The following is a 141,156-nucleotide window of genomic DNA, read 5'->3' as shown; positions in this document are numbered from 1 at the left end:
GACTGAATGTTTTTTTTCAGTCGCCATATGGAAAAATGTGGTCGCCGAAAAGTGTCAATAACATTTTTCCTTCGCAGTAAAACACAAACCAAATTTTTTGGTTGCCAATTTTTCTTTTAAGAATCAGAACGAAGAGAACACATTTGGGGACGCAATGGCGATTTCTCTGCTAACAAATAAGATTAAATTCAAACACGCTGATCGTAGCTGTGAAACGTTGTGGTAGATTTAATTAACAACAGGAAAATTGGTTTTATACTTCAAAATCAGCGGAAAGGAAAAAAGTAAGTGACCAATTGGCGGGCAGCTTTGAATTTTTTTCAATCAATTTGGCTAAAAATCACAGTTATTGCTTGTATAATGATTGTGGCATGAAATAGTTAATAGCCCGTTGGCGACCAGTTGTGCAAAATTTTTAGTCGCATTGGCGACCAGGAAAGCGCAATTTTGGCCCTGTATATTCGGAAAGAGCATGATGAAAATTGCCTACTTGCCAAAAATCAGCATCTTATTACAATTTGGGTGCAAGATACTGTTAGTATTAGCTCTGTTATGCCCCGATGACTCCATACAAATCCTTCTAATTTTGTCTCAGTTCTGAACATTTGGATCAGATCAGTTTTTGTCATTTTAGCTCAGATTCACCAGAGTTTTGCATGTGGCCTTGAATTCCTTCAGGAAATGTTACTCCAATGTTTTATGTTGCGCCTATAATTCAATTTATCCCTAAGGAGTTTGCACGGAATTATTTCAGTGTGTTACATAAACATTTACATACCGCGTCAGTATATAAGCTATTGTTTTCCAGCTAGGTTATTTTTCTTTCCGTCTCAAGTTTGTATTGCGTCGTGTTCTGCGAGCGGGCATATTTCTCAGCTGGGAAGCGTTCTTCGGATTTCGTTTTTTATTTTCAAGTTTTTTATGGCCACAGTTTTGTGAGTATTTCTCTTAGTTGTTTGCTTGTATATTTCGGTTTGTTTATTTCGAGTAGTTCTTGTTGCTTTTTTCAGTTTGTAATTTATAATTCCCGTTTTACTTTGTTTCAGTCGAATCACTCACTAGCACACTTGTTTTGGGTTATAGGTTATCTTTGTATTGCGCCTTTTTCTTCTTCATTAAACATTGGAGGTGCATTCAAGCTGTGGCATTTTATTTTTGTGTTCATGGCGGCGGCGGCTTCAGCTGGCCACATTTTATCTGCTGCCTTGCCCTTAGTTAAATGTAAAAAAAAAAAAAACCAGAAATCTTGCCCACAATTATAGGCAGTGGAGCAACATTTCCTGAAGAATTCAAGGTTACATGAAAAAAACTCCGATGAATCTGAGCTAACACAACAAAGAGCCATCTGAAATGCATTTAGGACGGTTATGCTCTAAGCCCTTCAAATGGTAGTGGAATGTCATACCAGGAATTATCTGGAACAAAGACAATGAAGAGCTACAGTGAATGCCCTATAATCTTCCACAGAGGAATGTTAGTTAGCCAAGTCAAATGATAATGCAGGCACGCAGTGCTTACCTTTTTCTGCGTCATCAGCAGGTAGGTTTTCTAAATCAATCAACAGGGACACATCATAACCTGAAATATTAAATTACATGATGAATCGTAAAACAGATTTACAGATTTGTATTAGGAAGTTCCAAGGCTTCCTTTACAGTGAAACTAAGAAAATCATGAACACCGAGAATTATCTCTGGACAAGTGAGACTCAAATTGTGGTCTTCTCAAAGTGAAATAACTTAATTAATTTGTAAGTAAAAGGTGAAAAAGGATATTGGGTCCTAGGAGTTTTACAAAATAATATAATTTTATTCCTCACGAAGCGAGGGTAATAAATTTGTTGGGCCGAAAGGCCCGAGCGGAGCTAAGCCATGTGAATTTGAGCGAAAACTTTAGTTATATGTATCATTGAAGGTGTCTGTGCTGTTGCCTGGCAACAGTGCAAACAGAGTTTGAATGGCGTCAGACAAAGGGAAGGTACCTAGGCAGCAATAGGTTGGAAGACAGACGCAGACCCAACTCACGTTTATTCATTGAGGGCTGAACATGTTTATTCATCGAGCAATGAAAAATGTTTGCTATTGGTGAAAAACGACCAAATTGTGATGCAAATGAACCACAAGAAGACGCACAAGTGACAAGACAGATTTGCCTAGGGAGATTAAACAGCCAAACTAAGCGCGAGCAGCAAAGAAGAAGGAGACATCAGGAAACCACAATGCAAAGACAAAAGACAACATCACTTCCAATCAACTGTCCACCCAGCCCCAGCTTTGCAAGGTTTTGCTGAGGAGCAAAAATCTTTTTGAAGAGTCTTCATTGATTAGCATAAACTCGAATCAACACGTTAACCCTTGATTAGCTTAATCAGGCTTTGAACAACTGGGCCTTGGTTGGGGGAGTACTTTTGGAAATTCCCTCATCTACAATAAAAATAGGCAGTCTCAGACTGCATGTGTCTACTGCAGTACTGGTATAGAAATGTGATATAAAGAATTGAAGAAAAGGGAAATAAGACTGAAATGAAAACGAAGAGGGAGGAGTGGAAATAGGAAAGAGATAAAAAAAAATGGTTGTAAAAATGTTGCACAGAATACTGGTGAGAAGAGATTAAGCTGGTATCGTTTACCACAAACATTTGGTATGAAGAGAACTGTAACTTTATTCTAACATAAACAATATATTATGTAATCTTACAACGTGAACCACAACTTTGTACTGAAAGCAATGCAGCAAAGTTCTAAAGATAAAGTACTGAAAGCAAAGTTCTAATCTGAAACGTAGGCATAAAATGCAACAGAAACTATTAATTAATCTATACTGAACTTATGAATGGCAAGTATCATTCTTTAACCCTTTGACTATAGTTTTCGCATAAATTAACTTTTTCCTAGAGCGGTTTAAACTGAATAAAATGCGCAGTAGATAAATAAATATCGTTGGCTTCCAAAATTAACTGCATATTAAGTTGGAATGATTAAACAAATGTTTTCTGACGTAAAATAATATGGTTACCTATTAATCATTTGCCGAAAAACACACTTGAACGCAAAATTCATGGCATGTTGATGAAGACCTTTGGCATATCAAATTTCATCCGCTTATGCAAATTGTCCTTGATTACGCATTTGTCGCTTCTGAAACGCATATATGAATTGACAAAGACACAAAAATCAACAAAAAGCTTTCCAAAAAAAACATTTTATTGAAATAAACGATGCATTTGCTATTAGAGGCAAAAAACTTTCAGTTTTTTTGCGTGCGTGCAAACACGCATGTAAAATTTGAAGACACTCCGTGTTTGTTCAAAGCGATCACTCGCAGTAAATTCGGGCTTGTTTGCGATGAAAACTACAGAAGTTACAGAATTCTGGTTCAAATCATCACTTAAACTATTTGTAAAAAGCAAATCAACATCGGAAAACATCATTTACCGTATTGTCGCCATTGTCCTGATCCGCAAATACAATCGCTTCGATCTCGGTCAGTCGAGGATTAGCGTCGGCTTTCGATAGTATTCCATTTGGGATTCCTGTGGCATTTACACTCTTACACTCTTTCACTCTTTCACTCTTTCACTCAACCCGATGACATAGTGTCTACGCTTCTCTAGAAGCCGTAGACACAAAAAGAACTACTACTAGCATGGGCAGATGAATGGATGTTTTTACCCTGAAAAGAAACAAGTGGGTACCTGATTCTGGAGATGTCATGTAGTCTCCATATACTCTCTTCAGCAGCTACAATGACAAAAAGAAATCAGTGTCACATTTCATTGGTAACTGTTTGTGACTGTTAATGATTAATCCAAAAGTTACACGAGCCCAAATCAATGATAGAAGATCCTCTTTGAAGCCTGATATTTCATTTAACACAACTAAAATTTAATTTAGCCTGAACATCTTCTAAAAGTAATTATGATTAAAGGCATTGTTACACAAGGCAATTTGTTGTGTACCTTGCCTCACGATTTCAGAGCACCGTTGCAACACTAGTTGTACAAAACATCATGTAGTGTAACATACTGCACCCTGAAATGAACATGTCTTGCAATGTTTTTGCTGCAGGAAATAGAACCAACTTCTACTTTTTGCAACGGTTTCGGGCCGCAACAAAAGAACCACAAGACAAGTTCATTTTAGGGCATGTTACATGATGCAACAATTTAATGATGAAACTTGCGTCACAACAAAAATTGCAAGATGAGTTGCTAGAAAAATTGCCTAGTGGAAAAGTACCTTTACACGAACATGTCATGCTTTTTACTGAAAAAATCCAAAGAAAAACCCTTGGGAACTTCTCATAAAAGCATCTTATGTACTGAGTTTAAGCATGATATTGCAGAAAAAAGGGGTAGCAAAGGAAGAAGGATTACCTCGTCAGCTCCATACTTCTGTAAATCAGCATAGAATTTCATGGAAATGCTTAGCTGTAATAGAAAATAAGATGTGATGAAATGGCTATTTTCTACTTGTTTTAAGCTATTAATCCTTTAAGCCATAACAATGATCAGCATCAAATTTCTCCTTGTGGTATCAATGCTTATTCAGCCCCTGAGGTCATGAGAATTCAGGATATGATCACCCAAGGTGAATTTTCTTCATATTTTTAATAACTTCTCTCCAGTACTTTTATAAGAAAAGTATGGGGACAAGCTACTAGGAGAATTTGTTCTTTGATATTAGGGGTTAAAGGGTTTAAAAAATGACAAAATTACTGTCTGCTTAGGCCACAACAATATAACTGCCAGTGTTCCGATAAATTTTAAATAAACTTCTTAAGCAACACCTAGTTCTGTTTTACATTGCCCATTCTATCTTATCCCAACTGTCTGATATTTAACAACTATCCTGCAAAATTACACGGAATAACGCCTGACACTTAGCCAACCAAGTCGTAGGCCAAGTTGGCTAAAATATGGGGATATTCTGCAAGATTGAGGAGGATAATGTCATTGCTTTATTTTTCAACACATTGATAACAAAGCACAGTTTTATTGCAGAAAAGCTTGAGGCGCTCTTAATTTTGACATTTTTTCTCCCCAGCACACAAAATTACGAACATTTAACATTTATCCTGCGAAATCGCGAGGCACTTTGCAAGCTCGGTTTTCTCAAGTGGTTTTCTTCATCTCTCCGAGACGAGTCGAGAGCTCTGTTTAACTGTTGTGAGAACTAATCTAAGAAAATACTGTTTGTAGTGTCCGAGCCTTTACTAGAATACAGGACAATACAAAAGTCTAGCAAAAAAAAATGCGCAAGTGTAATTTGCTAGTTCATAAACAAAGAGGTAAGCAGTAAACGTTTTTGCACTAACCATTACAAATCTTGACAGTAAACTTGGTTGCCTTCTTTGTGTTTTATGAAACAGTGTTATTAAGAATTTGGCGTACTTGCGAGGTCGTTACTTTTTGAGAGCGCTCTGCCATTTTTCTTCCCGATAGACAAAATTATGTATATCGCAGGATATCTGATCACTATGGACGACAAATATTCGGTGCACCATGACCATATTTGAGCAGTGTTATAATGTGTTGAATAATAACTTCCACGAACATACAACATCAAACACCATCTCTCAGCAAGTTGATACAAAAAGAATGATGCCATGACAAGAGCAGTTTGTCACAGCTATTAAAAAGTATTGGGTTAACATCTTACCCTCAATTTTGATTTGTCTCCATCAGGATTAGAAATATGGAACTGAACACCATCAAAATCTGCAACATAAAATAATGCCATCCAACTTTTACATTGTTGTCAAATGTGTAGTTCCCATGGCAAAGGCTATTTCAATAATAATAATAATAACAATAATAATAATAATAATAATAATAATAATCTTTATACAGGGAGCCCACATCACGAAAGTGATATTCAATGGCGCCTTGCAGATTGAGAAAAAAAATACTAATGCTTTAAAATTAATGTCATCCAATCATTTTAAGACATCATGTTATCTTCTCTTTATTAAAATGTATTTTCTATTTCTTTTATTGTTATCAAGGAAAACTTTCAAGATACCGTACATGTACATTTACATAACCTTCCACATGGTTTACTAAACATTGGTTTACAGACATATTTTACAATGATATACATTTGTTTAAACAAAAACATTCACATAATGCACACTTTCAAACTTTGATCATTTGGTGGTAAACCCTATAAGGCTTGATACAAACTGAGATTGTGTTAAAATACTGCACCATTAATCCATATCTAGACCAACAGCATTCATTAACATTAATGTTGGCTAAGATGACAGGTGACAGGTGACACTTTTGACAATTTCATACAAGCAAAAACGCAGCAAAAGAGTTTATTTTGTGTTACCACTGACAAACTTGAGGGGTCAGTGGATTCCCACTAAAATTATGGTAACCCAACAATCTGCTCATCAGTATCTCGGCAGCTTTTGGTAATAAACTGTTTTTAGTTGTTTTTATGGTTATTCTGCTATATCTTCATTTTGCTTTTGACATACTATGAAAATCTTCAAAGAATTTTCGAGAATTTTGGAAATTTTTGAAAGAATTTTGGAACCTAGTTTAATGGCCTTAGCTCCCACAAGTCTCCTGCAGTTCAGTGGTAGAGCATCCAAACTAATCGGAAGTTCTTAGGTTCGACTCCTGATAGGAGCACTCCAATTTTTCGAGTATGCCTGTGTCACTTTGATAATACATCATTCTCAATTTTAGAGCCTTTTAGAGCTTTTCCAGACAAATTTTAGCCCATTTTTTTGGAAATTTTGTATTTAAGCCTACACTGAACCCCAGCAAGTCTGTCATGTAGTTTGTAGCCAGAGGAAATGAAGTCCATTTTCCAAAGGTTAGGTGCATGTATAAATTATTTGCACAGGACTAAGTACTGTTTAATTTAGAAAAAAAATGGACAAAAATTCAGGACTGGCATACTATTTTAATGCCCAGAGAATTTTTTCGATTCAGCTATTTTCCGAATTAAACAGCACAAAACCCTATTACATGTTGATTATATTGTACCTGGAAAAACGTGACATACAGGAAACAGTAGGAAGGTGGCTTGAATGGAATTTTACACAAGCTCACAATATACAGTCATCAATACACTAATATACATTAGTCAGTTATAAACAAATTAAAACTTGGATTAAAATATTTATTTTGAGACATCTATGTCACAAGACAACTATTTAATTTAAAAGAACACTAAACTTCTTGAATGCAAAAGCAAAAGGCTTAAAATATTTTGCACAAAATGATGCATATGGTCTTAGCTTGTGCTAAAAAATCAGAAAAAATTAAACTTCAGCGCTTACAGTCCAAAGGTTTAATTAAAGCCTTCGATCAGTAATAGAAGTAGTAGTAGTACAAGAGGTACAAACCTGCTACTGTTATATCCACAGACTCTAGCTTCCCCCTGCAGAAAGAAATATACAAATCCTTGCTGAAGCAAAACTTTCGCACACCTCCCCAAATTGCAAACTAAACAAGAAGTATATGCAGTATACTTGCTGAATCAAGCAGAGATAAAAGTCGTACCCCGTAAACCTGGCTGTCAACGTTTCTTCTATAATTCTGTTCTTGATTTCTAATAAAATCATCTTGGATTATTGAATTGAGAGTGTATGTCGGCGAAGCTTCTTTTTAGCGGAATCCAAGATGGCGGCAGGGAACTCCTTCGAGTCACGTGATTTCAATTAGTTTCCGTGTCCCAGTATTTCCCGGGATGCCACAGGAAAACTAAAAAAATCACTTTCAGGGAAGTATATCATTATTAAAAACTCAATCATTGTATAATGCAATTCGAGGGATTTGATTGGCTTAGCGGCCATGGTATATGAGCCATTATACCACGGCCAAGAAATGGCGCCCATTAAACTGTCTGCTGCTTATTCTTACGCAGCGAAATCAGTAAGATCTAGGAATATTTCTTGATTGTTTTTAATAAAACAATTATTCCACTTGCGCTTGTTGGATATGAGATGATTATAGCCAACTCGGCGCTACGCGCCTCATTGGCTATCTATCATCTCATATCCAACGCACGCTCGTGGAATAATTGTTAATTATAACATAGCGCGCGTGCATCCTAATCTAATTCCTATCGGCGTTATCATGGTACATTTCTCAACATACGCACGGCCGTGCGTCCATGCGATGACGTGTGCAAGTCAGATGAGGGAAGCATGTGTGCCTGTGTTATTAAAAAACGTTCACAGAGAGACTAACACCATAAATAATGTATATTTATAAGAACTTGAAGCTTAATGAAACGTTAAGATTAAACCGATATGAGAAACCAGTTTCGCCTTTTTTTATACAGAGAATTTTGCAATTAATGAGGAAGAAAACCTGTTTTCCAGGTATCATTTACTTTATTTTCACTATGTTATAAAAGAATTGGTTCATGCTTTTAGCTGTGCGTATATCGAGTTATGGATGCACTTGGGAAGTTGGGAGAGCACTCAAGAAGCTAGAGTTGCTCTCGGCTACGCCTCGAGCAACTCTTACGTTTCTCTCGTGCTCTCCAAACTTCCCGCGTGCATCCATAACTCGATGTACGCACGCTAAGCATGAACCAATTCTTAAATATTTCGAAAGGCACGGCCTTTCTTCCTCAGGGTATGTTTGTTTTTTCTTTTTTTTTTTTTGCTGATTAGATCCTTCTACAGGATCCGGTACTTTTATTTTGTCGCGGTGGCCCTTGCAAACACAGTTTATTACTGTTTTTTACTGCACAGGAAAACTACTCTTTTTGACGAAATCCTGGGAACTTACCGATTACACAGCTGTGATTACAGACATGGTACTTGGCCAATGTTTTCATAGCATTATAAGATTTTAAAATTTAGTATTCAAAGCTAACCAAAATTAAAATCGACTTCTGTTAAGAAACATTTATTACCAAAGACACTTATCGGGTCCGGTAGTTACCGAGACTCTCGAGAAACGGGCCCCAGCCGCCCCACCCCGGTTACCGGGATCATATAAAGAGGCCCTCAGTCCGAACTTCAGCGCGATATCGTTTACAAAAGCGACCATACCACAAGGTCATATTGGTAATTTCATAATAAGTTTACGAAATTCAACTACCACTAAGCCTGACGGAAAATAAATGACAGAGACAAATTTTGAAGTGTTTTCTCCTATAACCTTAAATCCGAATTACAATAGATTTACAGCTCCCCATAATATCTTTTGGTTTTGCCGCTTTAGCAGGCAACCCTGTGGGTTCTCGGAATCCGGATCGAATTAGAATTTATCATTGTTGAGAGGAAAATCGGTGTACAAGAAGACAAACTTTCAGAACAAGGAGGAGAACCAACAGTCACTCTACCTATTCGCTATGTTAGCCCACCTCCCAAACGGCCCCTGGGGCCCGTTTCTCGAAAGACCCGGTAACTTATCGGGCCCGATAAGTGATTTTGGTGATAAAAGTTTCTTAACAGAAGTCAATATTTCTTAGCTTTGAGTACTGAATTTTAAAATCTTATAATTCTATGAAAACATTGGCCAAGTACCATGTCTGTAATCACTGTTTAATCGGTGAAAAAACATTTAAAAATATACTTATCGGGCCCGGTAAGTTACAGAGACTTTCGAGAAACGGGCCCCTCCCGACTTGTAAGTTCGGAATGTTTCGGCCAGTTTCTTTTTTTACAACAACAACGATCTTTTTACATTTGTGCACACTTGTACAATATTCGTATATTATTAGTACCCACTTTCGCCACTTTGCCATCCCTGCTCCCTTCAGTTCCATGTTTCACTTTTACAACAACAACAATTTTATTGAAAATTGTATTGCATATGTACAGGCTTTTACAATATAAGTTACCCGATTAGCGGGGCTATTCGAGGTGGGTAACGGTAACTGATAGTAATAGTAATACAATGCTCGAAAAATGAATAAATAGAACAACAAAACGTACAAAACAGTAGTCTGAAATATTAGTAATGAGTTAACAAACAAAAATTAGCAATGGAAAATTTATAGTGAAGTGTATAATAATCAAATCACATATAACATGATTTATTAACTATGGTATCGAGATAGGGTAGGAACGAGTAACAGCGCTTATATCAACAAAGTGATACACCGTATTTTTTTGTTATTATCAGCGAGTAATTAATCTAAATCAAGACGTGCTTGTAGTTTTCCACAAACGAGCAGTTTTTTTTTTTTTTTTATCAAAATAGAAGTTAATTTTATTCCCGGTTAATACTAAAAATATTATGAAAGGTAAAACGCGTGTCCTACGTTTTACGCAATGTTTACTTGGAAATAAATAACTCTCCTCTGCTGCATTTTTATTTTAATCACGTGGCAAAATTATTTCTTTTTCACAAGAAATTTTTTACCCTTAACGAACATTTCATTCGTACTTGTGGAGAATTAAGCAGGTTCTGCTACTCCAGCGAAAAATATACACATCCACTAAAATATAAGATCGCAGCTTCTATATAAAATTATCCGGCATACGATTTAGTAGTCCCAATTCGCTATATGGTAAAAAAATCTCTTTTCTTCTGCGAAGAATTTCCTATTAATTTATAAGACAAAATTAACTTATTACATAAGCATAACCTTGGCTGTTACATATTATTACTGGCGTTTCAATCGAGCTACTACAAAAACATCTAAAATTTACAAAATTGTAAATTTGAACATTATATTTTGCCTTAAAGAGGCATTGCTTCGCAGTTTTTGCTGTATGTTTGCCAAAACTGCATGCAAAAACTTTGACAAAGGACCCTTTCTTCAACGTGAAATTGCTCTTAGGGAACCAGAGGAAAATATGAAATTATTTTTCCGAGAAAGAATAAACTATAATCTGTTTTTAGCGATTTTTCTAAAATACACATAAAAAACTTGAAAAAATTGGTCTGCAATCCATTTCCATCCAAACCATCCGCAGAAAAAAATGAATGATACTAGTTTCTGTACAGTATTAGGGTTATTGTTCAAGTTAGGTGTTCACATTTCAGCGCATGTTCATGAATCTAAATGCTTTTTTCTCTTTCTTATCAACTTTATGGCCTTAAATCCCACTTACGTGTACTTCACTAATCACATTCTATAATTAGTCCAAGCAAAATGACTCTGACCAAAATTCACAGAAAATGCTTGTGGATTGTACTCATATTGTCGATATTGAGTTTAGCGTTGACCCGTAGGATTTATTCCACGGTTGACGTGTTTACATGAAAAAATTACCACCAGAGTTACCTATTCCCTTCCGAATGGTTCATAAACAACGAATTAAATTAAACAGGCTTGAGTCATAGTGAGCAAAGGCAAATTTTAAGTATTTTGATTCATGGAAATGCGCAGAACCGTGAACCCCTCCCTTTAACAAAATTGAACCATTATGATAACGTTTCCATGGATACAAAATGTTTTTTCACTATTTAAAGTGACACTAAAAATAAGTGCCACTGCCCCTTTAATGGGAAGAAATACATAGGTGATTGGAGTTTTTTTCGTCCGCGCATACAGCAGTGGTGCATTCTGGGTATGCGGAGATCACAAGTTGTTCCCAATTTTTCACCTGTTCGCACAAATTCACTTCAATTTGTACGAAAACGCGTCCATGAGAAAAATGGACCCCGTTTTAACCCGTCCATACTCAAATGCCTTTTCAAACGACGCTTTTCCGCCCCTCCAAGTTAAAAGCGATACGTTTTCAAAATAATCAATCATGTTTATAATAATCCTAATGTTTTTCTTAGCCAGGGTAACCTCATAAGTCCAACCAAGGCTGTTATCAAAGAGAAGGGCCTTAGGGGAAAAAAAAGAGATAATAGTACCAATATAAAGACTATAACGACAATATATACTTATATAGCACCAAGTCCATAATTGTTCATGGCGCTTTACAATGAGTAATGCTAAAAAGGAATATTAAATTAAAAACTAAATTATCTAAGAACAGGCTTTTTAAATACAAAAATCACTTCAGATTTAAAAGCCATTTCAAAAAAATAAGTATTCAAAAGGTTTTTGAAAGCATCTATGGAACTTCATAGTCTTAAATCCAAAGGTAGAGTGTTCCACAGTTTTGGTGCAGCGACCTCAAAGGCACGGTCCCCATACGATTTTAGACGAACACTTGGGACCGCCAAAAGTCTTTTGGGACGATGACCTGAGCGTGCAACATTATAAACTTAAGTATGGTCCCAAGGGAAACAGTCAGTTTTGTTTTCCCGTCCTGATGTTTCCCTGATGAAATATCAGGACTCGAGGGAAAAAAAAACTAACTAGTTTCTCGAGGGACCATATATTAAGTGCATTGTTATATATTTAGACTTTCCCTTCAACAATCACAGCAAAACAAACAAACAAACAACTGCAGAATTGTATCCCGGTCGGGATACATTTGTATTAGATCAGGGGCAGGTGACCAAGAATCAACCAATCACAGTGCTCGTTTTGTTGAGTGAAAGTCTTGGTATATAACAAGATGTTTTGAAATGGAGTAAATTCCTTAAAGTTGCAGCACCATTAAAAACTACTAAGACAATTTTACAAACTATGTGATGCCGAACAGGTAGGCAGTGAAGTTCCTTTAACACAAGAGTTATATACTCAAACTTCCTAGTAAACTTGATTGTTCTAGCTGCAGCATTTTGAACCGATTGTAACGGAAACAGGGGATGTTTAGGAAGCCCATACAACAGCGAATTGCAATTATCCAATTTAGAAACAACCAAGGCGTGCACAATTATTTTTCCGTGATGTATTTTCTAATTTTGGGAGGGGAGGGGGAGTTACATGTTGGAGGGAATTCTGTCTTACAAAACTGGCTGTGTTTAATTGTAGAAAAAGCTTGAGACACAAAGTTAATAGTTTAAAGCGATTAGCCCTAACGGTTCATGAGCTAATATGCGGGAGGCAATATTATTGAGACTAATATTCAGGGAATGGGGGGGGGGAGGGGGTCAGGGGTATTTTCGTTTAAGGTCAGCGAATTCATAAAGTTCTCACGGTTTTGCACATCGTGCTGCAAACACTGTTTTCCTTTTTTCTTGCAACGCTCGCCGAGAGGAACTCAATATTTGAAGTTTTCGTTCGTCGTGCTTAACACTCCTCTTATCATGGCTTCTTCTTCATCGTCATCTTCGAGGTCGTGATCATCACCAGACCTCGGAACTGGCAATCTGTCGTGGGCAGATCCGTTGCCAATGCATTGTCTCAGTTTCTGAAAATGAAACAAATGCCCGCGGACCTTGTAAGCAAAGGACGCATAAAGCAGACCACCTGTACCCACCGCGGCAACCGACATGAGAGCCAACAGGCCAAAATGTTCCGGTTTGGGCAGAGCTATGACCAAGAAAAACATCAGCAGGCTTAATACGGAGTTGAACGAGTTCTGCATGCCCGCCACTATTCCTCGCTCTTGTTCGGGCACGGTCTCCTGGAATAGCTGCGAGATGGTAAGGTCTGACAGCCAGAGACCTAAACGTGACGTGACGATTCCTGCCAACATCAAACCGATTGAAATGTAGGAAAAGCTCTTCCTTGTTGTGGGAGCTTCTGTCGCGGCGGAGCAGTTTTGGTTTGGTGGGGCGACGCTTGAATTGCGGGCTGAAACGTGGGTTTTGGTCGGAGAAATCATCGAGGAGTTGAGTGAGCCCCTTGTAAACGCTGCAAACGACGATCTTATGAGCGTCGAAGTCGGAAGCACAGTGTAGTTGACATAAGCAGTAGAAAAACTCGTTAACGCTTGCGAACTAGATGGATTTAGAACGGCCACCGATGCATTTGACAACTCCTGCGAATTAAATACCAGTTGAAGTTTAGGAGTTAACGAGGGCGTTGCAAGATTAGACAAAGTGCAAGGAAGCACTGAGCTGCGTGACGCGGACGCGGAACAGTGTTGCATGACCGAGGTCTGTCCTGAATTTTGCGGTAGCAAAAAGAACGGGGAGCCTGGCGCGAAAACGGCCGCGACACAAAACAGGAGACACGAAAACTGCATCGACATGGAGAACAAACCACAGCGCACAACACCAATCGCATGTCGCAATCGCGGGAACACAAACGTTGCTAAGACACCGAACAAGGAGCCAATACCCCGGATGATACTTAACAGAGACTCGTTCATGCACTGTGTGTATGCGTATCCTGTCGTAATGGCGCCAAACGAAATCACTGTAAAATACAACGAGGCCAGGGCCAGACCTGGCCGAGCCACCGTCTGACGAAAATAAATGTGCCAGGCGCTTCTGAAGGTTAGGATCCTTTTCTTAATGCGCGCGAAGATCCCTAGCTTCCGTGGCCTCTGCTGAACTCTGATATCAACACGAGGCACAAGGGACTCTGCTCCTGTTTGGCCCTCATTTTCCATCCAATCCAAGCGCTCTCTGGACCCTTGCGGATCCTCTTGGTTTAGGTCCACGGAGAAACCATCTTCCGCGTCATCTTTGTGCCTCTCATCGAACACCTTTTGGGACAGCGCTGACACGGACTGGAACACTTTCCATAAAAGATAATACTCCAAGAACACAGACAGTATATTCCAGCCCGCTAGAAGAATGACTCCAGCCACCTTGGAGATGTACGTCATAATCTGACCAACAAGGATTGGTGCCAAAATTTTGCAGCACAAATCAATTCTTCTTAAAATGGAGTTTGTACCTAAACAAGAGAGGAAAGAGAGTAAGGCTATTTGACCCTGCTCCATGCCACTCCAATGAGCCGTTTCTTTTAAGCAAGTTACCGGACCAGAAAAGGTTTCTCCATTGGTAATGGGTTATAATTTTAGTAACGTTAAAGGGGAAGTGTCATGGGGGTTTTGACCCATTTTATTAAAATGGTGAAATAAGACCTTCACTTGGGTACAAATAATTCTAGAACAACGAGAGGAAAGAAATCAACTTAATTCTTGAAAGGAACAACTCGTGATTGTGGAAACAGAAATGTGAGAACTTGAAAAACGTTAGTCAAAGATTTTTATTAGGTTTCAATCCATTCCGACTAGGAGTAATACTAATCCCCCCCCCCCCCCCCCAACAACCCGCACCCCTGAAATGGATGCCAGTGTATTACAGGATCCCCAGCATGAAGTGACTGGGAGTATTACTACCCCCCCCCCCTCCTGGATGGGATGTGACTAGGAGTATTACTACACCCTCCTAGATGGGATACTAGTCCATCACAGGATACTCACCATCATAAAGTGGCTAGGAGTATTACTAATCCCCCCTATAACAGATCTAGCAAGCAGCAAAGCCATGAGCAAAGACAAACTTGGTTGAGGAGGGAATCTCTCCTCGTTTCACAAATTCTTCCTCGTTCCCTTTTCTAATTTGCACAATTTTACCGTCACTTTGCGCGCGTGATCTGAGGGAAAGAGTATGACTGTTTGCAGTTTAACATGTACTTACTTGCAAGAAGTTCTTTATCTGAACCTGCAATCACAACAACCCAGTCTTTCTCCACTGCGATTTTTGTGCCAATACTGGACAAATCAGCTATGGAGCCAATGACAATGATGAAGGCTTCAAGCATGGTGATAACTGATTTATGTGTAATATGTTGTTCCAGCTCTAACAAAACTAGAAGCAAACCTCCACAGACGATCACAGCAACATTTTGAATGACCAGTGAGACTCGTGCAACTGAAACAAAACGGGAATACAAATGTGAAAATCAGCCCAGTAGACAAGAAAAAAGCATCCTTTTGCTACTGCACACACATTCTACGCATCTCAGGATGGTAAAGAAAAACCCTCAGGTTTCTTAAAGGGGACGTATCATGGGGTTTTTGGTATCTCTTGTTAAAAATGATAAAATAAGACCTTCAATCAGCTGCCAAATAATTCTAGAATGAGGAGAGGAAAGAGATCAACTCAATTCTTGAAAGGAACAACTCGTGATCTGTCCTAGCGCATTTTGGAAACAAAAATGCGAGAGCTTGAAAAACATTAGCCTAATATTTTTCAGGTTTCAATCCATACCGACCTACTCTGCCTCTGGCCAGAGGCACTAATCACTAGCTTTATTGCACTGGGGTGATAATTCATAGCAAACTTGACAATTATTCCGTTGTTTCTGCTGACAGACAAACATTTTTGGGTTTTGAAATGACAGCAAATTTGTGTGATACTTCCCTTTAAGGACAGTGCCTTCTAAAACAAAGATATTTTTGCACAGCTTATGACTATGCAGGAAAATCAGATCTTAGCAAGGCTTGTTGGAATTCAAAAAGAAAATTAGGGATAACCATGCATTTTTAGAGATACTTAAGGTTCAATTGGGAAAAAAACTGCCTATGAAGCGAAAATTGTCTTTAGGTAGTTATAAAATTTACCCTCTCAAACACGGGATTTCAAAGTTTGAGATTGCTGGGGTAAAATTGCCGATATTGTGAACGCTCAAAGTTGGGCTATTTTGCCTTCAAAAATGGTCTTTGAATCGCGCTGCCAAAATGCCAGGTGACAATAACCGCTGATGTCACATTGGTGCCAAGAATTGCAATTCATCATGGCGGAATAGAAGAAAGATAAGCGACAGCGAGGGCGATATTGCGTTGCTGGCGTCCGTAACAAAGAGAGTTGCCAGAATCGATCGTTCACAGAATCGCAAGACATGCTTTTCTCTTTCTACAATCCTTTTCGGCGGCAAGAACAAAATCAAAGTAAACAAAGCTTTTGGCACCAACGTGACGTCACAACTTGGAATTTACCATAAAACGCAACCCAGTCCTCTGACCATTTTTGAAAGCAAAATAGCCCAACTTTGAGCATTTGTAAAATCTATAAGTTTTACCCCAGTACTCTAAAACTTTGGAATCATATATGCTAAAGTGCAAATTTTATAACTACACAAAAACAATTTTCGCTTCATAGGCACTTTAAGGCTTTTTTTGTCTATGAAAAATGCATGGCTACCCCCAATTTTGGGTTTGGATTTCAATAGCTTTTTTTAAAATCTGCTTTTCCCACATAGTCATAAACTGTGCAAAAATGCTTCTGTATTAGTCAGGGGCACCCAACGGATTGTTTCTGAGGGGAATATTCACCTCGAACTTTCGTGATTTGGAAAATTTAAGGCCTAGTGTTTTCGGATTGATGAAAATGTCATTTTGGGTACCGAAAAAGGTCAACTAAGATTTTCCGAAAGGAAATAAGACCTAAGGTTTTCGGGAAATGGACAAAAATGTCCTAGTAATTTCGAAAAGACTGAAGTTCCCCTAGAATAACCGAACAGATAAAAATATTATAGCGCAGCCTAAAATGAACCTACAGTGTTTTAAAGGCATTCCAGATAGCCTAAAATAGCATTTCAAAGGATGTGAGAGAAAACTGTCGTTGGGTGCCCCTGATTAGTAGGCACCAACCTTAAGCTGCAGTAAGATGAGAAAGAATTAAACCATTTTACACAGCTGCTTGGCAAACAATGTTCCATCAGGGAGGAATCTTGAATCTGAGACTTTGTTGTTCTTAGTGCTGTTGTTGTTGGGGAGATACTGGTTAAATCTATAAAGAATTTTACAGAACAGACTAATGGTAAACATGATTCGTGATCTACGTGTACCTTTGAGTCTTGGGTTGGCGTCAACCCAGTCTCCTACCAAAGGACCAAATATGATAATAGACAGAGTGCTGACAAGCTGATAGATGGCCGTCAATCGCAGAGACCCTGGCGTAAGTTCAACTAAGTACAGTCCAATAGCAAAGTGCCACATGCGATCTCCCTTCAGAAAATTAAACAGAACATTAATTAGAAAATTGGCTGGAATTTCAAGACTTCCATTTAAATGAGATGGAGTTAATTTTGTTCACAATTGCAGGTGTTGATTACACAAACTATAATCAATGTACACCTTCTCTTACAACTTTTATTGTCCAGACACATGATGGATGAGTTCATTAAAAATCAAATGGGAAGCAGCATGAGGCTTCTACTCTAGTATGTATTTGTCATTTCACATTTTTAATAACCTCAGTGCCAATTATTTTCCTCTATATGATCTGTGAATTAAGTGGTGAATAAAATATGATTCATGAAGAGCCCTTTAATTTCTTTATTCCAACATTTTAGTGAGAAAACAGATCATCACATCAAAATACATTGTAATACAGACCAATTACCTCTTATTATGACGTGTTATATTACAACTAGGATAGATTGTTACATCATGGTACATCAGGGCTCAGAGCATTTACAACCGACCTAAAGTGTATGTTGCATTTCAAACTGCTCTTTGCTGTCTTAGCTCTAGCCTCCCACGAAGACGTTCTTAGGGGTTGGTCACGCATTCCTGCCCCACGAACGTCTGCTGAAACGAACAGCCACTTTCGTTCGTCGACTGCGGACCAATCAGGAGTCGTTTCCCAATTTTGGGTAAACTCGTGTTTGATATTAAAAATATTACCCTAGACAGGATGGCGGACATAAATGTGGTTTTTGGTCATGTGTGCCAAACGTTTGGTATAAGGGAGTTGAATGCGTATGAAAGAGGAATCATAGTGCAATTTGCGCAGAAGAAAACTGATGTGTTCGTAAACCTTCCAACTCGTTATGGAAAGTCACTTATTTATCAAGCTCTATCTTTTGTTTACAATTCAATTCTTGAAGCTGCTGGTCACTATTTGTTGTTGTGGTTTCGCCACTTGTAAATCTTATAAAAGACCAGGTAGACAAATCGGCAAATATTGGAATTCTTGCCGCTTCTCTCAGTGAAATCACTGAAGAAAATGCAGGGTGTTATGGAAGGAAAAATTTCAATCGTATAAACTATATGCACGTCCAGAAGCGAAAATATCTCCACGGGTGATGATTTCCGTTGTTTTGCAGCATGTGATTGGCTTTACTTGTCATAATTAGTCAATGCTGATTGGTCTGTTCAGACAAAGGCAATTTGCCGACAAACGGAAGTGGCTGTTCGTTTCAGTTTCAGCAGATGTTCGTGGGGCAGGAACGCGTGACAATCCCCAAAGAACGTCTGCGTGGGAGGCTATCTTAGCTCAGAATCACCGGAGGTTTTGCATGTGACCTTGAATTCCTTCAGGAGACATTACTCCAATGTTAGGCTCGATTTCGGCTGCTCCCTTGAGTCCGGCTTTCCTCTGAGCAGCGGCTGGTGATCAAGCCTACTCCAATGTTTTATCCCCTGTTTTTGCACTTCATTCGCAAATATAAAAACCATGATTATGGGCAAGATTTCCATTTTTATCTGACACAAAACAGAGTACAAAGCAGCGGATAAAACATTAGAGCAACGTTCCCTGAAGGAATTCAAGGCCACTTGAAAAAGCTCTGGTGAAACTGAGCTATCTAAAATGCAATGTTCATAGGTCGGTTATGGTCCAAGCCCTTCAATTAACAAGTACATTATTATGTAGTATCATGGAAAGGATCAGTTTACTAGACTTTAGAAACCCTGAAGTTCATAATACTCCTAGGTTTGCTGTGTTCACTTCTAAACTTAGGTTTTCTCTCTTCAATTATATAGAAACATGTTACTTCATTTAGTGTACTTGGGTGTCATTTTTTATTTTTTTATTTTTCTTTTTCCTTTCCTTTTGTGTTTCCTTTTTCCCTTTTTTGTTCTAATCTAACAATTATTTTCATGTATTAGAGATATTTATATATTAAGATGGATAGTCCTGCCGATGACAGGTCTACTTATTAAATCATTTTTTAACAATAGAATTATCCAAGGTAGTCCGTTACATAAGCGTTATTGGCTTCCTCGGGATACCATGCCTCATTTATGTTTAATTTGTTTATGTTGTATTTGTGTGTGAGGCAATCAAGAAACTGTCAAATTGTCAAACTGTTCCAATGTAGATGCATCTTTCCCAGATTACAAGTTTACCCTGCTTCATCAAAACATGATGGCAATTGTTGAATCATTGAACCCTGTCTTGCACAGCCGGGGTTCAGAAAAAGGAATGCACTTTACTTCATTATTCGGCTAAATTACAGAATAAAGGGCCACTTATTTACATGATAATAGCATCTATTGTGTCGTTCTATTGTGTTATGTGTCGTTCTTATGTGTGTGGACCAAAGTGACCCTGTATTCTGTAGTTGCTCCCATTATTCATTGACCAATCAGCGGTTTTTGCGCTCATTGGGCCAACACAGATATCGATTCTTTCTATAGAGTGTGTGCACGGCGGTCAAGTTGGAGGACTAAAACAATAGAAGATGTTTGCATGAAAATAGAATATATTTCCCAAAGGAAAATCATTGTATTGTTTTGGTCCTCCAACATGGCCGTCGTGCACACACTCTGTATTCTGCTATATTGCATCTTGCTTGGTCAACACTCGACAAAAAATTTAAAATGCAAAACAAACTAACGGATAACACGCTGTGGAAAGTATCCAGACATAACGTAGAATGACAAAAGAAAGAAATTGTAAAAAAAAAAGTTTGAAAACTACGCAATGCTTGCAGAGTCTTGAATAACTCACCCAAGCGGAGAATGCATGACTAATACAGACAAGGGTCTGCGGCGAAATTCGACAACATTTAGCTGGAGCAGAGTGATCTAAACAAGAAATACAAACAAGCATTTGTTAAATATCGCTAATAGGAAGAAGAGGAGCGAAAAAAGTGCTTTCTTGCAAACACAAAGGCTTAAAAAACACCGAAATAGGAAGCTTATCTGATACAAGCTTAAATATTCCGGAAATATTGACCCCGGGGCTGAGTGAAGATGTAGTTAAAAGCCGGTAGGACTTACCAGCCCGTCGAGTGGATCTTTGTCCTTCCTGTGATCTCTCTCTGGCTTCTATAAGCGACTCTTCGCTTTGCCCTTCTTGCATTCTTCGTTAGGCCGAAAGAAGCTTCGTTAAAACAAAGAAAGAGGTTTTACCCTGCAAAACTAGTGTCTCGTGATTTGAATTTTTTAGTTATGCAACTGGCCAGCGGAGGCAAGTAACGGGCTACGCTTCATGTAGTGGCACAAATTTTGATCCCCTCTCCTATCCCCGCCACCTTTGAAGTTTTGCCTCTCCAAAAGATGACTGAAGACACAGTTAGTTCCTTCAAAGGGATGGGGCAAGAATTTCTGGATCTTTATTAACCAAAAGAAAAAAAAGGGGAGTCGGAAATTAAAACCCCCTGAGATGGACTATGCTTAGTAGAGATGCTGATGGTGGAAAATTTTGCGTGTGCATTCAGAGGCACCTGTCAAGACTACACCCGTTTCACCAGCTGATAAGGGCCGGTTCACTGCAGGTAGGAAGGAGAGAGTCCGATTCATTTACACGTTGTATTCCTGTTCTCGTTAGTTTGTTGTTCAAAGTCTGAAAAATACTCGGGTGCCCGCGCGAAACCTGCCTTATCGAGTCTTAGGTACCCTCAGCAAAATCCGCCGTTGCATCCCCCAATTTAGTCAATTGCAATTTCGTTTTGTTATAAATACGTACGTTAAACAGTCCAATTACCTGTTCAGCTCTAAGGCCATGTTACAAAACGCGTTAACTAGAAGTCCATCAAAGTTCACAATAATTTTAAAATTTCAAATTCTTAATTGTCAGTGCTTACTTGACCTCTAATCTCACGTGCTCTTCCACTCTAGTCAAAAATTTTAAATGCTATGAATTTTGACGAGGATCCATTTGAATTCAAAGTTTCGATCTCGTTACTAGTTTGACCGCAAATTATCAAGCTAGCCCTTTCACTGACCGCGATTGGTTGAAAACTTGTCCATCCATTCTTAGCTTTCGTCGCCGTTTCATCTCGGATTAGCCCGCGAGTGCCAGTCCTATTGCTGCGGGATGAGACAAGAAGAGTTGGAAAAGGAGTGTGCTCTTCCAGGCTAGTTCCAGCTAATCGGGTCGCTAATCTAGTATCTATATTTCACTCTTGTGTCACGTTAGGAAATCACCCCTTTCCTCAAACTAGGAAATATTTAGTAATTTACTTGGAACGAACTGTACAACTACACTCATTTGAAATACAGAATAGTACACAGCTGTACGTCCCAATATATATGCGACAATAGAGCATACATGTATGAAATTTCAACAGATCATCCGGTTGCTAATACAGTCGAATCCCAATAACTCGAACCTTCAAGGGAAATTGAAAAAGGTTCGAGTTATCGGGAGTTTGAGTTATCGAGGGTAAAATTATATAGAAAATGACCTGAAGTCAAGGGAAAAGAAAATTGCTTCGAGTTAGCGCGAGGTTCGAGTTAGCGAGTGTTCTAGTTATCGGGAGTCGACTGTAGGACATTATTTACAGTAAATCACACGTACTCTCAATAGATCGTCCGATTACTAACAGAACACTGACTATTAACCGTAAATCACACGTACTTCAATAGATCGTCCGGTTACTAATGGAATACTGGCAGTTATGATAGTGACAAAATTCGTGATTTACTTTGTCTATGTACAGTAGAACATCATCTAGTTTGCACGCTTCTTATTGCTTCATCAAATACTGTGCCACCTGTGTTTGTTTAAGACGACATATAAGGAGTTCCGAAAGTGGCGTAAATCGATTACCTATGGTTACCTACGATTGCCACCATGGATTATCAACAAGCTTTAATTAGTTATGAAGTATATCTACGAGGTTTACTCTACAATAAAGAAAGTTTATGAGACCAAGAAGATCTCTCTCCTTTTGCTGTCTGTTTTCGCCATTGAACGAAGAAACTAAACCTTGTACCTCTGGCAATTTGTAACGGAGGTAAAAAATGCATCTTCAAATTATCTCGGCGGATTTATGTGGATGGGCGCTAAGAGATAGGCTTTTGTTATAATTTATCCATTTAGCAATTATCCCGCGAAATCGCGCGGAATATCGCCTGGTGCTTAGCCGACGAAGTTGGCTAAAATCAGGCGACATTCCGCAAGATTGAGCAGGTAAAATAACTGTTTTATTATTTAACACGTTGATACACAGTTGCACAGTTTTATTACAGAAAAGTTGGGGACGATCTTTATTTTGCCATTTTTCTCCTCGACACACGAAATTACGTATATCGCAGGATATCTGTTGACTACGGACGACGAATATTCTGTGCACCTTGCCCAAATTTGGGCAGTGTTACAATGTGTTGAATAATAATTAACAAATATACCATGGCCGCTAAGCCAATCAAATTCCTCGAATTGCATTATACAATGATTCAGTTTTTAATAATAGCAGTTATACGTGCATCTGTCGGGTGTTCGAATTAGGTAATTTGTTACATGTTGTATTTTTCCAACAATCAGTCGTTACCTTTGGGGTCTTTTTACTTACGGGGTCTTGTACATTAAGGACGGTGCCTACTAATACAGAAGTATTTTTGCACGGTTTATGACTATGCGGAAAAAGCAGGTCTTAGTACGGGCTACTGGAATTCAGAAAGAAAATTGGGGGATAGCGGGGTATTTTCAAGGACAATTCAGTAACAATCATTCTAAAAAGCAGTAAAATGCAAAGCAATGCATGGCGCTTTTTTCCAAATTGAATCTTTGCCTGGTTACCCCCAAGTTTCTTTTTGGATACCAAGAGCACTTGCTAAGTTCTGCTTTCTCTGCATAATTTTTAACCGCGCAAAAAATATCCCTGTATTAGTAGGCATCACTCGTAGGAAACCCGAGTATCTCGAGATGCACAGAACGTATGCGCAGTAACAAAAGTAGGCACCGTCCTTAAGATCTTCAAAACCCTCAAATCAGTTAAAGCCTTTTTTTTTACGAACGGTTGAAACGTTCAAACTTTATATTTTCTAATAGTGTGTAATCTCAGATGTTCTCTTTAAGTCATGGTGTAGTTTGTTCTTCCTTTTAAGCTCTCAAATTCCAAAATATCCTCCTTTGAATTATACACAATTAAAATTATCAATAGGTCATCAGATTTATAAAACACTTTATTTTAATTTTTCATACGGCGAAGAATGTAAATAGATGTACACAGCAGAGGAATTTCTTCAAATTTAAATCCAGTGTATCAGTTAATAGTTCTTCCACGGGAATCAAACGATTTTCAACCTAACATACTTTCAAAGCCTCATGCTAATGAACATCCATTCTGTCATATTGGACAATTGGACATGAAATCAAAATGACATCGATGTGAGACAATAAACGATTAAAAGTCTGTTGTTAAAGGGGCAGTGTCACTTTGAATGGCCCAAAAATATATTTGTTTGGTCGTAAAATGTTCGAATAACAGTTTAGTTTTGTTAGCAATAACCTTACCGTGCACAGAAACTAGTATCATTCATCTTTAGCCCCGGATGGCTAGGATGGAAATGGATTGCAACTTGAAAAAAATGGCCGATTTTTTTCAAGTTTCAACTGAGTACTATGGAAAAATCGCTAAAAACCGATTATAGTTAATTCTTCCTCGGAGAAGTCATTTGATATTTTCCTCCTGGTGCTCTAAGAGCAATTTCATGCTAGAAAAGAGGTTCTATGTCAAATGTTTTAGTAGGTTTAACCAACATACAGCAAAATCTCCGTGAAAGTGCCCCTTTAAGTTTGAATGGAAAACTAAGGGTGAATTATTTTTGGGATCGAGGTGGAGGGTGAGACTATTGCTAACTTCCTGAAAAACTTACAGTGGGTCAAAAAATATATTAATCTCAGTGAGGAATCGCTCGTCATTCTGCTAATCCGATAACTATATATCGAAGTCAACCATTCAGGTCAGATTCATTTATAAACTCGGCGGCACATTTCCAATTTTTTGTTTGAGGGAAGTGACTGTCATAATAGGTCACGTGACATATATTTTTAAGACTCGAAGTTAGAATTGAACTTAGATGATGAAGTTCTAATTCACTTTCTCAAACTCATTAATAATTCATCAAGCCAAAACAAAGGAAATCACTACCGTGAAGGAGGCTTAGAAATGCGATCTTAATTATTATAACATTTTGTTAACTTTTACTTCGAATTTCTCCTAGAATTATCAATAGTTTGAGAAGCTATATCAAACACTCGAAAGAGTGTTTCCTCCTATTTCCAAACACCTCGAAGTTGGTTAAAAAAAACTTGGCCGCGCCTCGTTTTTCCAACCTACGTCTCGGTGTTTGGAAATCGGAGGAAACACTCTTCCTCGTGTTTGATATATTACATCAAGTTTGGTGGTCTTTCAGTAAATTTCTGCAGAGTTATAATTGGTTTTTAGATATTTCCCAGATTTTGCCTAATTAAGCCATATCTTATGATGCTGGAACCCTCTTGGTCTGACACTGGGTTCAGATTTTAACCGTTTTAGATTGAAAGTCTCAAAACGGGTATAGCTTCTAGAAATCATGTCTAAAAATGGTACGGATTTTAGAGGCCAAGAGCCCGTTTCTCGAAAGTCCCGGTTACTTGCCGGGCCCGATGAGTTTATTTTTAAATGTTTTTTCACCGGTTACACAATGATTAAAGACATGGTACTTGGCCAATGTTTTCACAGAATTATAAGATTTTAAAATTAAGTATTCAAAGCTAACAAAAATTGACTTCTTTTAAGAATCATTTATCACCAAAATCACTTATCGGGCCCGGTAAGTTAATGGGAGTTTCGAGAAACGGGCCCCAGGTTTGAAAAAGGGTACCGGAAAATACTGCATTTCGGTCTGAGATAGGGTCAGGGTTTGGTATCTGAAAAAGGGGTTCTGGAAAGTTACATATTTTGGTGTGAAAAAGGGTCAGGATTTGGAGAGCTGAGTCACACACCCGCACCAAAAGTTGCGAAGAGCAACCCCTCAGGTCTCCATCATGTATGTCGCTGGTACCCATTTATACACCGGTAACCGGTCGTTTCGCCTACGAGTTGTTTCGCCAACAGCCAGTTCGCTGATGTCTTAGGTCAGTTAGCTAACTCTAAAACAAAAACCTTTCTCGTTCTTTAAACTATCATTGCGACTGGCGAATCACATAACTCATTAGCAAACTGACTTACGACGTTGGCGAATTGTCCGTTAGCAAAACATTTCGTAGGCGAAACGACCGCAATTCTATACACCTGGGCCCAGTTGTTCAACGCCCGATTAAGCTAATCCTGGGTTAACGTGAACTTTGATTCGAGTATGTTTACTAATCCATTGATTCGAATATGTTTACTAATCCATAAGGACTCGTCCAAAAGATTTTTGTCCCTAAGTTTTGCCTTAAACTGTTCTTTACATTTGCTTAAAACATAGTTAGTAGAGGGGACTAACTATGCTTAAAATGAGAGTTAAAAATCATTTTTAATGAGCGAGATGAAAACCTCGGTTAACATTTAATCGTGGATTAGCGTTAATCAGCTTTCGAACAACCGGGCCCTGGTTGAAGAGGGGCAATGTGGAGCAAAGTTTCAATGAAGAAACCAACCTAGCTTCGGACCACCGACTGTCTGATTGAAAGTCCCAACCAGTTACCACTACACCAACCTACTTTTAAATGGGTTACATACGAAAGGCTCCTTCTCCACAACAACAACTATTGCTGAGTCCTGTTTACGAGTGTTTCACTCTTAGCCTTATTCTAGAAATTGGATTTTTGAGGGCCCTTCTGCCCCTGCAGAAATTTTTAGACGACACTTTTTCACAGGGACCAATGACTTTTCAGATTCTCAGACAGAACATAATAATTAACGATAAACTGGTCATGTAAAGCTGATAGCATGGAATTTTTTTATAAGGTGTGTTAATCAAAAATTAAATCTATGGTTTAGCATTTTCAGGTGCGTTGTGCAGAGCAATTTGACCATGAGAGATCTGACTTTCTTCAGTTAACAAAAAAATGATGGCTTGACAGGCTCCACAAGCATCTCACCTGAATCTGCCACACAGTTTAACCCTTAAACCTCTGATACGGTATCCATAAACAAGTTCTCCTATCTTGTCTCCATACTTTTCTTATAAAAGTGCTGAGGAGAAGTTATTAAAATATCAAGAAAATTCAGCTTGGTTGATCATATCCTTGATTCTCATTACCTCAGGGGTTGAATAAGTATTGATATTACAAGGAGAAATTTGATGCTGATCACTGTTAGGGCTTAAAGGGTTAAGGACAGTCACTGGGCATGTAAGGACAAAAGAGCAGACTCTGCTGGTGTGTCAGTTTATCTGAGCTCCACACAAAGTCTTTTCTGTACTTGTTCTCTGACTGAATCCTGGATGCCGTTGATCTCTGTATCTGTGAAGGTCTTATCCATGGATCTGTAGGTTATTCTGTAGCAGTGACTCTCTCGCTGCGTCTTAGGGTGAGTGAATTTATCAATAAGCTCCATCTGAAAATGACACAAACAAGCCCATTCATTTTCAATTTTTAAAAGTTGATGGCCTTAATTTCACTGTATGGTGTGATTAACAAATCAACGGCATTTTTCTATGGTCTCTACCCTTATATAGAATGTAAAATGACATCAAACAATGGGCCACAGGCAAGTGGTTTCACTGCCAAGTTTTGAACATTTATATGGCATCATTTAATTGTCTATAACAGTTTAGACCACAGAAAACTGCTGTCAATTTGATTTTTACAATAACATGGAAAAAGCACAAGGCAGAATTGGCATTATTTTCCATTGAGAAAGCACACGCGTTACATCTGACGTCATTTTTGTTGTCTTTACTCTTACAGACAATAGCTATGAGCTAATTAGTACACAAGAATTTTGACAGTTGTTATATAAATATACTTGGATAGATCTTCAAAAGCTTCTCTCTTGATAGCCTATTCCAGGCATTCAGATTGCGGGGAGCAGTGTGAAAAATTATTGATGTGTGGCAGAGAAAAAAAAAAACATTTTTGAAGCTTACCCACAGAGGGTACTCCCTTATGCAAGTATGTGCAGCCCAAGGGCGTGTGGCCTTCGAACTGTTTTGGTCCGAAAATGGGAGTGGATTTTGGCGCCCTGTCTGTAAACGTCTATAATTTGAAAAGTTATACATTTTGGTCTTAAATAGGGTCAGTGTTTGGCAAACTAAGCAGCACACCCCACCAAACATTTTGAGAAGTAACCCCAGCTCATGGTTGCCTGTTTATAGATTCTTTGTACTGCAACACACAACTGTCTGAATGCTGTCTGAATGCCTAGAACAGTCTACTGTCTTGATAAACAAGTAACTTCACTCACAGTTTTTTAAAGTGAGCAAACAGATTTTGCTAAATATTTTGTATATTGTTGTTAGCGTGCCTTTCAATAACATACAGACTCTGAACTTCAACCCAACTAAGGATTTGCGTGTTTTAATGCCATCAATCATAATTACGGTGACAACCAACTAACCACAAAAATACAGAAACTGACAAAGTGGGCCAAATTCCGCCAAACACAGCACGAACATGACCTTTTGACATCGTTGAACCAAACGTTTTTGTTTTGTGAGAGGTCCGCTGCAGTGATTGTGATTGACAACAGTGAAAAGCAAAATGGGTGGTTGAATTTTGAACTTCAGAGTCCACATGTTATTGAAAGGCACAGCGATACCTTTTCCACAATGTCACCAGCAACGCCACGAACAACATCAAACAGGCTGTTGGGAGAGAAATCCTCTGGGACCCAAAATGCCAGATCCTTGTAAGTAGGTGGATACTTGCTAAATGGCTTGAATTCGGAAATCTTGTTTTCTGTAAACTGCGAGAGAAACCTTGGATCTTCACTCCAGAAAAGCCGGATGTCAGGAATGTTAAAAAGCTTCATTGCTAGACGCTCTAGTCCAATTCCAAATGCCCAGCCTATTTTGTGCTCAGCACCACCTAAAAAGAAGGGAAAAAAAACCAGTCTGAGAGTGACTAAAAAATTTTCCAACAACTTAGGGAAACAGTTCTTGACCAAAAGCAAACCAAAAAAGGTAAGACCCTAAACAAGCTACCAGTATGTGGGGGTCTTAAAATACAAGAAATTGTTCCCAGAATACAAAAACAATGTGTAAACAGGAGTATAGAACCCTTGAGGCCTAGGGAGATGGACTGATGACCCCGGGGGGTGGGGGAGGGGGAATCCGTCAGAGATATAGTGGTACTTTTTAGGGTATTGAGCCAAAAAATATGAGAGGAAGTCAATGTCAGACAACTGTCGGTTAGTGTAGTGTAGTGCCCCCCAGGGCTCAGATGACATCCAGGTCTCCAGATAACTTTTTAGTTCACTAGCCCAGTGGCTAGTAACAGGTCTGATTTCACAAGCCAAACTAACATTTTCACTAGCTGTAGTTACACTCATTTGTTTCACGAAAAGGGGCAGGAGGGAGGTCAGACACTTTTTTTATTGGATGTGGTAATTTTTGTAGGCTTCCCTAAAAAGCTTAGTCTTAAGAAGACTTTTAAACCTCTTAAACTTCTCCTCATCGCAAATGATACCGCGAATGATACTTCTTGAGAGTATCAATATTTTTCAGAAACACCCTAATATTGAATATTTGTTATTGATATCAGCCCTCCCAGTCCATGAACACTATCTGAACTCACCATTGACCAGAATATTGTGTTCCATGATGCCGCAACCTAAAAGCTCCAACCATTCACCTTCAAACTGGACTTCCAGTTCCCAGGAGGGGTGGGTGAAAGGAAAGTATGCATCAATCCATCTTACTTGCACCCCCTCCCCACACAGGTGCTCCACCATCCTAACCAACATTTGCTTGAGATTAAACTCCACAAGCTTAACTGCTTCCAATGTGTGTATAGCTTGCTTTTCTGGTGTTTTAGTTCTGCTCTTGTCAAATATTTCCATGGGTTCCTTTAAGGAAAAAAGGGAAGTGTTTACGTATGTTAAACCCATATCGATGCAGCTGCTTAGATTTTGGTTTCTGTAGCATGAATTAAGCAACTAGGCTAATCTCTATTTCCCAAAAAAAAACTATTAATAGCACAGTCCATTACATACTAAAAACATATCTCACAAAGGTATATTTTTCAATTCAATTCTGAGTGTCAGTTCCTAGTCCAGACAAAAAATGTAATGTCTTTAACCATTATTAGAGTCCTGGGTAAAAAATGCTTTATTCTAAACCAAAATTGTCTTATTTCTATACCCCATACCACACTAAACTGCTTGAAAACTACAACCTTCACAGTGGCAGGTATCCATATAGATTATACTTGGGAGTACCCTCCTCCCCCCCTCCCCCAAGAAAATGGAGCAGAAGGTGGGAGGTAACTCTGGGATGGCATAAGGAAGAAGAAATATTGTAACATATTGCATATTATGCAGTTCCAGAAAAAATCCATACCCACCCCATGGAAGGTCATCGGAAATTCCTAGAGGGAGGGGGGTCTTACAAGTCAAAATTTTAGAAGCAAAGTATGAAGCTAAACTGGAATTTCCTGGGGGGACGGGGGGTTCAAAACGAAAAACCCTCCATGGGGGGAGTATGGATATTTTCTGGAACTGCACATTATTAAAACCTGGATCATTGTACAATGCAATTCCAGGGATTTGATTGGCTTAGCGGCCATGGTATATGAGACATTATAATCCATCAAATATTTTCGCTGGTGCGCCATTGGTCTAAACGCCTCACGTGACCGAATATACCCCAGCTAAAACTGGGGAATATCCGATGATATTCCCCAAGTGATATTCCCCAGTTTCAAAAACTTCAAGACGCATCAAGTTTACAACTAAAATTAATGTCAAGATGGGGGAACAGTTTGCATTTGTGACAGAAGGAGAGATAAACAAAGCAGTGTCAGTAAACAACGCTTTTGACGGTAAACTGCTCTTAAGCGAAAATTATGTTCAAATACTCAAGCTTGTTGCTACACGGTTGCGATGAATATTTGAAGGATAATAACCACAATAGCCTCCATTTGGCTTTAAAAATATGCTTAGATATTTGTCCTTGAACATTATCTGCTCCTCAAAGCTCACAGTTTTCCTCGAGCTTCCCTCTCGGAAAACTGTTTGCTTCTCGGAACAGATAATGTCCGCGGACAAATATCTGAGCATATTTTCGCGCCATATGGAGGCTATTGTTTATTTATACCAGGCCTGAAAAATATGGGCTCAATTACCAGCCGCTGTTTGGGAAATGAGCCCACGCTCACCAGGGCTGTCAACCTCACACGTCTTCAAATATGGAGAATGTGACCGGGAGATACGGTTCAAAGTCTGGAGACTCCCAGATTATCCGGGAGAGTTGACAGCCCTGGCTCACCCCTGAAGAGGAGGAAAGCTGGGCCTGAGGGAGTGGCAGAAATCGAGCCTATGAGAAATATTAACCATTAAATTGTACTTCTGGTTGTTCTTGCAAGCAAAATCATCAAGAACCAGTGATATTTCTTGATTTATTTTTAAAAGAACAATAATTATTCCACTCTCACTTGTTGGATATGAGATGATTATAGCCAATGCAGTGCTACACACCATGCTGGCTATCTACCATCTCATATCCAGTGCATGCACATGGAATGCACACTCATGGAATAATTTTTCAACATTTTGCAGCCGCTATAAAAGTGCAGAGATGACAAGTAAAAGTAAGTTGATTGGGAAGCTCATAATTTTGCCTTCCCTCTGCCTCTACCTGCTTCACTGTAACTAATGTTCACCTCATATTGCGAAAATAACTCATGCTGTGAAAATAACCTGACACCTTCCATTTGATGGAACACCGGGTAATGACACATGTCGATTTCATCTCTCCTGTAAACATCACCAGTGACCAGAAATGCATCCAAGCCTGTCTTGATCAAGTCTCTTTGATGCGCTGAGGTGTGAGCCCGAAGCAAGTACTCAGAGTTAATGTAATAGTTATCATTCTTCGCACGACTAACGTGATCTTTAGGCACCAATAAACTGTCAAAGTTCTGTTCCACTGTGACTACAGATGACAGACGATCGACCATCGTAAACATCGGACCGCCCCAGCGCGTTCTGTAATCAGCGTAGACGTGCTCTTGAATCTTTGCTCTTAAAATGCTCAACGGATGATTTTTGCAGTGATGAAGGTTCCTGCCAACTTTAGATAAAATATTCGAGGTCACGTTGGTCATATGGTCTCTAGGATAAGCTTTCTCGAGTACATGAACGTGATCGCTTTGTGCGTGCGTGCTGTTGTGAATGCAAACAGCGAGTATCAATCTTCCATTCTGTATCTGCCTGCTGAAGATTCTGGAAAACATTGTTGTCCTTACAAGTATAGACATCGATCTTAAAGCTCCAAGCTAGCCACGTTTTGCTCTTCTCTGGAAAAATCAATCTCGTACCCAGAGTCCTCAGGCTTTTTGGTCAGCGGGGCGGCGCCAGGAGAGACTCTGGGATAATGGAATTTCTTATCCCAGAAAACGTGGGATTCCGGTCTTTGTGCGCATGCTTAAGATTAAAACGGAAGTCAAATGCCCCAAAATGGCAGTCGTGTTGATGTTTTCGGGCCTGAAGGTTTTATCGGGCCTTGAAAGTGTTCGAGAAAGCCAAAGTTGATTGTTACACGCGATCGAAGGAACTGGGTTTTTTTCCCGTAAGAGCGGATCAAAGAAACTGGACTTTTTATCCTGTAAGAGCGAGCGAACGGTGGACTTGATTCGACATTGCTACAACACATACAGACAAGTAAATAACATAATTATTTCTTTATTATTTTTTATACTTACAAATAAAAAGGAACCATCACTTCTCCTCTCACAGAACTGTGCAGCTGACTGTGTGTTGAATTTATGTTTAAATTACCTTCCCCCTTCCCTTTACGTCAGTTTATGTCCAAATGGGATTTGTTTAAGTTATGTCTTATTATAAATTATTGCTTCAATGAACACATAGTGTAAGTTATCATTTGACAATTTAAATCACCTCTTGATATTTACTGTTGTAAAGTTTTTTTTGCCCCCTTTTTAATTGCAATAGAATGAATTAAAGTGTATATAATTAGAATGTTATATCTGTTCAATTGCAAGCTAGCACAGTTTAAACATCAGCACATTTTTATACATCTGTCCTGAATGTCATGTCATGAGAAGCTTTGAAGTTTTTCTTTCTGGATAGACATTCCTTTTGCCAAGCTTCTGATAGTCTGAAATGTCAGCCGTCTCTTCTCCCTAACCCACAGGGGACGCACCCCCTTTGGGTTAGGGAGAGGAGATGGCTGACATTTCAGACTAAACTTCTGACGAATCTGATAGAGAGTGCTCACATCTTGCATGGTTTTAGTGCTGTAGAGTTGCTCCCAGGTATACTATATATCTAGAAATAAAATGAAGTAGTAATAATTTTTTAACAGTGTTTTAAATGCATTCCAATGCATGTTTGGTTTATTCAATTCAAATCCCAATACTACGTAGTACCAAAGCTTTTCCTGGCACAGGCTATGAAAATAAGGACAGTGAGTTGTGTTGAGGTTTGTTAACTTTTCTGCCTAACCACAGAGTATTTACATGAGAACTGTATAGGGAGTGGTCATCACCTCTCATCAGTAAATTAGTTATAATGTGATTGTTGAGAGACTGTCAATATCCTGACTATGATATTTCACTTAGTCAATTTCTATACCATGTATATAATCTCCTCAGTACTCCTCCTTGTACATTTAATCAGGGTAAAATTAAAACTATGTTATGTGAGTTCTCATATTTTTGGGTGTGTACTATAGGAAGCACAGGGAAGGGGTCAATAGATTGGGGAATTTGTGTTTATATTATTAATTTACATAAATTGGTGGGGCCCAACTTCATTTGGTTGTGAAGTGTACTCTTTAACTAAGAGCTGAGTCAGATAGCTCAGGTACTGACACACATTACCTAATTTATTTTGATTAAAGGGTACAACTGGTAAATTGATAATTTCTGAAGGATTTGCCATTTCTATTCAGTACTGGATGGTGATCTGATTTGGTATCACACTTTTAATTATTGACTTCAGGCAAGGGAAGTACTCAACCAACACTGCTGAATAGTATAATATAATCTCTTCTCTGATCTTGCCGCTCTCGTGTTGACAACAGATAATTATTATTGTCAAACTCCCCAATATCCTGAATGATTGGCACAGTGTTGTTGAGACCTTTGCTGGACACCCTGTCAAAAGTAATGAACTGTGTAAATTATCCAGTGCTTGTGGGAATTTGTTGTCCCTTGACAATAATGTTAGCTAAGACCTAAAAATCAAAAAACTATTGACTCTTAGTTCAAGCCCTTCCTGGACTCTAATGGTCTATCATGCCACAATCTAGGTCATCCAGCATATTGCATAATGTTTGGTGGGACTGGGCTAAGTCTAATGAGCTGCACTGACCAAAAATCTGCAGCAGAACTGTTTAGGGCATTAGAGGCGTCAACAAGAAGAACAGCGTCTGTTCCATTGGTGTCAAAAATATTGTGCATTGCATGAATAACAGCCTCACTCCCACTTTTATGGCCTGCGCACACCTGCAGTGAGCCGCTTGCTTTGACGGCATTGGGTTGTGTTACTCTCATCACCCACTTCCCAATTATCCTCCGTATTACTTCACCAACCCGAAGCGGCTGGACCGCGCCCTCTCCTTAATAATAATAATAATAATAATAATAATAATAATAATAATAATAATGATTGTTATTATTATCATCATTGTGAAAAATATTTAATATTTTTGTTGTTTAAATGAGTAATATTTAAAAGGGAAACGTTTTTTAAGGTGGGTAATTGATTTTAGTGTCCTTTGTGTTAAACTTGTTTTAATAATTACATGAAGAAATGATAGGAAGGGTTGCCAAAATAATTATGTTAGTTAATCTCCCAATTACAAGTGGAGTGTTTGATATCAAGGATATATGATGAAAATGGTCACTTTCTGTACGAGGCTGTGCAAACATCATCTGGTTATTAATGTCACACAAACGGGGGGTACTTGGCTCCCATGTTCATGTACAACAGGTACACTTGCAGTAGAATGAAATCGAGCAGAGACCTCCTGTATCTCCTCAATAATAATTGTGTCCCAATTGAACCCTTCAAGGGAAGTCTTGGTGTTCTTCCTTATGACATATAACACAGGTCACAGCACTGCTCATCTATTTTTTCCAACAACTGGTACTTTAGGCATGATTTCACACTTTGCAATAGCAGAATTGCTTTGGAAATCTCAACAGGAATATCTGTCTGCAAGGGAACCCACGGTTTCCTTGTCTCATCCTTCTTCAATGGAGTTTTTGCATGTTTTTGTCGTGATCAGATGAAGGGAAAAAAGGAACATTTTAAAAAAGTTAGATCATTTTTACTTACATATTAATATACAGCCTTTAACAGAGTACAATTAAACTATCGTTATCTTTAAATTTCTGCCATCTTAATTTAAACTCAGAGTGCATTATATGTTTGGTTATATATAAACACTCCAAGCAATATTATAACTTTTGTATTTTAAGATTGAGGAGGCTTAATATTCATAAGCCCCATGGTTTCTTAGCCTCCTCTCCACTTATACTTTTCTTTTATTTGTTTGTCTCTGTACGTTGGGAAATAAATAAATGTAAATATTTTTAAAGTATATCTGCATTTGGACGACCAGCTTTCTTCAGTATTATCTACACCTGTTCTTTAACAGATCAAGTTGGGTGGCTACTTCACTGTCACAATGTGTTGACTTTCTTGCAAAGAAGATGGTTGTAAGTAGCAGACAACAAGTCTTTATTCTCAACTGCCCCTCTACTGTAAATCTGTATGTACTGGCTATTACATTTGAGACTTAACTTTCATCTTAAGGTAACCTATAAAACAACGGCCTTTCACACTTTTAAACGTTTACACTCAAAACAAAATATCTCACCATTTGAGAAAATGTTCCACACACCATTATAATGGTGAAAATAAAATAGATTACCTCCGCCTCTAAAAGGGAATTTTTTTCTGAGTGGTTAGCTAGCTTTGGCAAGATGGGCCGTGACTGAAAAAAAGTGAAACTTTTGCTCTCGTGTGCGGCGTTTGATCATCGTGGAGATGTCTTCAGCGTTTCCCTTGTGGCAAAACCGAAGGGGAAACGGCAACCTGAGATGGACTTCGCTCCACAACAGATCTCTTCATCTCCAAATTTTCATCCGCAACAAGGTAAGTAGCTGCTTGCATTTTGCTGTGTTTTACCATCGTATGGCAGTAGTGCAACTTCCCACGCTAAAACGACTGATGTTTCGTCGGCTAGAAATTGTTGCACTGACAATGACATAATTCAAAACCCGTCTTTGAATTAGAGTGTTTCTAATTTTTGGTGTGCTTTAAGCTAGGGGTAAATGGAGGCGATAGATAAAAAAAACCGTCACACACATAAAAATTACAAAGCTCCGAGTTTGACATTTCAAATCTCCCTCCAAAACAGGGAAGTTGGTTCGGGGGGTTTCCGGTTTGGTTAACTTCCGCAAATGACCAACGGACTTCCTGTCTGTCTTCCATTGTTATGCAGACGACCAATCAAAAAAATTATATTTTTCCATTATCCCAGAGTCTCTCCTGGCGCCGCCCCGCTGACCAAAAAGCCTGAGGACTCTGGGTACGAGATTGTGGAAAAATATTGTTGTCCTCCTTCCTTTATGGGAGATACTGCTGACCATTTAAACGTGCGGAACCACTTCCTCGTTCCAGTGCCTCTGGTGGGGATGGGATGGGGGAATCTGGACTCGAAGCTTCCACGTGCACCGTTCGGTAAAAGATGGTGGTTGTACATTTTACCACAATACCTTGCGAAATAGGCACATGGTAAGCCATACTTTTTTTTTGAGAAATTTGTCCCTGTACTAACAACAATGTGTGTGCTAAGTAGTTGGAAGTTTTTAGAACTTTCCTGTGCGCTTTTATGAGCTGCAGTCTTTAAACCACACTTCAAGTTACAGATAATAAATTAAGAGCTGACAGTCTACAATCTTAATTAATCAACTATTTTGACAAGTTTAAACAGTTGGGATGGAGCAAAAATTTCTGGACATTTATTTACCAAAAAGAGATTTGCAAGCGAGCTGAAAATTATAACCCAGCAAACCCGAAAAAACAAATAATAGATGGAGTTATATGTTTATATAGACAAAAGGGGGAATAACAATAAAAAATCAATGAAATAATAACATTCGGTAAAGATTAGCGAGTGTAGTGGTTATGGCGTTCAAAATTACTTGTTTTTTAGAAGATGATCAGGGGAGATATACTACCTTTATATTATAGGAAATTATCTCTTTGTGTTGATTAAGGTATTTGAAATAAACGTGACTTAAATTAACGCCGATTGAAGGAAAAATTACTTGCCAATAAAGGAAATTAACGCGAAAGGGGGTGTCTGAAATTTCAAATTGAGGGAAATAAACGCGATTGACACAAGGTGCCAAATTTACCGGAGAGATAATTTCAGTGAAGCCGAAAAGATCCCACCAATCGAAGGAGGCATTGAAATATCAATGACCATTGTTGTCGAGAGCAGCGATTCAAGAAGTCTTGAAATTTCAGTTAAAAGAGAAAACAAAGGAGGTTTCGACGATTTTACGTGGAGAACGGTTATGTTGATGATGACTCAAAATCTATCATGGCCAAAATCCAAAAGAGAGGCGGATAAGCATTGTAAACGATTTACCTAGCTAAATTTGTAAGAGATTCACTGAAACAGTGCGCGGTAATGTCACGCCTACGTGCCATGAATGTTTAGATTGGAACCCAAATTTAGGATTAAAATGATGAAAATTAAGATTCACTGATACAGTACGCGGTAATGTCACGTCTAGGTGTCATAAATGTTTAGATTGGAACCCAAATTTAGGATTAAAATGATGAAAATTAAGGTCGCGGAAATGAACGATATGCTAACAATAAATTTACCACGCGGAAATGAACGATCATAAAAATTAACGCGACTTAATAAATTACCGCGAATTTTTGCAATTCGCGTTAATTTAATGGAGCTTTACTTTCTTATAATAGGGGTAAGTAACTCACTTTTCCAATCCCTTGGACTCAGAGGGAGCTCCGCAGATGAAGACCAAAGCAGCACCCCCTTTACGGAAACTGCGAGACAAAAAGGGCGCAGGATCTTCCGCAATAAACGGAACACAGTGCTTTAGAAACAAATTGAAATGCCTGGCAAACTGGGGCGTAAAACCAGAACTGAGTGGTGCTAAGAAAACTGGGGAGTCCAGGGTCGGATTTAGGGGGTGGCCGAGGGAGCGTGCCTCCCCCCACCCCCGCTTTTTTTTGTATATTGGAAAAGCTTTGGTAACCGTCTTTCGAATGGTATTATGCAATCAATCGTTTTTGAAAAAATACTCTTAAAGTCTGCCTTCCGAAGCCTTAACTTTTGGTCACAAATGCTCCCAGAATGCTGTAAAGCAGAATATTGAAGAATATGAATTTTCCATTGGGGTGTGTATGTGGGGGGGGGGGGGGGGGTGGAAGGGTTGCGCTCTGGCCACAATTCCTTCGGGCCCCTTTTTTCTGGATTTTCTGGATCCGTCCCTGGAGTCAGGAGTGGCAGGAACCAGAGGGGAAAAAATCGCGAACGAAGTAACCGGGAACAAAATAGAGTTGGGAATAAAGGGAAGTGGTATCTCCAGAATCCGCTGCTTAAACCATAGTTAATAAAAGTCAATGGTTATGAAGCCTGACAAATTTCTTTGTTATATTTTTTTGGTAGCATTTTTGGCCTTGATAGTGCATAGACGACAATAAATTTTGAAGTGTGTTGAAGCAACTGACCAAACAATAGAAACGTTCGTGTTAAGATATTCAACTATAGTGTGAACATTCAAACAAAGGATTGTGCACTGTCGTGGCCCTTCCAACATAAATTGCAGCACCATTGTTTTCATGGCAAAGTTTCGTATTGAACAATCCGTCAATTAACTATGCTTAAACTGACTGGTTTTTGTCTAAAAGACTCGAAGATAAGATCCAGAGGCTGTGATGGTAATATCTCTCCGTCAAAAAAAGAACTTCTGGTGTTAGAATAGGCTTCCGGCGAAGTGTAAGGAACTATAAGTTCTTGAAAAAAGAGAAAAATGAGAGCAAAAATACTGCACGCATACATATACATGAAAAATGTTGGGGGTTAAAAAAAAGAAATATGCGAAACAAAATTTTTATCGTGATAGAAAAGTATAAGCGTTGGTAACGTGCTTGAGAGTGATAAGATTATTAAGTAGTGGTTCAGTGATACGACGATAATGAGCGAGAAAGAAAAACCAGATAAGCTAGGAAAGCGAGTTTAGAAACTGGAAGAGGACAAAAATTATAATTGCAATTACATTTACCCGCAACAACGAAGATAAGTGAGTTTGCAACTGGCTGCGCATGTTACGTTTCGTTGATTTTTGGAAGGCAAATGGTAGGACTTTATGATAAGGAACGATCTGCAACGAAAAAAAGAAAAGACTTCCCCGTAAAATTCAATTTCATTGTTCCTCGTTGGATCATCCAAACCCCTGTTTGAATGTTACCCCTTAATTTTGGCGCGAAATTTCAGCGTCAATTTATAATTTCGCACGAAATTACAAAATTGCTATAGCAACGTTTCCTATCACGATTGTGATTTGTCACCCATGATATTAAAGATAATCAAGTGGTATACTCCCGAAATTAAAAAAAAAAACAATTTCACACGCGTTTTGTCAAAAGTCTAATAATGTCTAATAATTATTAGAATTGTGACAAAACGTACCTAAAAGTTTTATATTATTCCCTAATTTCACACGTCATCAGTTGATTACCCATACTAATTAAGTAGCTTTTGTAATGTTGAAACGCGCTTTAAACGAAACATTTGCCCCATCAATAATATCATGCCTAATAAGTCCGATAAATACATTAAACCTTTGCTCCCGGTATTCATCAATCTTACTTAGTGTAAGAAAATTATATTCATAATGATATGAATTGAAGAGACAAATATCAAATAAGGCAGGTGCTTTATTTATGTTGTCTCATTAGATGGAGGGATAAATCGGCATACAAGTTTTTTTTCTTTTCTTAATTTTTCGTTCTTATATTCCATGTCAGTGCAACGTCATCTGCGCTAATTAAGTTTCCTGAATAAAAAATGGTTTGGAAATCTTTCAGTACATTTTTTCGTTTGTGATTATCTTGCGTCAGATTATTTTCTGAAAATTGGAAGGAAGTTCAATAATTATTTATGCGCATATTGTCTATTTTGCGTATGTAAGCAAACACTTCAGCTACCACATATTGGAGATATCCTTTCACGCAAGAACACCAACAAGCCATTTTTAGTTGAAAACTGAGAAACTGAGTTAAGGAAGCTTTCGAACAAGTCCGTGTGAGAAAGTAACGTTAATCTGGTCCAAAGAATCATGAATTTCACAGAGCTTACCTTGTCCCTCAAGGTCAGAGAACATTGGTTGGTTGCTATCGAGTCCGCAGCCTATATCGCAATCATACTAACCGCCCTGCTGGGAAACACCTTGGTCATTTTAGCAGTCTACAAAACGAGAGCGCTCCGCCGAAATCCTCAAAATTACTACTTGATATCGCTTGCAACGACGGATATCCTTAACGCACTTGTCTGTATGCCAATAACACTTGTGGTACTCATAAAAGGAAGATGGCCGTTCGGAGATCTCGCTTGTCAGTTCCAAGGAAGTATGATTACAATTTCTGCAATGGTTTCTCTCCTAACATTGGGAATAATCGCCATTAATCGCTATGTGAAGATCGTTCGGTCTGCAGACGTTTACCAGAAAATTTTCAGCACAAGAAACGTTTTGAAATCCATCGCGATTCCTTGGATTTGTACAACGGTCCTCGTGTTTGGCGGATTTTTCATCCGAAAAACAGTGTTTCATTTTCATCCAGGAAAGTGCTTGTGCTTTAGTAAAATTAATTTTAAAGACAACCTAGGTATCTATAGTGCGATTACCTACAATATTTTGCTAACTTTTTCAGTTCCTCCAATCGTGTTCAGCTATTATCATATTTTTAAAAAAATTCGCGCGCATTTTGCCCAAGTTGCTCAAGGTGGTAACTTGTCTCATCGCGATGAAAGCTTAGTTACATTTAATGAGGAAGTAAAGATAACAGCGATGTTATTCACTACTATCCTCGCATTTTTCTTTTGCTGGACTCCCTCTTTTATTATCGATTTTTATGAAATCTTTGGTGGTTATTACACCCTTCCGCGACAGGTCTACATGTTGAACATATTTACATACGTTAGCAGCAGTGCTGTAAATCCAATGATTTATGGTCTAATGAAAAGAGAATTCAAAGAAGCTTATAAGAAAGTCCTATGTTGTAGAGATGGATAATTGTTTCTACAAATTAATAACGTTTATCAACAGACAATCGCCATTAGCACCATAACTTAATCGTATAACTGTGTACATGGATCTCAGTACAAGCAGCTGTACATGTATATTTAGATTCATGAGGAATAAAGCATATATAACAAGTAGACATTATTTTATAAAATAAAAAAATGGAGTGTAACATGCAGAAAAAAAAAACAAATGTAGCGAAATAAAGAAGGGGAAAGAGAAATGCAAATAAGAAAGGCAACGAGAGCCCTCAACATGCCATTGACGATTTAGCAAATTTACACTTAGCAAATATAGACCACTACAACATGAAAAATGATGGTCTGTCTGCTGTCAAATGGTGCAAAAATGAAAAAGTTAGCAAAAATCACAAATCTGGAGAAAAAGACTGAATACTAGTCGAACGAGTCAGTAACAAAAATAGAATTCAAAAGAGCTTTTAAGAAAGTGTTATGTTGAAGGGATGGATAAATATTTCTACAAACGTTTATCAACAGAGCAACCGCCATTAGCACCATAACATTAAATCGTATCACTGTGTAAACATGCCTGATCTGAATTCGAGCGCCTGTGTTTTTAGACTCCTAAAAGGTACATTTTAAAACAGACAGGATTCAAAAACGCATTTAGAAAAATGAAATTTTGAATCTGACTTGTTATTGACAGTAAACACGACTATCAACCACAGACTGGAAATATATAAATAAAGCCGCTTTTAATGTGTCAATTAAAAGTTAGGGTTTTTTACTTAAGTAATGTTTTTCAGGAAGAAACGACAAAAACCAAATTTAATATAAACGGCTACCGAGAGGGGAATTCCCTCAGGTCTCAAAACAGATAAGTTACCAAATTTGCAAGCATATAACAAAAACTGAAATTAGCTGATAGAAGCAAATTTATAATTTTCTAGTTTGGTCCTCTAGAGGTATCTCTCTATACGGAAAAGTAACAATAATCAAGGATTTGATTATTCCAAAGATCTTTTATGTTTTTTCGTTGCTTCCAGCCCCTATTGAAGTCATTAAAGAAATTAAATCAGTCGTTATTCAAGTTTTTATGGAAGGGAGTTGACAAAGTAAAAAGACTGTCCGTAATAAATGAGGGACACCCGACAACAGTTTTCTCTCAGATCCTTTGAAACGCTATTTTAGGCTATCTGGAGTGCCTTTAAAGCTCTGTAGGTTCATTTTAGGCCGCACTTTAATATATTTATCTATTCGGTCATTCTAGGGCAACTTGAGTCTTTTCGAAATTACTAGGGCATCTTTGTCCATTTCTCGAAAACCTTAGGTCTTAATTATTTCCTTTCCAAAAATTTTAGCTGACCTTTTTTCGGTACTCGAAAAGACATTTTTATCATCTGAAAACACTAGGCCTTAAGTTTTTCATACCAGGAAAGTTCGAAGAGAAAATTCCCTTTAGAAAATTGTAGGGGATTAAGGGCCCTCCGAACAGATAATTTACCGAAACGATCCGTTGGGTGCCCCTGATAAATGAGTAGAGAAAGGGGGTTTAAAAATGATGGATTTGGAATGTTTGCAAGTTCTATCCAGACGATTACTCATTAGGACGATCGTGTAAAATTTGAAGCGATCATATGGAAACATGCTCAGACGATTGGGACGATCGAGACGATCGAACGCCAACCCAGAAATCATCATTCTTATCCCGTGATTCATTGCGGCTTAATGTGTTCCAAAATTGACGCATCGACTACGGAATTAAACATTTGGCTCTTTATGGAAGTTCAAAAATATCAATGCTCCCCCTTGTAAATTGAACGAACAGCACAATCTTAAAATCCTATTTGAAGAAAAATTATCTGTCATGCAGTCTAAGCAATTTTACAAGCGTATGATAAGCTCCTAACTATTCTCTCTTTTGATACATCTGTCGAGCCCAAAATCTCTGTCTTCGTGGAACTCTTCTAGCTCGTCTACGGCGCAAAATTAAGAGGCTAGAAAAGCAGAAAGCAAGCCACGAGGTTCGCTCTCCGATTGATATCCGCCAATTTGTTTGCACATCTCGCGCCAAAATTCCGTTGCCGGACCCAGGAACATTGTAAACGACCGCGCGCTAAGGCGATCGAGACGATTATATGGAAACTAGCGATTGTCCCAATCGTTCCGATCGTTTCGAAATTTTTTCAAGCGACTAAGGTGATCGGGACGATCCGGACGATCATATATAAACCAGGCTTTAAGAGCAGTTAGCGACCCAGCATGCACAATATCGTATTTCTAAGTCTTAGGAAACTGAATATTAAGCGGGATATGAGTTGAGATATGTCACTCCAGGACAGGCCTTATCACGGTTTTCGACGCCATTTTGACGAGTGGGCAAACACGTCTTGAAATAACAGTGTTTGTATGGAAATGTCAAATAATTTTCATAAAACATCGCTTCTGAAAAATTCATGAATTGGAAACTTTTGGCACTAGGAAAAGAATTGGAGAATTGGAGGGATGTAGCTGTGCCAAAATGCTAAAAAATGTGTGCAACAGCCCAAAAATAACAAATATATCGAAATAAACAAGGGGAAAAAGAAATGCAAACATGAAAGACAATGAGAGCCCTCAACCTGCCATCAATTTAGCAAATTTACTTAGCAAATATAGCAGACGAATTGACGGGCTGTTAAATTGTGCAAAAAAAAAAAAAAGCAAAAAAATACAAATCTGAAGAAATAACAATGGATGCAAGTCGAACGAGTTGAAGAAATCGCGAAGTAATACAAATAAAATAATTAAATTTTCAAGACGTTGGCGTTGTCCTCGTCGCTGCATGCCGGCTTAGCATGTATATAAATGACATAAGTATGACGAATTAAAAAACCCTGATCTTTTCTTTATATCGTTATATGTTCATGTTGTTATGTCACTAGTGTCAAACAAGCCATCGTGCAATGTCATTTTTCAGTGCTAATCCTAAACAAAAATGCTTTGTCAGGCCTCCAATGCATTTTCCTTTAATTTTGTGGGTATCTTGTGGTCAGTTTGTTTCTGAGTATTACCGAGGAAATTAATACTTAGTAATTATTAATGAGCATATTGTCCATTTTGCGTGTTACGGCTGGCTCCATGCATATACTGACTGAAACACCTGTTACTATACCAGAAGACATCCTTCTCTCACGCAACTGAGAACACAAACAACCCGCGATCATACTGTGCTGCGATAATTTTGAACAAGTCCTATTGACTAGCTATAACATTAACCTGGAAGGCATCATGAATTCCACGCAAGAACGATTTACACAGCTTACCATGTCTCTCAAGGCCAGGGAAAGTTGGTTGGTTGCTATCGAGACCGCAGCCTATTTTGCAGTCATATTAATCGCCCTGCTGGGAAACACTTTGTTCGTTTTGGCAGTCTACAAAACAAGAGCACTCCGAAATCCTCAAAATTACTACTTGATATCGCTTGCAACGACGGATATCCTTAACGCACTTGTCTGTATGCCAATAACACTTGTGGTTCTCATAAAAGGAAGATGGCCGTTCGGAGATCTCGCTTGTCAGTTCCAAGGAAGTATGATTTCAATCTCTTCAATGGTTTCTCTCCAAACACTGGGAATAATCGCCATTAATCGCTATGTGAAGATCGTTCGGTCTGCAATTCTTTACCAGAAAATTTTCAGCAAAAGAAACGTCTTGAAATCCATCGCGATTTCTTGGATTTCAATAGCGTGTTTCGTGTTTGGCGCATTTTTCATCCGGAAAAAAGTGTTTCACTTTCATCCAGGAAAGTGCCTGTGCTTTGTTAAAATTGATTTTAAGGACCACGTAGGTATCTATAGTGCGATTGGTTATAACATCTTGGTTTCACTGTCATTTCCTCCGATCGTGTTTAGTTATTATCAAGTGTTTAGAAAAATTCGCGCTCATTTTGCCCAAGTTGCTCAAAGTGGTAACTTGTCTCATCAAGATGAAAGCTCAGTAACATTTACTGAAGAAGTAAAGATAACAGCGATGTTATTCACTACTATCCTCGCATTTTTCTTTTGCTGGACTCCTTCTTTTATTATCGATTTTTATGAAATCTTTGGTGGTTATTACACCCTTCCGCGACAGGTCTACATGTTGAACATATTTACATATGTTAGCAGCAGTGCTGTAAATCCAATGATTTTCGGTCTAATGAAAAGAGAATTCAAAGAAGCCTATAAGAAAGTCCTATGTTGTAGAGATGGATAATTATTTCTACAAACGTTTATCAACGGAACAATCTCATTCGCACTGTAGGAGCATCAGCTTGGACCTGATCTCAAGCGGACGTATATTTAGACTTCCATGCGGAAGTTAAGCCGACTAAATGTTTTAGAAAGACAATGAAAAAAGCTTTTAGAAAAGCCGTTAAATTTTGAATCAGACTTATAATACTATTGTTATTACACACAGGAAATTCTAGCGCCTAATACGGGCTGTAAATACAGATAAATTAAAATCTCTATTAAGATATAAATGAGACTTCTTTTTTTAATTTATTAAGAATTAGCATAAAATAACCCGATTGTTTGTTAAGGAAGAGACTAAACAAAATGAAACTAACAGGTACCTCCTGAAAGAGGAGAACTTGAGCCTGACACCCAATCCAGCAAAAAGTATATATATTCCGCCCAAAATTAACAAAATAATTAAAAGAATTACAAATTTATGAAATTTTCAAACATAATATAGCGTGCCTGATACACGGCTTTTCGGGGTCGTTCGATGCCCGACGGGCACGCCATTCTGGTGTGGCCTTACAAGGCCGAAACATCTGTCCATTGCATTCTCGCCGTCAGTCATGCGCAATAGGTAAGAGCTCTGGGGTCGAGAATGCTATCCATGGCTGTCAATGCCCGGGTCATATGGTTGTGCGCATGCGTAAGGTATTGGTCATACCGCGGCGCTGTGTAATGTGACCATTACTTCCAAATGGTTTTTTGTGTTTAAAATGTTTGCATGGTGCTTTTCGAACAACAACAACAACAATAATCTTTATTCGTGCCCAGAAATTATGCAGTGTTACATAAATTCAAGAAAGAAAAATTACTAAGGAAGAGGGCACAGCCACTTAGAAATAGCAAGCTAATCGAGCGTTATTATTCTGTATTTTGTACACCTTTCGGCGAAAAAAGTTTACAAACGTTACCCAGAAAGCCATAAAGGCTTAATGTTAGTAAGTGGCCTCATTTACTCCCACTGTGAGCCTCGCGATTGAGCTAATTGAATAGTTTTAGTCAGAAAGATAGCGTGATATTGTTTTAATTTTAGGTAACTCTTGAATAATGCAAGGCCCACTTGTACAAACAGTAGCAAAGTGAACTGAGCCGGATCTTTGTGTAGATCAGGATCAGCAATGTTGAATAAAACGTAAAATCAAATGCAAGGCTGATCGGACAGCTAAACAGGATAGTTTTATTGCCCAATATTTCGGTTAGACAAAAATAACCTTATTCAGCCCCTGAAGAAGGTTTTTTGTCTAACCGAAATATCGCGCGATAAAATTATCCTTTTTAGCTGTCCGATCAGCCTTGCGTTTGATACGTGATATTGTTACGTTTTAACGTCCTTCCGTTTATAAATTGAAATCGTTTAAAACACGAAAATTTCTAATTGTTAGATTAGTTAATGCTCATAAAATTTTTGGAAAGGCTGTTCTTACGTATACCGTTTAAAATACAATCAGCAGTGAGAGAACTTTTAAACTTAATAAAACACGTGCTGTGCATTTGGTAGACCACTCGACTCGCGCTGGTTGTTCTACTTTTTGCTGTGCTACACCGTGCTGATGAGAGCCAACATTAACCAGCTCGAAACAGCTGTCCACGGTTGCCGCATTCTGTTGATTCTCGGTTTGGTCTCTATCATCTCGCTGTCGTGTTAAGTTTTCTACGAACGGTCCGATCAGCCTTGCAGAAATCTGAGCCAGTGTTTTGAACAGCCTCGAAGTATTTCCTTTCTATAGTATTGCTTATTGATGTATTTCTGTTTCAAAAAGTGATTTATTGAAAAACGCCAAACAAAAGCAGCCAAAATAACAAAGGATGGTGAAATATAGATGAGCAAATTATTTGCGAGAACGCCAAGCAGTCAAGTGGTTTGGATAAGTGTATTCCTAGATGCCGGCAGCTAAAAGACGTTTTTGGTCCGTTAAAAGTATGGAAGAAGAAAGAAAGATGCTTGAGGAAAGTGTTCCCAAATCCAGCCGAAGTGCCACTAAATGGGCGTTTAAAATTTTTAAGGAGTGACAAACTGGGAGGGTAAACAAAGACGCAAGTTTAGAGAGCTGCTCATAGCATGTAAATCATGCACAAACTTTGTGAATTGTTAAACGACATTTGTCATCTCTAGAGTTTACAATAAAAGTATTTCTTGGGGATTAAATTTTGATTCCGATAGTGAATTAACGTTACTTCATTGCTGTTGGTTTGTCTCTGGTTTTGGTTCTCCTTTAATTACTGATTGGGATGAACGTTTTACTGGTAAAATTTCATGTCCATCAGTAAAGTCTGGTTGAGACTAATTTGCATACAACTCTTTGCAGGATTTTTGCTTTTCCGCCATTGCAGAGGCGTTCAAAATACCGCAACAAAAAGCTTCTGTAATAACTAAAGAACGTTTGTAAATAAAAAATTCAGCTAACTTCCCGAAGATGAACACGATTCACACAGAAGAAAACAGTTTTCTGAACTCTCGGACGGTATTTGAAAAAGTTGGGCCAACGATTTCAAAGTGCTTCTCATCAAGGGTTATATAACTATGTGTATTTTAATATAAAAGTGACAGATCGTCCATAGTTGCCATGGCACCAAGCACACACTATTATTAGTATGTCCATTTAGAATATAGCGGTGGTTAGCTTCGAAGCTAAGCTCCTCTGACCAGCGTACACTTCTACCAAAGCCATGAAATTCTTTCTTTTCTCCTTTACTTTGTAATTTTATTCCTATGTTCCTATATACAATGTAAATGTTATATCCAAGTGTAAATAAACTGAATCCTGAATCATGAATCAACGCTCGCATGCGCCTGGGATAACATAAAATGTTAATCCTAATTAGTATTTCATTGTTTCAGTCATTCAACCTCATATTTCCCTTGAAACTGAATTCAAAGCCCTCCCAAAACTTTCCAGTTTGATGAATTTACTTGGTACAAAGCTGAGGTCCTTTCTTGCTTTACGGCGCTCTGTGATTAGCTGACAAAGTTCGCGCAATTGAGAATACAAACCAAAACTAATCATGCCTCGCTCGCACGCGTTTACCCGCGCTTGGCGCCGGTTACATGTACTTGCTTCGAGTTCTGATTGGTTCATTGCGCTGTTTACGTTTGTTGTGATTGGGCAGAGTAATATAATTACTTTGGTTTTGGTTTTACAAGACTCAATTGAACACCGCTCAATTTCGACTGATTCGTGATCAATGTTTATACATATTTAAATAACGCGATCATGACCGCTGCAATGATAATATCTTCTGCGTCAGTAAATGCTATTTTGATTTTAAATTTATATATAGTTTCGGTACAGATGTAGCTGTGTTTGACTCGCTAAGCAATAATTAACTATCCGCTACATCCTAACGCTTTTTTGTAAGCCAGTTTAAATTCTCTGTTCATTAGACCATAAATCAGAGGATTTATAGCACTGCTGCCTACGTAGGTAAAAATGTTCAGCATATAAACTTCTCTTGGGAGCGTGTGATAACCAACACTGGCTTCATAAAAGTCGATTATAAGAGAAGGGGCCCAACAAATGAAAACTGCGAGGATAGTAGTGAACAACATCGCTGTTATTTTAACTTCTTCGGCAAACGCTATCGAGTTGTCATCGTGAAGAGAAGAATTCCCAATCTGGACAAAGTGCGCGCGGATTTTTCTTAATACTTTAAAATAACTGAAAATGATAGAAGGAAAGGTTAACGAAACAGTGATAGAGTAGCAAAACGTAATATATATATATAGTCCTCTGTTTTCTTGGGGATCAAGTCGAAAGAAGCACCAACACTTTCCATGGTGAAATGCATAAATCGGTCTGGGAAAGAAAAACGCGCCACATACGAATAAAGCGGCAGAGATCCAAGAAAAAGCGATCGTTATCAAGACGTTTCTCTTGCTAAATATTTTCTGGTAAAGGTTTGAAGACCGACAAATCTTCGTATAACGATTAATGGCAATTATACCCAGCGTTAGGAGTGAAACAGAGGCACAAATAGACATAACCGTTCCCTGGAATTGACAAGTGAAGTTTCCAAAAGGCCATCTTCCTGTTATAAGCACCGCAAGTGTTATGCTGCAGACAATTGCGTTGAGAATATCAGTCACTGCAAGCGACACTAAGTAGTAATTTTGAGGAGTTCGGAGCGTTCCTGTCTTGTAAAAGGCTAAACACAACATGGTGTTTCCCAGAAATGCAGTTAAAACGACGGCGAAGTAAGCTGCAGACTCGATTGCAACCAACCAACGTTCTCTACTCTTGAGTGCCAGAGTAGGCCGGACGATAAGCGCTTCTGTGGTGTTCATTATGGAAAGAAATACAGCCTCAGTGATAAATAAAGATCACTTGCTCAGATGATCGACACCGCCTTGCCAACGAAGGAAGCTATCTATCTGCAGCGAAATCTTTCCTAGTTACAAACTGAATCTGCTTCCTTACGATTATTAAACATCAATATGAAGTTAGACTTCCAAGGGAAATTTACTGAACATTTGAAGGGCTCCGACCGTGTACAATCCTTTGTTTTAATGTCACACTACAGTTGAATATTTTAATAGTAATATTTCTATCGGTCAGCTGCTCCAACACTTTTAAATTCATCGTGGTTTGTGCACGGTCAAGGCCAAAAATGCTAACAAAAACAAACACTGAACAAAGGTTAAATTTTATCAGGCTTCATAGCCATTGCCTATTATTAATTAACTATGTTCAGGCTGAGTCGAGCACAAAAAGGAAACGTATTGCTGTCTTGCAGCAATGTTGGACGCTGACAGTGAAAACAGCATTTTGTTTGGACTTTCCAGCTATACAGTTCAAATTGTTCGAAGTTATCTAATAATAATAATAGTATATAATAATAATAATAATAGTAATAATAATAATAATAATAATAATAATAATAATAATATTTATCCAGGGAGCCCACTCGCCTTGGCGGTTTTCAGTGGGGCCCTGCAAATTAAAAATGAAATAAAAAAAAAATTACCTAAAAATTATTTCACAAGATCAAACGAATTTAAAAATAGCTAAAAAATCATCATTCACAAACTTTTAGGCTTTGCCTTAAAAAGGGACAATGATTTGATGTTTTTAAAGTCATTGTCTAAGCTTTTCCAGTCCTTAGAGGCTTGATAAATAAAAGTTTGCTTCCCCCAATTGGTACGCACGCGAGGAAGGTGTAAATCATTACTTCTACGAGTTAGATAAGAATGAAAACTACTAATGCGTCTGACGTCAAATTTAAAATCAATTTCCCCCAACAGATATTTTTGCATCGTAATACAACGATGGAAGTGTCGTCTCTTAATGAGGGGCTTCAGGTCCAGACGATTTAAACAGTTATTCATCGTTCCGTAACAATATGACTTAACGTTTGCCTCATAACAAAAGAGTATTGAAAATGATATGATAGACCACAGCTTTGCAGATATGAAAAAGTCGTTTCCTGAGCATTATAATAAAAATTGCAACATGTTTGTACAAGGTTGTGTAAGTTATTAAAAAGTTCAAAATTGTATACCTTCTTTACGGCTTCCTCGCCGGTCTTACTTATTTTTTATTTCTTTTTTGTATTTTCTCTGTCAATATTTTATACATAAAATATAATTGTATTGTGTGGGTGGCAAACGTTAATAAATAAAAATAAATAAATAAGTAATCATTTGTGATGTTTGCTTTTTGCAATTCTTTAGTTTTAACAATCAAGTCCCTCACAGCGACCGTAGTACCTCCTTCCAAATTTCTGATATTAAATTTAAATTTGGCACATCCACTGACTTTGACTCCGTTGTCAATTAACTGCATCCATCCAATGGATCTGCCTTTTATTAGTGATAAGAAATATCTGTATTTGAAGAAGTCCTATTACATTTTTAATAAAAAAACAACAGTATTTATAAATAAAAAGTGTTTTAATAACAGCGTAAAGTTTCTCTAGCTGGGAATTTATAGCACTTCAAAAACTCATGTCCAGTCTTTTATATCTGAATCGAAGAGATTTTATAAAAGTACCTAGATGTGTATTTTCCACCTGTTAGCATTGCTTAATACTGCTTTTTGTTTGTTTTGCTGCCGCCTTGACTAATTATTCAGGCGCGTAGGAGGGGGGGTTCGAAGGGTTCGAACGAACCCCCTTTGAAGATCAATAATGGCGGAAGAAAAACTTTTAAATAAAGTTCCTGTGGTCGAAATACATCAACCAAAGAAAAATAGAAATAAAAACCCGTTCTTTAGGCCTTATGTCTTATGGTTCAGGACGGACGAAATATTGCTGATTCGTGTGCTTCGTCATTAAAAGCATGTGATCCCGACGACTTCCCCAACCTGTACATGCTCCTGAAAATTGCTGCCACCCTTCCAGTCACCACTTGTGAATGTGAACGTTCCATAAGCACAATGAGGAGGTTGAACAACTACATGAGGTGTACCATGGGAGAGAGTAGGCTGTCCGCCCTGGCTCTAATGCATATCAAATATGATATGCCTGTTAATCTTGACGAGATCGTCAATTTGTTAGAAGGCCTACACCCGAGAATGATGCAGTTTACCAGCTTGATGTATGACTATCAAGAGATCGAATAGCTATCAGAACTTGACAGTGCGCGGAATGTACATTGAACTTTCTTGTTTAAGTTGAAACAATTACGCCGTTGTAATGATGATATAGCTTAAAAAGCTGCTGTAAAACAAAGTTGTGATTTGCCTAAAATGGGTCTCAAAATGCAGGAAATGAGGTTCTGGGAACCTAAATTTTCAAAAATTTCCGGGGTAGCATGCCCCCAGACCCCCCCTCCAGCGCTCTTACTGGATTTGGGCCTCAACGAACACCCCTATCGAAACCTTAGCTACGCACCTGTTATTATTTAATGTAAGTTTTCAATTCAATGTTATTTCGAAGTGAGCCCTCTCGATGAGTTTTTTTTCTCTTAGGGCAAACTTCGACAATAAAATATGTTTAAATAAAAAAACTCATTAACAATTCATGGTATATTATCCTATCAGAAGACGGAAATCAGTCACGTGCAAAGCAAGCTCTTTTATTAAACTCTACTTTAGCATAAAATTCTAAATGATTCGTAAAATTAAAAAGAAAATCAAACAGAGCTATTGGAAAGCAGTTCCATTACCATTGGTGTTCAATGAAGACTCGTTTAGAGTCCATCACACACTCAGCTTCTGTCACTAGTGGATCGAAAAAGTATTCTCCTTTCTTCGTTAATAGACTCAGTTTGTTTACAGCCGCTGGATGAGGGATGGGTTATGAGGAAGGGTTTACCAAAAGAAATTTATAAATGAGTTTCATAGTTGGGGGTAAGTGGGAGGAGGATTTACTTCCCCGCCTCTTCCCAGCTAGAAAAAATGAACTTTTTGTAAGTTAAAATAATGAAAAAGAGCAAGGTTGGTTCATTTGCCTGTACTGACCGTGAAATCAGCCTTGCTCTTTTTTGCATTATTTGTTCTACAATTTGTTGCTGATTAGATCCCGGTACTTTTATTTTGCCGCGGTGGCCCTTCCAAATACAGTTGCTAGTTTTTACTAAATGGTCTGTGAGCAGGGTGTGAGTTTACCAAAGCCTGTGAGCAAGCTCTTTTGGGGGTGGCGGCTCTTTCCTCCCTAACACCCCCCCTCCCCCCTTCCTCCACATCTCCCCAGTTCTTTCATTTCTGTTTTGTGTAGGGAACTGTACGAACGACGGACTGGAGCGAGAAGGAACCGCAACGGTTCACGGGAACGGCGAAGTTTTCTCCTTTACCCTTCCCGTCTTCCTTTGCACGCCTCCTAATTCTTCTGACGTCGTCTCGATATGACGGAAAGATGTCGATTAATTATTAACGACTTACCATTCCATCGTTGTTGTTTAATTTGCATGTTCCCTGCGGAGCATAGTGAAAATCCCTTTTAACCTAAGCACTCTAAACAATTTTGACATTTTGTCCAAATCAAACTGAAAGCGAGAACATCAGTTGATGGCAATAATCGAGTGATTAAACAGTCGACCTCACACCATTGTGGCACTTAAGCATTGGAGGATGCGAGGAAATTTGATGTAAGCAAATTTGTCATCATTTGCAAAAATAATGTTTGTCTTTCGTGGAATAGCAAACGAATTCATACCTTCTCGAAAAGATGTGTTTCTTATTATCAACGAGGTCTTCATCTTGTGTTGCATTTGGTAATTCAAAACCAGCTCAGTGAAAACATTTTAAATTATAAGATGTGAAGAAGAATTGTTTCTGAATTATCCATCTAAACGATTCATCAATTAGTTGTGACGCAAGGAAATTAAACGATGACCGTTCAAAGACTAGAACCAGAAAAGGAATATTATATTTTAGATAAAAAACGACGATTTTCAATTCCACAGACATATGTGAAATTGTTATAGAAACTTCTACCAGTTCTTCAGTGTAAATGTTGTAGAGCATGAATGTAAACAACTGGTAAATGCTAATGCATACGTACAGAAATAACAGAAAAAAAGAAGAAGGTTGGGAATTTCCTGCTCTCCAGACCTTTGGGTAACAGTTTAATTTCATGCATTTTGTATTTTTTTTTTTTTTTTTGCCACCTTACTGCACTTTACTGGCGATCATTGCTAGATATTTTGTTCAGGCATCATTTTCATGCGTCATATTTCACGAGTGTAAATTGTCCGTTAAGAGGCGATATCTGCAAATCGACGACCATCAACCGCTGAAAATTATAACAACAAGCCGGCTTGAAACAAATTCTATACTGAGTAAGAACAAAGATCCATTCTTCAGCTGTGAAGCTGTCAGATAGAGCGCCAACGCCTTATACCTTATAAATAACAAACAGAGACAAGTCATAAACCTTAATTAGTAATTACAAGTCAAGTCATGGAAATTGACTATTAAACAGATATCAAAGAAGTAAGAATCAGCAGGGTTTCCCACAATAACAACAGCTGATGCAGGGGAGTGCGGGCTTCCCGTCCCGAGAGAGCCTGGGAACAAGGTTGTACCGGCTTAGGCCTATATCAATCAGTGATCAACAGATCGCCCTGTTAATGGGTGCTCTGCCAAGCATAAATTAAACTGAACTAAGCCGAACGTTCTATAGGCTCGATTACCAGCCGCTGTTCGGGAAAATGGGCCCGCACTATCACAGACCGGACCCGGGAGACGGCGGAAATCGAGCCTAAAAGTTCTAGCGAAAATAAATTTCTGATTTTAAGGATAAATTTGACAAGTTATATAAAATTTAATCCTGGTTCTTGTAACTATCTCAAGAGTCTATTCCGGCTCCTTATGTCCACGAGACTCCACTATGGACAGGATATGTATTTATTGTCCGTCAAACTCCACTTCGAATTTACCAAAAAAACCATCTCGTTCTACACGAGAAAAACAACAATTTCTGTTCCGACTACAAAACATGAAAACATTTATAGCAATATACGTAAAAGAATTATTTTGCATGTCCGTCGGGCAAAACAAAACGATTTAATTCCTAATGAAAAAGTCCGATTCCCTTTCTTCGTTCCCCTTTCTAGCGCCTGCGCACACAGGCTACCTCTCGGAAGATGGAGAAAAGCTGCGTTGAGGGGAGTCCCTCCTCTCCCCTTCCGCTCTCAATTTTTTCTCCTTTTCTAGCTCCATACCCTCGTAAGCTTTCCAAGAGCGCTGGAGCGGGTGAGGAGAAACGGGGTGTGGGCAAAGAATCAGGCGCATGTTCACCTGACATAGCTGAAGAGTCAAAACAACACAAAAGAGAGAAAAAAAGTGTACAGGAGCCTAAGAACCAGGAAAGATTTATAGCCTCGCATTATATTCTGTCTACATCATTTTTCAAATCCCTTTTCTCAAAATTTAGAATTTGGCACAACTGCCAAAAGTGTAACATTTGAAACGTTTATACTGTGAATCAGTTTCCTTGGGATTCGCAAGATTCACGTTTTAACAGGTACTTATTGATTCACACCCAACACTTTTGTAGAATCAGTAGAATAAGAATAATTAACAACCGGTAATTCTGCATCAAACTTCTTATAACAGAGCATTTCGAAATACAATCAATAATGAAAATAAGCGAAAATGAAGCCAGTCATGATGACTTCGAAACGTCGGATTTTTCGCTTATTTTCATTATTAATTGTATCAAACTTTTCATAACCAAATTATGTTGATTCTACGAAACATGGATCTAAAACCAAGCATACGATGACTTGAAGTCTCACTTCCTCTCCTTTGATCTACAGATTTAATGTTCGCTATAATCGCAGACCATAGCACTGTGAACAAACAAACAGCTCTCTCATGCATTCTCAAGCAAAGACCCTTCTGATAAGGACGCTTCTCTTGCTGGTATATGGTTTCGCTGGTGCGGGAATTTTCACCCTCATTGAAAAGCAAAATGAGAGTAACAAGGCGATCTCTAACAGAATGCTACAACAATTGAAAAAGAACCTCACTAAACAGCGCAACATGTCAGATGAGGAATTTAAGCTGTTTGCCAAGGCTGCCTACAACGCTGTTCGTATTGGACTATCAGTGGACTGGACTTACTTCAGGGCGGTGGATTTCACCTACTCTGCTATCACTACAATTGGTAAATGTTGTGCGTTTTTCCTTTGAGTCCTTCCTCGTGTCTTGATTCTGGGATTGTCTTCTAATTCCCAAGATGTTCCATTAGGAACACAAGGAGAAGTGTCAGTCTGTGACGTCATAAGCCATATTCTAAGGGTCATTGGGGGAGTAGGGATGGCGCAGTGGTGAGAGCACTCGCCTCCCATCAATGTAGCCCAGGTTCGATTCCTGTAATCGGCGTCATATGTGGGTTGAGTTTGTTGTTGGTTCTCGTCCTTGCTTTGAGAGGTTTTTCTCCGGGTTCTAAATTCCAATTTGATCTGGGAAGTGTCCTCAATTAGTGATTTTTATTCTACCTATTGCGATTAAAATAAACACCCTGCCAAAATCAAGTCCAAAAAAACGGGATTCTTCTTGTTTCCCGTTGAGAAAACATGAACAAATTGGATATGAAAGGGGATTTTCAATGGCCACCAAACGTTCAAAGTTCACTAAATAAAAGAAAGATCCTCGCAGTTAGTACGCAACTTAAGCAATTGCGAAGAGAAAGCCTGAAAACAATAACGTTCAACAACGTTAATCAAATGATATAATACTTGCAATTTAGCGTTTTTCCCAAATTCAAGTTCCCTGTATAAGCGTCACAAAACAAAACAAATACCTTCACCTCTTCGACGCGAAAGTTTGAGTGTTTGAAATCGAGAGAAATGGCATACGCTAACCGTTCTCCCGCCAATTTCTTTGGGTGCAATTATCAAGGGCGGATTTTTTATAGCACACGCGTATACTTGAATTGATTTTCTCGTGGCGAATCTACTCTCATGCAATTTAACTTTAACTCACTCTAACTTATAACCGCAAAGAGGCGAAACCCAACACAGTAGAGAGCATTTGTCCGCGCATGTCAATGCTTTCCACAGTTAAAAGCGACATCTCTACTGATATGCTACCATTAAATCCACCAAACATTGATAAATGTCAACCAATATTAACCCACTTATATCTGTTCTCTGTTTTTTCCGTAGGATACGGACACATAACTCCCGTCACTACATCTGGGAAACTATTCTGCATCGCCTTCTGCTTATTTGGAATCCCGATATGTCTGCTGACCCTAAAAACTGCGGGCGAACTGATCTCAAAACTCCTGACAGGCGCGATAATTCACTTTGAGAGAAAAGTTCTTAAAACACAGGCTGTGAAGCGTGTGGAGATAAAATGCGCTGTTCTGACTTTCGCTTCAATGGTGGTTTTTATTTCCATGAGTTCAGCTGTGCAAATAATATGGGAAAAATGGTCATTCACTGACGCAATTTATGTCTGGTTTATAACTTTTACAACTGTTGGTTTCGGAGATTTTATTCCCTTTGAAAGTGTTGTTTCTAGAGAAGACGGTATTGTGGCGGCCATTTTCCATATTTTTGGTACTTTTCCCGCTCTATGTGGACTATGTCTCGTAGCCAGTGTGGTAAACACTCTTTTTCGAGTTTTTGACAGAGATGAAATGCAAACAGATTCTCATTCCCGTTGTGAGCATTCAAAGGATTGCAGGGGAAAATCACTCAATTATAACGAAAACGGCAACTTACAGCTTGCACGAAGAGACTCTCGAATCAAGCCGTCGCAAAGAATTACAAGGTCTCATAGCATGTAGATTTGTTTATTTGTATTTCACAGCTCGAAGAACCATGGTGTGCCATGATACTTTAAATTCGCATTGACACTTAGTGCTTAAAAACTACTTCGATCAGAATTGAATGTGGCTTCTAGGAAGCTAACTCAAATTCACTCGTTATATACCTATAGTGAAAGCTCTCCTCGTATTTCGCACTCTAGAAAAGGGTGACAGCCTGTGGGCGCGAGCACGTATTCAACTGTGGGATCGTAGAGGCGTTAAGCTTAAGGGGCGCCCTAAGTGTGCGTACTTAACTAATCACGCTAAATGTTCGCATCAGAAGGTGTGTTTTTTCAGTTTTCTTCTGGAAAAGGTCTTTCTTCCTGATTTATCCAGTAAAAGTTTTTCTCGTCTCGCAAGTCGGGTAATCTCTGTAATTACGGTACAAGGGAACGTTTCCACAGAAGAGTCAAGATATGGCTTTCTTGAATACAAAGTATATACAGCTATCTTATACTAGTGAATCAGTGCGTTGACGTAGGGTATCCCCATAACCACTGACATAGTTGAACGCGCACGGACATGCGCACTTACATACCAACCTCGCCCCAGGCTGCCACTCTTTTCTAAAGTGGGACATTCTCATTGGATAAGGGAGTTGGTTTCTTAAGAAACTGTGGTGCTGCGTCAGTGGGAAGTGCATGGCTCTGTCGGAGAGCTAACGCTCGAAACGTCAGCACTAAAATCTCTTTACGGTGGCCAAATTACCTTCAGTTTGTCAACTCTGCTGACAAAACTAAACATTTGTTGTTCTCCTTGGAGGCGATCTCTGAGATCATACGTACGCAGGAACCCATCGGCTCCTGACGTACGACATGACCCCGGCTTTGGTGTTTTGTGCTGTAAAGATGTCATGTAACATGCCTCCTGCATCTGGACATTTATATTCAACTGGAAGGAGGAAATGCTTCGTTAGGGCACCGATAAATTCTACTATATACGGATAGAGACGCCTGGCGACTGTGCCAAGGACGGGAGCTGCAAATTAGTGCTTACCGAGGCTGTTTGCGAGGTGTTTGCACAGTTACCGTCTAAAAGTACCGAGATGGGGACTAAGAAGACTTTCCTGCCCTTCTAGTTCACAAACGCGCTTGAAAATTTAGTAAGTAAATAAATAACTAAATATTCAGACAAATTAATAGCGCAGTAGTTCAAAGGCTGCCAAAGCTCATGACTAGCCTGTACAGAAGGTGTAATCGGGGAGAGGGAGGGAAGCAAGAAAAAGTGAAAGAAAAAAGAGAATTCCTCTCACTTTCTTACGCTCCCCATTCCCCTCTCTGATTACGCCTGCGAGCTCATAAGAACCTCGTTCCCAGGGCTTTTTACTTGAAACTTCATAAGGGAAAAGGTCTGGGAACGAGGTTGATGTGAGACAGTGAAATTGGCCATTTCCAAGTTGCTTTAAACCTCATTATAAAAGAGAGGCTAAGTACAAAATTTTCATTATGAAAATTACTTTTCATTTATAATCAAACAAAACTAATTTTCTTATGAAAAGCTTTGCACTTAGCCCCGCCTTCATAATGAGATTTACAGCAACTCGAAAATGGCCTATTACTTCGCTGAAAAGCAGATAATAGCGAACCGGGAACGAAAATTTTACCTTCAAAGTGGATTTAAATGGATACAGAGCTATAATTAATCGTATATGGTTCCTGATGAGGAGCCATGATCGGAGATGGAGACCGTAAGCGCAAACCTATGTGTTGCAACAAAATTTTTATTTTTAGAAAAAATTACGCCACACTTCAGGTCATAAATCCGTGCAATACATGCAAATTTGCGTGGGGCTGCTACCTTATTTGGGTCCAGTTCGGTGATCGTTAACTTTTTTTCCCTTCGAGTCAAAGTGTGTTCGACGCTACTAAAATTATATTGTTAAGGAATTTGTACGAGATTGAATAACATTTTATTACCCGTACATGTTTAAGTTCCTCGCTCCAAGCTTACTAAACTAAAGTATTAGGGACATTTCTAGGAAATTCTTCTGGCTAGAAAACACTAAACCTTACAGTACAATTTCAAAAAAACATTATTCTACAATGCACCGTTTTGGCGCCTTTCTGACTTTACTATGAGAGTCATATGATCAATATGCTTTTATTCCAACTTTCCCTCTCTTCTTTCAATTGTTACCTTTTCTTTGTGGGAGTGTAAGTCCTTAAATGTGTCCATCGAGGAGATATTTCCTGGCTGAATCCTAAAATTTGGACGTCATTTTGTACGGATGGAGAAAATTTCAATTTCTCCACGCGCGATCCTGACCTTTTACACACGTGTGCAACACGCGCGTATGGCGCAATTTTTTTTCCTAAAAATAAACTTTTTTGTTTCAAGCCCAACAATCAAAAAGACATTCCGTTGCGGTCTCCATCCCCGATTATAGCCCTTAGGTTACGTTTCTCAAAACTCCCGAAAAGGTTTCGGTCCCGAGGGGAATTTTTAAAATCTGTTTCTTATTGCTTGGTGGTAGGTTTTGTGCAACATTGCCCAACGTGTTTCTTCATCTTGTTGAGTTCTCAACGTTTCAGCTTTCAAAATTATTGGAAACGAATTTCCGGGAATGAACATCGTTCGGGACCGTTTCTCGAAAGCTCCGGTAACTTGCCGGGCCCGATAAGTGTCTTTGGTGATAAACAGAAGTCAATTTTTGTTAGCTTTGAATACTAAATTTAGTCTTATAAACCTATGAAAACATTGGCCAAGTGCCATGTCTTTAATCACTGTGTAATCGGCGAAACAACATTTAAAAATATACTTGACGTGCCCGGTAAGTTACCGGGACTTTCTAGAAACGGACCCCACTGGAGACTTTTCGTCTCATTGGGGGGTCACGGTCGGGTCACGGGGGAATATTCGCAAAGATCTCTGGGTAATATAAACCTGCTGTATTGGAATGAATTTTCATACCGCCTTAAATGTTGAAGTTTTCTTTTTAAATTTGAACTGTAAAAGGAAAACACGCAGCCATTGTTTCAAAGGAATCCGTAACCGGATGTGAAAACCTTAATCTTCAAGGTGCACGGCATAATGCCGGACTCATGAGCGATTAGCAACGATGATCGTCCAATTATGATCTCTCAACTGCGTCCGAACCGTTGAATATCCTAGCTGGCATCATTTGTGGCGTGCTTTATTTACCCTCGTACAACTCTTAAAACTTCCTGATTGTGGTAGTGGAATCTCGATGTGCCGTACAAAGCTTTTGTGGTGAAATGGATCGAGTTTTAGAGGTTCGCCGGCCACCGGAGCAGAGCCAAGTCGCGTTGTCTAGAGCCTCCAAGATTTTCTTCGGCTGCGACATATTCCAAGGTAAGCTAATAAAAAGTTTACATTTCAGAATCGCTTAGGTACACATGCGGATTCTTCATAAATCACAGCATTCTTTTTCTTGTACACAAGAAAGCTCGTATTATTTTAACAAAGAGCCAAATACTGGGATAGTTTACTAGTAATCGTGGTTTCTTTCAAAGGCTATTACGATGGTACAATATTCCAATAAGGATTATATTGGTTGTGATGAAATAACAGACTGCGAGCTCGATGAAAGTTTCGTCCTGCAACCACTTGACTTTTGAGCTTATATTAAATGAAATTATAAAGACTTCGTCTTCCTCTTGCTCGTTTTTTTATGAACTCATGGCTTATAATCGATTGGTTTTACTGCTCCAGTGCAAACAAAGGGGTACATAGATTTCGAAACGTCACTCTATTGTAGACCACAGCAAATGTATAAAATATTCAAACGACGTTGGTCATCGGCGAACATACACGAATGTCATCAGATTTATATCAAACTGTTGATTGAAAAATGAACTTTGCGCTTCCGTCTACAAAAAAAAAATTAAGTTTCGTTCAGCTGTTTGTAGAATGATCAACCTTCTATTTTGATAATAAGCTCTGTCGTTTTATTGTGATACATTACTTATTAGCATTATAGAAATTAGTACTCAAAAATTTAATTTATTTTGGCTTTTCCTCGGCTCTTGAAATTTTATACTGGGTAAAAAAATGTGAAATTTACTGTATTTTTCCTTTCTACTTTACTTATCTTTCTTATCAATCTCATGCTAAAAATGCGACAAGTCATTTTAGTCCAAAAGAAAGAAGCACATTAATTCATCGATCTTGCCAGACAGCTGAGTAATTAGTACTCAAGCAAAATTTTTTACCCGTGTTATTTTCTATGGGGAAGTGTTAACTATGACGATATTGTTCAGTTGTAGAGACTTAATGAAAACAGGCCTGAAGTTTTTCAAAGGTCCAAACAAATTGTTAAAGCACCGTGTATTTTTAGTTCAGATGGAGATGTTACTATTTATATTTGAAAGGATGCGTAATTTCTATGTTTACAAAAGTGCAATTTTTGTTTTTAAATATTACACTCCCAAAATAAATTAGCACAATTGGTTCCAAAACAAATGAATCTCCAAAAGTAATTTCCATTTCTCTTAGTTGTGTAAAAAAGTTTATTATATTTTTCTCCCCAAGATTTTTCTTTGATTTTTGGATAGTCTAAAATTCACTTTTTTTCTATTCTGTTGGACAGCTGTTCACAACACCTTGTGAACAATGCTATTATTCAAGAGCCATTGTCTCAACACAATAACATAACAAAAGGAAAAACAAACTTTTTCAAAAGCGACCAAGCTTAATATACATTACCTAGTTATGAGGCAAGTTCAAAATAGAACGTTAAAAAAGAGATTTTATTTATAAAATAAAATATGATGGAATTTTTTTTTCAGTGGACACATTGGATATTTTCAGAAGATATCCATGTTCCCTCACAGGTATAAGGGATTAGAAATTTCAGGGGGCTGGGTGTCACAGAGGCCTAAAAATTGAAAGGAAAGTAATTTCCAGTGGGGGTCTTTGAAAAACTTCCTTCCACGAGGGGTATGGGTATTTTCTGGAAGTACACAATCAAAAACTGTTACAGTCGAACCTCCACGTGCGACCACCTCTCATAAGCGACCACCTATCCAAAACACCAAATTTTTCCCAGTCAAATTCCTATAATTGGAACCTCTCTTAAGCGATCACCTCTCTCTCACAAGTGACCACAACCACTTGTTGATGTTTTAGTAATAACATCTGTAAACCACAATCAAAGCGCTCATGGGGACAGCATCGTTTTATTTGTCATGCGGTAGATGACTGGAACGCTCTCCCAGACGGCATTAGGAACATTTCCAATTTTTTAGTTTTTAGACGTCTTATTAGAAACATGTAGACTTTTTTTATCGATCTTATCCTTTTTACTTTTTATTTTTTAGATAGCTATATTTGTAATTTTTTTGTATTCTTACGTTAGATTTATGCAGGGCCTCACTGAAAACCACATTTTGTGACGTGGGCTCCCTGTTAAAATATCTTATTTATTATGTCGGCATTATAATTTTACATTGTTTTTAACTTCTTGTAAGCGAAGGCTAGACACACGGTCAGATCTCCATGTTCGCTGAATGATCTACACTACTCAGCGTTTACGAAGAACTTTTAGTGACAATCTAGCACTGCTCCCATTGTAACAAGGAAAATGTATGCGATAAATTCCCTTCGAATAAGTAGATGTGTCAGACATGTTTCTGGAAGAGACTCCCTGTGGGTTGACTCCTGTAAGCGACCATTAACTCTTGGCATTTTGGGTGGTCGCTAACGGGAGTTCAACTGTATTTTAAATGAAGATAACAAACACCAAGCCTACTAGAGCAGATGCCTTTTCGGGCTGTTGTTTCACCCAAGTGTCTTCTCTCGCAGGTTAATGAACAGCCTACGTAACAAATTGCTTCTCAAAAAATAAGGGGGAGGTGGGGGGGATCCTTTCATGGGTTAGAAAAATACTTTAATGTCCATGCCTCCCCCATAGAAGGCTATTGGAAATTCTGAGGGGGGGGGGGGTCTCAAAAGGCAAGTGGGGGTAGGGAGAGGGTGGGTCCAATCCAAAGAAACCTTTGTGAGGAGTATGGATATTTTCTGGAAAACTCCTGAAGGTCAAATTTCAAACAGGGAAAGGGCTAGGGTGAAGGGTACTTCGTAGGACTCTAGAACCCTGAAATATTTGCTATGGACTTTTGTCTGTTTAATAGAATCTCGTCAAATATTTTAGTTGATCTGATTTCTTGCTGCTGTGTCATAATTTGCCGTGTTGAGCTATGGACAGAAAATGAAAGTTAGAGCATTGATTTCCATCTTTTACTATTTAATCTCTCTAGTATTATCATAAATTATTGTCAGTGACAGGTATTTATAGCAAAGAAGACAAGCAACTCAGATCTTGAGAAATTGGGAGAATCAGTACCATCATCTTCTTTCCTTGTTGACCTCACGCTGCAATGACAGCTCTGTTCCTTGTAAGTTGTTGTTTCTCAAAAACGAATTTTCTGTTTTCTCTTCTCTTCATAGTCATTGCTGTTGTAGTGTTCCAGAGTTCAATGATCGCTCTTGGAGACTTCAGCGCTTACAACACTGAGGTAAATTAGAAACACAATCAACCACAACAGGGGTTGAGCTAAACTAAGAATTTATTACAACTACGTGCAACTATAGTAATGAAATGTGGAGGCAAAATGGTGAGATGATACTTGTGAAAAATGGGCAGAAAGTGTCACATTTGAATGCACTTCTCTCTTTACAGGTCCCAAGTTCATTTCTTCCACTAGTTTTTGTTAGTTAAATTAACAGCTATTAAAGTAAAAGTAATAAAAGTGATTATTTATTCCATGTCAATAGCATGCTTGTACAATCTACCAAGCCAGAGGCTCATGATAAAGTGCTCATCATGACAACAATCCAGATCGAATTGGAATTTGGAAATGTTGGTTTTTAAGGAGTCAGGGGAATTATTAAGCTGGAGTTCTGGGAGAAAAACTTCTCGGAGCAAGGATGAGAACCAATGGCAAACTCAACTCACATATATGATGCTGAGTCCAGAAATTGAACCTGGGCCACATTGGTTAGAAGGCGAGTGCTCTCACCACTGCGCCATCCCTGCTCCCCTGACAGGTCTAGTGGGGATTCTAAAATATGCTAAACTTATTTGTGTCAGCATACAGGTCCACACATGCTGCTGGCTTAAAATCTGTACATGTATATAAATAAAGTAAAAGTTGCTTTTATTACTTTTTCCTTCTTTTACTTTTCCTTCCTTGAAGTGCATCTTTCTTGATTAATTTTTTTCTCTTGCAGAACCCAGGGATGGGACCAGGCCGTAGAATTTACATGGCAATCTACATGGGTGCTGTAGTGTACACGTGCTTTCTATGTTTGTTTGCTGTAAGTTTATTGGCCTGTTCCAAATGTCGCGCTACTGTCGTACCGAACTAAATTCAAGAATTTAATTCGACTTAAACACGGCAGTAGCCCGACGTTTGAAACGATTTAGTTTGGTAGGCTGAATTAAGTTCTGCACGACTGTTTAGCATGGCAATAGCACGGCAGGCCGCAGTTTTTCAACTACTGCTTCCTTCTGCAACTTTGTTACTGAGCACATGTTTCACCTTTTGCAAAATCAGTTTGACATATTCTATCCCTGTATCTGGTCAATTGTACGATCCTGCTCCTGCCATCCCAAATTTTTTAGCGTCTTTTGGTTGATCGTGTTTTAATTATTATTTGTATCATGGGAGGTGCCTCGCATGGGTCCTCGCGTCCCGTTCGCACCTGCCCTTTTGACCTTATCACTTTAAATCACTTTGCACATATTTTTCATTTCTTTCTGGCTGTTTAATTTATTGTATTTAACCTATGTGATGGTCAATAAAGTTGTTAAAAAATAAATAAATAAATAAATAAATAAAAAAATAAAAAAGTAGCTCCACTTGGTTTCAAACAAACAGCGTGCTATTGCCTTGCTGAACAAAATTCATAAATTATTTTAATGTATTTTGGGTTAGTTTTGTCATTTTCTATATTTGCTATATTTAAGAATTTGGCACAACTGAATTAAATTCGACATTTGAAACCACTGCCGTGCCACTGCCGGGTCAAATCAATTTAAGTTCTGCACGACAGTAGCACAACGTTTGGAACAGGCCTTTTTAATTAGAATACATTTAATTTCTTACTACCATTTTACTACTTTAAGTAGCCAGTCGTGCTTGGATGCATTAATTTCCATTGGCTGTTAAAGTCAACCTTGGATGCTCAATATGTAAATTATGTACTGTAAACCAGAGAAGTATGCTCTTTACAGATTACTCATATTAAACCATTTTTAATTACTTAAGTTTGCAACTTAATTGTTATTTAACAGATTTCATTTCTTGTTCACTGTGTTTGGTGTCTCCCTTTCTCTCAAGCAATGCAGTTTATAGGATGCTGAGCTGATTTAATTCCAATTTAATAATATATATTTAATGCTTAAGGCTATAATAATTCCAAAGGTTCACAGGGCTACGTTTATGAAAAAAATATTGTATACCGGTGTTAATGGTTTTCTAGGGTTTCCAATAAAACGGCGCACATACAAACTTTTTTCTCAGGAACACCCAGGAAGGCTTGGAATTACCCTAATGTATTTTTTTGTCCCTTTTTGGATCAGCTATGAGCTAATTAAATGTATTTGGTTAATTTTGTTTTCCTTACAGGTGAAGAGGCAGAATTTTATGGAAATTGTAGCATTTGATTTGCAGAACTATGCATTTGTGACCTACAGCTTTATTCAACGTGAGTGGTCATTTCTTTGTCTTTTCTTATTGGTTCCATTAATGTTTATTAATACAAGGAAAATTGCTGAAATCACAAAACAACTAGTATAGCTAGAAATGTGCAGCTCCAGAAAATTTTAATACTCACCCCCCCCTCCCCATGGAAGGTTTTGGTTTTGCATGTACCCCCCTCCCAGGAAATTCCAGCTTAACTTCATACTTTGCTTCTAAAATTTTGGCTTTTAAGACCCCTCTCCCCGTAGGAATTCCAATGACCTTCTGTGGGGTGGGTATGGATTTTTCTGCAACTCTACAATAGCCATTTTTTACCAAATTTCTGTGATAGATTTCTTTGAATAGATCTGTCACTGGATTATGCTGAAACATTAGATATAGCTCGTCCTTGGTTTCCATTGACCCTTTATCCCCTAATATCCAAACGGATGCACGTAACACAAGTGAGTGAAAACAACTGGAATTTCAGTGTAGGGTTTTGTGTGATAGATTAAAAAACATCTTCAGTGGCTACAGTTTTGTCTTGTGGTTTTTCCAAGAGTAGGTTTGGCTGGGGTTTTGGCTCCTGTCCTTATTAGTGGGGTGTCCATAGTAGCTGGGTGTCCGCAAGCTGCGAGTTGACTGTAAGCCCTCAAACTCAAAATGTTCCAAGAACATTCAGGGGTTTCACTAGAAGCCGGCAACCGGTGAATTCTGCCGCCTACTTTCTATATCAGCGCCGCCTTTTATTGCCATTCTATCTCCCAATTCCGACCTGTATTTTCCTAAAATGGCAAGCAAAGTCAATTGCCAATATAACAGTTTGTCTCATTTTTATCTATTGAGAACAACGTGATTGACACTTACAACCTGTATCGGTATTTGCTGTTTGACACGTTAAATGGAGATCATGATCAAGTGATTTGTAAGAAATCTGTCTTATCTATTGTACTCAATTTGGTTCCCAGAATGCTGGAAATAGCATTTCCTGCTTTCAGATCTCAACATTTTCTGCACCCCACTAGACTGGAGAGCCCTTGTGACCCCAATATTTGTCACAGCCGGCTACTCTACAACAAACCATCCCCATACTTTAAATTTTATTGAAAACCCTGAACATCAAATTTTTGTGGAGCGACTATCAGGCGATAGTCCCTTGACAAAAACGCTCAGTCTATGAATTGAGAATGATGTATTAATCAGTGAATGACACAGGCATACTTGGAAAAAAGGAAGTCCAAGTGCTCCTATCAGGAGTCTAACCTAAGACTTTCCGTTTACTAGTTCGGATGCTCTACCACTGAGCTACAGGAGAGCTAAGGCCATTAAACTAGGTTCATGGAACAAACATCCTGCATACTGCTAGGATTGGAATGTCAATTTGTGGCATATGCACAAATTATGTAATAAAATGTGATGGAATATTTAAAGCCTGATGAATAAAAGAGAATGATGTATTATTCAGTAAATGACACAGGCATAGTTACTTGTTTTTAGTGTTCATCTCGAGCTTTCTCCCTGAAAGTATCATCGGTAAAAAGAATTGCTACTTTGAAACTTTACAGTCCTTTGTGGCTGTCCCAGGCCTCAACCCATTTACATGTGTGTTTTTTTTCAGTTCAATTTACATTATTTTTTATATTTTTTTCAGTTTATCATGTGGGATTCAAGAAATACAATGGCTCAAGAACAAGTAAAAATGATGCTCTACCAAAGATAGTCATAGCTAATGTGAGTACATCTGGAAAAAAAATAATTTAATTAAGCTTCCTGTGGCTACAAGACTGTGGCAAATCACATACGGTCAAACACCTCTGAACGTTAATTTTGCCGTACATTTTTCACTCTTTTGTTTAGTTTTAAACTTATCACCAAAATAGATGAGCTTTGGGGAGGTGCTTGGAAGGTTGGATAAGCTGCATAATAACTACAATGACAGCTTCTGATGGCCATCTCACTTATTAATGTAGTGGAGATAAACAATGCTTACGTACATGTACCATGCTTCACCCAAACAGAGAGGTGTGGGGATTAGTTGGAAGTAGACATAGACAAGCAACATGGAGAAGACAAAACAATCACAAATGATGTGGCACCCAAGAGAGACCTACAATTAAGGCATTACAAAAACCCTTGGAAAACACCCAGAGCTACCCCTGGTGATCAGGCTTAGGGCCTCTTCATATGAGCCCAGTAACTGGGCTGGCCCGGTAGGCGGGGCGAATTTTGTCTTCTGTTCATATGGAAAATTTAATCCGGGTTACCGAGATGAAAAATGTCCAAAAAGCCCCCCAAATACCCGTGGAACCACGTTCCGACTTGTTAGTGACCTTACAAGCCATACGCAGTCGAGAATGTTTCGTCCCGGACAGTCCCGGTATCTAGGATGGAGTGCTCATATGGGAAAGATTTCCAGCTCGGTTACTGAGATCTCGGTCGCAAAAACCGAGATCTCGGTATCCGGGCCAGCCCACCTTCTCACATGAACACATCAAAATTTTTGTAAAGAAAAGAGTGGCGAGGCGAGATCTCGGAAACCGTGCCAGCCCGGTCGACCAGGCTCATATGAAAAGGCCCTTATAGAGCTGACTAGCAGCTGGAATTGTGTTGTGTTTATATACATTTATCTAGATTTCATTTGTCCACATGGAAAACTGCCCAAGACTCTCAGAACAAGGCTCGTGTGGGAAAATTTGAATAATTGCAAGACCCCCATACAAATGTGTCCAGTTCATAACCAGGAATTTTGCGATCTGTTGTTGTTTTTTATTTGATGCTTATTTGAACTTTTGTTTCACAGGCAACCACCCTTTTGTTGTTGAGTGTTGTCTTCACATATCTCTCATACAAACTTTACATGGAGTTTGGATGGAAAATCTACAAAAGAGTGCGGTTCAATGTCAGACTAAGAGGTACATAAAATTAATAGCCATAAACAATTTTAAAATTTTCTCTGGGATTATCAGTGTTCCAGATAACTTTCAAAGTTGGAGCGTCGATGAATAATTTTGAGGGCTTAATACACTGTAGCTCAGGTTGTCTCCAAATCTTCTTAAACTGTTTACCATTCAATTTTTGGATTAAAGAATTAAGCCAACTTTCTCAGGTTTTTAACCTGAGAACCATCTCGTATCTGGAACACTGGATTATTTTAATTTAAGTAACACTTACTGTAACTTATGTCAAAAGCAGAATGCTTTTAATTTGGCTCTAGTTTTAGAATTAATCAAGCACCTTTATTCTGCTCACTTTCTACCTCAGAATAGAAAATCTAGACAAGTGTATCTTACTGGATTTTGGCAGTCATAATAGAATGCTACTAAATTTGTATGAAGAACCAAACAGAATTTAGTTTATAGAAAATCTAGACAAGTGTATATGTATCTTACTGAATTACAGCATTGATAATAGAATTATGCTACTAAATTTATATGAAGGACCAAACAGAATTTAGTTTTGTCAAATCCAGGGACTTCCTTTGTATTAATGCAAGATATTCTGTACATGTATTGCAGGAATTTATCAAATCTATGAACTTCTCTCTTGCCTTTTGAAAATGGAAATTCTTTATTGGGTGAGTAATCTTTTAGATGTAATGTTAGTTGAAATTATTCCAGGATTTATTATAATTTAATTAAATAGATTCGTTGATTTGTTTCTGAACATAACATAGCATAGTATAGTGAGAGAGTAGAAATTTTTGTTAAAACTTGAGTTTCTGCTTCTCACAGGATAGTGAACACATGTGAATCCCTACTCAACATGCTTCAGTTTTTTTTACTCAAGATGTTTCACACCTTAATAAAGTTGTTCATTCATTCCTTCATAACATTTTGTGTTCGGTACAATTGTTCGGTTTATTGTTTGGTACAAGTAGCAGCAAAATGTGATGGAATGGTTGAGGTGATGTGAAGCGAAGTGGTTTTGAAAACTAAGGAACAGATAACAAAATAAAAGCTACTAACAATAGTTAAGTTATAACACATATTAACTAATAGCAAATAAATCAAAAGTGGGAGAGGAAGGGGGGGGGGGGTGGTGGCAGGTAAAAGGAACAAAGCTTTCATCCTCCAATTGTGACCTAACTCCATTAAGGTAAGATAATCTACAAATTACAACAACAGACAATTAAACAATACACAATAGACAAATTACAGAAACTTGCACACAATAGACAATTAAAAACAATCACAATAAACGAAATGGAGGACTGTAGGTTTCTCCATTTAACAATTATTATTCAACTAACTAAAACTACAGAACAAAATGTTAACTAATACAAAATAACAAAAAGTTCAAAAGGTTTCAGAACAAACTTCTGTGTCCACTTGAGGCATTGAGCCTTAAAGACTTGATCTGAATACAATGACATGTTAGCTAGAACTGAAACGTTTCCCAAGCACATTCCTAGAAATAGTTACTGTAGTTAAAACAAAGGATAATAGATTTCTCTGTTGACTAAATCATACATGGTACAGTGTACAACATATCTGCTGAATGGGCCCGTGTGCAGCTAATGGTCTCATGGCACAAAAAACACCTTGCTGGAGAGCAAGCTATGCACTGGGACATCCAAAACAAAGCAACTTCATCCAGTCAAACTTGAATTTTCTGTTTTGGATGTCCCAGTGCGTAGCTTGCTCTCCAGCAAGGCGGCTTTTGTACCCTGTTACTGTTAGCTGCAAAGGGCCCATTAACCACAAAAAAAAATTCTTCATATATCAAGAAACCTTGATGACTGGAAATAAAATCTGAAAAACAAAAACAAAACAAAATATTTGGCAGCAACACGTAGTCCTAACTTGGTACTAGCTTGACTTAACAAGTTTTTAATTTTTTTTTGTCTCTATGCAGGGAATGTTTGCCATTGTCAGTAGTTTGGTTCTGTTACGAGATGCAAACAATTTCCTCTATTTTCTGAGTTTGGCGTTTATACCTTTGTCATTCATATATGCAGGTCTAGGCTATTATGCGGTGAGTGTATTTACCATGCTATATAAGGAAAAACTATTGAAAAATATAGGGAGGGAAAACATGTCAGTATCCTTCTTTAAATGCACAATATTATTGCTTATTAGTCACCAACTCTATGATAAAATCTTTGATATGTGCGTTAAATCTTAAATTGTGTTTATTATCCTGAAACTTGTTTGTTTTTGTTTGTTTTTTGTTAGACACGTCGTGAGAACAGATGCCTGATGTTGTTTTTTCTCCTTTGGTCTGTTGCTGGAATCGGTTACTTTTTATACAAACTGTATGGGTCAGTGTCAATGTCAATTTTCTTTCTTTAACTTTTTCGTATTTACGATAATAGACATTATGTTGTTCATTAATTATGTTGTGTTTTACTTCTTTAATCAGTTATATAAATTGACATTGAACAATATTTTATTATTGCATGAGCATGTATTGAATATGAAATGATAGATAGCCAACAAGGCATGTACAGTAGCTCGCCAAGTTGGTATAATCATCTCATATCCAATATAAGCATGAGTGGAATACTTATTGTATTAAAAACAATAAAAAAAATTCCTACATCTTGCTGATTTTGCTTTGCAAAAACAACCAGAAGACAAAAATTATTTAATGGTCGCTATTTCTCTGCCATGATGTAATGGTCTATAATGGCTCATGTACTGCTAAACCAATCAAATCTGGCCTGGAACTGCATTATACGATGATCCAGTTTTAATATTAGACATTTTATTGTTCATAGTTACTTTGTGTTTTACTTCTTTAAATAATAATCATTTAATGTAAGATAATTTGGGGTTTTTTTTGTAATATTGTATAAGGAATCTTCAATAGACATATTTATTCTATTCAACAAAACAACAACAACTCTCTATTTCATATTACAGGTAAGATCTTGTAATTGGTTAGTTGTAAGTAGCAAAGGCTAATTGAGGCGGATACAAATACTGACGACAATTTACAAACCTCAAATGGTGGCCATCCTGATCAACTCACCCCTGGCCAAAAATTCTATTCTATTCTATTCTTTTCTATTCTAAGCCATTTTTTTTAATACAATATATTGATTATGTTAAAATGCATAATAACTGAAGTAACCTGGCTTTCAAATCCTAGCAGTATGCAGGATGTTTGACTCGTGGACCTAACGAATCTCCTGTAGCTCAGTGGTAGAGCATCCGAACTAGTAATCGGAAGGTCTTAGGTTCGGTTCCTGATAAGAGCACTCGGATTTCCTTCTTCCGAGTATGCCTGTGTCACTTACTGAAAAAATACGTCCATCAGCTGAAGTTAAGTTATTAGATACCTTCAAAACGAGTATAAAATATCCCTTGCTACAGTACTAGCATACAATGTAAAAGTTACAAATATATTTATTTGAAAGACGGTCATCCATAATTTAGAATGGTCGACATGAAATTTGTTCCTTTTCTTCTTGCAGACGAAAAAGTTCATTATCTCTAAAATTCAATGTTTCAGGTTTCTTAGACGCAATTGCAGCGGATGTGAAGAGTTCCAAAAAACTGGAAAGGACATACCCGATGAAGCTTTCATGCATTTCGTCTACTTAGGTAAGTTTTAACCACAAAAATAAACGCTAAGAGGGAACGACGTTTTGGCCATAAAGGAAAGATGTGTTATCTGTTCAGCATGATTTCTGCTTTTGAAGGGGCTTTTCTCAAATCAGTCACATCCCCAGAACTCTCGCTTCTTTCCGTTGTTTACCAGCAGATAAAGAGATCCAAGAAACAAGATTGGAGTGGCCTCAACCTGATAGTCGTAGTCAAATCTGACTTTTTAAAGATTATATTGGGAATTTCACGGTTTTTTACATAAAATGGGATGAAAATTGTTTTATTCACCTTTGAACTTTGGTGGTCGTCAAGGATTGGTTGCCATGCTTTTGAATTTCCCGTTTGTATATGTCTCATCAGTTTGTTATTATAATTCTTTGCAGGAACCGTGAACTTGGTGGTTGCCATAACAATATTTGGGGTGGCTCTGAAGGCGTATCTCAATTTTGGTGGTGGATTAGCCGAGCATTGTAAGTGTCGAAAAAAATCATTGCCATAAAACCTCTCGTTGTATTAATTTTGGTTTTAAGGGAGAGAAAAAGCGAGGAATTTGGAGAAACGCCTAATGTGGTATATATGAAATATCACATGTTTGAACTGCGGGGGAAAGATTTTATAGAAGAAAGACCATTGAGGTGATCGGAATTCGAACCCACGACCTCTGCGATACCATTGAAGTACTCCACCAACTGAGCTTTAAAGCAGAGGTCATGGGTTCGAATCCCGTTCAAGCTGAATTTTTGCGGGCTTTCTCAGGGCGTATTTTTTGTTGTTGTTGTTGTTCTTGTTGTTGTTTTTGGTTTGTTTGTTTGTTTGTTTGTTTGTTTTTCTTTTTTGGGACATATTTCGGAAACTCCAAAATCAGAAAACATCGAAAGTTTCTTCTAAATTTGTCTAAAACATTAATAAGAAGTCGAGTTTTTTAGTTTGGCCATTTTGTTATTTTTCGTTACCGCCACAAAACAGATTTTTCAGTGTATTCCTTTTTCAGAACACATGAAATACCAGTATGTCCCCCAACAATGCGCCCTTAGTTTCGAAGTTGCCTTAGTTGCGTACAAAACTTCGATGGTCTGCCTTCTATAAACCTCGAAGAAACGTAAGGGGCCGTTTCACGCCAATGAGAGGTTAGGGCTTTCATCACCATGACAAACACGTTAAGACGGTTTTCCTTCGTCCATCGTCCCAGAGGAACAAATGCGTGAGGCGCATAGTTATTTGCCTACTTCACAGTCACTGCTCATATCTTATATAGTCCACTGAGACACCGATTTTTTTTTTCTTCGATTCTCTTTCGACAGTTAAGCGTAAGAAGAAGCCCCAGTTTAAGCTGCCCGGGCGATTTGATCTAGGCCTGGGACGAGGTAGTCACTCTTACCCCGAGGAAAGCGTTGTTTCTACGACGTCATACGAATTCGACGAGTTCGGTGAAAGCGTGAGACTAGACCGAGAGGTACTGCATCCAGCGCTCACAGCGCTTTTAAATGAAAATGAACAGAATTTAACAGACAAGAGGAGTTGTAGCTTACCAAATTTACAGGCTGAGTCTCCGAAGACAACTAAGGCATTTCCTGGCCCGGGTGAAGGCAATAGGTCTCGTTTGGGCGGATGGTTAAGAGCGCGAGAAGGGAAGCATAATTCCGTACCCCGAGAACTTGCGTGTATTTCGGACGAAAAACCGGATAAAAACCCACAAAAAGAGGCTCATTGTTACGGACGAAAGCAAGCATCTGATGACAAAATGTATTATCAAGACAGTGGGCATGTTAATGGCACTAGTTCTAGTGCGTGTGAAAACAGTGCGGAATCACCCAACAATGGTGATGCCACTGCTAATTTTCACGTTAATGGCTATGTGAACAAGAAAACTCAACACGCTGAAGTGCATATCTACAGAGACGGGGCTTTGGCGCCGGAACTTGAACCAAATGGCCACCTTCTCGGGAAAGCTCGCTTAAAAAGCGCGCCGGAAACAGGGACTGAAAATAGCCGCGTATCTCAGACTCTTAATACCGACGATGGGCAATTTTCTGCGCATTGTACGGCTCAAGGAGTGGCTAATGGGAAGAGGTTGCATTTACAAAACCAACCTTGTCAAAGAACGGTGCACCTCAATCGATCATCCTCTAGAAACGACGAAGTGTTCCGCGATAGCTTACCTTTATAGTGGAGGGTTTTTTTTATTTTGTTTTTTCGTCGCCGTGTTTTTCCATTGAGTGATTTGTTTTGTGTATGCCATGGTGTTTGGTCAAGTTTGTTAGTCAGTTTTCATGTTTTGTACATTTATAAGACCGTTCTCTCGCATTGTTTTGAGTTTGTTTCCCTGTAGATCCTTTCATCCTTTCCAGGAGTGTTAATTTGCACCGCTAGAGGTTTAGGGAACTCCTAGTCGCGTGTTGCTTCAGAACCTGAGGCTATGCAGGCTTTGCAACTGCATCAGCTGAACCCTTTTTCTCGAAAGTGCAAAACGAGTTACCGACCGCGATAGGGGTTTTTGTAGTTGGTGGTAACTGTTCACCCTTGTTCCCAAGTGTCTCCCAGGCGGCATCTTCCCGTCCGATAGTGGGGAGACCCCGGGAACGAGATGGTTAACTATTAGCGCAAACTATTTCCCCATGCGTAGAATGCAGAACAGGGGTGATTTTTTTTTATGTTTTTCAGGAGAACGGAGGCAAGCGCGAGGCCAGTGCGGAGCGCGAGTCACGCACGACCATCGTGCGTGACTCGCGCTTGCCTCCGCAAATCTGAGAAACGCCCAAAAAAATCACGCCCATTCTTCAGGCTACCCCATGCGTTCCATAATATTATAAAGATTGTAACATTTTCCTTTGAAATCAATATTAAGAAATGGCATCTGTTGAGAAACATTGTGCACAAAAATAGTTTTCGGGACTCAAGAGGAATGGGTACGTTCAATTTTGTGGACTGGCGTTGTATTAATATATTTCGTTTTCAACGTGTTTCATGGTTTTTGTTAAAACGATCACATGCAGATTAACCTAAGGTAAAATACTACTAATCACACGGGGCTGTATATATTTTAATATATATTTTGCAACTGTCATTCAAAAGCAAAAAGCTGGCTATTTAAAAATAAAATCGGTGAGTAAATACATTTTAAACGGTTGGCGTCTTTACTTCTACGTGACTTGATAGTTTTACTAGTTGATCGATCAACTAAAGGGCGGTTTCTTTTTTTGCTCGAGGTTATGAAAGGTGTGTACTTTTCCAGAACCACTTGCCCCCCCGCGCCCCCTTACGCAACCTCTTTCACTTTCCGTATTAACATCGACAGCTGCATAACATCCTGGCACTTCTAACAAGCTTAAAAGAAAAATAAGCAAAACATGATGCTATCCAATTTAAAAGAGTCCTGGATTAACCGTTCCTCCAAATACAGAGATACGTTTGCCCGGCTTATGATTATGCGGGGAAAGCAGAACTTAGCAAGGGCTATTGAAATTGGGGGTAACCACAGCAACAATAATTCGAAACGTATGGCATTTTTTTCCCAAATTGAAGTTTAATTATATCTGGAAAAAAAAGAGTCGCTTCCCCTAATTTACTTTTCAGATTACAATAACCCTTGCCAAGATCTGCTTTTCCCGCGTAATTATAAACCGTGCAAAAATATCTGCTTTAGGATTAGGCATGCACCATCTTTAATTAATCCCCTTCCAGACAAACAGACAAACAGCGCTTTTAGCACTTTAATCTCTGATTTTCCGCTTTGGTCGATATTAATTTAAGGATTTTAATCAGGAAGGAGGCGTTAATGTAAATACAGCGGGTTTAAATTTGCTCAATTTTACGCTTGAAATTTTTGAATTCTTTAAACAAGATTTTCCGATGCAGTGTCAGAGGTGAGAGTGTTCTGTCACCCACTTCACCTCAAGATTTTCATAAAGAGGAGATACTTATTAAACTTACTTGCAGACAAATAATATAAAAATAGAGCAAAGCTGATTTCACGGTTAGGGAAGTATATTTTCTAAGATTTCGAAAGGCACGGCCTTTCTTCTTCAGGGTCTGTTTGAGACTGACCCTGTGGCAAGAGACGTTTCAATTGAAATCAAAAATTACAATTTTTTGCTGATTAGATCCTTCACTACAGGATCCGGTACTTTTATTTTGTCGCGGTGGTCCTTACAAACACAGTTAATTCGGTTGGTTTCTTTTCCTTGAAGACGCCAACCACTCACGCCATTCCAATAACATGTTTCATTTCCGGTCCCCGTCGCCAATCTCGGTCTTTGGTTAAAAAAGGAAAGAAATATCGAAAAATAAACTAGAAATAAATTTGATTTGTTTTTCGCTGCAAACATGTCGCTCATCATTTATTCGGGGGTGATTGGATGTCCAGGTTACTGAAATTTCGTTGAGCTCGATATGTCAGATTAAAACTTGAAAATAACGAGAGAGAAAAAAAAATCAGGAAGTTTTTTGCTTTTAAAACAAACTTGAGACGGTCGAACGATGGGAAACTTTCGCCTCTAATAAGCCAAGTCACAGTGTGGAAACATGAGCGACTTGGGCAAGACGCCCAGATAGAATCAATGGATCCAGTCAAGAAAGACATTTTATTCAGTTTTGGAGCTACAAACTTGAAGAAAGAAAGCGGTATCGTGTCGAGCAAAGACGTTTCCATCTATACGATGTTCGCTCCTTTTCATTTTTTTGTAGATCTATTGAAAAGGGGAGAGCCCTTCCACTCCCTTAACCCCCCACCCCACCCCTGATTAACCGAAACGGAATTCTCATGCCTAGTCCTCCTCTATTTCGTCTTGTTTTTTGCTTCATTTTTCCAATGAACATGGCGAGAAATGCCTCGAGGCATCTTCATTCTTGCGTGTGAATTAACGTAAACGCAGCTTGCGGAACTTTTGTTTTTTCTTTCATAGATATGTAAATGAGCGTGGTAGCAAGGGCATATCAAACACCTGAATCAACAAACAATGACAGCCAAACCAAAAAGAGCAACGTACTCGTCGGCTCGCCGAGTGGCTCATGAAATATTCAACACAGTCGAACACCAATGACGATCCGAGAATCGCTTCTTAGCCGCTGCGGAAAACAATTATTAACAGAGACAAGTTGAATTAGTTGTGATTGCGAATAATGAAAATCACTTCGTCGGTTTCACTTAACAGAACTTTTATAAGTCATGGTTTCCACATTTCACCGCAAGTCTCACTCCTTCGAAGAGTTTGACGCCGGCGTCACAAATCGTTCAAAAGGCAACGTGGCTCAAGAAGACGGAGCTCACTACACTACTTTCAGGCGAAAAATGAAATCTGTGCGGGGACTAAGATTTCGGCCGATAATTCCAGCCATCATCGGAGTGAGCCTTGGTTTCGCTTTATCGATGTTTTACATACCCGTTGTTGAACAACAATGCTTGTACGACTTAGAAGAATCACAAGTTTTGATTCTGGGCCATCAACAACCCGGCTTATCCGATTCAAGGAGCCCAAGAAGCAATGAAGATAATTCAAAACCCGTTCTTCATAACACAGTAGCCCCTAAGGTTACCCACTTTAGTTATGGGTTACGACCGTTTTACGTTGCTAGCGAACTAGGCCATAGGGATAAATTACTTGTTGGTATTTTAACAACCGAGGAAAACATCGACTCCTTAGTGTTGGCTATAAACAATACATGGGCCCCGCTTTTGCCGAAAATTATATTCTTCACGCCTTCCTCTAAAGATGTGGAGTTTTACGAGAAATACAACAAGGTACTTGGGCTTCCAATCGTTCAATTGGCCGATGTCGAAGAGGAGAGTTTTTCCAAGACAAAATTGTCGTTTAGGATGTTGAAGTACATGCACGAGCATTACATTAATAATTTCGAGTGGTTCATGAGAGTCGAGGACGCCATGTATATCAAGCCGGAAAAACTGTTGGAATTTTTGAATAGCGTGAACAGTTCGAAGGATGTTTACATTGGAAGACCGGGTTCATTCAAAGCGAATGGAGTCAAAGCCAGCGATGATCTATACACACACGAGAAGTATTGCCAGGGTGGTACCGGGGTAGCTTTGTCTAGGAGCACTCTTACGAAGCTTGTACCTCACTTGGACAATTGTTTAGAAGACGCCTTGAGCGAGCAAGAAGACGTGGAACTTGGGAGATGTTTGTACAATAATGTTGGGTTGCAGTGCACTTGGAGTTACGAGGTAATTTATAGAATTATATAAACAAGTTTCGCTTAGAGTATTTTGACACGGTTATATAAAAGTATCTGTGAGTAACCACAAGTTTATTCAAGCTCGAGACCCGCTGCTGTTTATAAAACATTTATATTTTCTTAATGGCCTTTTTCCTCAGTCTACTGTTGCAGGTGGTAATAGACTAAGAGATAACAATCAAATTAAATTAAATTATAAGATAACAGTGAGATTGAAATCTTATTTTTGAATGTATATATATTTTTTCTTTCTCCAAATCTTGGGTTGATTGTGATTGGTGTGATACATTTGGCAACTGCACAAATTAAGGGATTGGATCCTCGCTAATAATCCATTGGATAATTCTACCAACATTTGCTTGTAACTTTTTGCCTTTTCAATCCCAAATTTGTAATTTTAAGCTTTGAATAGCATAAATACGTTTATGATTGTTAATTCATGCATGCTACTTCCAAGAGAGGGCCGTTGTTTCTGTAGCCTGCGAATACATCTGCGTTCGCAGGCTATTGCTTCTGAGGAAGACACTATATGAAATCTTTTACGGTCATTTTCTTTCATATTGGCATTTTGTTACAAAATTTGAAACCGATTATTATCTCTGCAAACTTGTGAGAAATTATATCATTTTTTGTGATACAAGAGTCATCTTAATATAATTAACATGAAACAGTATTTTTCCACTTAACTGATCAAGTTATACTTGAATCTTAGAACATCTTGTTGCCTCGTTCAAAACTTGATTTTTTTATGAAATGAATGGTACTCAGGCCTTTCGTGATTCTGTCCCCAAGTTTCTTGTTGAGTGTACCAATATTATTCATTTCATTGTTAATTTTCTTTTCCAAAACACAGAAACATTATTGATAGTGCTACAGACATCATAAGCCTACAGTAAATCTGGTGTGTTGTAAGATTAAAGACACCATAGGGGAATTTTAACAGCTTTCATTTTGAGTGGTCGCACTTTTTGATTTCATTCGCAGACTCAAAAGTTACTCTAACCACCTTTTATAACTTGATATTCTTGGTCACCACAAGAATTACTGCTCAGTAGAATTCACTTGAATGATCACACTTAAAGATTTCATCCGCAGACTTAAAAACTAGAATCACCTTGTACAGCATAATAAACAGCACCACAGGAAAGTACCGCTCAGTAGCTTTCATTTGAATGGCCACACTTTAGGATTTCATCCAGAGACTCAAAAGTTAGAATCACCTTGTACAGCATAATAAACAGCACCACAGGAAAGTACTGCTCGGTAGCTTTCATTTGAATTGCCACACTTCAGGATTTCACCCACAGATTCAAAGGTTAGTTTTACATGAATTGTATATTTAAAGTTGAATTTTGACCATTCATTAATTAGCCAGCAATTTGTGTTTGGAAAAAACTTGTCTTGAGTACTGGTGTGCACAGCAATAAAATAGGTTCCAATAATTATTATAGTTTGTGGTAAGAAGTAAACAACATCAGCTGTAATATAAATAGGCATTTATGAATTTAGACAAGTTCTCAAACAATTGAAAATATAATTCTTGGATATTGCAGTTGTCTTGGTAACCATTGAATCAGGCAGAAAATACCCTCCCCCTCCCCCTCCCCTCTTCATCTCCTGGATGTAGGACTTGACATATTTGGTTTTATCCCTTTTTAGGCATCAGACCTATTTTATCATTTCTCAAAAGTTGATGAAGCTAGCGTGATGAGTTTGATAAAGGAGAGAAAAATGTCTCATGCGATCACCTTCCATCCCATCAATGATCCAGTGATAATGTACAAAATACACCGCTACTTCACTGAACTCGAGCTTAACAGAACATTTGTGGAAACAAGAACTCTTCAGAATGCGATAAAAGACATGTTGCCATATCTACCAGATGGTAAGTGATGAGAGTAAAAAGTAATATTGACATGTGACAGGGTAAAGCTCTGATTAATTATAATAATTAATTAATTAGTGTGATATGTGGGACCCTACAGATTTTCCGGGCATGCTATGAGATGAAAATATTGTGGCAGGAAGCAGGCAATACTGTCTTTTGTACATGGGGAAGAGAAGTGTTTGACGAAAAAAACCTCAATTTATGCAAGCTAAGTTAATTCGCGCCAGATTTCTTGTTATAGCCAGATCGGGCAGGGATTTAAGTTGGGAAGTGAGATATTTTGTATTAGAAAGCTGTTTTTGTTAAATTTGAAGTGACTATCAGTGTTACAAAAAAAAGACATTGCAAGTTTAGCTACAATTGTATATTTGTTAAAACATTGAAGTCTGTTTGCTAGAATGTATGTCATTCCAAACAAAATAAAACAAAAAATAACAAAGCCAAATTATCACATAAATTTACTTTTTAAAGGATACCTGTTCTATTTATCAAATTATAAAAATAAAAACAATATTGTTGTCAGTTTTATATGTCATAAAAATATTAGTGATCAATACAACAAATGTCTTAAATCCTGAATATATTAAAGATTTAAGAACATTTTTGCAACAAACTGTGTCCAGAATCCAGCATTATACATGTACAACCATTCTCTGTTGAATGAAAAACGTTAAAAAATATTAATATATAAAGCAAGAGAAAGGAAACTTGATGGCAGTCAGTTTCTGGTGTACATTTAAATAATATACAAACTTACATGGACTTTTTTTAGATTCAGATTTGCAGAGTAGTATGGACATGCTAATATCTCCAAAAGCTAACTAACCAAAATACACTTACATATAAATAACCATAAGATCCTTCTGCTTGACCAGTTAAAAACAAACAAAACAAGGTCGGCAAAAATTACTGTTAGATTTAATAAAAGACAAAATACTAAGGAAAACTTTAAAATCTCCAAAAACTGAAGTTAACTAATATTTTCTGGTAAGCCATTCCAAGTTTTAAGCACAAAGTATCTAAAAGAATATTATATAACCCATATAATTTATGAGTATTGGACTTACAAAATAGAAAAGCAATATTCTTGATTCCTATTTTGGCTTCAGCATTTCTAAAATTAAAGAACTGTGGACAATTATAACCCAAATCACCACTTAAGTTTATAGGTTTTAGACATGACGTAAATCCTTGCATTTGTATGGTGTTACTAGTACTAGTATTGTTTAAAGAGGATAGATTAGCATAAGTGAAGGCAGGCCGTGAGTTAAGTCTTAAATTGAGTTCCAGCCTCTGGAAATCTCAAATCTGGAGATTTTTTTCTTAAGTACTAACCTACACCCCCCCCCCCCTCCCCCCCCCCTCTCCGCCTACCGACCACTTATCTCCAAAAAATGTTCAAATGAACCCACCCCACCCCCCGAAAATTAACTACCTCCAACTTTTCGAATCGACCCTTTCCTTTAGTTTCTGTAAACTCTACAACTGATTTATTAAAAGATGCGCGAAAATGCACCCAGAAACTCTAACGTGAAATTTTGTGGATTTTGGAAAAAATTTGAGGCAAGGATCTTAGTTAGTTGATTGTCGAGTCACTTTTATCCGGGAGATTTAGTCACTCCTGGGTAACCCGCGAGGGTAGGTATATATGGAGCTCCTAGAAGAACAGCATCTTAGCAAGGAGACAATTCGACTCAGAGTTGGACTTCATGATAATCGATAATAGGCGATTCTCACGATGACGTTACTACAACTTTTTTACTACAACTACCAGAATCCTCTTCGTTTTTCCGTTCTTATTTGAATTTTGTACATAATCCCAGTCCTTCCCCGGACTCAGCGTTGCGTGACGACCCAAATAAGGGAGAGAAATGTTGCGTGACGACTTAAATAAATTCGTAGTCATTTTGAGGTTGAATTCTCGCTACATCGAGAACTCAGTGTTAAAAATGTTAGCAAAACGTTTGCCGATGGTATAAGCGCTCCGGCGTTATCTTGGCAATAAAAATTAGCCAATAAGCGCGAGAGAAATTTAACAGTTATTGCTTTAAAGGCCCACCATGGAAATCATCGTGAGCAATTTCGGAAGTAGATTTATAAAGTAGAACTGTGTGAACGTTGCTGCTAAATAACGGATTCTTGTTTTCGCAGTCTACACGTAAGCGATTGAAGGCAGTCGAAACCCCACTTTGAATTGTTGAATTCGCTTGGCCCAGTTTACACTAAGTGTTTGTGCGAAGCCGGCTGCACTTGGTGTCAGTCGATCAACTTGTCAGTCAAGCCATTAAAACAATGTTTACTAATCGCATTGTGTAAACGGCCAAGTAAAGAAATGTTGCCTTACGTGAGCGTTCACTACTGAACTTTACTTAAACAACCAATATCTTAAAATGAACAGAAGAAGATAACTTGGGTTAAAAGAACTACAGCCCGCACAACATATTGGGATCAGGTGCTAAGAGAGTGTTCTATAACGCAAAATTCAAGCGACTAAGGAGCACGAAGCGGCGCGTTGCTCTCAAAAGCAATGAACTCCCTGTTCTGTAACCTAGCACAAGGACATACTTGAATTTAGAATAACAAATGTTTGGCGGACACAACCATGAAGACAGCTCAAGACAACTTACGTGATAATCCTAAGACAACGACGTTCGGCGTAACACAAGTTGAGACAAACGAAAAGCACATTGGTCTGAGAATGTGAAACGGAAACTCGGCGCAGATCTCAACAGTGTTTGGCTAGACAGTGCTGAAGAAGAGTCGTGTCATTAAATTGCAGAACCTTGGATGAAAGTTATGGCTTCGATGACGGCAGAATTCTGTAGTACTACATCCGTGCGATCCGTGTTCGGTGCAGTTAAACCAAGAAAATGTTATCTGTAGCGATTATTTTTTGCTTTCACCCTCAAAATGGAATATCTGTTTGATGAGTGGTTAATATAGGACGCAAATCTTGCATACCGGGTACGCAAGAAAACCGCTACCAATATGCAAACGTCTGGAAAAAATTCGCGCTTTCTTTTGCTTTATTTTTGTGTCAACTTGCGCAAGATGCTGTTTTACAGTTTACAAGTTTAGGGAATTTAAAGGTGCTGTGCATAGCATTATCGATATTTTTTCTGTTCTGAGTGAAAGGCTTAGTGAGAAAGACTAAGACAAACTTGTTTTGTATGCACGCAGCAGACGGACAAATATAATCCCGACATAGCTTCATTTCAACTTTCCGTATCATAGTTCAGTGTTAGGTAGGTAGGTTGGTAGGTAGGTAGGCAGGCAGGCAGGCAGGTAGGTAGGTAGGTAGGTAGGTAGGAAGGAACGAACGAACGTAGTTTCGTAGGTGGGTAGGTACGCAGCTAGCTAGTAAGGTGGGCGAGTGGGTGAGTAGGTAACTTCATTTCCATTCGGACTTACAGAGTAGCAAAAATAATTAAGTGAACTCTCATAAAACTGACACCACTAACAGCGACATTTTTCTTAGGTTGGTATTTATAGATTGCTGTTTACGGCCCGGTCGAGACTAGCATGCGCCGTGGACTGAATTATCCGCCGATAAATTAAAATACCGTCTACGAATTAGCACCCAAATCCAAGGATTTCCGTCACTCTGTGATTCCTGTCTGCGAATTAGCGCTGGATTTGGGCGCTAATTCGCAGACGGTATTTACCGGCGGTTGATTCCTTCTGCGGTGCAGGCAAGTTTAGACAGGCTTTACAATTACATCTTTCTCATTTCATGACAGAGCATAAAATCTTTCTTTATCACCACATAGAGCATTGCTCATATAAGTTCTCCCCGTCACGAATCTCCCGGGGATTTAGACTTGCGGAGTGGTTTTTCAATTGAGTGTCGAAAGTAGTTTCGCGTCTGCTTTGGTTTTGCTTTACGACGCTATGTGATTGGTTGAAAAAAAAAAAACTCGCTTCTTTCTCAACCAATGAGAAGCAAAACCAAAACCAATCGTGCCTCGCTCGCACGCGTTTTCCCGCGCTTGACGCCGGTTGCACGTGTTTGCTTCGAATCTCTGATTGGCTCATTGCGCTATTTGCGTCTGTTGTGATTGGTTATAATAATGACTTTGGTTTGGGTTTTACGACACTCAGTTGAAAACCACTCTATTTGTAATCCGGAGTAAACTGTCATCACCATGTGAGGAAACACTGTTTTTTTTTCTCTACTCAGGAGTTCCAGAGAAAAGACCGTCCTGGCCGATAGGATTTCGGCAGCCATTTAAACCCACGTCACGGTTTGAAGTGTTACAGTGGGAATACTTCACTGATACTTCTAGTTATGGATTCACTGAAGTAAACCCTAAGGTACAGTTTAGCCGCTTATTTACTGCAACCCCTTCGCATCTCCTTCAACGGGGAATAAGAGAGCTTTAAAACGAAGCCAGTTCCAGTTTGTGGTCGCGTTAATTTGAACTACAGTGTATTCCGTAATAGCAACACACAGAATACTCGGTACTTATGTTCTTTTGCGAGCTTTTCTGTTTTCGGAATGAACAGAATAGAATATTATTCCGGCGTTCATTCTGTTCCTGATAGCAGAATGAACTGAAGACAGTTTACTGAGAATAAAAGGAATTGCCTTCTGCTGGGAAGTTTCTCGGCTTAATTAAAATAGGCGAAATTGCGTTCTTTTTTGAACTGATATTCTATTTATTCTGTTATTACTGAACTAGACTACGGACAGTCTCTCTTTTTCTCGAAAATCCGCGAGGAAGAACGCGATATTTAATTCGAGGGATGAGCGGGGAAGTCGCGAGTCGCGCGCGCGAGCGGCCCCTCGAATATCGCGCTCGCTCGGTTTTTTTCTTAGTTCTTCCCCACGGATTTTCGAGCAAAACATAGTCTGCCCGTAGTCATTGCCTGAACCGGAATAAGAATAGTAGAATAGAATTATCCCCAAATAATGCGTCCTAAGAATGTACCTGCCTCTCATCGAACGCCCCAAAACTGCCCCCCCCGCGCGCGCGCCCTTTTTTTTCCTTTTCTTTCTTTGACATGTGTCTGTAATTGGTTATATGTTGGGTCTTAGGTTATACGGAGGGGCCTAATGCCACGCTCCTTTCACCTTTTATGGGTACCGGTGGGTGTACAAAGACAAATACACAAAAGCAGCGTAACGTAGGGGTAATTTAGTGTGAAAGTGCAATGTTCATAATTCTTATAGCGTGCAGCAGAATGGTTCGTTGTATACAACAGAAGACTTTGTTTGTCTTACACCTTCCTAGCAAACTGTTCAATTCTTTCTTTCTTTCTTTCTTTCTTTCTTTCTTTCTTTCTTTCTTTCTTTCTTTCTTTCTTTCTTTCTTTCTTTTTTATGTTTTATCTTTGTCTAAATACCACGTGTATCCAATCGTGTCGCTAGGTGCCTTTACGAGGCGACTATAAAAAGGATGTTGACGAAGTCAAAGAAACAGCAATAAAAATGTTATCACGAGAATACAGCAACTCCGAGAGCCAATTTCGCTTGATCAACGGTTACAGACGAGTTGATCCCAGACGCGGAGCAGAATACATCTTGGATATTGGAATTAAAATGACTGCAGCGAGCCAGCAAGAGATTATGAGGTATATAAATTCTTTTGTATTTAGCTTTGGTGAGACTGTTTCTAAGGGCGGTGTCAGCTGTGGGCAAGTTCTTCAAGTTATTCCTTGTTAAATCTGGGAAAAGTTGGCCCACAAAATGTCGCGAGAAAATGCGTGGCATTTTGATATAATTTGCTTTCTTTTGCCTTCTTTCAGACGTGTTCATCTTCTTAGGCCGTACACTAAAGTAGAAAGCATTCACATGCCGACTGCCATCGAACAGCGTGGAATTCATCTTGTCCTTCCAGTTAGGAAGAACGAAACTAATCTTCTTGAGGAATTTCTTCAGATGTATCAGAAAGTCTGCCTGCAGACGGGAGAAAATGTCGTGTTACTTACCGTGTTTATAAATGTCAAAGACGGATCTAGTGACGACGCTACTATGGATAAATTTGCTGACGGTAAAGCTTTAATTGCACGGTAAGTTGTGATGAAAACCACATCAAGTTCTGCGCGAGACTTTGTAACCCACCGCGGTATTGCGTCGGTGGGGAGTAGAAACGAATGTTTGGTTTATCAACAGAGTTGATAACTAAAGGTAAATTGGCCACCGTAAGGAGATTCGGGGGCTAACGTTTCGAGCGTTAACCTTTCTTTCCTTCAGAGCAAATGACGAAGGGCACACGCTCGAAACGTCAGCACTGGAATCTCTTTACGGTGGCCAATTTACCTTTAGTTATCAACTCTGTTGATAAACCAAACATTCGTTTGCAACCTACCCCTCCCTAAGTGCTTTTCACAATGCTATGCAATGTGTAGTCACGTGTAGAGAGGATAAGAAAAGACAAAACGCACGTGAGAAGAGAGTTGGAATTAGAAGCGAATAAAGCGAGCACTTTTTCGTGAGTCAAAGCGGGCTCTTCCTCGGTGTAAGCATGTCCCCAAATTGCGCGTCTCTTTGTACAAGTCACACACCAATAAATCCTTTAGATCCTGTAGAACACGTGGATGTAACATCATCTTGTAGAACTATACATGACAATAAGAAGAAGCCCGACAGCGAGTTTGGATTGAAACTGTGAGAACGAAATCACATCGTATGATTTCTTTCCCCTACCGTTTGTGGAGTGTTCGGCTCAGTCCTTAGGGGGAGCCGGTATAGCTGCAGTCGATTGTCAAAGGGGGCGTTCAAATAGATTTTTCGAGCGGTTGTAATTTTGGTATAAGGCTTGCTAAGACGGACGGATTAAGGTTAATGGAGTTGCAGTTTTAGAGCGGTTTCCAATTTAGTGTCGTAAAACGAAAACTAAAGTAATTACGCTGGCTAATCACAACAGATGTAAACAACACAACGAGCCAATCAGAATTCGAAGCAATTACATGTAACTGGTGCCAAGCGCGGGAAAACGCGTGCGGCGAAAACACGATTGGTTTTTATTCCCATTGGTTTTGAAAGTGGCGCAAGTTTTTTTTAACCAATCACAGAGCTTAGTAATGCAGAACCAAAGCAAACGCGACACTCATTGAAAACCGCTCTAGCAGATGTTCGAAGTAATGTTAGTTGGGTATCTTTTTTTTTTTTTTTTTTTTTCGCAATCTCCAGTAGTTACCATCTCTGTCTGCTTGCACCGTGCTGTCCGCACTTATTGGAGTATTGGTCACATTCTTTTTCTATGCGAGGTTTTTGGTGCAAAATCAAGAATTTTTGCTGTATACGCCTCCCGTTTGTGAGCAAGTAAAAGCCTGCGACAGAAAGCAAAACAACTCGCTTCGTTTTTACAGTTTTATTAATTTCTTTCCCTTATCCACGTGTTTATAATCAGGTATAAAAAGAAATACACTTGGTCTCAGTTACCATGGATACAGATTGGAGTCAAACATAGCTCCCTTACACTATTGATGGACATAGTGACCATGAAGCTGCCATCAAATGCACTCATCTTCCTCACTGCTCTTGGGGTCGAGTTCAACGTCAACTTTCTAAACCGCTGTCGTGTGAATGCGCTCAGTGGTGAACAAGTGAGTATAGTAGAGGGATAGTAATCTGTAGGAAGTAATAGACTGTTATCACTCGGCGGCCATGTCGAGTCTCGGGGGAATAGAAGGCTTTGTTTTCGCACGGCAAGCCTCGGCTAGACGCGAATTCAGTGCGAGGCTTGCCGGTAAAAACAAAGCTTTTTTTCTGCTGTGTGTAAACTAATTACAACTGCTTTACAAGATTGCCGTTTGGGAATCCGATAAATCAGCTAACTTCTTGATATTTCGCTTAAAATGCTCAACGGATGAAGCATTTTTCAAGCTTTTGGGCAAGTTATTCCATAACATGACACCGCTTTAAGAAAAGCTTCGTTTCAAATAATTGGTGAGATTCAGCATGGCCGCCGTGTGATAAAGGTCTATTAAATAAATAATGTCTTGCCAATTATTTTCTGAACCTTGTTAATAGTTTTGGGCCATCCACTCGATTAGCCTTGCAGATCTTTGGATAGTCCAAAAGTTGCCAAATTTTTAATTTCAGCTTTTAATTTTTAATTTACATTTACCCTGCAGTAGAGATTGTTGTTTAGTTTGTTATATTTTCCTGTTGTAAAGAGGCAAAAGAAATCAAATAAAGTTAATTGAATTGAATTGGGGGACACGCGAAGAAAATTGCGATTTGAGCGAATAATAAGGTCGAGGAGACTGGAGAGAGAAAGCGTTATTTCGCTTTTTCTTCCCAGTCTCCTCTCGTTTTTTTTTTTTTTTTTTTCTTTTCTTTTTTTTTTTTTTACTCTTGCAATATTTTTACTGGCCGCTATTAAATAAATAAATAAAAAATAAATCACTTTATTAAAGTGTCAACGTATTTAGCGCAGAGCATTAATTGGGGACACTTTCCAAATCAAATCGGAATTTAGAAGTGTTGGTTTTTGAGGAGAGGGGAAAACCGGAGTACCCGGAGAAAAACCTCACGGAGCAAGGACGAGAACCAACAACAAACTCAACCCACATATGACGCCGAGTCCGGGAATCAAACCCGGGCCACATTGGTGGGAGGCGAGTGCTCACACCACTGCGCCATCCCTGCTCCCTTCCTCGCTATTATTTGTAACAAGCTCCCAATGAGTCGCTTCTTCGTTGCGTTTAGCTTGACACAAAAAAATGATCAGTAATCATCATGATCATTTTTGTATGATTATTTTTTATGTATCGATATGTTTGTTTTTTTTGGATCATTTAGGTATTCTTTCCCGTTCCATACGCCTACTACGATCCTAACATTGTATACCGGCAAACCAAGATCCCGGATGTGATCGGAATTCATAAGGACACGGGGCGCTGGGCACAAGGCCCAAGAGATATGGCTTGTTTTGACAACAAGGACTATAAAAACATCAGAGTGAATAGCGACGACTTCCTAAGGGAAGAAAAAGCACAAGAACTAGACTTGATGCAGGTACAGACATTGTGTTTCTTGTGGATGAAATGCTAAAGTGTCACTATTCAAATTAGAGCTACTGAGCAGTACTTCCCTGAGGTGCTGTTTATTATGCTGTACAAGGTGGTTCTTAATTTTGCGATCACGGTGCTCGTTTAGGAGCAAATAGCCATTTAGTAATTGGCTGGGCTTAGCATCTAGGAAACCACACTATGTTTACAACGTGCGCGCGCCAATGACGTAAGAAATGTGCAATAAGAATGCGCAATGCAATTCAATGGAATCACCTTAATGTTTCTTCAATTAATCTTGTGGCAATGATACGACGATAAAACATAAGAAAGGATACAGGAAGTTACGCTGGCCTTAGATTTTTTTCACTGTAGTCATTGATTTGGGTTTTTCCTTTCATGTTAACAGGTATTCGCCTCCAGTCCTTTGCACGTTTTCCAAGCAGTCGACATTGATTTACGAAAGCGCTATCAGACAGTGACGTGTGATCCGCACCTGAGCGAGGCTGATTATAACAAGTGCCTCACTTTCAAGGCCGAAGGGATGGCTTCCCGTTCTCAGCTTGCTCTCCTTATGTTCGAGATGGAGCAGAAGAATCAGGGGAATGAGGCGACAGAAGTGCATGAGTTACGCTAGATCAGCTGCTAATTTCTCCCATAAATTTTCCTGCAAAATTCACACCTGCAGGACGTGAGAATCTAATAGCTGATAACGACGAGAAATCGCTTCGAAGCCTGCGAGTGCTTCATCGTGTTTATGGACTTGGAAATGATTTCACGTGTTTCGTTTTCGTTCCATTTTGCCCAAACTAATTAACTGCAGACTTTCAAAACCGTTTAGGTCAGAAATATAAGCCTCGGCTTTGTATTCGTTTTAAGCATTTTTCCGGGTGCTTATTTTCGGGTTTGAGCGGCATGGCTTATATTGGTGTGCATATCGGAAGTATTTTAGCGTCAGAAATGTTTTTGTTTTTCGAAGGCAGGGGGTGGGGGGGGTATAGTCGGAATTTTACAGTAACAGGCCCTTGAGCAACCACGACGGCAACGCCAACGAAAACGTCACATGACAGTATAAAATCACGTGATTTGAACTACTTCGCGGCTCGTTGAAGTTGTATAGTGCGGCCGAACCTACGCGGAACTGAATTGGTGGGTTATTCACAGGTTTGCCATTCATCAGGATAAAAAAGACTCCCTGATTTTTTGCTGACCACAAACCAATTTTCACTGACCATCAAAAATAATCCTCTGACAATAAAGCCAGCAAAGAGGCTGCAGAAATCAGTTCCTTCATAAATGTTCAGTTTTGAAACGACATTACCTTTGCCAACAAGGAAACTCTCACAAACCTTGTGGGAAGATTAAAATGAAATCCCTGAATATATCTGTTTTTCCCTGTCTTTTCCCTGACATGGTAACCCTGATTCACTGTCGGCGCGAACGTTCTTCGCAAAACCTTGAATTTTGTCATTTAACGTTGCTGCTTTTCAGAGGTCGGCAAAGAAATTTACGCTAATGTAAAACGCATATGGAAGCGAATGTTTTGGTTATTAAACCTTTGATCCCCAATAGTGATCAGCGTCTGGCTTCTCCTTACAATGTAGCTACTTAATCATGCAGGTCATGAGAGAAAGACATGATCATTATTATGATGCTTATACAAATTCTCCCCACAAGCACCAAAAGAAATGAATTAAAACGGTGGGGAGAATTTAAATGATTGATCAAAAATTTATCGCCTGTCTCACGATTGTGTGGCATAGGTGATGATCGCGACGTTTCGTTGATAGTAGAGATTCAGAATCGCGTTTACGGCAAACGTGAGATTCGCGTTTATTTTCTTGAAAAAAATTATTACACAGATGAGAATAGTGCAAAGTAATTCTGACTTTTGCTGTTAATGCAAAACTACTCAATTTTACTGAGAAACTGAAAACAGTGAGCGGCAAATGAAGGATACATATGGTCACGTGGTTATTCTTGCTGTTAACCGTAAACGTAATTCTAAATGTCTCTATCGGGGCTTAATTCACTTGTTGCCGCCGTCGTCAGCGTTGCTCAAGTGCCCTAGACAGTTTAAAAAGCTGCAAATTATGAATATATTATTAGGGTTTAATATCCGGTGGACAGGACTTCGTGTCTTGTTGTCAGGGTAGCAGAGTGTTATTTTCAGATCGGTCTTCAACACAGAACGCGCAATTCACAAATAAACCATACTATCCTTTTGCTCGAGCCATCTTGTAACCAGTTCGCGCTATTTCCACAATTAAACACATATCAATTCATCTATTTAAGCAAAAGCAAGTCTTACCTTACTTTACGCGATATTTAATCAGCCAATCAGGATGGTCTCAGCGACTATCAAATTCCGACTGGCAAATCAATTCCCACAGAGTACAAACAAATAGACAGTGGTTTCTTTAGGAACTTCTCGGTACGGTAAAATATTGTACAAAAGTTATTGAGTTGGTTTTATATAAAATCCCCAATAAAGTTAGTAACTGACAAATACGAGTTATGGTGTCATTCTATTTTGATGTCCTGGCGAAAGACGAAACTATGGATCACAAGGTTTCAACAGTGGAACCTCTATATAACGAACCTAGCAACTCCGTTAAATCGAGGTTCCAATGTAGTCCGGATGCTTTGATGACAAAAATGTTCGCCATAAAAAAAACTATCGGACGAAAACAATGTCCGAAAATCTATCCTTCCGAACAAAAACATAATGCCAACATTTTCGACTATGTATAATTTAGGTAAATTTGCAAATAACTGCAACAACAAGCCAAGGTTTACTAAAATGCTCAACAGACTCCATTCATAAGGATGGCAAATTTAAGACCTAAAATTATCGCCTTTTTCAAACTGGGTGTTTTAATATTCGTTGGGGTAACATCAAGATAAAATAAACAAATATTTATTCATCCTTTACGGGTATATTACAAACTCACAATATGACCAGCTCCCAGTTGGCTTCATAGCTCATTTGGTAGAACACTGCACCGGCATCGCAGAGGTCACGGGTTCGAATCCCGTTCAAAACTGAATTTTTTTCAGGCTTTCTTTTCGCAACTGCTTAAGTTGCGTAGTAACTACGAGGATCTTTCTTCTATTTGATAAGACAAACAACCGTGTAGGCGTCAATTTTTTTCCTACTATTCACTGTTTTGTTGTGCTGTTTTTGCTCAAAATATATCCTGTAGGATATATGTTCGAACTGGACAGATGTATTAATCAAAGATAATGCTTTATCCTCTCAGAGTGCTTAGTCCGAACTTTCCAGAAAAACATACGAAATGTGTCATTATAAGGCTTTTCGGCGGGGTGCGAGAGGGAAGGAGGGAGATGGGGAGGGGGGACGGAGGAAGACAAAAGCTGATACTCGGACTAATTCTAAATTTTATGTGACATGGATGGGGCAAGTGGTGATAATAAAAGCCACTCCCTTCGTTTTATGTTTTCAAAAACAACGACTCAACACGCTCGAGTTAAAAAAGCCAAAACATTTTTATTATCTCAGCAAGCCTACAAGAGTAAAAATTTCGTACAAAAACGTTTACTTTAAAACTTCATTAATTGCCTTCCTCAGGCGCGAACGATTTCTAATTTGTTTTAAATACTGTTTGTTGTCAGAAGGCTTGGCAATCTTGTTTCTTATGTACATACAGGTTGGACTATAAATCACATGAGTGGTGTGAGAGGTACAAACTAAACACAGATGATCTGGTATAAAAACTTCAAACAGCGACGTGCATTAACGAAAAACTATCCCCAGGAAATAAAATTGTATGACTGGTTTTATGAACTGTCAATCGAGGCTAAAACTCGTACACTTTTTCTAGCGATTTGATTTCCAGACTTGACTTTCAGAGCATCGGGTTTTCTCATGACATTTACGGTAATCTGTTGAAATGGAAAAAGAACTCAAGTCAAATTTAAAAAACTCGACAGCTGCCTGCAAAAGCAGACATAAAAGGGAGCGTACAGACTCCAGCATGCTGGAGAGCAAGCTACGCACTGGGACATGCAGAACAAAGAAAATTCAAGTTTGACTGGCTGAAGGCCCTTTTTTTTGGATGTCCCATTGCACAACTTGTTCTCCAATATGGCGGATTCTGCACCATGTGACCATTGGCTGAAAGGGCCCCCATTCACACTTCTGAACCTCTTTGGCGGTGGTGATTTCCTTTGTCTTTCCTCCATGAATAATTAATGAGTCTGAGAAAAGCAAAATGAACAATATCAAAGTACAAACTTACCGTCCCTCCCCTCCCTTATTCGATGGTTACAGCCAGTTCTTCCCACCGCTGTTCAAAGAACTGGAAAAGTCGTTTGCCAGCTTGGCCAACCTACAAACATTTAACAATGAGAAAACTAATCAACAAAACCGCTTTGAAGGAAGTAACAGTAAGCTGTACGGCCCTGAGAACGTGGGCCAGAACTTTCTCAGACCTAATCCCTTCTTCTTCCAGATCTTGGCAGAAAAAAATCCATTTTTTTAATATGGCCAGTTCCGAGCTCTCATATCATAGGGCAAAACCAGAGCTCTTCCAAGTTTCCACGCATTTTATAATTTTCGCGTTCGTTTTCTGATTTTAGCTTTTCGCCAGATCTTTGAAAGTTGTGCCGCTAGCACTAAGGACAAAAATGATGGGTCAGAAAATTAACTATGTAGTGTATGCTAAAGTGAACACATCAATTTCCTACTGAGCATTAGCCCTAGTAACGAAATGGGAGAGTGCATGAGGCAAAGGAAGAAATCTCCGACCTCGGCGGAGGAAATCGAACACTGCAGAGTTAATTATCTGATCCATCATTCTTATTTTCAAGCCTGGAACAGGCTAAGTTTATTTCAGACGAGTGTGCAAACCAAACACTATTTCAGAACTATACAGTCAGAATCATTCTTCGAGATGTGTATACCCTAGCTCTATCCAAAGCGATCAAATTCTCTAACCAATGAGAGTAAAACGGCTATACAATGATCTAGATATGTGTTGAGCTGTTATCCCCAAGGAAGGTGATACAACATACCTCAGAGTCATCTTCGTTAAATTCTTCACAGTTTAAGAAAACTGTTCGAGCATCGTCCACAAATTCGTAAGGTCCCGCATACCTTTGAGAAAGAGCACAGTGGAATTTAACACAACAGTCAGTAAACAACATAGCAAAAGAAAGTAAAATGAACTCAAAACATCACTTACTGGCAGTCACGAAGTTTGATCTTCATCGTGTGGAAATCCATTGGTCTTTTGATTATTTTGTAATATTCAGGAAACTAAACAAAGAAAAAAAGAAAACTTGAGAGTGATGTATTATTCAGTGAGTGACACAGGCATACTTGGAAAAAGAAATCCGAGTGCTCCTATCAGGAGTCGAACCTAAGACCTTCCGATTACTAGTTCGGATACTCTACCACTGAGCTACAGGAGACTTGTGGGAGCTAAGGCTATTAAACTAGGTTCATTGGACAAATATCCTACATACTGCAAGGCATTTTAAAACAGTACTTGACAAAAATCATGACCATGACAAAAGCTACTCTCTGGATCAATATTTCAGTCAAGAAATGCGATGTATATTCTAGTGTGTGGATGAAATCCTTAGGAGTAACCCTTCAGCCCAAAGCTACAGCCAACAGACAAAATCTGTCTTAGGAAGGTGCTTGGAGTAAAGAGAATTCGTTACAGACAAACACTCCTAAGGCACCATTTGTTACGCTGTCATAACTTTTGAGTCTGGTGATGAAAAGTGTCAGTATGTAAATAAAACACAATGTACAGTATTTCCCTGTGTTGTTTTGTTGCTCAGAATTTTACACAAAAATTTGTTAACTCTCCTAACTGACTACCATTTTACTTTACTTGTCCCCTGGTGCCAAGGTGGCGCATAGGGCCTCCACATGGGCTTTCCAGCGATTGCTGTCTTGCGCTGCAGTGCGCACCTCACTCCAGGACTGCCACCCTGCTTTGGACCTCTCTTTGACTCTTTGACTTCCTTTTAATGTTAGTTCTAAGAATTTGGTGTCACATCAGACAATATGCAGTAGTTGATGATTTTCTTAATTCTCCTTAAAAGTCTTCTTGATTATGTATTGGCATTGTACCGAGAAATTACATATTGATCACTCACCTGTTTGGCATTGACAGGAACCAGAAATGGCCAAGCGTCCTCGTGTTTTTCCATTTCCGCCAAGATCAGCCTACACGGTGCCATGTCCTTGGACGACTGTTTCCGGTTGGCGTGCGGACGAACTTCCTCCTTGGGGGGAGGGGTGAGGGGTCTGATGTCATCGGCTTCCTCGTCCTCTTCTCTGATCTTCCGCTTCCGGCGTGGTTTGCTTCGCTTCTACAATCAATACAAGGTGATTAATTTTTTTCTTTTTCAGCTAATTTACTGGCCCAATTAGTAGATTTAAAATCCCATGCGCCAAATTACATATTACAATAGACCCTTCTCCAAAATGGCAGCAACAGATTTGAATGAGTTAAAATTTAACTGAATGAAAAAAAAAACTGCCACGTGTACCACAGATTCTTATAAAATAGGAAGGTCTCCATCTTTGAGCTCATTTTCTTTGTCAAACTGGGCCAAATTGGCCTGATTTATCAGGTGCAAGAAATTAGCCTTTAGCCACTTTGGTGACCAATTTCAGGGACATTTTTCACGGCCAGTTGAAGGTCCATTTCTCAGGCTATGTGCTGTCATTCATCAGCCATTTTTATGCCTGTAAATTGTTAACAGCTAGATATTAAAAAAAGCCAGAACAATTCTCGAATAACCAAAGTTTTGTGGTCAATGTCTACATCTACTTACCCGTTTACAGGTTGGGCAAGTCCATGATGCTCTTGGGACCCTACAAAGGCAAAAAAAATGCAAAAAAATTAGGGTGAGACAGCGGTAAAAAGTCAAGCATAAGAAACAGAGGAATAGGGAGAGAGAAGAGAGGAAGAACTTCATATTGATGAAACAGAATCTTACTTGCTGAGTGGTGGCTCAAGACATTGGAGGTGAAAGTTTCTGGGGCAGTTGTCGCACTTTGCCATCTTGCCTGATGCTCCCCCACACATACAGCAGTTATCACCACCAGCAGCCTGACATGAAACAAGTCCAAAAATATGTTAATAACCATTCTAAACCAGTTGGCTTGATAGCTCAGTTGGTAGAGAACTGCACCACCAGCGCAGAGGTCATGGGTACAAAGGAACATTCAAGCCTCAGTTTAATTTTTTTTTTTCAGGCTTTCTTTTTGTAACTGCTTAAGTTGCGTACTAACTGCAAAGATCTTTCTTCCACGTAATCTTTCATCCGCAGTTCAAAATATGTTTCATATATCTATATTCAAAAACAATTATTATTCAACACATTGTAACACTGTCCAAACATGGTCATCATGCACTGAATATTTCTTGTCCGGAGTCAACAAAAATACTGTGATATACGTAATTTCGTGGGACGGGGAGAAAAATGGCAAAATAAAGATCATCTCTAGCTTTTCTGTACTTTGTTATCAATGTGTTGAATAATAAAACAATTATCCAGCTCCATCTTGCGGAATATCCCCTGATTCAAGTATCAGGCAATATTCTGCTCGATTTCACAGGATAATTGTTAAATATCTGTAAATCAAAAGCAGTTTACAGCCATTCAACTGTAGCTTCTTTGCTTACCAGAACAATACAATCCATGCAGTACCAGTCTCCCTCCGGTATTGACAGCAGCTTGGGCTGAGTGAAGAAAAACAAAAACATCAGAATTCAAGGTAAGTTAGCCTAGAATTATAGAGACTTTTCATTCCAGTTCAATTACTAATCAATAAAGATTTTTCCAGAAGAGTTTTGCCCTCAGTTTTGACTTTGGCTGTAATTCACCTTAGAATTAGCTTTTATAAAAACACTTTCAAGATGAAAACTGTATTAACTCTTAATCATGATTAATGTTAATCAGCTTTTGAACAACTGGGGCCAGATTCACAACCTCACTTTGTTCTGAAAGTCTCTATTCTGCTTTGGAATCAAGCATTTTTGTCAGCTATAATTATTGTCTAGACATACATCAGACTTGATGGGGTGTTGATGTGACAGGGAAACTTGAGGATAGAGGTTTAATTCACTCAAAACATTACGTCTGCTGCAGGTGCAAATAAATATTAGATACTTCACTAATTTTACTGAGGATAAAAGTGCATAACATCCACTAGTTGACAAACCTGTGGCCCACAAGAAAATTACCCCATAACTGAACTAACTAGGTAATAATAAAGAAAGATGTTGACTATGTGGTCCAGTGCAACATGTGACTCAAAACGTAGGAGTATGATTTTATGTAGGTATAGTGCTTTATTCACAGAGGCTATGGGTATTCCTGGCCGCTTCATACAAAGAAAGCTCTGGTGAATGATCAGACTGCCTAAGCTGCCATTAGATGTATGTCAAGACACTGTTGTCACGCCACTTACCACACAGCAGTACGTATGGTAGCCTCTGTCGCAGCCATCACACAATAGCAGTAACTCCTCATTGTCACCTTTGCGGCAAATCTGGCAGAACTTTAGAAAGATGTACACAATGTTAGATCTTAGAAGAAAGGGCACTTTACCTTAAAACGGTTTCAACCATCTTTAAACTTAGAATCACTCTGTTGAGTGTTGTCATTTGAATAGTGTTGCGCTAAAATTCATCAACAGACTCAAAAGATACTTGACTCAAGGGTGGCTATGAGTGTGTAAGGATTAACTGTATCCACAACACCAAACAAATGCATTTCCAAAGCAAGGACTCTCTACACAGACTGTGAACTCAGTTGACTCCAGCAGTCTCCAAGCTTCAGGACTGAGATTTTTACAACATGTTTTTGACAGTGTTACTAAATAATATTATAGTGGAATAGTTTGTTATATAGTTTATACTTAGTATTCATTAATATTTCTCGTGTATTTCTTTTTTCCCACACGGTTCATAGGGAGACCATTTGTTTTTAATGATATGACATTGCATTTAAATGAAGAATGATGGTAATGATGATGGTGATGATGATGATGATGATGATGATGATGATGATGGTAATGATGATGATGATGATGATGATGATGATGACAAGGTTCAAGTTCCATGTTAAAAAAGGTTATCAATCTACTTACGACTTTCATGATTGATTTTTCCCAGGCCACACAGTCATACAGCATGGACAGACACATGGAGAGCTGAGCTGCAGACTGTGCTGTCTGCACTGTGTCCCGCCAGATCTTCAGCGCTGGGGTAACCATTTCCACATCAACCCTGCAAAATGAACAATACTCTAGTTTAACAAGCTGAAATCTTGTGCATGGTACAGTATGAGAAATCACCAGTGCTCTGGAAAATATCAACCTACCTCTGGAAAGTTTTACTTCCATAACGCTAGATTAGAAATACATAAACATTCTTTTTCTCGATTTGGCATAGGACTATGGAATGAGATACTGCACTGCATAAGAGATTTTCCTAAGAAATTATTCAAAGGAGAAATTCATCAGCTTCTCGATATTTTGACAAACAAAAATGACTTTTTCGAAATGCCTATAATAATACAGAAAATAGGTCTAGCTAATTAGTTACAACTCGTTAATTTTCAAATTTTTTGTTTTCCTCTTGATTATTTACCTTTCTAAAAATTCCATTTCCATCGTTCTAAATGTCTTTGATTGTAATAAATATAATAATAATAACAATAATTTTATCCTTTAATAGTTGTAACTCTGGCCAGCCTAGATTAGCACGTACTCGCTACCTGTGGGCCAGACTACTTCCTTGCTTTTTTATGGTTGGATTTTTGAATAAACTTAAAACTTCAGCATTACTTACTCCATCTTCTCAGCTTCCTTGGGCTGGCCATCCTCCCCTGAGGGTACCTCCCCTGGGGCAGCAGCTGTACCGATATTGGCAGGAATGTGAAGTTTACTGCAAAAATAAAGAGATTGTCAGACACACAACACAACAGAATGCACTAACACCTTGCAACTGCTTTATAGTTTTATGCAACTTTATGCACAATCCAACAAACGACAAAGGATGGCAGCTGATTTTACTACAATACCTTGCGAATCAAATACAGCTAATAGGCACAGACGAAGCCATTATTTCTGTGAATTTCATTCCTGTAGTAACAACATTGTTTTTGCTAGGTTTGAAGTTTTAGAACTTTTCTGTACGTTTTTATGAGCGTTTTTTATGGTTTTCATTTGCTAAGAATTAGGGATAAAGGCCAGTTGCCATCTTTTTTGGTAAGGTGAATAATTAATTAATTGAAATAAATTACTTCCAAGGATAACAGGGTTGAGAGGAAGCTGAAGAAACTTACTCATTCCGCAGTGGATGCTTCAGATAGCGCCTCTCTATTCCCTTTTCCAATGATGCCAACCTGCTTATGGCAATTCCTAATGGACTGTCTTCACTGAGTGGTTTCAAATCTACAGAAGACAACAAAGAATCTCACAAAACGACAGCAACAAATTTGCTAAAAAAAGTATTCAAAAGGAAGGAATTCCAGTGTTAGGAAAGCAAACTACAAACGCAACACGAAGCAAAATTATTGCAAGCTACCAGAATATTTTGACAGTGCTAAAAAATGTGTGTTTACGATGTTACAGTTTTTCACCAATTACAAACAATTTTTCACTCACCTAACAGTGCATTACGACTCAATCCCTTTGAAGCTTTAGCTGGTAGCCTCCAACCCTAAAACAAACACGCCTTGTAAGTTCAAAAGTTCCTTTAAGTAGTGTACTTTGTTAAATAATTAAATAAAAATGAAAAGAACCAATTCAAAGTATTCATTAATTTTATGAACAATGTTGGAAATAAAGAAACTTTAGAAACTTTCGAACTTTTAAAACTAGAAACTTTTGTGTTGTTCATCACGGTTTCAAAATAATTGAAAGGCTGGTGGACATAGCAGACCTGGTGAAATCTATGACCAAACTCTGGGAAAATGAAGCTACAGTATGTTTCTCAAATGAACTGTCATGGGCCACATGCCTACTTAAATGATGGCAATCCAAAATGCACTTGACAAAGGCATTTTATGCCCCCAGTCCTTCAATTGCGTAGATTGCAATGCTCACTTTCTTTATCACTTGTCACATAATATAATCACTTACATCCTTTAAGATGTAGAATTTTAAATTTGTAAATAGTTGTAAGGGTTGTTGGGTTTTTTTTGGCATCATACCATAGAATTTATCTTGACTGATTTGATTGATTGGTTGATTGGCTGACTGACTGACTGACTGACTGACTGACTGACTGACTGATTGATTGATTGATTGATTGATTGATTGATTGATTGATTGATTGATTGATTGAGTGATTGATTGATTGATTGATTGATTGATTGTCACTGCTCCCCACTGGTTTTCATACGGTGATGGGGTTGATTGGCTTTTCACAACACACCTTGCCACTTGCTTACACTGATAGACTGAATAGTGAGCACTGAAAATCCATCTCACACTTTCATGAACATGCTGCCTATTTACCTTAACTTGCAAACTTGCAGTAAAAACTTTTTCCTCCATCTCCTCCACCTCCCTCAGAATTGCTTTGTCAACAGCAAATGCTACCTGCGGGAAGGTCTTGTCCTCTATGGGAGCATCCATCTTTGCTCCTTTATTTGCTGCCTTCTCCTTTGCCTCATCATCTTCTGAATCACTTTCAACTTCATTTTCATTTGAAAAGAAAGAAAAACAATATTACAATCACTTTGCAAGTTAAGAACTGATTAATCAATTCATAAACCTTTTTTCACACACAAGCACTAAGCTAGTGCAAGTATCTTCACATCCAAAGGAATGCTAATTTGGGGGATTTCAACTAATTGAAAATGCACAGCTGAGTAAAAATGCCTGAAAGATGAATGGCCTAATTGACATTTTGAACTGATAGGGTGATTCTTCAGACATTTGCCTCCAAGTGCAATGATCAAGCAATCCCATCCCTTTCCATACTTCAGCGATTTTCTGCTTTTGCCACTGTTAAATATTAATACAAAATACTGGAAACTTTTGTTCCTAGTTTTTTTTTTCCATTTCCTGCTATACTTTCCACAAAAAAGTCATTTTCAATAGGTTTCCTTCGACACAACCTTACTGAAAATGAAGTAGTTGGTGTTAAAAAAAGATGATTTTTAGACAATTTACTCACCTTGGTCACCTTTGACACATGAACTGTTGGCATACTCGGAGTACTTCTGGCAATTCTTTTGCAGAATCTTTTCTCTTATTCCTCTGTACAGCAAAACAAACAAACAACACTGGATTAAAAAAAACATATGAAGTTTGGTGAATGGAGCTTGAAATCAAGGAGGGGTGCTGTCACAGGGTTACCACTTGTTTCCATCTCTCAAACTGACATACACTGAAAATTTCATGAAGTGAAACTTATTTCAAACATAAGAGGAAAAGAAGGGAAAAACAGTATAACGTAAGCCTCGAAACCCGAGTCATTTGCTTCATTTCTCCTATCCATAACCACTATATCAACAAAGACTAGCTGCAGAGGATTGTAATTTTGGACGTAATGTCAGTTTGAGATATGGAAAGAAGTGTTAATGTGAAGAAGGAGGACTGAATCAGCCTATAACAGTAACATAATGTTGTTTACATTAAAATGAGAACATATTAGTGTTAACAAATGCTTCTTTTGATGTAAATTTATTTTCTAAATGAACATGCAAAAAGCAAGTAGACAACTTTTTTTTCACTAACTTGATCACACTTTAGCATTAATGGACTATTCATTGACCCTTTTAAAAATTTCTCGTGCATTCTAAGGCTCTTGTTTTCTTCCACAATTCAATTTCCTAGGAAACACAGCAAAACTTTACAAACTCAGTCACCTGGAGTGTAGGATTTTCATGATTTCCTTCAGTTGAGAGGGCTCTGTTATTCTCCACCAGCCATGCTGTAACTCTGAACAAACAAGAAAAAGGCATTTTCAACTAACAATATTCATCAACTTAATGCCTTTTTTGGACATGACAAACTCTCTACAGGTTTTTTTTAGCAAATTAAAGAGTGCTTTCCATTTGCCAGAACCGGCCAATCTCATACCCAGAGTCCTAAGGCTCCTTGGCCAGCAGTTGGACTGCTGGGTTCTGGGAAGCACACAATCTCGTACCCAGAGTCCTCAGGCCTTTTGGCCTGGTTAGTCACCAGGAGAGACTCTAGGGAACTGGAATTTTATTACCGCAGGATTCCTGCGGTAAAACAAAGCTGTTACGAAGCAGCCAATCAAAAACCTTTAAATTTTTTCGAAGTCCCCAGCGTCTCCCCTGGCGACTAACCGCTGGCCAAAGAGCCTGAGGACTCTGGGTAAGAGACTGAGAACTGGCCAGCCAGTCAAGAATGAACGCATCATTTTCAAGGGATGGTGCTACAAAATTTTGAAAAATAATCACTCAAAAAAATGGTTCATATTATTTTTTTTGGAAGAAATTCCAAGGACTATATAAAACGGTCTGGCTGGCCAGTTTTGACAAATGGAAAGCAGCCAAAGTCACCTGAAATTCAATTTAAAAACCAAAACACTTCTTTCTTCAATTTTCTTCTCAGGGTCAGATATTCTCATGAGAGATGCCTCTTACCTTTAATTTATACCATGAACAATGTAAAACCAAAGAGAGCATCCGTCACTTACCAGGTGGGATGGGCACAGGTTCCTGCATAAGCGACTCCAACACATTCTTCTTCAACTCCTCAAACGACAGAGACATGGTTGACACCGACTGCGTGCTGGCGGCCATTGTTGAAGTGGGCACAGCACCACCAGGGTGGCCATCCAAATACGACAAATTAATTGTCTGATAGGATGATTTAGGTGGTCGCCCAGGTGGCCTTTTAACAGGCAGCTGCGGAAGATACTGAATGGAAATTGCTTGTTTAGGGACATCTCTCGGCATGGTGCTAGGCCCTGCTTGACTGTCACTCGGAGTGGAAATCCTGGGTGGTCTTCCAGGCGGTCGCTTTACAGGAGGTGGGGGACTTGTAAAGTCTATGTCCCCACCCTTCTTACTGTATGTAGGAACAAAGTTCCCGCTGTGATGCGTATGTGAGAGCGTCAATGATGATTCATCACAAGGCATGCGTGGAAGAACATTAAACCAAGAGTTTCGTTCCTGTGGTCTTTGCGCATTGGAATGATTTTGGTGTGCAGTGCCAGTCTTCAAAGTTGATGCCTCATTTCTAAAAAGGTTTTCAATCCGCTGAATTTCCAGAGCATTTCTACTTGCTGCAGTGGGTATATAAGCATTGTTTAGTCTCTGCTGTGTAGCCTGTGCTTGAACGTTATTTACCTCTGCAACCTTGCTGTCACCTGCTGAGGCCAACTCCCTGTTGTCTGGCTTGGAAAATCTTTCCTGTGATGAATGCGTAGGAGATTTAAGAGGGGATTTCAGTGGAGATTTAAGTGCTTGGTGTGTAGGAGATTTCAAGGATGTCTCCGCTCCCATGTGACTTTCCAAACCACCTTTTGATGTTTCCTGTTTCTGTTCTTGTTTCAAGCCTTCAGGCTCCACTCCCACCTTCATGATCTCTGCATGAATGTTCTCTGCACCTTCAGTCTTCAAATCAAGGACAATTTCTTTTTCCGCTGTCTCTAACCCCTCCACAAACACCCCTCCACCGTGCGGCAGAATCCAGTAGCGTCTTTTGTAACGGTCCTGGCCCAGACACAGAGCTCGCAAGGCATGAGAAGAATTGAAGAGTTTGGAACGAAATTGGGCGTGTTTCTGCAAGTTGAACATGAAGAACATCATATTTTAGTTAGTTGTTTTCATCATCAAAAGAAATGTGTCAAAATCCCAGCCTGCCAATATTTCTGGGACAGATACGAAAATAGTGCTGGCAGTATACGTTTGTGTTCTGGATATCTATATCTGTGTATGCTGTAATTGCTAATTTTTCGAATTACCCTCCAAGCAATGTTGATAGCCACTGAAATCATTGGGACTGTACATCAACACAGCAACATGACAACATTACATGAGGTGGGGGGGGGGGGGGGGAGGGGGTTGTATTTTGTGCTGAGTTTTGGAAATCGTCCCAACATTATTTTTTGGTCAGGATTATAGATTAGAATTTGTTTGATGAGACAATTCAACATTTTCTTACCTTTTCAAATTTCTTGAGCCTTCGTTCAAGTTCCTCCTGAGTTGTTGGTTCAGCAGCATCCTGTAGAGAAAAAGTTTTGAACTGTCATAATAACTCTTCTCAATCATACTTGTTTCTCAGTGACAGTTATGTTCTCAGAACAAAACATGCAACACTCCCAAAAAAGTTAATAACAATTGCATTCAACCTAGAAAGAATGCACTCCTCATACAGATTGGAGTCAAGATTGTATGGGACAATGTTGATTGAATAAATAATTAGTTTACACAATGAGAACTTATGTAATGTAGAGATTGAAAATTACAAGTAAATTAACCAGCAATGGTCTGCCCTCTTAATATTATTAATATTTTTAAGTAATGTTCGCCATCTAGATTGTAAGTGAACATTAATTTTAGTTCCTAGATTAGGTGTGTAAACTTTTTATAACCCACTGGGTTTTCATTCACTTGCCTTGGCATTTGCTTCTTGTTTATTTTAATATTAATAAAATAGTAATGTGTTTGAAACATGGAAATAAAATAAACCTGAAACCTGAATCAATCTGCCCTCGTGCCTTGCCCAGTTTGAATTATGTTGAGGGAAATTAAATTTTACACCTTTGAAACACTGGATTAGAAATCAAGTATTCAAATTTGACAGTGAGGTCAGAGACACATTGCTCACAACTCTTCTGTTATTTGTTACTTTTTATCTTACACAGTGAACATAAAAACTAAAATATAAACATCTACACTCAGGGAGTGGTTAATATTTATGATACCTCTTCTTCCTCCGATTCCTCACTGGACTGTGTGCCGTCACCACCACCTTCCCCATCATCATCATCGTCGTCATCATCATCCTCCTCCTCTTCCTCTTCCTCCTCGTCATCATCTTCATTGCCCTGCATGCTGTCGTCAGCTACAGAGTTACTTGCGCTGTTCTCACCCTCAGGGTCTGCAGTATTGGCATCAGCTCTTGGGCGACCTGGAGGCTTCTTCACCTTAACAACAGGGTACTTCTCGGCTTGAATTGCTTTCAACCTGAACAGGAAGTGAAACACACAGAAAGGGAAGGTAAAGATGCATTCTGGCCACATGCAAGCCCACAAACCAGGGCACAGTTGTTCAAAGCCCAATTAAGCTAATCCTGGGTTAACATGAACTTTGATTCGAGCTTAATTACTAATCAATGAAGACTCTTCAAAATGATGTTTGTTCCTCAGTTTTGACTTGGACTTCTCTATACTGCTAGCTTCAAACTATCTTTTAAAAACATTTTTAGTAAGTGAGATAAAAACCTTGGTTACTTTTTAGTCAGGAATTAGCGTTAATCGGCTTTCGAACAACCGGGCCCTGGAGCCTAGCCCTTTAATCCATGGTACCACAATACAAATTCTCAATGCTTATCCCCATACATTTATTGCAGCAGAAGTGGGGAAAAGATGTTAAGATATCAAGAGAATTCATGTGGGGTGATCATATCATCCATTCTCATTAGAACACCATTCTTCCACAATGCCAACAAAAATTATTACGCTCTTATCTTTTCTTAAAGGTTTGCACAAGACTTGCTGACTCACTTTCGTATCTTGCCTTCTACAACCCACTTGTCCCGACGGAGATTTGACATGTGTTCAATGCTGCTTTCAATCTCCCTAGAAGACAAACCATAAGAATAAAAGCTGAATACACCAACCAGTTACAAAAGGACACCATGTACCAAACACACAATTACTACAAAAATTACTGAGTTAATTTGCTCATCAGAGCTTAAACAATAAACAAATGTGTACATACTTGCATATCGTCCTACTACAAAGCAATTCATTGCACAGGTAAGCCATAACTCCTGCTTTATCTGACATGGTGAGTGCTTGGAATGGAGTGCTTGAAAGGGCATCTGAAAGCTGATCAAAACACACAACAGGGTTACAATGGAAGGTTAAAGCCAAGTGCCCACAGCTTCAAGTTACCTGGAGTGGCCTTGCATTTTCTTTGGCCAAGCTGGTTTGCATGTCTGTAGGGAACTTGGGAACTAAACGCTGGAAGCCAGATAAACTTTGAATATATCACGGAGGAGTTAATGGGGGGGGGGGGGTACCCAAGCAGGTAACAGGGACCCAAATTTCCCCCCTCCTACCCACACCTACATGTATACATTAAACCCCAAAAATTCCAGACGCTTTTAATTTCGGACAATTTGTCTGAAAATAAACCTTCTGAAATTTTGAGCATCTTTATTTACCTTACACTGTATAAGCAGTTCCTTAGTATTATCGTGTCCAAAATTTTGTCTGAAATCAATAAAATTCAATCCAAAAATTGTCTGTCTGAAATTAAACACTTACAAAATTTTGGGGGTTTAATGTAGGAAAAAAAGGTTCACAATACTGCAAACTTTTATTGTCTTGCAACACTAAAAGTACAACAAGATAAGAACCATCAAGAAAAGAGTGGATACCAGAGTGATGGGTATGTACACAAAGCAGGCAGCAGAGAGCTAACATACTCCCCCTCCCCCCTCCCTCCTGCCCCCTTCCCAATATGGAAGGAATTAAGGAACGAACCACCTACTGGAAGATAAATATAATGAAAGCATTTTTTACCGGATGAGGATCTCCTGCATTTCTTGACAATACAAACAGCCTCAGAACCTCCGAGAAGTTTGTTTCGTTCAACTCCACTTTGGCTAATGCTACTCCTAACATTGTGAAAGACTAGAAAAAACAATAACAGCAACAAGTCAAATCTCAGTGTTTGACAAAATTACTGTGAAACTAAGACAACCATTTACAAAACACTGTCTAGAAGTATTTTTGGAATGTTTATTGTGTTTGGAAAAAAATCCACTCAGATACAAGGGGGGAAAATGCAAGCTATTGTCCTGTGATTTGATTTCATCTCTGATTGGTCACAGAACAATTAATAATCCACAAATGATTCAAGATTAGTGTTCATGGTTTTCTTAGTTTGATTATAATAGTACTTACAGCCAACACCCATTAATAGAGAGAATCTTTAATAGCAGGAGTTCTTCTCAGAAATTCTTTTTCACTGGGGAACTTTCCATTAAGCCAAAATTTCCAGTTTCGAAATTTTGGAAACTTACCATGTCACCCAGGGTGCTTATTTAATAAGCTATTTCCTTTGTACACAAATGAATTAATTTGTTTTTTTTTTCTAAAATTTTCACAACATGCGAAGTCTAACAACTTTACGGACAAGGCTTTCCTAAAAGGGAGGTGTATTCATCGGACTTACAAAAATGGGGGTTGAATAAAGATAGAAGGGGAGTCTTAATTAAGTCTGCAAGGCAAATATTATTACGTAAACATACTCCTAACCCAGTGTTCCAGATAAGACGGGTCTTAGGTCAAAATCACAAAAAGCCTGGCTTCCAGATCCGACAAAATGAATGGTAAACTTAAGAAGATTTAGAGAGAACCAGAGCTATTGATCCCTCAAAATTCTTCATTGACTCTCTGATTTTGAAAGTTATCTGGAACACTGTCCTAACCTATTAGAAATATTATTAACATCAAATCATCTTAATTAATGACTACAAATAACCACTCACATCTGGTCCTTCACATCCCGGGTCCTCCAAAGCCGAGATGAGAAGACTTTGACAGAGTGGGACAAGAACATCCTCACTGCTGTCGTTCAACAAGGAAGACTGCATCTCCCACAGGGAAGGGATTTCAGTTGAATCTGAAATGCATTTGAAAAGTTCTTCTCAAAATCAAACTTTTAATTCCTAAAAATAAATGACTGTTGGAAATAATGTGATAGAATATGTTAATGAGAATGGTGTATTAATCAATAAATGACACAGGCATACTTTGGAAAAAAAATTCCAAGTATGCCTGTGTCATTTACTGATTAATACATCATTCATAAATGGTTGTATGTTTGTTTTGAGAATTTGGTATTCAATGAAGAGAGAAAACATACTGCATTGTCCTCCACATGTAAATGGTTATTGACTATATTCCCATCACTGATTCACAGTGTAAGGAGAATTTGGACACTGATCACTGTCACCGATTCACACTGTAAGGAGAATTTGGACAGGATCACTCAAGCACAGATCCCTTACCCAGGTCCAAGGCTTCACCAAAGTTGTGAACAAATTCCTGAACCATCAGCAAGTCAGCAAATGCTCCACCAGGTATCTCAAGACCCATGACACGTGACAATGTGGGCAGCACCTAAACATAGAATTTACACAGGTGGGAATTACAGCTATTTTCAACACTATGTGCACAGCCGACTATCTTTCGACATGCCATGTAACCAGGGCTAAGTCTTAAATGTAAGCACAACTGATTTATTTATGGTTAAACTTGACTTTGGGCAACGAAGGTGGGTGTATTTGTCTTCAGATGGACATGGGAGAATATCAAGAAGTCAGTTCGAGATCAATAAATCCACGGTTTTGAAATTTAACGCCTTGGGAACAAATGGCCAAATTCTACTGGAAGTAGAATTTTTCACCAAACGGTGAAAATGTTACCATTAATAGCTGCTACATGTTGATTCAGTTTCTCAACAACAAAGGTACAACCAATGAATGGTGCCAGTTCTTGCAAGTTTAAACACCTTGATTTTGACTGGGCATAAAAACACTGACAGTGATTTCAAAATGATTCACATCATATCTACCTTGCTGTCCTTCAGTACCATATCTTCCACGGGCTTTTTCAGTTCACGAGCTAAGATCATTTCCCTTCTCTTTTGTTCCTGCAAAATGCATAAATTAAATAAAATTAAATAAAACTATTAAGATGATGTACACAAATTGTGGTTAATTAAAATTACAAACAAACCACTTGGCACATGGTACTTTGCTCTAACAATATACATTATGCTGTACAAGGTCATTCTGATAACTCTGTGGACAAAATCCTAAAGTGCAACCATTCAAATGAAAGCTACTAAGCAGTACTTTCCTGTGGTGCTGTTTATTATGCCATACAAGGTGGTTGCAACTTTTGAGTCTACGGATGAAATCCTTAAGTGTGACCATTCAAATGAAAGCTACTGAGCACTGTTTCAAGTCGTGCCAAACAAAGGAAATGGAATGAATCAGCAGCACTGTTTATTTCGTAGCACTATGTGTGTATTTTAAAAAAACTGCATTCCTTACAAGCTTTTTCTCTCTCAGAAGCTTCTTTTCCATCTTTTTCTCCTCCTTTAATCGCTCACGCTCCTAAAACAAATCAACAAGACTTTTAACTACATGTAATTACAATTCCATCCACAAGAAACAACAGTAATAAGAAACAAACCTTGAGGTTGAAGCATCATCAAAGGAGATATCAAAAATTGTTTTTGCAAAACTACCGTACCTCTTGTTTCCTTTGTGATTCAATTGCTCTTATCATCATCTGTTGTTGTTTCTTCTGCTCCTTCTCCTGATGATCAGAGAGAGAAATAAAACAATTCAGTGGAAACACAGTAACTGCATTAACATCAGAAGGTGGGTTAAGCCTGGTTCCCACATGCCCCTGGAGTAGTCTGTGGTCCCAGTAAGGCAACAGGTCTCCCTGTGATCAATGTACATGTACTTCCGATGAACTGGGCAAGATTGCTTCAATTCTTCATTCAAATTAAGGCCGATTTAGATGGTACAACTTTTGCTTATGACTGCTGCATGCAATTTCTAGAGCGTGTGCTGCTCACATCATGCAATTCCGAAACAATTCGTGTCATAGGCCTATTGTAAGCTTGTTGCATGCGACAAAGTCATACAGTGTAAATCGCCCTAAATGTTCCATGCTTTCTGTCAACCTGGAATGTCAAGAATTCTAGGATAGATTTCTCCTTTGGTATATATACCACTGAGTGTACTCGTTACACTTTCATTGCCAACACGCTGGAAGTTGAAACTATGTTGGGCTCAAAAATGAAATACTGTAGAAGTTTGTACCTGCTGCTTGAGGAGAACAGCCTGTTGTCTCTTGAGTTCTCTTTCCTAAGAACAAGAACATAAATTAAAGAAAGATCCTCAAGCAACAACACAATACAAGAGTACAGAAATCAGGCCACTCACCATCAAACAAAAAACAGGCTGAATGCATGGGTAAAATGGAAATTGTACAATTTAAGCCTTGACAGTTTGATGTTTATAACAATTTAAATACCTTTGCCTTCTTCATTGCATCCTCATACTTAGCATTAGCAGCATCTTCTTTCTTCTTTCGACGAGCCTGGAAAAAAATAACAACATTATCAGCTATTAGCAATGTTCAACAATAAAAACGCATGACTATGACAGAAAACAGAATGACATTTTAGTGATAATGATGTAAAGGCAAACATGTACACAGATTAAAGGTGCACTTTAATGGGCACTGTCACAGAGAATAGGCATCATTTCAAAAACACCAAAACGTTTTTCCCTGGACAGAAACCTAAAAATAATGGTAAAGTTTTGCCACAATTTTGGCACCCCAATATACTAAAACTGTCTCAATTTTCTCAGGCTATAGATAGACTTGGTCACAAAAGATTGTCACTTGAAAAAGGTTATGCTAACTTTTTTTTTTTTTTTTAACTTCTCGCAGTTTTACCTCCAAAATGCTCTAGAACAGATCAGGACTTGTTCCTTTCAAGCCTTCAGTTGATTTGTTTCTCTCGGTGTTGTAGAATAATAATTTATTATTGTTTTGCAACTAAGCTAAGGTGTTGATGCACCATTTTTACCAATACTGAGACATTTCCCTTCTTAAAGCTCTAGTAACAGAAGTTGGACTTATTAATACTAATCTTCGGGATGTACATGTAATGAGGCATATTCCTTCATCAACTGTGACGATGGTATCACAAAATTTCTGGTGTGCGTAAACAGTGTAACTTACCATTTGTCGCTGCTCTCTAGCCCTTTCTTTAGCAAGTCGCTTCTGTTCAGCAAGCATCCGAACTACAAATCAATGCTCAGAAGTTACTCTTTAAAATAACTGAGAAGTATTCTTTATTTGAAATATAAATTCAACCATTCAAGGCTTTTCACCTCTTTCCTTTTTTGCTTCCCTAGCCGCCTGGAGTGCTTCCTGTTTCATGGCCTTGTTACGCATTCTCGCCTCAGCTAGAAGAGAAACATCAAACGAATGCATGCCACTCATAACATTTAATTTAATCAAAGAGTATCTACCTCAGGTCAACACACACAAAAGGACAAAAGACGAGATCCAAAGCAAATATCTGGCACTTGTGTCAGCAAATCTCTTATGAAGCAATAACAGAGCCACAGCGCCTTGATTCACTCTTCAGCTGGTTTATTCAACTGTCAAGTTTTGAGTATTTGAGAATTCTATTTATTTCCTCCTGTCTCAATTCAGAACAGGTTTTATTGGTGGGACAAGCCCATCAAAAAACCTTTGTCCACTTGAGTGTGATGGCCTTAACAATGATTATATATGGTGGATAAAAGATATTGCTAGAGGCAGAAAACAGGATCCTGGAGGCAAGTTGCTTACAGTACAGGTAAGTGAAAGTGCTGTGTTGGCCAAGTAAAAGCCATTCAGGGAGAACTGCTTATAAAAAACACCTTGGAAAACTAAATTGTGCTCACCCCAGGTGGCCCAGTTGACAAAGTCAAACTTAGAAGGCAGTAACAACAGTCTTTTATCCACCTAACTACAAACGTGAATTTTATAAAAACCTCTCTCTCTTTTAGCCATCTTTACTGCTTCCAAAGCAGCTTGGCGTTGAGCTTTTTCTAGTCGTTTAGTAGCTGCCGCCTTACTGGCCATTTCTGAAATAAAATCGCCAGTCATGGCCAAACAGGAAGAGAACAACATTAAGGTGCAATTCAAGTGAATCTGTCTGAATTATCTCCCTATGCACGTGGCAACCATTGCAAGTTGTGCAGAATGGTTAAATTTGAAACTTGTTGAGACACTGAGATACAAAGATCGGAACTCTTGTGACATGTGGATCTTGCCATGCTGAAATTAGTTTGTGTTCTTGTGTAATGGTATTTCAGACTAAGCTCAGGCAAAACTTTGTCAAAGTCGACATCCAAGAGTTTAAAATTTTAGATTGCAAGATAGTTGTTAATTCTCGAACACCCATATTACAAGACTAATTATTTTAAACAATAAGACTTAGTTAAAATTTGCCAAGACATATCATTTTTGTTGCACCATTCAGCACCCCTCGTGGCAAGCAATGGATGACAAGTGCCCTTCCTAACTACAGTAGAAAAATTATTCATCTTAAATAACCTCGTTCTCTCTTGGCCATCTTAACCGCATCCAAAGCAGCCTGTCGATGAGCTTTTCTTACAAGTTTAGCTTCCAGTGCTTTCTGCACCATTTCTGCAGTGAGATTGAAATCACCTCAGCTAAGTTCCAGCTCGAACAGTGAATTCTTCCTACTAACTGCCACAGAGTTTCTTCAACATTTATGAGAAGAATTTGGAAGTGAATCAAGACACAATCATTCCTTCAAGTGGTCATTAAAATGTCTGATCACTTTTAGACTGCAATCTCTGAGTCTGGTTAATTTGCATGCTATTGGCAGATCCAACTACCCAAAATCTCCAAGAAAACCAATTCTCCCCTTCGCATGGTTTTGTAATCTGACTGGAAGTAAAATTAATTTTCACATTTATCTAGCGAGATAAAAAGTGGTGAAGAAAATCGCTATCAAAATTGTTTTTCTACATCCACATCAGGATTCCATCAGATTCAATCAAGCAAATAAAAAAAGACATCTGTTCTCTCATAATTATACACTTTTGATGAGCTTGGGAACTGGGGCTGAGAAGGATGGTTGCAAAGATCTGAAACGATCGCAAACTGGCAGGAATGATCCGCAAAGACCAGCAACGTGACTTGCCAAGAACATAAAACACAAATCTTGATCAGGCCCCTGAGAACCCTGAGGGCCACCCCAAACATGGCATGATGTAACGAGAGTCTACCACAGATCAGCGCTACATTGTATCAAGGTTAACCTTGCCTAGATTACACTTAGACACTTTTCTACATACCAGCTTGCTTTTGCTTTCTCTCCCTTCTCTTGTCCAGCTTTTCCAGTTTAGCCCTAGTCTTTTCATCCGCAGCCAGTTTTCTTCTGTTGACTTCCTCCTCAGACAGCGGTTCAAACACTGTTCCCTGCGCGCAGCAAAACATTTCACATTTAGCTGATGGAGGCTTAAAACGGAGACCTACATAAACTTGCCTAACTTGCAAATGGCATTTAAGAGAGCTAATAATCACAAAAAAAAGTAACCTTACAAAGGAACACAAACCTCTTTACATTCTAGAAACTCTCCAATATGGAGTTTTGTGCTGAAACTAAAGTTTTCCAGAGTCACATCTGTGATGCCGTTCTTGTTAAGATACTGCGTAAAAAGACATTCAAGCACAAAAACTTTTAATTAATGATTCATCAAAACTAGTATTAAACCTACAGTGTATGGGTTAAATGTTTACATTCGCATGTTACGAGGATCAAGGAGGTAGGAAAAAACGAGTGGTTACTGATGCACAATAATGAAGCAAACCACGGAAAAATATTGTGCATATCAGCAACAACAAAGACAGTCCATGTCAAACTTGATTAGCTAAGTGACCCAACCTTGGGCCAGTTTCCTGTAGTATAAATTGACCTATAGGAGATCAGGCAAATTAATAAATAAACAAATGAGAAATTTTAGTAGCAAATCCACAGAGTGGCTCTCCGTCCTAGTCAAATTGGATTTTGGAAATGTTGGTTTCAGAGCAGGGATAAGAACCAACAACAAACTCAACCCACATGTGGCATCAACTCCAGGAATCAAACCCAGTCTGCATGGGAGGGATGGGTGGGGGGCAAGTGCTCTCACCACTGCACCATCCCTACTCCCCTGATTATCAACCAGACATCCAAGAGGCACAGATATTGTCCAGATAAGGTGAATTTTCAATATTCAGCAGTTTTCAAAAAGGTGGGTGTCAGTGGACGCCTGGACACCTTTCTTAAACTTGAATAAGATACTAGTCCATCAAAGAATTACTGAATAGAAACATCTTGAAGGAATGTAACTTCTCACTCACCCGTGTAACCTCAGGATACGTGCGGAGCTTCTTGCCACATGGAGCAAAGTAATAAACATCACCCCTGAGTCCACCAGAAGCACCCACCTGCCGCAGGCGAGTCTGACGCCGCCAACTAAATACAGAAATATACATCACAGTTATCCTGGGCCTGGCTGCTTGAAAGCCAATTAATGCTAATCCCAATTAAAAGTTAACAAAGATTTTCATCTTACTCATTAGAATTGTTTTTGAAAGCTAATTTACTGTAAGCTAATGGTAAAGAGATCGAAGTCCAAGCCAAAATTGAAGGACAAAAATCTGTTGGAAGAATCTTTATTGATAAGTAATTTATTTGACTTGAATCAACGTTCACATTAACCCAGGATTAACTTACAAGAAAATATGAATGGTACTTTCACAAAGTGGTTGTTATGATAAATTACTAGAAGTACAATATAATAACCACACCAACAAGGAATACCTTATGGTAAACAACCTTAATAAAATTGCAACTACAGGGTAAACATCTTTTATTTTAGGATTTAAAAACAATCAGGAACTAGAATTTCTTACCCCTTTCCTAAAGGAACCTCAATAGCTTCTTCATTGACAGCTCGACGTCGTTTTCTTGGTGTAGCTACAGTAAACATTTCGACATTATCAACGTAAGAAGGCAAAAATAAACACTTGAGAATGATAAACAATGATGCAACTTACATGTAAAATTTATAAGACTATCACATTCTAAAAGGAAAAAAGTCAAAAAGCTTATTATTTACATTCCACTATTCAACCACAAATTTCAACTTTAACCCTTTATCATCAAGAGTCAATCTTGAAGCTCGTTTTGTCTCACCTCGACTAGCTTTGTGGCTATTTGCGGGACAAGCAACTTTTTTCTGAATTTGTTAAAAATAAATTGTTGTTGTTGTTGTTGTTGTTAGAAGCAAGTATCATAGACAACTGCTGTTCTAGCATTCGAGCATGATGACAAATTCCCGAAGTGTGATCAATCAAGACAAAGACGAATTTATGCACGACTGTCTCAAGTTCTCTCAAACTGTTACTTGTGAGTGTTACCATAAATTAACAGAAACTAGGAAATGAGGTTTCCCATTTCTTTGAAACAAATAAATGCTCCAAATAACTTGCTGTTTCCATGGAATCGAGTAATAAATGGTTTCCAACCAATCATTCATTCATGTGCATTTCATGTATCTTGCTTAATTCATATGAAATGATGAAAAATGACACAAAATAGACCAATTTCAATATACTAAAATTTGTAGATGGCTACAAGGCTCACAGGAATAAAACAACAGAAATAACATTTGGGTTCAGAGATAAATAAAATATTATTAGCTTCTTTTGTTTTATTCCCCCTAGCCTCACAGCCAAGCTAGAATTTTAATATATCAAAAAGGCCGGTCTATTGTTTTACCAAACAACAGGTAATAAAGATACATGTACAGATGTCTCTCACTCTCATTTGGTAACCTGCAGTATCACCCTTTAACTAGAAATTGAATGACAGTTGACCTGTAATTATTCCCCACCAGCAATTAAACAGGAAATTCCCGTACAACAGGGGCCTGGCATGGCCACTCTCTCCTTCAGTTATCAATCAACCATTAGAGCATAAACAACTGACAAACACCATGCGTCTTTTTTCTACAACCATTACTGGTAAATTGGCTCAGTTTTCCGAATAAACTGTGTTAACCTAATCAGAAACCATTCTTGTTTTGCCGTGGTGATATTATGAGATTTTGAGGCATATGTTGTTTTTCAAGGACACTTGAGAGAAATGTCCTGATGTTTAAACAAATTCTCCTGACTAATCAATATATAAGACAATACATGTATGGAGAACAGCGAAGACAATAAGAATGCTGATATTGGGGATCAATACGATAAAATTGCACTGAAAATATTTTTCCAGGCTTGCAATCAAAGAGAAGAGAAACAATTTTAAACGATCGAGTTTAAAACAGCTAATCAAGTATTCTTCGGAACATTACTGTGCAATTTATAGTTTTAGACAAAAATACAACCGTGCAAAAAATGCATTTTGGCAGTTATATTTGTTAATGTTGAACTTGTGCAGCAAAATATTGTTAACAGCAGATATTGGGCAATGCCGCATTCTAGCATAGACCCTGCAGTACATGTAAGTTGAACTGGAATTTAACAATGACGCATTTTCTAGCTCGTCGGTAGTGCTCTATGAACTGGTTATTCACAGACTTAACTAACACAAAAGAATTCTTCAAATTACCTGAAGAACTTTCATCGAGTTTCCTTTTGCTTGCAGAATGAGATGAATCTTTCAATGATGGGTCATTTTCTTGGGTTTCCATGGCCACATCATCATCATCGTCATCGTCATCATCATCATGTTGTTCACCACCATCATCTTCCTCGTCACTGCCATCACTATCAGTATCACTGCCGCTGCTATCTTCTCCATTCTCGCCTTCTTCCCCTTCCTCACTGTCATCATCGCTTCCACTGCCGCTTTCGCTACCACTACTAACATTGCTGCTATCACTGTCATCATCACTACTATCCTCGTTATATTTCACATCCCGGAAGTGTGCAATTAAAGGTGGTTTTCCTGACGGAATTCTGGGCTGATTGGAAGGTGGTTTAGTTGAAGCCTTTTGAACAGAAGATAAACCTTTTGAAGTTCTTGCTAAACCTTGCTCTCCAGCATTCTTTATATTGCTTTTGACTTCACTGCTAACAACGTTCTGTACTTTATCTCCCTGTTTGGAATTGACTAAGTTGGCAGCCGCATTTGTTGTTGATGATTTCAACATTTCCTCTTTGAGAAGTAAAGATATTTCATTTCCTGTTTTCACCGGTGGCTCTGGTTTCGTAGGAACAATTCCTTCTGTTTTATTCAAAATTGACTTGGGTACTTGCAGTCGAGGAGGAGGACCAGATTTCACCTTTTGCAATTTTGGTGGTGTTGACTTAGTAGGCTCTGAATTCACGGCATGACTGGATGGTGTATGGTTAGACTCCCCTGTGATCTTTAGCATTTTGCCGTCATTTTTCCTCTGTGAAGCGCTATTTTGCTGTGTTGGAATGTTACTGTTTTCACTGAACATAGAGAGGTTCGTTGGTCTTTGACTGTTCAAGTTATGTTCCGCATGCTCTAAATTTTTGACAGGCTGTGACTTGTGTTCAGCTCTCAAGTCCGCATTTTCAGAAAAGTTATTTGCAGCCTTTGGTTTCTCAAACTCCCTGCTCGTTTTAACACCAGTATCTTTGATCCTTTCTCTGTGATGTAATGTCAAATCACCAGGTCTCAATTCACTGTCTCTTTCATTACTTTCCTCACTACAGTTACTCAACTTTCTGTTCAGACGTGGAGGCATCAGATCCAAATCCCGACCGTCCCCTAGGTCAAGAACACCCTTTCCATCATGGTTGCCATGACTACTCCAATGCGACAATACACTTTTTGAGCCAGTCGAGGTTGGACTGGCCTGATGAACAAAGCTATGCATAGACTGCGGACTTGACGGCGGGGGATAAAATATTCCTGATCCGCTTCCAAAAACACTGGATGAGTTCACCCCATTTATAATGCTGCTACTTCTGGATCTTGCTGATGGAAAAAGACATTCCTCAAGTCTGTCATGATTACCAAGAGTGCGCTCATGTTCGTGAGTAAGCCAGCTTCCAGGAAGATGGCCGGTGAAGTATTCTGGTGCAATTCCATGGGGGTGTGGATGAGGGGGCATCCACCAACCTGTACCACCCGCACTGCCAGGTAGAGAGCCATGAAGTGCACCTGGGGATGTGAGACTTGCCTGAGAGCCAAGTATGGGGTCATGTGTTAATGTTCCTCTGAAGTCTGGCAAACCAGGTCTTCTTCCCATCATAGAGAAAGCACTTGGGTGCATTCCATAAGATGGATCGTGGGACAACGGGGGAGAGCGAAGATGGCCTACAACAAAACACAAACGACAAAATGACAAATCCGCATTCGAAATATATTGATAAAACTTTCCAACAAATATATTGGGTTTAGGTGAAAGAAATCACATTTTAAAGCGTACTCTTGAAACAGAAGAAAGCGAAATCTTCGCTAGGATTGTTTTATAACAACGAAATACCGCTACGAAATTGATTTGAACGAGGTAGGACGTTAAAAAACACGCTCACCTGGATTGCCATCAAAAAAGCTGTGTGTATGAGCAGGGCTGTGATTTGGGACGTCTCGAGGATCCATTCCAGGACAGAGAGGTATTTGGGACTCGCAGCTATGCCTAAAGATTAGAAATACGATGTCAAGGGACGAAACAATAGCTTAAATAGATGTGAAGATGACGACGAAATGCGTGCATACGTTGAGTCGAGAATATCGAACTATAAGGGAGGTATTATGCGTAGTTAATACAAATGTTTATTTACAACTGTTAGAAAAACTATTTCAGAGTATTGCTCGATCGAGAAAAGTTGAAGAATCTGTCAAGATACCAAGCCAAAGCGATCTGCTTCGCCGACTATTCCCCCCGCCCTGAATTTAACGACAAAATTCAAGCGAAGTACGCGGAGGAAAGTTACGAACTATTTGATAAGGATAGGAAGCCTGGAAATACATTAAAATCGAGTTCTTACCGGCAAAAGTCGTTCTTGATATGCTTCTAGGATTTTCTGTGGTTAACAGCCTGTCCCCTACACATCATCTGGCCTTCGTCGGGGAAAGACAAAAACAGCCATTTTGGATGGCGTTTTGAGGGAATTTTAAGTCTCCAAAGCTTAGGAAACCTGCAAAACGAGCTCTGGAAATGCTGCAACACGTGTGCAAATCTAGTTTATGAACAACTTGAGAGTCTCCGAAGTCCGAAATGCCGTGGAGAAATGAAGAAAGCGGCGAAACTTGGAATCAACGTGAAACATTTACCTTTTAGGGTTGTTTGGTGCGATATTGAGGAAAGAAGGGCGAAGGAAAGCATAAAGCGCATGTGGTACGTGACGTCACAGAATTGTAAAACAATGCCTCGTGAAATAATCAAAAGTAAACTGACTCGATATGCCACGAGTTACGGTAAAGAATTACCACTTTCATCTTATTACTCCTCCCCTCAAATACTCGCCAGTCAGCGACCGGAAAAGCTTCGTAGGTGACATTTTTGCTTCTTGAGAAGTCGTAGATGTAATCCTCTCTGATCACGGAGCGAAGAATTAGCCTGGCGAGGGAAAATTTTGCCGCGAAATTCACCGATGGTCAAAAATGGACACTGAAGGGAAACCCATGTCTGTAACTATGTAAATTTACCAAAACTCAACGTTTTATAATTTTTATACCTGTAACGGTGATTACTTGCTAAGTATTTGCTAGCGAGGACGAAGTTATTTCGATTTATAAACGGGTTAGCGCGCTCGGTTTGTGATCGGCGATGTATGAGGAAAACTTTGTAATCGTTCTTTGGCGCCGTACCTCTCGCAAATGGTGGTCTAAAAATACACAAAGTCACAGTATGGAAGACATAACCCCGTAATGGTAAAGTTAATAGAAAAACGTTTTCCGTGCCGCTCTAAATGCCCGATCCCTTGATAATGTCAAAAATTTCAAGTGAAAATACCTTCAATGTTAAAGACTCCGCACGGGACAGGAATATGAAGAAGTTATTTGCCCTTGAAAATCTCAAATTACTACGAAATATATTGTCGCTCTTTGCGAGTCAGACATGAATTTTGTCAAAAACAGAGCCAACGAAAACAGACCAAGCGTGTAAGAATTAAAAAATGCAATTTTTTCATTATTTACACATTTTAGTCAGGTAGATTTTTGTGGAAGCAATTTTTTCATTGCCGGCAGGAATTTTACAAGAAACTGTTCACAAACAGTAATCACGAATAAAATTCAATGAAGCTATTTACACCACTTTTCGATTGTTCCATGCGTCCGGTGACCATTTCAACACGGGAGGAATTTTTTCCCGATCGCCAATTATGCAGCGCATTATTGGCCCCGAGAAATGAAAGGTTGATTTATGTAAAACACTCGAGACCAAGAATTCTCTGAGGGACACAAAAATCTTGCGATCCCGACCGGTCTGCGGCCCAGTGTTAAATAACAAAGTCATCACCCGTAAACCCATTGAATTCTCGCTCCGTGATTGGCTGTCGCCCATACACAGTATTTGCATTTTCTCCACTTTGGTTCGTTAAGTGTCAAAAGGAGACAAAAGGCATAAACCAAACAAAACGTGTAATTGGAGCTAGATTCACTGATCGCGTCTCGATAAACCAAGCGCTCGGTAAACCGACAGCCCCATGTATCTAAGAAACGATCTTCAGAAGGATTATCAAAACACAAAGAAAGGAAGCGGGCCTTTAAAGAAATTCAAAATTTTACTCTAAAATATCAATTATCTGATTACTTTTCAGACGTAAACTGTATTAAGTGCGCGTGCAGATGGGAGCATAAGCTATTTCGGAACAAATTGATCTATAAAAAGAACTGATCAAAATCTCCATATATTCTCTTTTTTTTTCTTTTAAACACGTTACACGCGAACTGGAGCAAACAGGAGAGCTGATGGGAATGTCAATAAAAATGTAAATTTTAAGACATTACCATCTTGCGGCAGATAATAATTGAACAAATGATAAAAGTGACACTAAAATAGACTCTTTTTTTACCAAGAGACTGTTTTTCCAGCGGAAAAACTTTCACAGCTGTGAAATTCTGTTTTACAAAATTTTTTGTGGGAGCACGGGAGCATGGAATTAATCAAACTACTCTGTGAGCGAACACGTGAATTGAACAGGTGAATGAAATGACTTTTCGGATTGTGTCTAAAGCTATTTGCTCTTTTGATTTTCATACCCGGGGTCCCTTTCTCGAAAGTCCCGGTAACTTACCGAGCCCGATAACTGTCTTTGGTGGTAAATGTTTCCTAACAGAAGTCAATTTTTGTTACCTTTGAATACTAATACTGATAATTCTATGAAAACATTGGTCAAGTACCATGTCTGTAATCACTGAGCAATCGGCGAAAGAACATTTTAAAATATGCTTATCGGGCCCGGTAAGTTATTGGGACTTTCGACTTTCTGGAGTAATAATAATAATAATAATAATAATAATAATAATAATAATAATAATAATAATAATAATAATAATAATAACAACTTTATTTATGATCATTTATCCATGGAATCCTTATCACTAAAAAGTGGTCTTCTAAAGAGCCGTGCGCATTAAACCTAATGCTAAAAAGCTAAGGCATTAAAATTAACAAACACAGTTGTAGCAGCAGTTGTTCACGAAAGTAGCAAAGGAACACCTCTGTAGACGGTTCAATAGATTCGCGTCGTCACTTTTACGTGTTGCTGTTTTTGCTTTGTTTTGTTCTTTCCGAGTTTTTGGAAAGTGTTGCTGGGTTCGCGTCGTGGCAAGTCCACTTAACTCCACGTCCTCGTACTTGTAATTTCGTCTATCAACGATTGCCTCCCGGAATATTCCGTGTTCAGTTTTTTCCTTCTCTGCTTTTCTTTCTTTCTTTCTTTTTTTTTTTTTTTTTTTTTTTTTTTTTTTCTTTTTTTTTTTCCCACACTTAGAGGTAATGTTTTACCGCATTACTTCCCATTACTTCTGTGGGTAACAGTACACGAGTATAGGATCATTCCAGTACTTGTGCAATTAACCGAATCAGTTAGGATTCTCCGGCAAAATCCCCCGGCAAATGATATCCTCTTTTTCGGCGGTGAAGTGTTTCTCAGGTCGTTTCTTTTAATTTCGAACTCCAAAAATGTGTATTTTAATTGAAGGGGGAGAGAAACCTAAGCGAGCCAAATTATTCGAGTACCCCATATTTACTGAAAGTTCGTAGCCCATCGGGCGATGGATGGCATGCGTAATTCGCAGACTGATGACACTCGTTTGTTGCTCATCATAATAAATGGGTTCCAGTGAAACCTTTTTTCCCCAACAGGGAGAGTTTGATTTTGGCTACTTTTAATCTTTAGCTAAAAATTAACAATGAAAACGATTTTTATCAAGAGATATAGGAAAATGCCCGCAAAAACAACCAGACTGCTGATTGCAAGCAATCCTCGTGTGCAAAGTGGCCCGCTTTTGAAGTTGAACGAAATACAGTCGACTCTCGCCTTGTGGACACCTCGTTATTTCGGACAGCCCGATAATACGGACAGCAACTAACTGATCCCCCGGCAAAAACAAATTACATCTGCTACTAAGAACTCTCGTTATTAAGGACACTAACTCGTGGTCCCCCAAGGGTGTCCCCATTAAAGGGAGTTGACTGTAGAGCTGAGTCATATCACTGGGAAAGTTCCTACCAAAAGTATCGCGGGTTGTCGATAACTTTCTTCATAAACAGGTTTCTGACTGCTTTCTTGTAAGCTTCGCCAACTGTAAAAATCATTGAAACAAGTTTATGGTATATGGCCAGCAAGGGCAAATCAGTTTGACAGCTTATAGGACGAATCATCATCAAACATGACTTCTACCGGGTATTGCTCATGTAACTGCACTGGCCTACTCTCACTTCAAGTCGTTTATCTTTTCCCTGAGGACAAGAGAGAGTTTTGAAAAGATTGAGAAATGAGCGCATTTACGCGTAAGGTAAGGTTGACTGTTTGTTTATTTTTTTGTCAGCTTTATTGGGAGACAGAACACAAAGAAAAGAAACATATATAAGATAAAAAATGACATTTCCCAAACTGGGAGCCGAGCGGGAACGGGACGCTTCCCAACAAGAAGTATCTTAAGGATAATGTATTAATCAGTAATGACACAGGCAAACTCGGAAAGAGAAATTCCAAATGCTCCTATCAGGAGTCGAACCTAAGACCTTCCGATTACTAGTTCGGATGCTCTACCACTGAGCTATAGGAGACTCGTGAGAGCTAATTAAGCCGGCAAGAGAGGATGAAGGCAAGAGAGGTAATCCCCCATATAGGCCCTATCCCCATCGTAATCCCCCTGAAGTTATTTTTAGAAGGTATCGATTTTCTCGCGGATAATGTTACCTCGCGCGTTACGTTTCTCGTTTCACCGTTTTCAATTGCACGACGGCTAATCACAATCATACACTTCCATAAAAGAAATTAAACTAGGTTCATGGGACAAACATCCAGCATATCGCTAGGATTGGAATGTCAATGTGTGGCATATGCGCAATGGAAAGAAGTATCTTGAATTTATTTCACATCTGCTTGCGGGTTTTCTCTACTGACGTTGGACGAAGTTTCATCCGAAACATGTCATAACTTTCATAAAAATTATCTCATGCCTGCTGGCTCTACGAAAATAGATAATGTTAACTATATAAAAGTGGTAAAAAAAACTACTTACAAAGAGGTAAAAACCATTTACAAGGATATAAAAATACCCGGTTACGTCTATACTAATTAAAAAAAGTACAAGAAAATAGGAATTAATTCCTGTGACAGGAATGGTCTCTAACTCAGGGACAGGTACAAGAATAATCTACATCAAAGACTGAGCATACTAATGAAAAATAATATTTGGTAACAAAACTCTTGAACAAAATTGTACGGTTTAGTAGGTACATTTGTTACGATATAACATAACATAACACCGATTCAGGAGACTTCAACACAAATACAAAAACATCTTGAGTAAGGAAATCGTGAGGTTAACCCTGTATAAAAAAATTTTCCTAACTAAAAACTTACAAAAATATTTTAAAATTTCTAGAACTAGATAAAATTCGATGGCTACTGATTCAATAAATATTTAAGTAAATTTTAAGTGTACCCTTAAAAACAGATAATGATTCGACATGTACAATATATCCAGGCAAGTCTATCCATTTCCTTACAATACGAGTAAAGAAAGAATATTTGTAGCAAGTACAAACCGCTCTTCTCAAGTAAGTTTATAGTTGTGGTTAGCTCTTGTACGAGTACTTTTGGCAAACTCAAAGAAATCTGGAAAAGAGAGGTGATCAATACCAAAAACTATCTTATAACATTGAACCAGAGATAGAAATTCTCTTCGCTTCTTTAGTGTTTGCCATTTCAGTAAGCTACAACGATGTTCATAACACGTTTCGCCACGTTTCTGGCTTAAAGCAAGTCGCGAAGCTCTTCTTTGAACCTTTCCTAGCGCCACAATATCCTACTCAAACCTATATTTAGGTTTAAATTCTTAAATTTCATTCAAAAAGATAGGTATTGCCTGGATATGCATTATTCGATATTCTTAACCACTAATTTCCTTTAACAAAGGAAAATCTCTAAATGAAACGCTTGTCAGAGCAAAAATATAAAGAGGTTACACATCAAAAATGTTTCCATTGTTAGAAGTCGTGCAGGCCTGTCACCCGTTGCTATCTCCTACTGTAAACATCTGAATCATAGGATAAGACAATTCCGGGAGTTTTGATCGGCTTAGGGACCGTGGCATATCCTCCTTTAGCTACCATCCCGAGAAAAAGGGGCTATAAATCGTCTTCTAGGCGTTTTTCCAAAATGAAAAGAGCCAGATCTTGCAATATTACTTGGTTCCTTCTATTATTCCACTCGCGCTTGTTGAATATTGGATGATCATCCCATATTCAACCCACGTTCGTACAATAATCGTTAATTATCCCACAAAGTCCACCAGCCAACAGAACTTGTCTCACCTCATTAGTTGTTACTGACTGTAAACTTTGTTGATTAGATCCTCCATGATCCGGCACCTTTGTTTTATCGATTGGCCCTTGCCGAAATTTAGAACCTGTTCATATGTGCTTACTTAGTGCGAAGTGACTCTGAGATGTTCAACTGATTGTAAAACAATGTGAGTGGAATCGATAACCGGAAGGTGCGTGTTCTGCGTGCTTTGAGAAGAAATTGTCCACAGAACCATCTGCCAATAGTGATTGATCTGCCATTATATTATTTTCAACTGCTCGTGGAAAAATGTCAAAAATCGGACTTCTTGTCGCTACTGCCAGTTCGACTTCCTCACTTGAACTTGCGCCCAGATCAGAACTTTAAAAAAACACGCGCAAACAGTATTGTGCGCGCTGACTTTGAGGTATTGAGATGACTGTAAAATCAATATTGAGGTCCTCCGAATGCATTGTGTGATGTCGAAATAATCGGTTTGCTCTCCAAACCGGCGCATCTCTAACGTGTTCCGGAATCCAGAACGGATGACAGACAGAGCTCTGAGCCGACGACAAAAAATATCTGGCAACGGAGAGGTCTGTGCTTGAATTTTATAAATGTAGTGAACGTAAACGCTTTTTGAATCTGTCTACCGGGCGTCTACCTGTCTCTCCGATCAAAAACTTGTCAAACGCAAGGCACGTTTTTGCTACAGCGGGTGTATTAAGAGCGGATACCGGTAATAACGTGGACCGCAGAGGCCCTTCCCCACCCCCACCCCTACTTTTTGGATGGGTAAAAAGACATTTTTATTTTATTTTACTTAACCATATCCATCATTTACAGAAACAACTTAATTAAGGTTTTCTCCGACAAACCAGACAATTTCAGATAGTTTGTCGTTAGGTTTGTTGCTGAACGGTCGACTAGATTTCAAACATGAAAAAACGGAATTTCAGCTGTTGTTTCTATTTTCATTCGTTCTTGAATCGGTGTTTCACGAAGATTAACTTGCATCACTGAATAAGCTCGAGGGAGTTTTTGCACAAAGGCGTGAAAGCTTATTTATCGCCGTAAATATTTGAAACGGAGAATTATGTACAGTTATGGTCATCCAAGATCCCGCTGTCCAGTAACGAACAAAGAAGCACATATTATTTACGGTAACATGAACAACGAAACTAGGTCTCTACAAGCTGTAGAACCGGAACCCCTAGTTGTCTCACGCTAACGCGCTCGCTTTAGCTCCCCCCCACCACCACCACCACCCCTCCCCCCCCCCCCCCCGCCAACCACTCCAACACCTGAGCAGCGGGCCCAAGGGCCCGTTTCTCGAAAGTCCCGGTGAGTATATTTTTAAATGTTTTTGGCCGATTACACAGTGATTACAGACACGGTACTTGGGCAATGTTTTCATAGAATTATAAGATTCTAAAATTTAGTATTCAATCTAACATAAATTGTACTTCCGTTAAAGAAACATTAATCACCAAAGACACTTATCGGGCCCGGTAAGTTACCGGGACTTTCGAGAAACGGGCCGCTGAATACGTGCACCGGCAGTCCACTTTAGCAACCACGACGCCGATGGCAACGAGAATGTCAAAAAAGCAATAGGCTTTTAAAATAACCAAAAAAACAACTCTGCACGTGCATAACACTTTTTGGTGACGACGTTAAAAAAAACGCGAATTTATTAGTGACGTTTTCGCTGCCGTCGCCGTCATTGTTGCTAAAGTTCCCTTATCCGTTGGTGTCATGGTGTGGACGCAGGCGTTGCACGTTTCTCGGCCACAAGGGAACGTGCCACGGTCTAAACCAGAGAGTCACAGCACGCAGGTTGTCATGGCAACAATACGCACCCTGATAAAATACGGTGGGCGGGTTGGAAAATGGCTGTAGTGCCTGTCGCGCTGGGTCATTTCATGGTAAATGTAACTGGAAGTTCCTAGTCATGATGGTCTTGACCAGTGTGGGAAATGAGGGTGTATCTACAACGCAGGGATGGAACTGTGTCCTCCTCAGGCGCCGACGCAATTTCGCGGAGAGAACGCGAAAATCGGAATACCGAATCCCACAACACTATGCGCACCGCCTCGGACAAAAGAGAGACAACTGAGGACGAGGCAGGGAATGACAGGTCATCGGTTGCGTGGATCTCTTTGCACTGAATGCAAGGCACTCCGGGTAGGTCTTTCATGTCCTCAAAATTGAAACGGAACCGTTATTTGCGTTCCTCTTGGTTGCGTACCATGCGCCGAAAAGGCCTGTTTAAGACGTTCAAACTAGGGGAGATTTTAGGGGAATGAAGAAAAGATGGCGATTGCGGTCCAAATATTAGGTGGGGAGGTGGGGGGGGGGGGGGTCCGGGTAGAGAGTGGGCAAAGGAACGCCTGTGGTAGTCTTTCCAAACGGACCAGAGGAATTAAATTGGAACAAAAAAGAAAATTCCTTGGACGTCCTGTCTTTGAAAATACAAAAACTGGCTTTGCACAAAAAAAGTCCAAATTGGATCCTTGATTTAACCGTTTTGTTTTCTGTGTCGCGTTTACACAAGATAAACCGCCGTCCAAATTACTGTGGACTCACAATTCGGCTTTTAGCTATTGCGCATGCGCTCGGTGTTTTGCAGATGGAGGTCAAGGCAACAGACAACAGTTGAAATTTGATTCTCTATTTGCTAATTTTATATGTTGCGACATTTTAAGGCTAAGAATGTTTCGAATGATCAAAGATCAAAGAAAATGTTTCTTACGATCTAATCTAATCTAGAAAATTAATTTTTACCGGCGGTTCCTATCTGTCCTTTCTGGTGAATGATCAAATTTGAACAAAACGATGAAAAAAAAAACATTACAAATAAAAGCTGCAAATCAGGACAAATCGAAATGAACACGTCTTCATCGTTTTCTACTTTCTTTTTTTCTTATTTTGTCTCGCGAAATACCATTTGAGCTCTATTAAGCCATGGTTCAAAAACTGCGGACTTGCCACGTAGTGATGTCCCTTGCATCAACTGCAACTGTAACAGTAACTGTAAGAATAACTTAATTTCTTCTTTTGTAAACTTGGAACTGTTTTACAAGCCTCTCTCAAACTTCTGCTCATGAAAAAACGCCTGTGAGTTTTCTTCATGAAGTGCTGCACCTGGGTTTGGCTGGTGTCCCTGTGTGTCTTGTTCCACAGTCTTCTTTAGATCCCGCTTGGATGGTCGACAATTGACCCATTCTTTCACGTAATAATTGCGAGCGCTGGAGGAGACAGAAAAAGTGATCAACAGAAGTCGAAAAAGTTCGACTCTGATATAAATGAGCTCGCCAAGCGAAACAACAAAAGGACGTATAGACAGCTCCTACAAATGAGCAAAAGCGCGATCTGATTTGCAGATATGAACGAGCGCGTGATCTGATTAGCAGATATGAACAAGCGCGTGATCTGATTGACAGATATGAACAAGCGCGTGATCTGATTGGCAGATGTGAGCAAGCGCGTGATCTGATTGGCAGAAATAAGCAAGCACGTGATCTTAGTGGCAGATATTAGCAAATGCGTGATCTAATTAGCGGATATGAACAAGCGCGTGATCTGATTGGCAGATGTGAACAAGTGCGTAATCTGATTGGTAGATATGAGCAAGCGCGTGATCTGATTGGCAAACGTGAAAAAATTCTTTTAAAAGAAAAGTTTGGTTTGGTAAGTTTATAGCATTTCTTATGGTAGAGAAATTTTCCTGTATAACAAAACATCAGCATTAGCATTAGTGTTACGTGACTGACCGAGTAACCCAACTAACTTCAATCGGTATGACTCACTGGCTGACTGACTGACTAACTAACTGCATGGTCGGCTGTCTTTCAATCTGACTAACTGACTTACTGACTGAATGCATGGCTGGCTGGCTGCCTGACTGACTGACGGACGGACGGACGGACGGACGGACTGACTGACTGACTGACTGACTGACTGACTGACTGACTGATCGAATGACTGACTGACTGACTGACTGACTGACCATATGGCTGGTTGTCTTTCCAGCTGACTGACTGGCTGCATGGCTGGCTGTCTTTTGGACTGACTGACTGACTGACTAGCTGACTGGCTGACTGACTCATTGACTGACTGACTGACTGACTGACTGACTGACTGACTGACTGACTGACTGACGGACGGACTCACTGACTGACTGACTGATCGAATGACTGACTAAAGGACTGACTGGCTGACTAACTGACTGACTGAGTGACTGACTGACTGACTGACTGACTGACTGACTGACTGACTGACTGACTGACTGACTGACCATATGGCTGGTTGTCTTTCAAGCTGACTGACTGACTGGCTGACCAACTGACTGACTGACTGACTGAGTGACTAGCTAACAATCAACTGTCTAACTGTCATCAGATTGACGGATCTGACCTGCCTTAAAAGTCGACTGAATGAGTGACTGCCTATCGCACTGTCCTACCGGCCCACCGATTATATTGATGTCGGCCGGTTTCTAAGGAATACGCCAGTGTTGCAATACTGACAGTATTTACCGGTTGAGAGGCCTGTATATCTCTCCACATCACCAGCTCCCTAGTGATATCTAGACCCTGTTGAGCTAACTCAGCTAGAGGCAGCAGCACATCCCCTATGACCTTCTGTCGTGAGTACTCATCATACCCCATCACACAGAACTGGAGCGTCTGAAGCTGTAGCGTTTCGTAACTCATCTCGATCTCAAACGACTTGTGTCGGCGTCGGCGGCGACGAGACATCAAACGCAGCCGCTTTTTTGTCTCCTCCTGAGAGGGAATGGTATGAAAAAACGAACAACTGTAAATGAAAGACCCATTAGCCAAAAAATATATATACAGTACTTTTATAGTAAAATGCACTTAGCTACCCAGAGCTTGTTTACAGGTATTCCACTCAAAAATAACGGGAAACAAATAGCAATCGAATTAAACATAATAGGCTAAAAATCCCAACAGGCAGGAGGCAAACCAGCTGGCTATAAACAAGCGTGGCCAAGGACGGGGCTTGAACCCGGGACCTCCGGATTTCAAGTCCAGCGCCCTTCAGAATCGCTGGGTAGACGCGCAAGTTTGAAACTCGCGAGTCCACCCGCCGAGCCCTGCAGACTGGCAAATAATTAGTGAGTGGGGGCCAAAGTAACTTGGTAAGGACCTAAGAATGATCGATTCTTCTCAAATCAGATTAACAGACGAAAAATTGGTTTGTTTTTGTTGTTCCGTTGTACAAAAAGAGTGAGATCCTCAAATGCGACGTCGTGAGCTGGCGCCGGTCCCTAAACTTCACACCAGCCACACAAGCCTACATTTAAGTTTAACGTTTTACGCTATCAACGTATGTATTTCTTACCTGCTGTGTCAAGAGCACGTTGGCAAAGAGGAACACAGATGAATTTTCATCGTCAGGGAAAACATCATCGCTCTCCACGGTTAGATTGGCTGTATCAAGCATCTGTACTTCTAGCACGCCACTAAAATAAATAAAAACAATTATAAATGATAAGTTATAACAAATTTTGGGATCCTAACAAATTAAGCTAATCACCATTCGAAACACAGCTCTCTCAAAGAGTCTGACTTTTCTATCGTTTCTGAATAGATCACGAAGCCACACCTTAGGCGAGGTAAACATACCCTCTACAGCCTGGGGTTATGATAGTCCAACACAGCGATACCAACATCATTTCGTAAGGTTCCCGAACAATTCGCCGCTACTCTTTTATACACCTAGGTGGGGAGCCAATATTTAGTAAAGTGATAAATGGGTTAGTTTTTAAAGATTTTGGCCTCAAGTGCTGACGTTTCGAGCTTTAGCCCTACGTCAGTCGGAGCGAATCAAGGAATTGCGGTTAGGGTTAGGGTTAGAATAAATTAGTCGAGTGAAAAATGACTTGACCACGTAAACAACATGTGGGCTGGCTGCTTTTCAAAGTCCATGTAATCTACAATGTTGTCTGAGCCACGCGTTGGACTGTAACTATAATTTATTAAAACCCTACCTGGCCTTGTGGTATTGAACTGAGAACTTCAGCTTTGGTATTTGTTCCCGATTCTATAAAAAGAAACATGGTCTGTTAGATAGAGGTGAGAAGCTCGAATTGCACTGTGAGTCCACCATAGGCCGGGTGGGAAGTTCATTACACTGTGTCTGAACTCTCTGTTTGCCGATCCTTCAGGTCTGCATTGGCTACATTTTATGGTCTTTTATGACGGTAGTATGTCAAAAGTAGAATCTTTTACTACTTGAATTTATATGTTGTTGCTAAACATACTATTAATCACGCATAGGGGGGGGGGGGGGTTAGTTTCTAAAGAAACTACGGTGCTGTGTCGGTGGGCAGTAGAAACGAATGTTTGGTTTATTAGCGGAGTTGATTAGGTAATTTGGCCATTGTAACGAGATTCGAGTGCTGTCTTTTGGATTGTTAACCTTTCGTCAGAGCGAACGGATTAGTTCTGACGCAAGGCGTCTAACAATCGAAACGTCAGCTCTCGAATCTCTTTACCGTTGCCAAATTACCTCATAGACTTCGTTGATAAAACCAAACATTCTTTTCGCCTCCCCACCGACGCAGCGACGCAGTTTCGTTACAAACTAACTCCCTTATTTATAATAACCAGGGCCCAGTTGTTCAAAGCTCGATTAAGCTTATCCTAGGTTAACGTGAACTTTGATTCGAGCTTAATTGCTAATCATGCAATGAAGACTCTTCAAAAAGATTTTTGTTCCTCAGTTTTGACTTAGACTTTTCTATACCGGCCGCTAGCTTCAAACTATCTTTAAAAACATTTTTAGTGAGCGAGATAAAAACCTCGGTTAATTTTAAGTCGGGGATTAGTGTTAATCGACTTTCGAACAACCGGGCCCTGGAACTCTAACTCGGGGCACAACGTCGAACCCCGCAAATAATTTTGGAAGGAAAAATTTCCTGACTGTCTGAAGTCTCCCAACTTTCTGTAACATGTGCCGAGCTTATTCCGAGTATTTATTGTTATCCATATCACACACCCATGATTTATTCCTGGCTGTGTGATATGGATGGCCAATAACACTCGTCATGAACGAGAAGGAATTGGGAGGAGAGGAGATTCTCGGTACCGTGAGGCTATGCAAGCCAAGTCCTCCCCTCAGCTGAACAGGCTAATCAGTAGAGCGTAGCCATAAAATGTGGTTCTCAATGTTTATGAAATCCTGTGAAAAACAATTTTTCTTGGACAGTGTTTGCAACAAGAAAATTCAGTGAGATTTTCATGTTAAATGTTAGCTCTTAGGGTTAAAGTGAGTTTCAACGATTAGATCTCACGCACCACCACTTTGTATCGCCGCGGTTTCGGTGTAGAATATGTGACCGGCATTAGGGAATGGTACGATGGCTGGATCTGTATACCAACAATGTCAGCAGGTCTTCCTGGTACCCAGAAAGGAGTGCTCTCAATCACAGGTATTCTTCGCATCCGCAGCTCCGTCGGGGTCGGTGTAGATTTTCGTTTCTTCCACAATCTTGTACGCATTCTTTTAAAAATGAGCACCAAAGACGCAACACAACCAAGCAAAATAAACAGCACCACGACAGGAATGATATAAGAAACCGCGGTGCGCATGCCACAATTCTCATTTATTTTCCAGGCTTCAAGCTCCACACGGGGTCCTTTTGAAGAAACAAGATAGTGTATGTCTTAGTTCTTATGCTTTTTATTAGCAGTACAGCTCGGCACAAGCACCAAAATAAGCGTCAAGCATCGCAACACTGAGCACTGATTGCAGCGTGAAATGGGACCGACGCAAGCTGTGTTTGCATGCTCTTCTCCAGGCTCAATGCTTACGTTTTAAAATAGTATCGTCTACATTAGAAGGGTCCTTTAGCTTAGGTTTCGCTGGTGCAACGCAGGCATTACGGGTGATGATAGAAATATTTAGAATCGCGTTTACGGCAAACGGCAAACCGTGCATAAATGAGAAAAGTACAAAACAGTTCTGGCCTTTCATGCTAAAACAAAACTACTCAATTTTACTGAGAAACTGAAAACAGCGAGCGGCAAATGAAGGATACACATGGTTACGTGGTCATTTCTGCCGTGTAACGCCTGGCGTAGCCGTAATTCTAAAAAAACTGATACTGAAGCGCAAACACACGAGAGTCCTACTTATCCCCTGTGGAAATGCAAGTTCACGGACAACTGAATCAAATGCCCCTAGTGCACCCGCTTTCGTTTCAAAACGTTTGTCTAGACGCTTGTGTGTTGAAAAAAAACATGGGGCCCGTTTCTAGGAAAAAAAATGGTCATCGGGCCTCGTACGAGAAACGGGCCGAGGCCCTGTAATCTGGTTCACACTTGTTAGATTGGTACAAGCATAATAAGCTCAAGTACGAAAAATTACATGAGAACCGGCGTGAAGTAAACACATACAAAAAGAGAAACTTTTCTTTCCTTTGCTTATGCTTACGCTCAGTATTTTACGCTTTCATGCGCTTGTTTAACAAGTGTGAACGTAATCATAGCTGAACAAGAACTCAACAGCACCGGGCGTGTATAAATCTGTGGTTATTACACAGTGTGAACGTCGTTGCGCTTTTGTCACAAAGTGTGAAGTAAGAATTTATAGGGCCTGCCTAAACTGGGACATATTGTTGCAAAAACATTGTTTCTCCCTCAAATGGGCCTAAACTGTGAAACATATATTTGGAAAGCAAATTGATGTGCGTTAAACTTCGGTTCAAAAACATTTTCTTTCGTCCAAGCACTCGCCAAATTTGCTTCCGCCACACGTTTTTCGCGCGGCTAAACTTTGCATCTACAACAATGTTTTGCCGCTATTTGGCCAAGTTTAGCCAAGCTCTAACACGAAGTGGGTAAATGCTGGTAATTTTATTTTTGAAGAAAACAGAGAACAAATATCAAAGTGTATGCAATGCTGCTTTCAGAACAGGAAGCACGTGCATATTACTTACAAAAGCGTTGGCAACGAAGCAAGCAAACAAATAAATACAAATAGTTCTCACTAACCTGATATTTTCAGGAAAACTTTACGGCCTAGATATGACAAATTCCAACGTAGTAAAAAGCTTGAAGTACAAAGAATCTTTGTGACACCTTTTTGCGAAACAACGCGGTCATCCCTCTACTCAATTTTGCTAAGTTGCACGTGAAAATTTCTTCAAGATTCGCAAATTGGTGCAAATTTTATGTTTAATTAACATAAAAGTGTTGTTGTTTTTTAACACAAGGAAAATTTTCCGTCAGTTACGAGGGCTTTAACAGGGGCTGTACATGAGCAAGTTTTATATTCTCGCGTAAACAAAATTATCAAAAAACTCAGTGTCAGGGAAATCTTTCACATGCGCAACCAACTCAGCTCCTCTTTGCGCTGCGTCGAGAAAGCCCGTGTTTCCAGCACTGTGTGAATGAAAACCTGAAGTTTGAAATCAAAAATATTCACACTTGGTCAGATTTTACTGCTGAAATTTCGAAGTCAACTACGTTCAACTCAGGAGTTTTGATCAGTAGAACATTTTAAACGCAGACAAACCTTATTACAAACCTTCCACGCATTTGAAAGAAAAAGTAAAAAGCTTCATATTTAAGAACGGTGCCTACTAAAACCGAAGTATTTTTAAAATAAATAATAAATAATAACTTTAATAGTAACATCCTCGTGAGGTTTTTCAGGAACTATTTACAAACTATTTCCAATTTATAAAAGCAAAGATGACAATAAAAACTCGAAATCACAATTTATGCTGGTATTTTACTAAAATTTAAAGCTTATGAAGGAAATGTCTGCCTCAATAGTGTGTCTTTCAGGGTGCGTTTGAAAGATGCCAATGAGGCACTTTGCCTAAGTTCATTATGCAAGTTATTCCATATGTAGGCCCCTCTATAGGAAAATGTGCGCTGGCCTATAGCCGTTCTGTATAGCGGAATCTGCAAAGAGTTCCGTGTACGAGTGTTACGAGTATGTATATTTGAGTGCTTGGTAAACTTGCTCGTTAAGTATTGAGGCGCAAGATCGTTCTGACATTTAAAGGTCAAAACGGAGTCTCTATAGAATAATTGTTCTTTAACAGGAAGCCAGTTTAGCTCTCGAAGCAAAGGTGTTACGTGGTCAAACTTCCTAGAGTTTGTCACGATCTTGCTGGCAAAATTCTGAATAGATTGTAATCTGTTTATATTCTGGAGTGTAGTATTAGGCCATACAGATGAGCAGTAAAGCATCTTGCTAAAAACTAATGATGTTATTAACAACTCTAGTGTTTCCTTGTCGAAGCTCCTTTTGACTCTATTTATTTGGCAGAGCTTTGCGAAACAAGATGACACTACACATGAAATATGGTGATCGTAGGTCAGATGGGGGTCAAGAAAGACTCCCAAGTCCTTGGCAGAGTCTGTTGGCTTCAGTGTTTTACCTAAGAATACCACTCTAGGGTCTTCTGGTAACCTGCTTAACATCTGTCTGGTACCGAGGAAAAGGAGTTTAGTTTTATTGGGATTGATAAGTAGATGGTTCTCACAGCACCATTGAGCTACACTGTGAAGGTCTTGTTCGAGCTTTTCAATGGCAGCATCAACCTCAACGAGAGGAAATGACATGAATAGCTTTGAGTCATCCACATACGATTCTAGGTTGCAAAACGTCGGTGACGTGGGTAAATCGTTGAGATAAATGCAGAACAACAATGGTGATAGAATTGCGCCTTGAGGAACTCCGTGAGTTATAGGTAGAGTGTCAGAGTAGATGGAGCCAATTCTCACGTATTGCCTGCGACCAGTTAAATAGCTCTTGAACCATTTGACAGTAGAGGGTGAGGCTCCTAAGATGGAGAGTTTGTGGAGCAACCTTGCATGGTCTATACTGTCGAAGGCTTTGGATAGATCTAATAGTACTAGTGCTGTTATCTGCTTTTTATCCATTGCTTCGAGTATCTTATCCGTGAGCAGGATGTTTAAGGTCTCTGTAGAATGAGCTTTTTTATTGCCGCTTTGATGTGAGGTAAGGCGATTGTTTTTCGTGAGATAGGCGCTGAACTGATTCAAAACAATCCTTTCGAGGACCTTTGAAGCTACGGCTAGCAGAGATAAGGGCCTGTTGTTGGCAGCTTTTTCATGGTCGCCGTCTTTATTTTTGCGCTGTTTCTGACGATGCGAAAAAAGCAGATCTTAGCAAGGGCTATTGGAATCCAAAAAGAAAATTAGAAGTAACCACGCATTTTTTAGAAATAATTAAGCAGGAATAATTTTAAAAAGTCCTAAAATACAAAGCAATGTATGGCATTGTTTTCCCAAATTAAAGCTTTACTATCTCTGAAAAATGCATGGTTATTTCAAATTTTCTTTGTGGATACCCAAGAGCACTTGCTAAGTTCTGCTTTCTCCGCATAGTTTTAACCAAGCAAAAATATCCCTATATTACAAGGCACCACCCATAGGAAACCTGAGTATCTTGAAATGCGCAGAATGTATGCGCAGTAACAAAAGTAGGCACCGTCCTTAAAGTTAGTTTTTCACCAACAAGATAAGCATAAACCTAATCAAACTCCTAGTAAAAAAAGCTTTCAAGATGAGCCAATAGATCACCTTTTTTCCCGTGCTGTTTCGATACTGTTTACACTTATGCCGCAAGTTTAAATCCGACTTTACACGTTCTGACGAAGGACTAACGCTCGAAACGTCTCGACGAGGCCGTAGGTAGAGTTGGCTAAAATCAGGGGATATTCCCCAAAATTGAGCGGGATAATTGTTTTGTTATTCAACACACTGATAACAAAGCATAATTTCATTGCAGAAAAGCTGGAGACGGTGTTTATTTTGCCATTTTTCTTCCCGACACACGAAATTAAAGCCTGGTTCACGCACTATCGACATGTTATGCTGTTCCAATTTTGGGCATGAAACATCGGCATAAATTTATATTTTGCATTTGCATGTCTTCGCCCTTATGTCGTTATGTCGCTACTGTAAACCAGGCTTAAGTATTTCTAACAATTACCCTGCGAAATCGCGCGGAACATCGCCTGATACATACTGGCTAAAATCAGGGGATATTCCGCAAGATCGAGTACGATAATTGTTTTGTTAAATATTCAACACATTGACAACAAGGCACAGTTTTATTGCAGAAAAACTGAAGACGACCTTTATTTACCATTTTTCTTCCCGGCATTCGAAATTACGTATATTTTAAAAACAATTATCCTGCGAAATCGCGCGGAATATCGACTGATGCCTAGCCGACGAGGCCATAGGCCGAGTTGGCAAAAATCAGGGGATATTCCGCAAGATTGAGCAGGATAATTGTTTTGTCATTCCACGAATTGATAACAAATCCAATTTTATTGCAGAAAAGCTGGAGACGATCTTTATTTTGCCATTTTTCTCCCCGACACTCGAAATTACATATATCGCAGGATATCTGTTGACTACGGAGGATGAATGTTAAGCGCATTATGACCAAATTTGGGAAGTGTTACAATGTGTTGAATAATAAATATAAATATCACAACATATGGTGTACTTATGCATATTAAGAGATGCATATTAAGACTGGTAGAGCTAACTGACTGAAAAAAAAAATCATTTATTCACCAGGCTTAAAATATAACATCACATTACTTTCAATTAGTATAGAGGAGGTAAAAATTGATAAAATCCGTTTATAGAAGGGAAGGTAAGAAGATGGGGTGGTAGGGGTTGGGTGGTGAGAGAAGATTTAACCTAAGACCAGGTGTAGACGCTATACCTAATTCAACTGAGTTTACTTTTGTGTGCTTAGTGACCTGGCCTTTGAGTGGTGCGACTCCAACCTCGTTTCCACTCAAAGGCCAGGTTACTAAGCAAACAATGGGCTATTGGCAAGACAAGTTTACTCAGATTAATTCAATCAAATTTGAAATGGTCAACACCACTAGGAGTGGAAAGAAAAGCGCCCTGCAAAAACTTTGAACTGTACGCTGACACATATTAGGGAGCTTAACAGCGACGACGCCAACGGCAACGAAAACGTCACCTGAAAAAATTTAACTTAATTTCATTTGTGCTACTTCGCAATGATTTCAACTCGCTCAACTTCTACAGAAACGGCGAACTATCCAGGAACCAAGTTAAGAGTGGCGTTCAAGTTAAGGAAGAAAATGAAAAATTTACCGTCGTGTGCTCACGTTCTCCTAGAATTTGATCATTTCACGTTGTTGTTTTGCAGAGGACAGCAAAGAAATGTACCAAAATGTAAAACGCACGTGAAGAGCGATTGTTTTTGCTCATTAAACCTATTGTTTTGTGGCGTTGTTGTTGTCGTCGCCGTCGTCGTTGCTTAAGCTCCCTATTAGCTACAAAATCTGAACACTTGTCAGCTGACATCTTGAAATTTTGACGTCCGAAATTTGATCTCAGTGTCGACTAAGCAACCAAACAAATTGCAGATCCGCATCTTATGCAGATCTGCTTGAACAATGGGTATGGTCACAAGACTACCTATCAATTATACATCCTTTTTACAATTACACAATTTCATAAAATTATGTACAAAGTATTTAAGTCGAAAATAAAAATAAACAGTCCCCGATAGAAGCGAGTTCAAGCGTTATTCTAATCGAGGTCTGGAAATGTAAACGCAAAGAGAAATTTCTCTTAAAATGTTAAATCCATGCGTGCCTAACTCGGATAGATGCACGGTGACTTCGCCGATAGCTTTATCTCGAGACATGCAGTCATAGTCTAGAATTTGAAAAATAAGAGTCTGTTGCTGAAGCTCTTGATACTCGATGTCGAACTCATATGCCTCGCTAAAGGCAGGGTTCGCTGTTTCTCTATGGACCCTGGAGATGTACACTCGTTGACGGCTTGGAACAAGCTGTGTTTTGACGTATACGGCTGGGAAAATGTCGTCATCTTTAGGCGGCAAGTTCTGCGCACTAACAAGCTTCACAAGGAGCACAGATCTAAAAGACAGACAAATGAAAAAGAAGTCATAGCCCTGCCTTAACGTTAAGGCACGTAACAAGAAACCAGTCAAGGGGTATTCCCAAGGGTCAAGTTCGTTTTAAGGGGACAAGTTTCTTTCAACGAGCAGGTCAAACGGACAAGTTTCTTCGTGTGATCTGGTCTCAGGGATTATTTTTCAAGACTGTGTAAGGTAAAAGCTCCTTTCAGCGTAAAGCCAGACCGCTACCTGAGACTAGACGTTTTAACGAAAATGGATAGCTAACAGGGAGAAACGTGCCCTCGAAAATTGTTGCAGGAACTAGTGACCTCGCGTATAGCAGTAAAATTTAGAAAGTAATATTTGTTTAACGAAGGGTAAACTAGTTGACGATGGTCGGTCGACTAGCAACCTGTGGACTTAAGATACCAGTTCGAACTGGAATTTAAAAATGTTGGTTCTTGTGAAAAAAAAAATGAAACCATAGAGAACATAAACGCTCGAAGAGAAGTATGAACTTAACTCAAACACGAAGCCAAAAATGTTCAGAATTTTAGCTCGAAAATCACTGAAGATTCATGAAAGTTCCCACCACGGCCCTATTTCGGCTCTCGTGTCTAATTACATGACGAGAGTGTTTTCACATTATCATCCCAATGGACCAAATGAAATCAAACGTTGCTAGACAAAACATGCATATGGGGAGTAGGGATGGCGCAGTGGTGAGAGAACTTGCCTCCCACCAGTGTGGCTCGGGTTCGATTCCCGGACTCGGCGTTATATGTGGGTTGAGTTTGTTGTTGGTTCTCGTCCTTGCTCCCAGAGATTTTTCTCCGGGTACTCCGGTTTTCCCCTCTCCTCAAAAACCAACATTTCCAAATTCCAATTCGATCTGGATTATTGTCAAGCACTTTATCATGAGCCTCTGGCTCGGGAGATTTCGCAAGCACTCCCCGTGTTATTGACATTAAATAAATAACTATACTTTCCAAGGGAAAAATTAACTTACGTTTTTAAAGCATACTGATAGTGATAATGAAGCGTGAAGGTTAATCGGCCTCTTCCACCTTGCTCCTGTACGATTGAAACAGAAGATTAAGTCCATACATAATGAAAAACCAAGAAGAACCTAACGTGAAAGGTTTGACGAAAAGCGGGAAAAGTCTGCAACGTTCAGTTCCGTGTTCGTGATTTCGCGTTACGTATAATTACGCATTGCAAAACATTTAAGTGTTTTTCTTTTTCAAAGTATAATTAAATGTAATTATTAGATTCAGTGTGAATTAGGCCGGGGTCAAACGTTGAACTTCACATGAGATGAACTAAACTGAGCGAATTAAGTTCATGATAAGTTCGACGTTTGACTTTACTGCATGAGTTCGTACGACTCAATTTGGATCGACCAACACGTCCTATCCATCTGATTCAGACGGACAGAACGTGTGAAGATCGGCTGTGGAACAAACGTCGATCCCACTGATCGAAAGATTTTGTCTTTGGTGCTCTGAATTTGGTTCGACGAATTATGTTCCACGTTTCACCCAACGGTCGAGCGTTACCCATTTGGGTCGACCCAAATTACAATTTGGTTTAAAGCATAAACGACATTTCACACAGCCTACTATTACGCCTAACCGCAAGTCCCCTCCTCTCCCCTGCAGCTTATAATCTGTGTCTAAGAGCGCATTCTCGAGTGAA

At 39.0% G+C, this 141,156-nt stretch overlaps 12 protein-coding genes and 1 long non-coding RNA gene across 21 annotated transcripts in view; 5 read left to right on the top strand and 8 right to left on the bottom strand.

Annotated features, from left to right (window-relative positions):
- LOC146474237 (putative actin-related protein 2/3 complex subunit 2) overlaps positions 1-7,660 on the bottom strand; it is a 14,459-nt gene extending 6,799 nt beyond the window's left edge. Inside the window, exons 1-6 of the mRNA XM_085117533.1 lie at positions 7,523-7,660; positions 7,366-7,400; positions 5,661-5,719; positions 4,376-4,429; positions 3,695-3,740; positions 1,519-1,578 (exon numbers count right to left, since the gene is read on the bottom strand). Coding sequence (XP_084973659.1) covers positions 1,519-1,578; positions 3,695-3,740; positions 4,376-4,429; positions 5,661-5,719; positions 7,366-7,400; positions 7,523-7,584 — 316 coding nt within the window. The 5' untranslated portion in view covers positions 7,585-7,660. The remainder of the gene's footprint in view (positions 1-1,518; positions 1,579-3,694; positions 3,741-4,375; positions 4,430-5,660; positions 5,720-7,365; positions 7,401-7,522) is intronic.
- A 2,578-nt stretch (positions 7,661-10,238) lies between these two features.
- LOC146474236 (solute carrier family 40 member 1-like) lies at positions 10,239-20,854 on the bottom strand. Its single transcript, XM_085117537.1, has 5 exons — positions 20,689-20,854; positions 20,417-20,493; positions 17,526-17,685; positions 15,374-15,607; positions 10,239-14,624 (listed from the first exon to the last, which is right to left on the bottom strand). Exons 1-5 carry the CDS (start codon positions 20,768-20,770, stop codon positions 13,036-13,038), a joined length of 2,142 nt encoding a protein of 713 aa, XP_084973663.1. The 5' UTR covers positions 20,771-20,854; the 3' UTR covers positions 10,239-13,035.
- Positions 20,855-26,589: 5,735 nt separating this feature from the next.
- Positions 26,590-32,069, bottom strand: LOC146474235 (phenylalanine--tRNA ligase, mitochondrial-like). Its single transcript, XM_085117555.1, has 4 exons — positions 31,430-32,069; positions 29,345-29,615; positions 28,368-28,636; positions 26,590-27,164 (listed from the first exon to the last, which is right to left on the bottom strand). The coding sequence occupies exons 1-4, from the start codon at positions 32,024-32,026 to the stop codon at positions 26,997-26,999; spliced, it is 1,305 nt and encodes a 434-aa protein (XP_084973681.1). The 5' UTR covers positions 32,027-32,069; the 3' UTR covers positions 26,590-26,996.
- A 7,927-nt stretch (positions 32,070-39,996) lies between these two features.
- LOC146474234 (5-hydroxytryptamine receptor 4-like) lies at positions 39,997-42,060 on the top strand. Its single transcript, XM_085117277.1, has one exon. It carries the CDS (start codon positions 40,124-40,126, stop codon positions 41,075-41,077), a length of 954 nt encoding a protein of 317 aa, XP_084973403.1. The 5' UTR covers positions 39,997-40,123; the 3' UTR covers positions 41,078-42,060.
- A 2,038-nt stretch (positions 42,061-44,098) lies between these two features.
- LOC146474233 (melatonin receptor type 1B-B-like) lies at positions 44,099-45,849 on the top strand. The gene has a single exon (XM_085117276.1). It carries the CDS (start codon positions 44,317-44,319, stop codon positions 45,280-45,282), a length of 966 nt encoding a protein of 321 aa, XP_084973402.1. The 5' UTR covers positions 44,099-44,316; the 3' UTR covers positions 45,283-45,849.
- Positions 45,850-48,636: 2,787 nt separating this feature from the next.
- LOC146474232 (neuropeptide FF receptor 1-like) lies at positions 48,637-49,593 on the bottom strand. The gene has a single exon (XM_085117306.1). It carries the CDS (start codon positions 49,591-49,593, stop codon positions 48,637-48,639), a length of 957 nt encoding a protein of 318 aa, XP_084973432.1.
- A 3,556-nt stretch (positions 49,594-53,149) lies between these two features.
- On the top strand, positions 53,150-60,256 carry LOC146474231 (two pore potassium channel protein sup-9-like). The gene is made up of 3 exons (XM_085117559.1): positions 53,150-53,334; positions 55,510-55,859; positions 56,863-60,256. The coding sequence occupies exons 2-3, from the start codon at positions 55,568-55,570 to the stop codon at positions 57,489-57,491; spliced, it is 921 nt and encodes a 306-aa protein (XP_084973685.1). The 5' UTR covers positions 53,150-53,334; positions 55,510-55,567; the 3' UTR covers positions 57,492-60,256.
- A 106-nt stretch (positions 60,257-60,362) lies between these two features.
- On the top strand, positions 60,363-75,823 carry LOC146474230 (uncharacterized). The gene is made up of 12 exons (XM_085117553.1): positions 60,363-60,824; positions 63,921-63,988; positions 64,704-64,790; positions 66,104-66,182; positions 67,809-67,888; positions 68,958-69,069; positions 69,673-69,731; positions 71,012-71,131; positions 71,332-71,417; positions 72,614-72,705; positions 73,092-73,178; positions 74,010-75,823. Exons 1-12 carry the CDS (start codon positions 60,728-60,730, stop codon positions 74,873-74,875), a joined length of 1,833 nt encoding a protein of 610 aa, XP_084973679.1. The 5' UTR covers positions 60,363-60,727; the 3' UTR covers positions 74,876-75,823.
- Positions 75,824-77,503: 1,680 nt separating this feature from the next.
- LOC146474228 (chondroitin sulfate synthase 2-like) lies at positions 77,504-92,260 on the top strand. Its single transcript, XM_085117547.1, has 8 exons — positions 77,504-78,886; positions 80,557-80,782; positions 84,966-85,099; positions 86,157-86,359; positions 86,534-86,797; positions 88,141-88,336; positions 89,538-89,753; positions 90,156-92,260. Exons 1-8 carry the CDS (start codon positions 77,873-77,875, stop codon positions 90,381-90,383), a joined length of 2,481 nt encoding a protein of 826 aa, XP_084973673.1. The 5' UTR covers positions 77,504-77,872; the 3' UTR covers positions 90,384-92,260.
- On the bottom strand, positions 79,481-84,948 carry LOC146474229 (uncharacterized). Of its 2 annotated transcripts, XR_014866247.1 has the most exons (3): positions 83,413-84,948; positions 81,853-81,913; positions 80,796-81,438 (listed from the first exon to the last, which is right to left on the bottom strand). It is a non-coding gene; the product is annotated as an uncharacterized LOC146474229 (long non-coding RNA). The 2 variants fall into 2 exon arrangements; XR_014866248.1 differs by lacking the exons at positions 80,796-81,438; positions 81,853-81,913 and adding an exon at positions 79,481-80,375.
- Positions 92,261-93,232: 972 nt separating the features above from the next.
- LOC146474227 (bromodomain adjacent to zinc finger domain protein 2B-like) lies at positions 93,233-119,906 on the bottom strand. Of its 3 annotated transcripts, XM_085117530.1 has the most exons (40): positions 119,545-119,686; positions 119,089-119,192; positions 117,188-118,870; positions 115,483-115,546; positions 114,928-115,042; positions 114,141-114,233; positions 113,880-114,003; positions 113,110-113,202; positions 112,545-112,637; positions 111,894-111,968; positions 111,742-111,803; positions 111,025-111,090; positions 110,811-110,855; positions 110,230-110,295; positions 110,028-110,090; positions 109,544-109,621; positions 108,978-109,089; positions 108,456-108,589; positions 107,485-107,595; positions 106,676-106,785; positions 106,459-106,533; positions 105,658-105,919; positions 104,895-104,954; positions 103,423-104,512; positions 102,623-102,695; positions 101,929-102,011; positions 101,265-101,443; positions 100,410-100,464; positions 100,088-100,196; positions 99,592-99,687; positions 98,889-99,027; positions 98,208-98,297; positions 97,420-97,476; positions 96,731-96,843; positions 96,566-96,605; positions 95,882-96,097; positions 94,954-95,027; positions 94,784-94,865; positions 94,009-94,098; positions 93,233-93,652 (listed from the first exon to the last, which is right to left on the bottom strand). In XM_085117530.1, exons 2-39 carry the CDS (start codon positions 119,153-119,155, stop codon positions 94,024-94,026), a joined length of 6,222 nt encoding a protein of 2,073 aa, XP_084973656.1. In that variant the 5' UTR covers positions 119,156-119,192; positions 119,545-119,686; the 3' UTR covers positions 93,233-93,652; positions 94,009-94,023. The 3 variants fall into 3 exon arrangements, with proteins under 3 accessions (XP_084973656.1, XP_084973658.1, XP_084973657.1); XM_085117532.1 differs by lacking the exon at positions 112,545-112,637 and having other exon boundaries at positions 119,545-119,906; XM_085117531.1 differs by lacking the exon at positions 113,110-113,202 and having other exon boundaries at positions 119,545-119,887.
- Positions 119,907-128,181: 8,275 nt separating this feature from the next.
- On the bottom strand, positions 128,182-135,042 carry LOC146474226 (uncharacterized). Of its 3 annotated transcripts, XM_085117273.1 has the most exons (6): positions 134,550-135,042; positions 132,852-133,192; positions 131,543-131,595; positions 130,894-131,014; positions 130,065-130,313; positions 128,182-128,774 (listed from the first exon to the last, which is right to left on the bottom strand). In XM_085117273.1, exons 2-6 carry the CDS (start codon positions 133,143-133,145, stop codon positions 128,655-128,657), a joined length of 837 nt encoding a protein of 278 aa, XP_084973399.1. In that variant the 5' UTR covers positions 133,146-133,192; positions 134,550-135,042; the 3' UTR covers positions 128,182-128,654. The 3 variants fall into 3 exon arrangements, with proteins under 3 accessions (XP_084973399.1, XP_084973400.1, XP_084973401.1); XM_085117274.1 differs by lacking the exon at positions 134,550-135,042 and having other exon boundaries at positions 132,852-133,212; XM_085117275.1 differs by lacking the exons at positions 131,543-131,595; positions 132,852-133,192; positions 134,550-135,042 and adding an exon at positions 131,178-131,317.
- A 2,645-nt stretch (positions 135,043-137,687) lies between these two features.
- LOC146474225 (synaptotagmin-1-like) overlaps positions 137,688-141,156 on the bottom strand; it is a 19,871-nt gene continuing 16,402 nt past the window's right edge. For all 4 annotated transcript variants that reach the window (XM_085117527.1, XM_085117528.1, XM_085117529.1 and 1 more), the window contains 2 exons: positions 140,468-140,532; positions 137,688-139,477 (listed from right to left, as the gene is read on the bottom strand). In XM_085117527.1, the coding sequence (XP_084973653.1) occupies positions 139,120-139,477; positions 140,468-140,532 (423 nt within the window). In that variant the 3' untranslated portion in view covers positions 137,688-139,119. The remainder of the gene's footprint in view (positions 139,478-140,467; positions 140,533-141,156) is intronic.

Source organism: Pavona decussata, unplaced genomic scaffold (genome assembly GCF_977016875.1).
Source record: "Pavona decussata unplaced genomic scaffold, jaPavDecu1.1 SCAFFOLD_91, whole genome shotgun sequence".
Lineage (NCBI taxonomy): Eukaryota > Metazoa > Cnidaria > Anthozoa > Scleractinia > Agariciidae > Pavona > Pavona decussata.
Note: the sequence above shows the minus strand (reverse complement) of the source record. Positions and strands in the feature narration are given on the sequence as shown.

What these genes read in the sequence shown, in the direction of transcription:
- LOC146474235 (XM_085117555.1), bottom strand. Translation starts at nt 32,026, where the DNA reads ATGTCTATACTTGTAAGGACAACAATGTTTTCCAGAATCTTCAGCAGG. An exon ending in ACACAATATTCTGGTCAATG is followed by an intron (nt 28,637 to 29,344) that starts GTGAGTTCAGAT and finishes CCTTCTTTTTAG; the next exon opens with GTGGTGCTGAGCACAAAATA. An exon ending in CTGGTGACATTGTGGAAAAG is followed by an intron (nt 27,165 to 28,367) that starts GTATCGCTGTGC and finishes TGTCATTTTCAG; the next exon opens with ATGGAGCTTATTGATAAATT.
- LOC146474233 (XM_085117276.1), top strand. Translation starts at nt 44,317, where the DNA reads ATGAATTCCACGCAAGAACGATTTACACAGCTTACCATGTCTCTCAAG.
- LOC146474226 (XM_085117273.1), bottom strand. Translation starts at nt 133,145, where the DNA reads ATGCGCACCGCGGTTTCTTATATCATTCCTGTCGTGGTGCTGTTTATT. An exon ending in GTTCAATACCACAAGGCCAG is followed by an intron (nt 131,015 to 131,542) that starts GTAGGGTTTTAA and finishes TATTTATTTTAG; the next exon opens with TGGCGTGCTAGAAGTACAGA. An exon ending in ATATACAGGCCTCTCAACCG is followed by an intron (nt 128,775 to 130,064) that starts GTAAATACTGTC and finishes TGTCTCCTCCAG; the next exon opens with CGCTCGCAATTATTACGTGA.
- LOC146474228 (XM_085117547.1), top strand. Translation starts at nt 77,873, where the DNA reads ATGGTTTCCACATTTCACCGCAAGTCTCACTCCTTCGAAGAGTTTGAC. An exon ending in TCACTGAAGTAAACCCTAAG is followed by an intron (nt 85,100 to 86,156) that starts GTACAGTTTAGC and finishes TCGTGTCGCTAG; the next exon opens with GTGCCTTTACGAGGCGACTA. An exon ending in ATGCGCTCAGTGGTGAACAA is followed by an intron (nt 88,337 to 89,537) that starts GTGAGTATAGTA and finishes TGGATCATTTAG; the next exon opens with GTATTCTTTCCCGTTCCATA.
- LOC146474236 (XM_085117537.1), bottom strand. Translation starts at nt 20,770, where the DNA reads ATGCAAGAAGGGCAAAGCGAAGAGTCGCTTATAGAAGCCAGAGAGAGA. An exon ending in AAGATCCACTCGACGGGCTG is followed by an intron (nt 20,494 to 20,688) that starts GTAAGTCCTACC and finishes TTTCTTGTTTAG; the next exon opens with ATCACTCTGCTCCAGCTAAA. An exon ending in CGCCAACCCAAGACTCAAAG is followed by an intron (nt 15,608 to 17,525) that starts GTACACGTAGAT and finishes GTTTTGTTTCAG; the next exon opens with TTGCACGAGTCTCACTGGTC.
- LOC146474234 (XM_085117277.1), top strand. Translation starts at nt 40,124, where the DNA reads ATGAATTTCACAGAGCTTACCTTGTCCCTCAAGGTCAGAGAACATTGG.
- LOC146474231 (XM_085117559.1), top strand. Translation starts at nt 55,568, where the DNA reads ATGCATTCTCAAGCAAAGACCCTTCTGATAAGGACGCTTCTCTTGCTG. An exon ending in CTCTGCTATCACTACAATTG is followed by an intron (nt 55,860 to 56,862) that starts GTAAATGTTGTG and finishes TTTTTTCCGTAG; the next exon opens with GATACGGACACATAACTCCC.
- LOC146474227 (XM_085117530.1), bottom strand. Translation starts at nt 119,155, where the DNA reads ATGGATCCTCGAGACGTCCCAAATCACAGCCCTGCTCATACACACAGC. An exon ending in TGGTACTGAAGGACAGCAAG is followed by an intron (nt 109,090 to 109,543) that starts GTAGATATGATG and finishes TTCTATGTTTAG; the next exon opens with GTGCTGCCCACATTGTCACG. An exon ending in CGGGATGTGAAGGACCAGAT is followed by an intron (nt 107,596 to 108,455) that starts GTGAGTGGTTAT and finishes TGTTTTTTCTAG; the next exon opens with TCTTTCACAATGTTAGGAGT.
- LOC146474232 (XM_085117306.1), bottom strand. Translation starts at nt 49,593, where the DNA reads ATGAACACCACAGAAGCGCTTATCGTCCGGCCTACTCTGGCACTCAAG.
- LOC146474230 (XM_085117553.1), top strand. Translation starts at nt 60,728, where the DNA reads ATGGATCGAGTTTTAGAGGTTCGCCGGCCACCGGAGCAGAGCCAAGTC. An exon ending in GACCTACAGCTTTATTCAAC is followed by an intron (nt 66,183 to 67,808) that starts GTGAGTGGTCAT and finishes TATTTTTTTCAG; the next exon opens with TTTATCATGTGGGATTCAAG. An exon ending in CAGGTCTAGGCTATTATGCG is followed by an intron (nt 71,132 to 71,331) that starts GTGAGTGTATTT and finishes GTTTTTTGTTAG; the next exon opens with ACACGTCGTGAGAACAGATG.